This window comes from Lutra lutra, chromosome 17 (assembly GCF_902655055.1).
Source record: "Lutra lutra chromosome 17, mLutLut1.2, whole genome shotgun sequence".
NCBI lineage: Eukaryota > Metazoa > Chordata > Mammalia > Carnivora > Mustelidae > Lutra > Lutra lutra.
The window spans coordinates 19,041,257-19,163,152 of record NC_062294.1 but is presented as its reverse complement, the minus strand read 5'-3'; the positions used below and the strand labels follow the sequence as shown (position 1 = coordinate 19,163,152).

The window sequence follows — 121,896 nt, the reverse complement described above, 5'->3', positions numbered from 1 at the left end:
GGGTGCTGGGCCTAGGGCCCCAAAGCTGAGGCCTGGGGCCAGGGTCTGAGGTGAGCATCCTGGGCCAGATCCAGGCCTAGGCCTCTGTGGGGAGAGCCTGGCCGGGCCAAGGCAGCCGTCCACCACAGAGCCTGCCTATCTGCAGCCAGCCCGGCCCTCACAAAGGAACAATAACAGGAAACCATCCCAGGGGGAAGTGGGCCAGGGCCAGCTGGAAAACCTGAAGGGGCGGCAGCCAGGCCTCCCTAGTCGGCCGGGTGTGGCTCTCCTCCAAAGGCTATCGGCAGAGCTTCACACACTCCACAGCAGCTCAGCCCCAGAAGGACGGTCGGACGGAACGAGGACACCTCTCAGCCCACGAGCACGGTGAGTGATGAAAGCCCTCACCCCACTTCACCCTAAACCAAACTGAGAGGGTGCTCGGCTTCCCCGTGTATAGTGCGGTTGTTGTCGGGGGTCCCAGGGAAGAGCCATTCCTTGGGGGCAGACCAGGTCTCCTCCAGGCTCAGAGCAGGGCCAGGAGAGTGCGCCTTGTGTTGGTGGCACAGGCACAAATGGGCCTTCTCAGGACTGGGGAGAAGGACGTGCTCTCCCACAGAGAGACTCTCCAACTCCGTGTGACTTGAAGGCCCACCGGTTTCCACGGCGCCATGATCGGAGAGGGCGGGAGTCTGTCTGAGTTGCCATCAGAGGCAGAGGATGGGCACCAGGCCTACCCTCCCCTTGTGAGGCCCTCCCCCATGGAAGAGGGCTTACCAAGGCCTGACATCGTCCCTCCTGCCCAAGTTCTGTGCTGGCCTTGGGAGAGGAGCCCCAGAAGGGGAGCCCTGAGCCCAGGGCTCTGTCAGCCACTGCCCTCATTTTTAGAATAGGCCTGCTGAGGACTGGCCCTGAGCACCTGAGGCCCTGCCTATGGATCCCTCCCCTCCCTGCCTTGGACACCACAGGGGCCAGGTTAGAGCCATGAGAGCTACAGCCATATGCCCCAAGGTTGGGATCCCACAGCCCTCATATTTCAGGGAAGCCCCCCCAAAAGACTTAAATGCAGGCAGTTTAAGGTAAGATCCCCAGATCTACCCCTCCTTCCCATGCTGCTTTGGGAAAATTACTCAGCACCTCTAAACCTCCATGTTCTCGTCTGAACAATGGAGACAGGGACTCATTGCGCCAGCCATCACGGGAACTGGAGGTGGTAAGGATAAAAGGTTCTAAAGATGGAGCTCATGATTCTACTACTGCCAACAAACTCATGAGTTTAGATGCATCCTTTCTCTGCTCCTAGGGGAGGCCACTCGGACTGGGCAAAGTAAGATTGGGAGAGGGTATCTGAACCAGGACCAGCACCCCAAAGCCCAGACTCTTTCTAGCACCAAGGATTTCCTCCATGTCTCAGGTTTCTCATCTATAAACCAGAGGAAAGCAGCCTTTTCATGAGTCAATTATAGGAGGACGTGTCCACACCCAGGAATGGCTCACAGAAGGGGGTCATCAGGAAATCACAGCTGAATGTAGCCAGACCTGTGAATGTCATCGAGTTTTTGATCCCTGAGGTCAGTCAGTCCCCAGCAGGTGGGGGGTGGGGCTGGGGTGCATATGAGAGGCTGTGGGCTCAGCTCTTCCCCTGGCAAGCTCTCCGGCCGAGCTTGTTCCCCGGCCCATGGACGATGCTGCTGTGTGAAGGGGACAGACAGGACCCCGCAAGAGAAGAAGGGCACTCTGGGGGAGGCAAGAAGCCTGGGCAACTGAGCGGGTTTAGGAAGGCTGCCGTGGCCACAGGGTTTTTTAGAGCAGGAAGTGCCAGGAAGGCTGGTGACAGTGATGGCCATGAATGCCAGGACCAGGGACTCTGGCTCCCCTTCAGGTGGTGGGGAGTAGCAGAGACCTGCCATCTTTGGGCCCCAGTCTGGGAGGCAGCAGGTGATCCCCAAGGAGCCCAGGCAGCCCTGCCAATTGCTGCTTACCATTGTAAGGCAGTAGAGGAGGCATCCGCTGGCCTGGCAGGGGTTAAGTTGCCCACCCTGCAGTTTCAACCTGACCAATTGTGCTGCGAAACAAGGGCCGGACGCGGGGGCAGGAAACCAGAGGGGCCACATGTATTTTCTTCCAAAGCTGGCTGACTCACAGCTTTGCTGCTGCCTTGGGGACATAAGGTGAACACGGCGGCCAATCACTCTAGAAAAATCTTGGGCTTCTTGCCTATGGGGATCCATCCCAGTTACTTCCAGGACCTCTTCCCACCAGCCCCCTCCCCACCATTCCTGAAGCTACTAAAAGAATTCCCGTTTGACAGAGGGGACCGCGGATGCCGAAAGAGACCAAGCAGGCAGTCCTAGGTTACACAGTGAGCATGAGACGGAAGCAAACTGGGAGTGAGGCCACCTCTTTCTGACCCTATAGCCCCACCACACTCCATAGTGAAGCTCGGAGAGGGGAAAAGTCAGGGAGAGTTGAACCTGACAGTTTAAGCCACAGAAGAGGCCATGAGAATAAGTCAGGAGCCAAATGATGCTGGGAGGAATGTTCCAGGAGCCAGGTCCTGCCCTGGGGAGCTTGGGTTCTGGCTAGAGATTCTAAAAAGTCCATCCTAACCCAAGTCCAAACAGATATTGGGTGGGAAAAATCCCAGAAGGCTTCCTAGAGGAGGAACACTGAGAGGTCTTAGGTCTGCTCTCTGACCTTCAGTCTTCTATTCTCTCTAGGGCAGGGGATGGACCAAATGGTCCCTGAACTCATTCAGGGACTTCTAGATTATCTGTCTTGGGTCACAGTAACCGTCAGATCCTGGCAGGCACAGATATTGGGAGGAGGGAAACATGGACCAGGCAGGCAGTGAATGAGATTTCCTTCTGAAGAGGAACAGAGGGGTGTAGGAGGTGGGCCCAGGGAAGAACCAGGAAGTGAAGTCAGGTGTGAGCTGGCCAGCCGGGCCACTGCCATCAGGCTGGAGTGGGTGGGTAGGAAAGGGTCAAGACAACTGCATACCTACTGAGCACCTACTGTATACCAGGTTTCACACCAATGATCTCATTTAATCCTCTTGACCAAGGAGGCAGCTACTGTTGCCTCCTTTACAGATGAGGGATCTGGGGCTCAGAGAGGCAAGGAATGGGCCTAAGGCTACACAGCTCTTGGGCAGCTCGGCCAGTACAAATAGGCAAGCATGTGGGGCTCATTCTGTTGCTCCCAATGATTGTCTCAGAGCCTCAGTCAAAGTCAGGAAGCCCAAAGACGACTGGAAAAACCTCCCTGCTGGGGGGTGAGGGGTGTTGTCTCCTTGAAACTTGGAGCTGCCCCCATTAGAAGACAGGGGGTAGACTGGATAATCCTAGAGCCCAGAAACCCAGCACAAAATTGTTTGAAATCACAAACTAAGTCTGGTGAATTGCTAGTATCTACTTATAAGATTGTACTGAAGATTCAGGGACTGAGTTCAAGTTCAGTGGGAATATATACTGTAATACTGTAATCAGTGATGTCTGCCATGGGTATGGAAAGGGATGACAACCTGTGAGCTCTGTCTGGCCAGGTCTACATAAAAGGTTTCTTGCACAGGGACAGGAGTGCGTTCATCAGAGGACACAAAGAAACTTGCCCTCAAAGAATCAAAATCCTACTGGTGGTATGTCTAATATGATGGGCCAGTAGCGATGCTATTTGGGGAGGAGATTCTTTTGAGCTATACCAAGGGTTGCACCTGCTCTGACCACCCAAGGTCTTGCCTTTAAGTATGAGAATTTATGTTTTAAATCCTGTGAGGAGGGAAGCAGTGACAAGACCAGAACTGGAGACTGAGGCAGGCTGACAGGGAGCAGTGGGGACACTGACACCTCAAAGTCCAGGGCCTTGAGTTCATGTAGCATGATGCTGGGTCAAAGTGGAGACCAGTCCAGAACCCACCAGGTCGGAGACACTCAGGCCAGGAGGCAGAGGCTGTGCTAGGGGCAGGAGTCAAAGAGACCTCATCAAAGAGGCAGCCTGGGGCTTGGAAAGAAGTAGAGCATTCACCCAGGGGACACAGCAAAGCGCATTCCATACAGAGGGAACAGCCTGTGCAAAGGGTCTGCTGGAGAGAGGAAGAGCCACGTGTGTTCCAGAAATGTCTAGCTCTCCCCATGGCTGGAAGGGGCAGGGAGACGGGAGAGGACAGCCAGCAGGATGGGCAGGGGCTATACCATGCTGGGCCTTGAAACCAGGCTCAGGAACTAGGCTTCATCCTGCAAGGTGTGGGGTGGGGGAGCCAGGGAGGAGTGGTCAGCAGGGGGATAGCACAATCAGCATGAAGGGGAGTCGAGAGAGAGAAGCTGTCAGCAAAACCCTACAGGAAGAAGATTAGGTCTGGGACCCACAGGAGCAGGTCCCTAGCCTGAATTAAGCCACAAACAAGGAAAAAGCCCGAAGGGGTCAGTTCACAGCTGCCTAATCCTGTCCCCCAACACACCCCATCCCAAGGCCCCTAGGGCCTCACCCTTCATCCTCCCAGTATCTACCAGCTGCCAAGGCCCAGCTGTAAATGCTGGGTATCCGGTGGACAAAATGGGAATCCGGGGATCACTGGCTCCAATCTCTGTCCCAGACTGAGGCTCAAGGTGGTATGGTGGAAAGCAGTGAGGAGAGCCATCCAGGGCCACACAGGGAGCAGGGGCTCCAGCACTTGCCCTTCCCATAGGCATAGCCCCCACATGTTCTGGGTCTTTCCTCCCAAAGCCTGGCCCCAAATCCCTGACCCAGGGCCTCTGGGCTAGAGTCCAGAGCCTGTGGGAGGTTGGGCTGGGACTGATCATCCTGTCCGCCCTCTGATGCTTTGCCTGGGGCTGGGTTCAGCTGCCTGATCTTGTCCCAGCTAGAGGGGGTGTACTGCATGAGAGCAGAGGGGCCACTCTTCGGGGAAGGTGGGTGAGTGGGGACAGGGGTGTGTACTTACGAAGACTCCGTTGATGGTGTTGTGCGTCCATGTGGTATCCCTGTCATGTGTGTATCGCTGACCGGCAAGCTTCCTCTGCCCCACCCCAAAGGGCCCTCCACCCTGCCTGATAACCGCTTCAGGCCTAGACTCAGCCCCTAAAACCTCAGGCTTGAACATTGCTCTGGTCAGGTCAAGGAGCAGGGGGCTGCTGGTACTGGGGGCAGGGCTAGCCCAGCGTCACCTGCCAGGCCATCCCACTGAGAGGCTCCTAGCGGGGTCCAGGCTTCCTAGGGTCTATGTAGCTACAAAAGGAGCAGCTCCAGCTCTTCCTTTCCCCTCCCTTTGTCTCCCTCTGTGTCCCCCAAGTCTTTTTTAAGCTCACAGAGCTGAGTAGACTTCACAGCGCCTTCGAGACCAAAACTCAGTGACAGATGGAGGCCACAAATAGAAAGGGACCAAAGGGATGTTTGCCTGATGTCCCATAGTAGGTCAGAGAAAAGTAAGACTCCCACCTGGACTGAGACCCTCAGAACAATCTAGGGCCTGCTGGCCCCCACCTCCAGCTTCTTACTCTTCTCCATCAGCACACCACACAATTTAAAACTGGGTATTTTTTATCAAACGGTTAGTATCCCTCCCCATGGGGTTACAGACTGCATTGGCTCCCCACATGTAGTTTGGTGCAGGGCCCACAGCAGGTGCTCAATAAATGTTTGTTGAGTGCCTATGTAAGCCCAGAGCTCTAGAGAAGGCTTCCAAAAAGTGGGAACATGTGACTAAAATCCAGGCAGAAGAGAGAGAACGCCAAGTGCAGAGGCCGGGAGGCAGTGACCAAGCCTGGTGGGTGTTAACGTCCTGTAGGCTGGACTGCTGCCAGAAGCCCACCAAGCACCCCCAGACCCACACAGGAGACAAGTGAGAGGAGCAGATGAGGCACGGGTGCCCACATTTGGCTCAACCTTCGGAGCACCCCTCAGTCCTCAGGCTCAGCCCAGGCCTTTGGATCAAGGGCCCCACCCGCTATGGACAAAAACATGGAGCCCAGAGCTTTCCATGGCCCCGCCCTCCCATATTGGCATAGGTGAGCCCCACTGTCCCCCAGATTCTCTGAGGCTCCTTGGCCCCTTCTCCTGGGTTCCATGACCGCTCACTCTGGACCACACACCCTGTCCTCTCATTCAGGGACCCCCAGACCTTCCCAGATTGACCGAGGGCACAGAGGGCCCACCCTCCTCCAGGAATGCATTTGGAGCTGCCCCCAAAAGCCTCCAGCAGGGCTCCAGGGGTGGGGCCCCATCACAAATCCTGCATGACAGGGACCAGGCCAGGCATCTGGCCTCTGCGTGGAGCTACCAAGCAGGTCCCCTTGCCCCTGAAGGCTGTTCTCAGGCAAGTTCCCGGGGCTCCTCAGCTGGGACTTTCTGAGCAGAGAATTCAGTTCCAAACTCCTCGGACCCTCTGCTCATCAGTTGTACCCCAAATTCACCTGGCAGCATCCTGATCGCTCCGAAAACTTGGTGAAGATAAACAGCTTATAGCAAGGTGAAGAGCTAAAGGAAGCCTGACCCCCGCTGCAGCTCCGACCACACCTCCAGAGGTACAGCCAAGGGACCACACCTCCAGAGGTACAGCCAAGGGCAATTCTGCTTCCAGCTGTGGGCGCGGCTGACTTCCTCTCCAATAGCAGTAGGGGAGAAACAATCCTCGACAAGACCCTTCCTCTTGGCCTGCATCTTGGGAGGCCAAATTTCTAACACAAAAGGTGAAAGACCCAAATAAATGTGGCTTTTCAGATAGAAAAATCCCTTAGGCCCCTCTGAGTTTGGGTGAGAAAGGAGCCCAGGATTCAGAAAAAGAGCTGGGTAAAGGTTCTAGACCTACCACTTCTGAGTTGTTTGTCTCTGTGCCTCGGTTTCTCCCTCTGGGAAATGGGGGCAGTAATTCCTACGTCCTGGGAATAATATGAAAACCAAATGAGACAGCATCTCCGAAAGCTGAGCATGGACAGCTGTTTATCATCATTACACGTGAGTGTCCCCAGAGGGGGAGGCGGCGTGGTGCGGAGAGCAGTACTGGGGTGAAAGGCAGCCTCCGTTCACATCCTGGCTCCATCTCTCACCACCCTATGAGCTGGGATGACTGGGTGTTAAGGAATAAAAATGGTAACTCGACAACTCGGTGAAGCAGACCCGCGTCACAGAGCATTCATCCACATTTGGGTTCATTGTTAGCTAGTGTTTTTTGCAACTACTTCGGAATTCAGGCCTGAAAACCACCCTGACAGGTAGATGCTAGTGCTCCCATTGTACAGATGGTGAAAGCAAGGCTCTGGGCGGTAGAGTGTCTTGTGCACAGTCATGCAGTGACAAGGCAGTGCAGCTGAGGTACAGGAAGCACACTGAGCCCGCGACCACCACCCTGTGCCCACCCTGCGCCGCCTGAGCCTGAAGAGGAAAGATCCATGTGTGACTGACCTGTGGCCAGTCTTGGGGAGGAGGGAAGACACAGATAGGGCTCAATCTTCTCCAGAAGGAGAGGGAGCTGTGATTTGAGACTGCAGCGGAACCAGTCAACACTGGGACCAGGCCCAAGCCTGTGCTGCAATGGGGGTGCGGTGGGAGAGGCCAGGAAGGGGGACCAGCCCAGGGACCCTTTTCATCTCTCCCTACTCTATCCCGTGCTCCAGCAGGTCCCAGTTACTCCACCTCAGAAGCATACTCCAGGGCCCTCCCCTCCTAACCCCAATCTGGGTGACAGTGACCGCCACCTCTGGGTCTCCCCTCTCCCAGCCTGTCTCCTCACCACAGCTACGACCTCTGCAAATCATACCATGTCACTATCCCACCCTCTTTTTTTTTTTTTTTTTTTTTATTTGACAGACAGAGATCACAAGCAGGCAGAGAGGCAGGCAGAGAGAGAGGAGGAAGCAGGCTCCCTGCTGAGCAGAGAGCCCGATGCGGGGCTCGATCCCAGGACCCTGAGATCATGACCTGAGCCGAAGGCAGCGGCCTAACCCACTGAGCCACCCAGGCGCCCCACTATCCCACCCTCTTAAGGAAGAGCTCTCTCCCCAGGCTGCCCCCACGCAATCTGATGGTACCCATTTCCAATGGCTAAGCCAACAAACTACCCCAAATATGGTGACTTAAAACAACACAATTTATTTCCTTTTCCTCTTACAGTTCTGGAGGGGCCAGGTCTGACACGGATTTCAGTGGGCTAAAAATCGGGGCTGCGTTCCTCTGGAGATCTAGGGGAGAATCTGTTTCCTGGCCTTTTCTGGCTTCAAGAGGCTGCTCACATTCCTTGGCCAGTGGCCACATATCACACCAATTTCTGTCTCCACTGTCACATCTCCTTTTACCTGGTTCTGACCTTCTTGCCTTCATCTTTTAAGGACACTGGAATTATATTATGCATAACATGGTGCACGTAATCCGCCCTCTCTCAAGATCCTTCACTTCATCATATCTGCTCAAAGTCTTTTTGCCATAGAAAGTAACATATTCACAGATTCCAAGGAATTCAGACATGGACATCTTTGGGGGGCTTTCCCTCAGCCTACCACACTGACCTCATCACCTCTTCCTATGTCTCACCCCTTATTGCTCATTTCTATCTGACCCAGGGCTTCTTTTGGTTCTTCAAGCACCCCACCCATTTTTCTACCTCAGGGCCTTTGCACATGTTGGTCCATCTGCTTAGAAAGACTTTCTTTCCTCTGGTACTCCTAAGACTAACACCAAGGTGCTGGTTTAAGTGTCATCTCTCTGAGAGGCCTCCCCTGACCTCAGCCAGCCACCCTCTCTCTGAGTTGCACCCCCCAGTGTAACACTAGCTGGCATTTTCTTAACTTGCTTATTTTCCTGGTGTTCCCACTACAGCGTGCACTCCCTGAGGTCAATCCCATGTGCCTTGCTTACTGTTGTACCCCAGTGCCCATTTTGGAACCCGTGTATAGTAGGTACTCAGTACCCATTTGGCTCAGTGCATGGGTTCGCACTCCACCTTGTCTAAAGGCCTGAGGATTCTCTCTCCGTTTCTCAGTTTCACTTCTGTTTGTTTTACTTTTTCATATTTGAGTCACTTCTCACTTGGGAGGAAGAAAGAACCAAGACTCGAAGTTCCTTTGTAGGCAGAAAAGGAAATGACCCACCAGGCCTGAGTCTGGCAATGTTGGGGCAGGGGCATGCCAGCCACGTCCCCTGAGTCAGGACCAGCTTCCTGGCCAGCACTCCCAACATCCCCAAATCTTTAATCACTGCCTTCCTCCCACCTAGAGGGGCTACCCTCTCCATGACCTACCCTCAAAAGATAGCAAGCCTCCTTCAGTTCCACCACCTCATAACTGAGGAAACTGAGACCCAGAACCTCTCCCCAGGCACATGGCACGTGCATTCACTGACAAGCTCCAGTGTTCTGTCCCACCCAAGCCTGGGAGCCTGCTTCCTCCTGGGCCAGCAGCAGGGACCACAGGGTGGGGGCCTCAGATGCTAAGATCAGCAGACCCAGAGGCCAGGCTAGCCCAGCACAGACATCCTGGGCTCTCACTGAGGACAGCCTGGCGCCAGCGTCTTAGAGGAAATGTTACCAGAGTTTACAGAACTTCTGTAGTGTGCAAAATCCAGGCTCTCCCTCAGGCCAAGATGGGGGACAACCCAGGTGGCAGCCTCCTATCCAGGATCCTGTGGTCCTTGTCTCTCTCCAAGCAGGAACCCTGGTTCCCACTCCCACCCATATGTCCTCTGACCCTGAACTTACCCAGGAGCCACAGATGAGTAACGTGGGGACCCAGCATGAGTAGACTAATGGGGTCAGGGTTGAGAGAGCATAATGATAACCAGAGTCACAGCCTTCACCTACCACAGGGGAGTGGGGAGAAACCTCCCTTCCTGGAATTCAGGATGAAACCAGGCTGTGATTTCTGGGTGACCCAAGATTCTGGTCCAGGCTGATTTCCTGTCCCCAGAGCTGCCATTTAGGGTCTGCAAGCACACTGGGCCCTGTGCTTAAGGCCTGTTTTCATGTTCTTCTGTATCTATCTTGAAATTCTTAATACTTTTTGAAAAAGGGCCCCACACTTCCATTTTACACTGGGCCCCACAAACTATGAAGCCAGTCCTGTGAGCCCAGCCTCTCAATCCCCCACCCTCCCCCACTCCTGTTCTTGTAATAGTTACTAAACTGATCACCAACTGTGAGCTCTGGGCCTGGTGAGGGCCTGACCCTCCAGGTTAAGACACTGGGGTTTCCTAAGGACTTTCTGAATACAGCATCAAAGCAAGAGTGCCACAGGGGCTCTCCTGCTGGCAGGGGTGGGGAGGGCATGTTTGCGCAGAGGCGTCTTGAAGTCCCACCCCACAGCAGCTGTGAGGACAAGAGAGGGCAGTGGGAGAAAACACGACCTTTGGGGCCAGGCAGACTTGGTTTGAGTCTCGCTCTGCGGCTCACAGTCTGGGATCTCAGGAATGTTAACTAAACCCCTCTGATCCTCGGCTTGTTAGTCATGTGAGGGTTATAATTAATCCACTTCGAGAGTAACCAGGAAAATTAAATGAGATGACACACGTAAAGCACTGCTGCACAGTGTCAGGCTTGTAATAAGTACTTGATAAGTGATAGCTGTTGAGGTCAGACACCAAGGCTCCATCCCCAGCCCCACCACTCGCTCCGGTGGGAACTTAACGTCTTGTGTGTAAAAGGAGGGTTATGGGGTGTCACGGCACAGGGCTTTGGGAGCTCCCATCAGCAACCACATCACCCTCTCCTCCAGAAAAACCTTCCGTCCAGCCCTTCCGGGGGTCCCTCGGTCACCTGTACTCGCCTCTAGACCAGCGCACGTGAACTTCAGCAGAAGGGGTTTCTGCGTCTGCCTCCCTCCCCAAGACCGGGAGCGAGGGGGCGGGGCAGGAACAGCGTCTGGTTGTGCCGGTATGAGCAGAGAGGAAAGGACAGCAGAGTGAACATAAGGGAAGTTCCCTCAGCAGCAGGCAGCAGCTCACATGCCGGAGTATGACCGCCACGCCTTGGCGGTGTCCCCCCTCTTTCCCCAGATCGGCACCTCTCAGAAGATGCAGGTGCTCATGCTGCTGCTCGCCTCGGTGGGCACCTGCCTGGACCCGCTGGTGGTGGCAGCAACAGACCCCAGCCCTGTCCGACCAGACCCCCCCGGCGCGCTGCACACCCACCAGCGCCAGAAGAGAGACTGGATTTGGAACCAGATGCACATCGATGAAGAGAAAAACACCTCACTGCCCCATTATGTGGGCAAGGTAAGGCTCGGGCCCCAGAGCAGGTGCGGCATCAGGAGCAGGTGGCCTGCAATGATGGTGGCAGTGGGACAGCTGGTGACACACACTGTCCTGGCTGGCAGGGTGCGGCCGGTGGCTGTGAAGGTAATGGTGGTAGAGCAGACAGAGCTTGTGGAAGGGGTCACGACACTGAAGGGAAAGGTGGTGGTGGTGACAGGGAAGGGAAGGTGGTGCCCCAGCAGCTGGGGGTGGGGCCGGCCAGGGAAGCTCCACGCACAGCCTGCCCAGACCAGCCAGCTGACTGTGCCCACGGGCTCCTTGGGCTCCCTAGAATGGCTGGGAAATGTCAATGCCTCGGGATGGCCTCTCAGAGAGAAAGATGTGTGACCAGGGTCACATGGTAAGACTCGGATAGAGCCCGAGGAGAACCAACCCCAGGGTTGCCCGAGGAGAACCTTGCCTACAGGGTTCCTGACTTCCAACACAAACGTGAACTCTGCGTCACAGAGGAAAATGTCATCAACCCACCTACATCTTTCCCTATGGGATAACTGTGCCATGAATCAGCCACTGATGAGGACGGCCAGCCCCGAGGAAAATCTGCGGGGAGAGGAAGGGAGAGCCCACAGAAAGCGGAAGCCACCTGGCTCATGCATAGCCCTGACATGGAAACCTTCAGAGGGCTCTCCTCTCCCAAGGGTCTTCGAACAGCAGGAAGAGCGTCAGGCCTGCCATCATCCGCCAAGAGCGTTCACTTGGCACCTGGCATGGGGCCAGGGGACAGAGAAGCCACAAGCAGTCCCCACCCTGGGAAGGAACAGGGTGCTTGGGAGAGGCAAGGACAAGTTTCCAAGGATCGCCTCCTGGCTCCCAAAGACGTAATCTGAGGGAAGGAAATCCCTGTTTATCAAGGCCACAGTCCGGAGCCTTTGTTTACAGACTGGTTGGACAATGGGAGTGAGCCCTGAGCAGCTTTCTGAATCCATAAATATGGGTCAGCATGGCTTTCAGCATTAAGACGTTATAGCCAAATATACTGATAATTTAAAAAAAGAGAGAGAGCGCACGCTCCCAGAAACCCATACACTCAAACTATGAGGAAAATATCAGATAAATTCCAGTAGAGAAGCATCCTACAAAATACCTGACCAGTACCCGTCAAAACTGTCAAGGTCATCAAAAACACTGAAAGTCTGAGAAATTGTCATAGCCAAGAGGAACCCAAAGAAACATGATGACTAGATGTAATGGGGTATCCTGGATAGGTTCCTAGAGCGGAGAAAGGACATGAAGCAAAAACTGAGGGCATCCGTATGAATGATGGACCCCAGTCACTACAAATATATCGGGACTGGCCCACTAATGAGAACAAAGGCACCATACTAACATAACATCAACATAAAACGTTGATAATCGTGGAAACTGGGAGCAGGATGCATGAGAACTCTCTGTCTTATCTTCTCAATTTTCTTATAAATCTAAAACTGTTCTAAAAAATAAAGTGTTGGAGGGAAGGAGCTTATACTCCAATGGCATCTTATGCAGAATTCCAATAAAATAGGTCAAAGCTCAGTCGCTCCCCATCACTACCCCTGTCCCTGTGGGTCCTAATGCACCAACCCCGGCCCAGAACCAAGTTTGGAACTACCAACTAACCCTAAGCAACTCGCACAGAGTCCCAGACTGTCCCTTCTCCTTGAATCCCCACTGTTCCCCCGAGCCACAGGCTGCAGAGCTGGGGCGTTTGCTTCTTGTCTCCTGACCCACTGTTCAACATATATCCTGGCCCCTGGGTCTTGGGACCCCCTTATGAACCCGCGGGGACCCAGTACACCAAGGCCCTCCCAGCTCTGCTCCACCCAAGGCGGAGGCCCTCACGCCCTGTCTCCACTTCCTCACCTTGCAGACTCTTCTCTAAGCTGTCCTCTGGCTTTCCACCCCACCCCCTGCCCCGATGCTGCTCTCAACCAGGGCTCCGGGGTTGCATTGTTGCTCAAGCCTAGGGATGCCTTCTAGCCTCACGAGATTTGACCACACCCTTCTTGACACTCCCTCTTCTGTCCTGACACCCACTCTTTCTTGGTTCTCCTCATCAGACACCTTTACTCAAGGCTCTTGCTCCCTGGACCCATATGGCCCTGTCTCCGAGTCTCAGCCCTGGAAGCGGGAAGGGAGTCTGGATTACCCCTGTGCTTCCAGCATCCTGCCTAGCAACTTTTAGGCAACTGATTTATACATTTTTAATTGAATTGAACTGCATTTTCTTAAATATTCTAACCATCTATGAGAGTACCACTTTACATGCATGAAATATGATACTCTTATGTTCCTTAAAGTCTCTGTTTCTAAGATTCTATAAATGAAATGTTTAGCACTTCTACCCTAATATCTTTTAACATATGGATATACCATAAATAATAACATGTATTTATTGAGAGCCTGTGCAAATGGCTTTACATACATTAGCTTCCAAATCTTTTTCTAATCTTGTTCTTGGGGCGTCTGGGGGGCTCCAGTCAGTTAAGCATCTGCCTTTAGCTCAGGTCATGCTCTCAGGGTCCTGAAATCAAACCCTACGCTGGGCTCCATGTTCAGTGGGAAGTCTGCTTCCCCCTCTGACCCTCCCCTATCTTGTGCTCTCTCTCTCTCTCAAATAAACAAATAAAATCTTTAAAAAATTATTTTAAAAGATAAATTTTAGTCCCTAGGGCACTAATACTATGTGGTACAAAGGAAAAATGTTCTTATTACAATGGGAAATCCTGAGTTAAAGCTCATTAGTTTTCTTCTATAGGGCTATGCATTGTAAATCTCCAAGAAGAGAACACTTTATGTACTGTTCCAAAACTAAATTGACTGGAATCGGTAGTTTGCTAATAAATGTCTGACAACTGGTTCTCCAGGAGAAAAAGTCCTGATTCACAGCATTTGCTCATTTCCATGTGTAAATACTTTCACTATGTCTGTTTCAAGGTCCTAACTTAATGGCACCAAAGACAGAGTTGTGAAAAGATATGTATTAACACCGCACCGTGTGGTATTTCCATTATTCAACACAGACATAACCTCAAGACCATAGTAAAATGTAGTACAATCATGAGAAAGCAATGAATTTTGAGTAGGCTATCTTTGCTTTTAATAGGATTCATTTAATTGATAAGTTTATATAACTGAACTTTTAAGAACGGCTGTGTTTAACACCAGCTCACAAACCTTCCTAAAGATGTAAGTTGGCTAGCCAGTGCCAGCCATCTCCCAGCTCACTGGAATGGAATTTTCGTGTGGAACAGCAAAAGACTCTGGAATTCACTTTTTTTTTTTTTTTTTTTTTTTTTTTTTTTTTAAAGATTTTATTTATTTATTTGACAGAGAGAGATCACAAGTAGATGGAGAGGAAGGCAGAGAGAGAGAGAGAGAGAGAGAGAGAGAGAGGGAAGCAGGCTTCTTGCTGAGCAGAGAGCCCGATGTGGGACTCGATCCCAGGACCCTGAGATCATGACCCGAGCCGAAGGCAGCGGCTTAACCCACTGAGCCACCCAGGCGCCCCTGGAATTCACTTTTGAAAGCACCGTTCTGCTCATTAGAGGAGCTCAACATATAGAAGCGATATTATCTCCACTTTACAATGAGGTTACCACAACTCAGAAAGCTTAAGTGACTAGTAAGGGGCAGCATATCCCTTGCTTTCCATTGGCAGAAAGTACACTCTTTCCCTCAAAAATCTTTTTGCAAGCACCTACGACATTCCAAGTGCTGTTCTGGGCATACGAGGGCAGCAGGCTGGGCAAGCGCCGCGGGTGTAGTGTTCGCAGGGACCTGGCTGAGAACACGCACTAAAGACCAGTCGGAGACACTTGTGAAAGCTGCAAGTGCCACACTTAGACTCCCTGGCCAGCACCACACACGTGTACACTCACAGGAACAACCATGCAGGTGTGCAGGTACACACCGACATACCTACGTGCATCGACTCATGCACGTAGCCACCCCGCCCATCCTCCGCTCATGGCACCTCTTTTTTCCTAGATCAAATCGAGTGTGAACCGCAAGAACGCCAAGTATGTGCTCAAAGGGGAGTCTGTGGGCAAGGTCTTCCGGGTCAGGGAGGACACAGGGGACGTGTATGCCTTCGAGAGGCTGGACAGGGAGAAGATCCCTGAGTACCACCTTACTGCCCTGGTGGTAGACAAGAATACCAACAAGAACCTCGAGTCTCCTTCCAGCTTCACCATTAAAGTTCACGACGTGAATGACAACTGGCCTGTATTCACGCACCGGCTGTTCAACGCGTCTGTGCCGGAGATGTCAGCTGTGGGTATGTGCCCTGTTTGTACTGTCCCCTCATCTCCCACTCATCCGCGGCCTGAAGGCACTTCTCCCATCAGCAACTTCACTGCCTGGGGTCAGGATTTAGTGAGTTCAGTGAAGGTGCTATTTTATGTGGCTTGAAAGAAACACTGGCCTGGCCCCTAGTCATGGACTGAGTCCTGACCCTGATCATAACTGAGCCTTGACCATCAGAGAGACACGTTTCACTACTCTTCGGAGCAAAGCCCACCCACTGCTCTGGCTCAGGACTAGCACTCTAAAAGCATAGCCTTCACCCAGGAAGAATGCCAACTTGGCCACCACAGTGAAAAGTCACCTCTAGGAGCCACGCAGGAGTGGAGGGGGGAGGACCACAGCCCTCACCCCCAAGTGCAGCACCAGCCTGTACCCCAGGCCTCTCCAAGTTACTACTTCCTCAATTCCATCCTCAGCCTCTAGTAGTACCAGAAAAGGGCTCCCTTCTCCACTGCTTGGTCCAAGATTCCCAGCCAAGAACCTGGGAGATCTTAACAGATCTTCTTATAAAGTATGGGGATCTTGGAGTTCAAGAGAAACAGAGATGTGGCACTCACCCCTGAGGGACACCCTCCCAATTCCTTTGTTCTCCACCGCCACTCTCCTCTACTTCTCCTCATGAACCCACATGTCCGTCCCCTCCCTCATTTCTCCCATGACTAAAATCCACCTGCTCTCTGCCTCCTTCAAAGACGACCAGGCTGGACCTCCAGCACTATCAGCACTCAGCGCCCATGCAAGCTCCTAAGAACACAAAGCAGCCTTTTCTCCCAGCCAGGACTCTGGGGGAGGTGGGTTCAGGGAACAGCCTGGGCCCCCTAACTGTCCTCATCCGGGAACGGGGCGAGGGGCTAGCAGTCCCAAGGCAATAACCCCTGGATGCTCTTTCCTCAGGGACCTCTGTCATCCGTGTGACAGCCGTTGATGCAGATGACCCCACTGTGGCAGACCATGCCTCTGTCATGTACCAAATCCTGAAGGGAGAAGAACATTTTGCTATCGATGGTTCCGGTCTGTGTTACTAACCCTCCGGGGTGGGCACTGGCTTGGGGCAGGGTAGGGTGGATACTCTGGGTGCAGCCGCTGAGGGATCTAGTCACAGAGGTGTCACCTACCACCCAAGCACACTATCCTACAGAAACAGTTGCTTATACCTGTTTAGACAAGGTGGCTGGTGAGGGCAGAAGGAAGCAGACCGCTGCCCAAACACGGACTCCAGTCCAGGAAACAAACCCAGGACCCAAGCTGTGACACGAGCAGCAGAGAGAGTGCTGGTTAGCAGCTCTGTGTGTAGGGAAGGACCAATCCAATTTCCCAACCCAGTCCTGCTACTGCTGCTCACACACTCTAAGGAAACCTCAGGCAAGTCAACTAACCTCCACGAGCCTTAGTTCCCTCATCCTGAAGACGGGAAAATGTATATCCATTTTGCACGGCAGCTGTGAAGTTTGAATGAAATATAGAGAACACATGGCCCATAGTAAGTATCCACTTGGGGTAACTTTAAAAACCGTGAGGACTGAGTTTAGGGGCCAAGAAAGAAGTCCAGGTGGTCAGGCCGGGGCACACTATCTTTCGGAAGGACGGCAAGTACAACACGGCACAGAGACCGCCACAACCGATGATCACGGCAGGCCCCACTAATCCATCACAACACTCCTCCCCCTCAAAGCCTAGCCGTGCGCTCACACTTTCTCAACACCATGCTCCACACAGCTCAGACTCCTTGGGCAGCTTTGGTCCAGCAGTGCCGGGTGTGAAGGGTTGGGGTGGGGGGTCAGCCAGTGGTTCGCAGCCCTGGCTGCACAGTGGAATCACCTGGGAGATTTTAAGTCAGGGGTGCTCTCCGGAGAAGGCCCACGCACCAGTATTTTCTAAAAACCTTCCAAGTAACATGGCTCCTGCTGGGACACTTTTTGCAGGACTCATTTTCACGACAACCAAAACCCTGGACCGAGAGACGCAGGCCAAGTATGAGATCGTGGTTGAAGCGCGAGATGCCCAGGGCCTCCGTGGGGAGTCAGGCACAGCTACGGTACTGGTCACTCTGCAGGACATCAATGACAATTTCCCCATCTTCACCCAGGGTGAGCTCTTCCCTCAGGGCCCTAGGGAAGATGAGGGCTGGGAGAATCCAGACTCAGCGACCTCGGTGTCTTGTGGAGAAGCCCAGAGTCCATCTACCTCTCCCTTGACCCCAGGGGGTGCTCAAGCCCAGTAAAGTCACTTTGGTGCTAGGAGAGGCTCTGCTCTGTAGCCCTGTGCACATTCCCAAGGCTATCCAAATGCCATCTGCCACAGTGCCCTCATAGGCCACAGGGAAATCACGCTCCCTGCTGTGCCCCCCCCACCGTGCCCTGAACCCCACTACGAGAGTGAAACTGTTTCACCCAGTTTCTATGGGCTTGGAAAAGTCCAGGCCCTAGCTAGAGAATCCCTGGGAGCTGATGAACAGGGGTATGGCAACGTTCCATATCCAGAGATGAGGCTGGGCCCTGAGCCCACCCACAGACTGATTCTCTCCCCCGAAAAAAGTGCCTGACAAGAGCTTTTCCAATGCCCTGGTTAGGGCTGGGGAGGAAAGTCAGACGGTTCATCACTTGTACCCTCCCATGCTGAGGTGTAATTCAGAGGCTTAGCCATCCCAAGGATAGCCTGAAGTGGCCTCAATGTACACGAGAGGCGCTTGCTAACGGTATGACTTGTCTCTCGTCAAATGACAGGCCCCGGGGTGCCTGGGTGGCTCAGTGGGTTAGGGCCTCTGCCTTTAGCTCAGGTCATGATCTCAAGGTCCTGGGATCCAGCCCTGCGTCGGGTTCTCTGCTCAGCAGGAAGCCTGCTTCCCATTCTCTCTCTGCCTGCCTCTCTGCCTACTTGTGATCTCTGTCAAATAAATAAATAAAATCTTTTTTAAAAATTAAAAAAAAAATAACATGCCCCTAGTAGAGTACCTAGCATACAGTAGGTGCTCAATTACTATTCATTAAATCAATGGACAGATAGAACAGAACCTCTTTGCCCTGGGACCCCAAATTCCAAAGGTGCTATTACTATTGTTATTATTTTATTGTGTACAATTCCTGTATAAAATGTATTAGGATAGTATAAGGGACATTTACCTTGTCTGTCTCATTAACTCAATGCCCTTGGGGGCGCCCTATTCGCATCAGCCAAGTACACATTTGCCGTGCCTGAAGACATCCGCGTAGGCAGCTCCTTGGGCTCTCTGTTCGTTGAGGACCCAGACGAGCCCCAGAACCGGATGACCAAGTACAGCATCGTACAGGGTGAATACAGGGACACCTTCACCATTGAGACGGACCCCAACCACAACGAGGGCATCATCAAACCCATGAAGGTTTGTGGGCATGCAGCTGTGACATCAGATGTGGGGTTTGGGGTTCCCTGCGTTCCCAGGACTCACCCAGGGGCTGCTCCAAGGTCGGAGGCCATCAAAGATGTACATTCTGGGTCAGCTCAGAACTGGCCATGTGCTCTTAGAGCTCATGACCCTAGAGCTGGGAAAGGGGAGCCAAGACAGAAGCCCTTAGGCCGGGTTACCCAGAAGCAGACCTTAAGGCAAGGATTTGGGATGTAAATAATTTACTTGAGAAGTGATGCCAGGAAGGCCCAGGGGCAGTGCCACATAAAAGGAAGAACAAAGGCTCCTTAACCATCAGGTTGTCACTGCAGGCAAGGGGGACACAGTCCCACCGGGTACATCTGCGGAACTGTGTGGAAGAAGCCTCAGAGCTGCAGGAGCTGGGGGCGGGGGGAGCTGCAGGGTGAGCTGAGGGCTCCAGGGGGTGTCCACTCTTGTACTTTCTGGCCTGCCCCGACTCCTGCCCAGCCCTAGTAGTGTTACAGTCACTTGCAGCAGAGAGTGCAGGGGGATGTGGGTGGTCACTGGCAGTGGCTACTGTGGACAGACAGAGCAGTCAGAGCAAGTGAATCTGGAAGAGGAGGCAAGGGACACAAAATGCCTCTAGAATACCCATGCCAAGTACTGGGCTACCTGGGCCAGGGACGACCCAACTCAAATGGGACATTCCAGAACCCCTGAGAGCCTGAGCAAGGCCATTCCCCCAGCAGCACTCTCCTGAGGCTGTCCCTGGTCCAGCCCTGCACTGGGAACTAGAGGCCCCCAGGGGAGTCACACAGCCTCCCCAGCACCAAAGCTCGCAGCAAGTGGGGAGACGCGCAAAGACAAACAGGGCAGCCATGAATAAGTGCTCCAGCTACCCAAGTGGGGAGCAGCTGCCTGTGTCGGGGGGCAGGATGGGATCTGAGAAGATGTGATTACCTTCAGATCTGGCTTCTCGGGAGGTGAGAAGGAGTGTGCTAAGCAGGCAAAGGCAGGAGAAGCATCCTGAGCAAAGATATAAGGAAAAGGCCCATGCTTAAGGAGCTGTGGACTGAACTACCAGCTGTGATCCCTAGAGAGGACTGTGGCTCACCCACTGTGTGTCCTCAATACTCAGAACAGGGCCAGTCACAGAGTTAGGTTGGGGGGCAACCGAAAGTCAGCCAGCCCCTATCTCTTGATGACCCTAGAAATAACTCTTGTCCAGGCCACAAGCCCCCATCTGTAAAATGGGTGTCATCCTAGAGCAAACGTGCAGGGTTGCTGTGATAATCACATCTCACGGGCATGGCTCAGAGCAGGTAATCGCCACATTTATCCCTTCTATAGACCCTGAACTATGAGGACATTCAGCAGTACGTCTTCACCATCGAGGCGACAGACCCCACCATCAACCTCCACTACCTGAGCAGCATCTCCATCCGAAAAACCGCCCGCGTCATCATCAACGTCACAGATGTGGACGAGCCTCCCACCTTCAAGCAGCCCTTCTACCACTTCCAGCTGCGGGAGAACCAGAAGAAACCTCTGATCGGCTCCGTGCTGGCCATAGACCCTGACGCAGCTCGGCGGAGCATTGGGTAAGGGCGTAGAGGGCGTAAGGGTGACGATGACCATGACAACCCCTGCGTGAGGTCCTCCACACCGGCTGCACTGACACCATGACCCAAATGCGGCAAAGGGCTTCTCCTGGCACATACACGGGACGTGGCAGAGGCAGGACTAGAAGTCGGGTGGGATCCTGTACTGCCCCGGCAACCCCAGCCCGCATGGCCCTGACCATGAGAACTCCCCATGGCTGCTCCACCGGCAATGGCTCCCACGGGTCCATCTAGGGAGAGCTGATGGCCAAGAGGGAAAGCAACTGAGGACACACGAGAAAGCCCTTCACTAAGCATGTTTTACTAAGTTGGCCTTCCCAAAACCGCAAAAGAAAAAGGTGTTCATTTCACAGTGAAACAACACAAAGAATTACGAAAACATCAGTAACCCCCACTCCCAGGCAACTCATGTTCACAATTTGAGGCGGTCCTGTCCTACCTTTTCTTCATGAACACACTAACATGGATGTACATTTATGGTGGACTTGATGTCTGTCTGTCTGTCTGTTTGGGGGTTTTAAATGCTTTCACAGTTTTTTGGATCACACCATGCCCATTTCATCACCACCTGTTCTATCTCCAGTAGACTCTTCGCCTCTGCCCTCTGGGATGCAAAATATAGTTCTACTTCATACATTAGAGCTATCTAACGGGTTGATTTTAACCCAATCTCATTTTATTGCAGAGAAATTGTGCTAGCACCATTTATTAAATAAGTCCTCATTTTCCCACCTTTGTTACATACTATACTGAATCTATTTCTGAATCCTCTGTTCTGTCCACTGTTGTGTGGCAAAGCCATTCTGTTTCATCGCAGGGGCTTTATACTAGAACTTCATAGGTACAAGCCAAGTCCCTCCCCCACTGTTTTTTTTACTTTCTATAGCTTTTACGCATTCTCAAACATTCACCCTTTCGTACGAACTATAAAATTCTTCTGTTTTCTTTTTTTAACATTAGAATTCTAATGAGAATTATGTTATACCAGTTCAGGGAGAACTGATATTTCTATGGTATCAGGTTTTCTTATTAAAGTCAAAAAACATGTCCCCAAAAATGGAGAGTTGGGCCACATCACAGGAGCTCTGGGACTATTACAGTTCTCATGGCCACTCTATTGTAAATAGATTGTAACAATAATTTTTATTTCTTTACTGATCCAAGGATTTATTTAAGAAACTGATGTTTTTATTTTCCTTTACCAGTGGTAGGGTATTTTTTGTTTTTGCTTTAACCTGTTCTGGGATATAATACAACTGTGTTTGCATTCATTTTTTCTAGAATCCCTAAAATTTTGCATTATATATTTTAATTTTTCTATTCACAAGGGTTGACAACTATTTTACCTTCATTATGACTTGTAACTTTTATCCCTATGAAATTATTATATTTGTTCTGCTAAACATTTTGCCTTCAGCTCAATACTGCCTGATGTTAAGTTTGCCGGTCCTGGTTTGCATAATAGAAATTTTCCAATCTTGGGGTGCCTGGGTGGCTCAGTGGGTTGAAGCCTCTGCCTTCAGCTCAGGTCATGATTCCAGGGTCCTGGGATCGAGCCCCTCATCTGGCTCTCTGCTCAGCGGGGAGCCTACTTCCTCCTCTCTCTCTGCCTGCCTCTCTGCCTACTTGTGATCTCTGTCAAATAAATAAATAAATAAATCTTTAAAAGATAAAAGAAGAAGTTTTCCAATCTTTACTTTCAACTTTCTTAACTTCTGCTTTTCACCTGGCATTAAGTTGTCTCTCAAAAATAGAAGGCAGTCGGTTTTGCTTTTTAATCTAAACTGAGATGCTTTGGGTTTAACCTATTCACATTTATCATCATAAATGATACATTTGATCTTGCTTTTTTTAATCTTGTTATACATTTCTCATTTCTCAAACTTAATGGGTTTTTTTCTTTTCCCCCATATTTGCCATAGAGTCTATTTTTTTTCCATTTTTTTTCTCCTGGAAGTTTGAATGGAATACATTGATTTTTACTTCTACCAATGAGACTTACTTCTACCTGTAAAATTAAAAATGTTTTCTTGGACATTTTCTACTTTAAAATAACACACACACACACACACAATTGCTTTCCTATGTATGATAAGGAAATAACTCATTTCACTTTAATGCCTCCCGAAGAAGGCTTTTTCTTTATATCTCTTTACATTTCTTAGTTGGATGAAGTTAAGTTTTCATAAAAAACTATCAGGACCCATCTCTATCGGTGACATAATTCCTGAGTTCTGGTATGTTTACAAATACCTTAGTTCCTTTGCCTTCTTATGTTAATAACACCACATGTGCTCCTATAACCCTCAGAGCAGAGGCACTTCACTTCAAAAATACTATCAATGTTTCTAACATTTAATTTTGTGGGGACATCTGGGGTGAATCTAATTTTCTTCACAATAACATATTTTTCTGTCTGGACTCTGTTCATTCCCTCACACAGCCTTGAAATTCAAAAGTGTCATCAGGATATATGTAAATGTTGATCTCTTTTGAAAATTACGCCTGATATTAATGATCTCTCTTAATCTGTACAGTTGAGCCTTTCTTAAGATCAGGAAAGTTTTCTTTTAGTGTATCTTTTGATATTTCTTCTGTTCTATTGGTTCTGGAATTTTCCTCATTAGCAAATATGTATGATATTTACTACATATTCTATATCTCTTACATATTCATGTCTCATTTCTTTACACCTTTTTCTTGAGTTTTGGAAGAACTTTTCAAATTTTTACTTCATACATTTATTTTCTATTATTTCCTATCTCTTCCAGCTCCTTTTTTATTTCTTCCAGCTATCTTTTCTTTCTTTCTTTCTTTCTTTTTTTTACTATGTTCAATTAGCCAACATATAATACATTATTAGTTTTTGATATAGTGTTCAATGATTCATTAGTTGCATATATCGCCTACTGCTATTTTTCATCAATCACGAAAAACAACCCCAGCCCTGGCGCACTGGATTACAGAGCCTCCTGCCTCAGCTTTCAAAGTACTCCGGCAGAGTCTCAAGGCCCCACCTTCAGCTCAGCCAGGGTAGCCCTGCTAAAATTGAAGGGATTATCACCCACTCTGAATCCCTCTGGGAGGCAGAACACAATGAGCGGTGAGAGGAGGATGGAGGAGCCGCAAAGGATAGATGCGGAAGGGCCTCATCAGTCACACTGAGAAGTTTGCACTCAGCAAAGAATAATGGAAAACCATGAATTTCTCTCCCCTGGCAGATATTCCATCCGCAAGACCAGTGACAAGGGCCAGTTCTTCCGAATAACCAAGCAAGGGAACATTTACAATGAGAAAGAACTGGACAGAGAAATCTACTCCTGGTATAACCTGACAGTGGAGGCCAAGGAACTGGATTCTAGTGGTGAGTGGCCCCATATGACAAGAGACCTGGGCTTTTCTTCTTCTCATTCTTCTCACTTTTCCTCATTCCTTCAAAATAGGCACAATGTGTCAATCTCAATCTCTAGAGGTATTATAAGCACCTGCTGAAGCCCCACTTGGCTGCAATACTATAGAGCCTCCATCCCCAGGCTGGGCATGGGCCAGCAGCATTCACATCACCTGAGACTTTGTGGGGAGGGTAGAATCTTGGGCCACTCCCAGACCGAATCGGAATCTCATGCACATTCCAGTTTAAGAAGCATCATCATAAAACAGCCTGCTAGACATTTCTGTGATAAGAATCACATAAGGCACCTTTTAAACACAGAGCCTTCCCTGGAGGTTCTGGCCCAATGTTCCAGCAATGGGGACAAGGAGCGTGCATCACTCAAGTACTACGTGGTTCTTATTATCATGGATGTTTGGAAAAGACTATTTGCTGGGAGGGGAGGTGATGATTTATATGCCGGTCAGTGGGTTGAATTCAAAATGTGAAGCAGCTTCCAGCTTCAAGATCATTAGGTTCTCCAGCTTAGTATAACTTTTGCCAGAGGGAAAGGCAAGTATTGGACTTTTGCATCCTTACAAAACTTGACATGAGAAAAATCGCAGTTGCCATCCAGGAGACGGGATTAATATTCCTGCCTTACCCAGGAGGCCACCAGGGCCCAGGGGGGTGGATGACTTGACCAAGGCCCTACTGGTGCTACCCTAGAGGGGCCCTGCCTCCTGCTGCGTCTCTGAGACTTATCAACCCCCTCGCATGGCAGCCAAGCCCTGACGGCAATGCACTCCCTTGTGGTTTCCAAATCAGTCTTTGCCCCTTTCTTGATCATCTAATCTCACTCACACAATTTTCAAACTTTAAAAGTAATAGTTTGTTGTTCATTTTAAAATATAAGAGAAAATATGGAAAAAGAGAAGAAAATCATCCCTCATAATCCCACCACCACAGATAATTACTGTTAACAATAGTGTAATTTTTCTGGTCTTTTTTCCTATACATATTTTTATATAACTGAGATCATAATATTTATATAAAAATCATACCCTGCATTTTTACTTAACCTTATTCCAGAACCATTTTCTCATGGTGCTAAAATATCTTTTCTTTATTACATTTTTAAAATGTGATTTCCACTGGCATTGTAAATGGCCACACATTCCATTCTTTTAAAGTGGTTTAATTTGTTAACCCCATCTCACTCAGGTTGTTTACCTTTTAATTATTTTGTGATTAATGAATTTTATTGATAATTACTTAAACTATTGGATCAATTTGATAATTTGTCAAATTAATTAAAACCTCCTTTAATTGGCTTGCATTGTTTACCTTTTTGATTCTTACAAGTAACTGTTTAGTAAACATCTCTCTGCGTGAATCTTGATGTCCACCCCCTTCCTCTTTCACCCTTTTCACCCAGAATGTCATTCCCCGGACTCTCTTCCAGAGGCCCCTCTTCGTGCAAAAAGGGCACCCCTCCAGGATTCCCCATCCATATACCTTCTATCTTTGCAGTTGGCTTCATGAGCTCTTTCCTCCCTGTAGGGTACTCCACAGGCAAAGAATCCATTGTGCAAGTCCACATTGAAATTTTGGATGAGAACGACAACCCTCCAGAGTTCGCCCAGCCCTACGAGCCCAGAGTGTGTGAGAATGCTCCTCAAGGCAAGGTGAGTCTGGCTCAGGTGGGAGGGCAGGCATACCCCATGAGGACAGGCTGAAGGGCAGCACCTTCTTCCACCCACAGCCAGCTGGCATTTGACTGAGCTTAATGTAAAAGACACAACAGTCTTGAGGAAAGGTGTCGTTATCCCCACATCCCCACTTTACATCCCCTGAGGCTCACAGGGGATGTGTGGAAAATAGACTGAAGAGGAGGGTGGTCCAAAGAGTGGCTTTGTGGAGACCATTTAGGTTAATGTTACAGGTGAGATGCAGCGATGATCATGTCTAAACCCACAGTCACCACCACTAAACTCCTGGCCACCCTAACACCACCACTGACTAACCCCCATTTTCCATACTCCAGCTGGTCGTGCAAATCTCGGCAATAGACAAGGACATTACACCACGAGACGTGAAGTTCAAATTCTCCCTAAGCACCGAGGACAGCAACTTCACCCTCACAGATAATCACGGTATGCATCAAGGTAGTCAGCCCGCCTACTGGCTGGGGCAGAGGCAGGGTGATTCGGGTCTGGAAGCACCAGTGCCAAAGACCAAGCCAAAAATCGGCAGCGGGGAGGGGGCAGTTACGGGATATTTTGCACAACTCCTTACTGGTCTGTGCTACAGTCAGAGCTACCCAGGCCAAATTGCCAAGTCCAAACTCCCCAGAAGATGTTCAGGTCAGCAAGGAACATAGAACAGATACAGAGTGCAGACACTTGCTCGATTCACTAACGACACAATAGATTCCTTCCCACACTGGATCTCTATGCCCAGCATAACTGCAAATTCTTCTATGAGCTCTGAGGTCACTACCAAAGAGTCTAAATTGGAAATGTGAAATCCCAAATGCCAAGAATACAGTGAACTTTGTCTTGATTCAGCCACAATGACTACTTACCACCAGGTGGCCCCAGGACAGCATCTGGTCCACTCCTCGAAGCCCAGCGTCTGTGATGTCAGTAGTGGCTGATGAGAGCTTCTGATGAGGATGTGCTTACAAGACCAATGATGCTGAGGTGGCCGAGCTCCCAAAAGTAGACAGGCTACCATGGCTTCAGCTGCTTCCTGAGAAAAACAGAGAAAAATCTCTCCTGGGTCTCAACAGAGCCATCCTTCCCCCAGCACAAGGTAGAGTTAGCTGCCTATCTCTGATGGGCCAAACTGTGGTGGATGAGGATCCCGGTGCTAAAAAGCCATTGTCACCTGTGAGGAAGGGCCCTGAGAGTGTGAGGGGGACCCAAGGGGTCAGCCACAGACCCATCCTTAAGGAGCCTTCTGTGGAACTGGAAAGGCGGCCATGATGTGCCGGCAGTCAATGACAGACCATTCAAATGCTCAGCTGTCTTTAGCAGTAAACTATGTGCAAAATACCCATCACCCCATGCCCCATGTTCACCTCAATCCCACCTCAGAGGGGGTCTGCACTGGGATAGAATGCTTACGAGCCACCTCAGAGGCACCCCCTTGTACAACCAGGAGGCAAGCCTGTGGGTGCCACATTCACTTACAACCTGAATATTCTATTATGAAAGTAAATGAGTATAGTGAAAAAACTCTCATTTCTCTCATAAAATATCAATGGCCATATAGCTATTATTTTTTATTATAATAGACATGGTTGCTTAATAACAAAATGTAATTAGCTTTCATTTGAAATGTAAATGATGGTCTCCTGTGCTTTTGGCCAGCTTCCCGAATGAGCTGATCCTGCAGGGCTAGATAAATCCTGGAGCAGGGATCCCTCAACCCTCTGACCACAGGCACTGTAACTCCCCAGGAGCCTGCAAACGCAGACACTATCTGGCCTCTGCCCAGAGCCAGTGTATCTGAAATGGGGGCGGGGGCGCGGGTGAGGAGGGGAAAGGAATCTAGAGGGGAAGGGAAAGTAGGGTTCTGAAAATGAGCATGTTTAAATAGCTCTACAGGGGATTCTTCTGTATGTGGAACCACTCATTGAAGCTGGGAGAGAGAGCCAAAATTTGGGCCAAAGCACATTCCCAGTTCCAACCTGCTCAGGAAATCCTCAGTTACACATTTCCTCACTCCCTTGGCGCCTCAGGGAACGTGTGCATTGTTTTCACTTTCTGGTGGACTTTTAGGAATAGCAGAAACTGTCATCGAAGTTAGCCCACTGCTAAAAAACATTTAAACACTTTTTTTCCCTCATCATCAAAGCTTGAAATAATGCATTAATTGAGCCAAAAGAGAACCACCTGTTATTACAATGGGGTTAAGGAAGAGGAGATGGGAGCCAGATGTATGGGTTGCTCACAGAAACAGAAAGTGAGGATTTTACGTTTTGGCCAAACCATTCTTAGGGACTAGGTCGAAACAGCTGCCCCAAATGTCCCCTCTCTGGAGAAACAGACCCACACTCAAATGGCTGAAACATGAGGCAGGGGATGCAAAGAGCAGAGAAGCCCCCCAGACTGCATCCGGACTGGTATGGTCATGGAGGCCTCCCTGGAGGAGGCAGGCCACACGTGAGTGTGAATGATCAAACAGGCACTCTGGAGAGTTGAGCCTGACTCTGCAGCCCTGATGTTTCCAGATAACACGGCCAACATCACAGTCAAGTATGGACAGTTTGACCGGGAGCGTGCCAAGGTCCACCACCTGCCTGTGCTCATCTCAGACAACGGGAGGCCAAGCCTTACAGGCACCAACACGCTGGTCGTGACCATTTGCAAGTGCAATGAGCATGGCGAGTTCACCTACTGTGAGGAGATGGCAGGCCAGGCAGGCGTCAGCATCCAGGCGCTGGTAGCCATCTTCCTCTGCATCCTCACCATCACAGGTCAGTGCCCAGGAGGATGGGGAAGGGACGCGGTGGGGGGAAGGGGAGTTGGGGTTCACAGGAGGAGGAAGAGACCAGGGATCCAAGAGGCAACCCTGCCTCCAGCCCATATCCCACCCTGGGTCTCAGGGTTCCATAGTAGAACACAGGGATAGAAGCTCTGCCCCGCCTGGGATGCCTAAGGGTGGGGGTACATGTGGGGCAAGGGAGAGTTCAAGGCCCTTCCCCCACTTAAAAATACTTCACATGTATGACATTGCTTCATTCAATTTATAGATTTTGAGCACTTAACTACATTCCAGACACCATTCTAGGCATTTATTGACATGAACCCTATTCTGAAAAAAAAAACAACATATATTTATTTCTTTTGGGGGAACAAGAAAAAGGAAAGTTTTAAAAATTCTAGCTTAGCTCATCTCCAGTGGCTTGCTTTCCTCTTCTGAATCCCTACAGCCTTGATTTCTTTTTTTTTTTTTCGTTTTGTTTGTTTGTTTGTTTGTTTTTTGGGTTTTTTGTTGTTGTTGTTGTTTGGGCCTCCAAATTTTTAGGAGCATTTTAGTCCTTGCCTTGTTTTGAGTTACCCAGGGAGCAGACCCTGGGACAAGGATTGGTGTACCAGTGATTTATGTTAGAAGTGCTCCCAGGAAGCTCTAGAAGGAAGAGTGGGGAGTGAAACAGGGAAGGGAAGTAGCTGATGAAGAGAGAGGTGTCAATACAAGTCGTCAGTGTGGGCCAGGGGAGCCTTCTGCCACCTGGGACAGGGAAGCAGTGGGGCACTCATAGCTGATGTTTATCCAAACATGAGCTCCCCTCAGCTGAAGTTTGGGGGCTTCTCCCAGGGCAATAAATTCTCCTGCACTTCACCAGCCCTGAAATGGAGCAGAGACCTGCCCTTAAAGGAAGGTTAAAGATCGCCCTGAGGACTGAAATGACCGGCCCTGAGGGATACTATGGGGGCACCTGCATTATCTGCTCCAGGCTTTTTCCTGCCATTGGCTCCCCCCTTAGAGACCCCCTGGGTGTGCCACCATCCTGGCGTTTCCCTGGTGGAGAGTCCAGACTCAGACCCCCTTTTTAATAATAATTAGTGATAATAATGACAATGACATCACCACCACAATTACACGTAACCTCTCAACTACCTTACTAAATATAAACGAAGCACAGAAGTCACCCTGGGTCAGTCCCACGGAGGTGGGGGTTGGGCGGCTGGCCTTGACCCACGGAGGGTGGAGGAGGGGGCTCGCGCGTACCCACTAGGTGTCTGGACAGAACCAGCCTCCGCGTTGGTCCAGGTGCAGCTGCGAGGCTGGGGGGCTCGGGAATCTCCTGGGAGGAGGGGAGGGGAGGGCGCCCGGGAGCCGCAGAGACGGGGCGCACCTGGCCAGGGCCGGGTCTGACTGGCTCTGACTGGCTGCAGTGATCACCCTCCTCATCTTCCTGCGGCGGCGGCTCCGGAAGCAGGCCCGCGCGCACGGCAAGAGCGTGCCCGAGATCCACGAGCAGCTGGTCACCTACGACGAGGAGGGCGGCGGCGAGATGGACACCACCAGCTACGACGTGTCGGTGCTCAACTCCGTGCGGCACGGCGGCGCCAAGCCCCCGCGCCCCGCTCTGGACGCGCGGCCGTCCGTGTACGTGCAGGTGCAGAAGCCGCCGCGCCACGCGCCCGCGGTGCATGACGGGCCCGGGGAGATGGCCGCCATGATCGAGGTCAAGAAGGACGAGGCGGACCATGACGGCGGCGGCCCGCCCTACGACACGCTGCACATCTACGGCTACGAGGGCGCCGAGTCCATCGCCGAGTCCCTCAGCTCCCTGGGCACCGATTCATCCGACTCGGACATCGATTATGACTTCCTCAACGACTGGGGGCCCAGGTTCAAGATGCTGGCTGAGCTGTACCGCTCAGACCCCCAGGAGGAGCTGATGTACTAAGGGGGCCATGGGCCTCTAGGTCTGGGGACACAAACCACTGCAGTTCGGGCCAGCCGGACACCCGACACTGAGCCCGCAAATTGTAGCACTGACACCCCAGTCCAGCAGCCCTTCCTCATGGGTCCCAGAGACTTCACCACCTTGGGTAGCAAACTCCAGGTTCCTGAAAAGTCCAGGAACATATTTCAGTGACAGCTACGCCCTAAATGCTGGAAGATCCAGGCTGGGGTTCTGTCTGGACTCGGACACCCATAACCCTGTTGCCTGGAACCACGGGTCCAACTCAAAGCCTTTCTGTGGCTCCTCAAAGCAGCTTATGTTCAGCTGCCAGGGGGAGATCTTTCCTTGAAATCCTTGAAACCCCTGGTGAGGGTGGTGAGGTCGGGGAGGTCCTGGTGCCTCTCTGCCTGGATGCAAAGGGCTGCACAGCATGGCCTGTGGGGCAAAACTCTCTGCAGCCCAGTCCCATGGGAGACTGGAACCATCCATCAGCCTACCCTGCTTCAACTTCCTCCACTCTCCCAAGTTCCCCTCCACTCCCAGCCTCTTCCCAGGTCTCTCAAGAAGGAGGAGAGGGCCCCTTGACAGCTATGGAAGGTGGGTCCTAAAGGGACCTCACTGGCCTGCCACGCCCCTAACTGCTGTACTAAGCACTGAAAATTCAACCAAGGTCAGGAAAATGGCTTGTTGAATTCTGAAGCAACTGTGAATCCATCCTGGAGGGACAGTGAAGACCAAGTGTGACAGATCATATGGTGAGGGACACCTCCACACCCACACCCTTTGAAAAGAGCCTGTAATAGCTGTGACCCCATTTTGAGACTCATCGACAACCCCTCCAGTTTTTCCTGGGAAGTGGAGCAGAAGTTCCCAGAACAGAAGACCTCTCCCTGTATATGCCTTGCCTAGTCACTCATTCATGCTCTTTCTCTTTTTCCATCTACTTCTTATCTCTTGACTTGAAGGCCCTCAAGATCTGACCCTCAGCAGTTCTGGCTGAAGTCCAAACCCAAACATGACTGCACTACAAAACTGTGCCATTTGATTTTACACACCTCATTGTTGTCACATCTCAGGAAACCCCTGCATGGTCCCATCCCTCAGGCACACCATGCAGAAGGCACCCTGCCCTGCCCATGTCCTGTGGTCATCTGTGCATCTCCCACTTTCAGCCAAATATGGACCATTCGATTGCAAACATGTCCTGGGGAAATGGCATCACTCAACAGGAGGGGGCAGGGCAGGAGGGAAATTCCAGCTCACCCCTAGTCATGAACTGAGGTTCCCCTCTGGACAAGGGCCCTCACGATTCAGGAGATTAGAGATAACACTGACTTTTTTTTTTTTAAACCAATATCTAGCTTTTGTACTTTTTTGTTTACTAATAATACTTACACATTTCTAGCTCTCACAAACATATAGAATAAGGATTTTTGCATAATAAGCGGGTTGCTATGTAGGTTAACAACTTTAATTCAGGTTTTTTAGTTGGATGAACAAATTCCTGTAACCTTCTTTTTCTTATTGTAGTATTTACTGTAGTAATAATGATTATATGTAGGCCACACTGGTGCATGGGATGTACTGTATTTTTTTAATACCTAAATAAAGAAAAATCTTAAAATTCTTTCATTTCTAGAGCTGAGAAAGCTCATGTGAAACACATACAAACCACCACCACCACCATCATCATCAAAGGAACCCTGGACATGGGGAGATATTTGCAGTTAGGATTTCAGAGACACTCAGTCTGCACTGCAGCTGAGAAAAACAGTGGACACCTAGTCCAGCTTCCCTTTCCTCCCAGAGCTCAGTGACTTCTGAGTGTGCTTCCCAGTCCCATTTCCACCCTGCACAACAGGCAGGGCCTCTGGAAGATGGAGTTGACACACCATTTGCATTTGGCAAATGAGCCAGGGCGGGTGAGATTCAGGAGCAGCGAAGGAGGAAATCAACCGCTACTTAGCAGGTTGACAGGGGTGAGCAGCTGGCACGTACTGGGGTGTGTGGCCCCAACACTGGAGTCCTGCCTAGAAAACCTCATGATCAAAATGAGAAGAGGAAACCTCCTTGTCAGACTCAGGTCTGGAGTTGAAGAGGTAAGTGCTGTCCACGTCAACAAGGCTCCTGCTCTTTGACCCTACCATCAGGGTTTCCTGGGGACTATGGCCTCCAAGGGTGGTGTCTGTAAAGCTCTCAGGGGTCAATTTGTCTTAATTCCAATTTTGTTCTAGCTTCCTTTATGATTTCCTTTTTTATCCACTGGTGATTTAGAACGCATTATTTAATTTTCACATATTTGTGAATTTTTCAAATTTCCTGCTGTTACTGATTTCTACTTTCATTCCCTTATGGTGAAAGAACATAATTTTTATGATATCAAGCCTTATAAACTTATTTCAGACTTGTTTTATGTCTTAATGTATGTTTTGTCCTGGAGAATATTCTATGTGCCCTTGAGAGGAATGTGTATTCTGATGTTGGTAGTGGAGTATTTTATAGCTGTCCATTAGATATCACGGTTTGTACTGTTCAACTCTTTTATTCCCTCACTGATATGTTTAGTTTGTCTATGCACTATTGAAAGTGGGGTGCATTTCCAATTGTTATAGTTGAATTGTCTATTTCTCCCTTCAATTCCGTCAGTTTTTGCTTCATGTATTTTGAGTCTCTGCTGTTAGGGGCATATAGGTTTCTAATTGTTATCCTAAAGGACTGACCCTTTAGCATTATAAAATGTATTTTTGTATCTGGTAACAATTTGTATCAGTCTGTTTCATCTCTAATATTAGTATAGTCACTCCGGCTCTCTTTCAGTTAGTTTACATAGTGTCTCTTTTTCCATGCTTTTACTCTCAACCAGTTTGCATTTTAAGATTTTATTTATTTATTTGACAGAGAGAGAGAGAGAAAGAAATCACAAGTAGGCAGAGAGGCAGGCAGAGAGAGAGGGTAAAGCAGGCTCCCCGCCGAGCAGAGAGCCTGATGCGGGGCTCCATCCCAGGACCCTGAGATCATGACCGAAGGCAGAGGCTTTACCCACTGAGCCACCCAGGTGCCCCAAATTTGCATTTTTTAATAGAAAGTGTGTCTTCTGTGGACCAAATGTAATTGGATATGGCAGTTTATCGACCCTACCAATCTCTGATTTTTGATTGGCATGTTTAATCCTTTTCCATTTAATCTAATTACTATAAGGTGAGATACATGTCTGCTATTTTCCTATTTTTTTCTACATCTTATATTTTTTGGTTCCTCTATCACCCCACTACTGAATTCTTTTATTTTAAATAGGTATTTTCTAGTGTACCATTTTAATTCTCTTGTCATGCTTTTTACTTTTTTTTATTTCCTTACTGGTTCCCATGAGGATTATATTTTAGATATAAAATATCAGTTAGAATTTCTACTAACTTAATTTAAATACTGTACAAAACTTTGTTCCTATATAGCTTTACTCCCACTCACCTCCTTTGCATTGTTGTACATATTACATTTTCATACACTGTATGCCCATCAACATAAATTCATAGTTACTGCTTTATATAGTTGTCTTTTAAATCTGATAGGCGGGGGAAAGTTACACACAAAAATATGCCTATTTAAATTTTTACAGCTACTTAGACGGTTACCTTTACTGCTGATCTTTATTTCTTCATATGGATTCCTTTGATGATTATTGTCTGTGTCATTTCATTTCAACCTGAATGACTCTCCTTAGTAAGTTTGTAGGGTAAGTCTGGTAGTGAGAAATTCTCTCCATTTTGTTTATCTGGGTATTGATTTCTCCTTTATTTTTCCAAAATACAGAATTCTTGACGGATAGCCTTCTCCTTTCAGCACTATGAATGTCATTCCAGTGCCTGGCCTAGCGGGCTTCTGATCAGTAACTTGCTGTTAACCTTATTGAGGAAACTTTGTATGTCATAAACCATTGCTCTCTTACTGCTTTCAATATTCCCTTGGTTTTTTGATCTTCAACAGTTTTGTTATAATGTGTCTAGGATAATGCTAACAGTTTATCTTATTGGAGTTCATTGAACTTATTGGATATGTAGATTAATATTTTTATCAAATTTGAAAGTTTGAGGCCATTATCTCTTCAGATATTCTTTCTGCCCCCCCTTTCTCTCTCTCTTCTCTGGGCCTCCCACTGTGCATACATGAGTATGTCTGATGATATCCAATAGCTATCTAAGGTTTATTCATTTTCTTCATTCTTTTTGTTGTTGTTCCTCAGACTAGATAATCCTAATTGATCAATCCTCAAGTTTACTAATCTTTCTTCAGCTAACTCACATCTGTTCTTGAGTTCTTCTGAATTTTTCATTTCTTTTATATTTTCAACTACAAAGTTTCTATTCTTTTTTTTAAATAATTTCTACCTGTTTACTGAGGGGCGCCTGGGGGGCTCAGTGGGTTAAGCCGCTGCCTTCAGCTCAGGTCATGATCCCAGGGTCCTGGGATCAAGCCCCGCATCGGGCTGTCTGCACAGCAGGGAGCCTGCTTCCCTTCCTCTCTCTCTGCCTGTCTCTCTGCCTACTTGTGATCTCTCTGTCAAATAAATAAATTAAATAAATAAATAAATAAATAAATAATTTCTACCTGTTTACTGATATTCTCTCTTTGGTGAAACATAATCGTCACATTTTTCTTTAGTTCCTTAGACATGGTCTCCTTTAGTTCTTTGAATGTCTTTTATTTTTTTTTTTTTTAAGATTTTATTTATTTGTCAGAGAGAGAGGAGAGCGAGCCAGCACAGGCAGACAGAATGGCAGGCAGAGGCAGAGGGAGAAGCAGGCTCCCTGCCAAGCAAGGAGCCCGATGTGGGACTCGATCCCAGGACGCTGGGATCATGACCTGAGCCGAAGGCAGCTGCTTAACCAACTGAGCCACCCAGGCGTCCCTTTGAATGTCTTTTAAATAACTAAGTTAAACTCTTTGTCTAGTAAATCCAACATTTGGGTTTCTTTTTTTTTTTTTTTTAAGATTTTTTTATTTATTTATTTGACAGAGAGAGATCACAAGTAGATGGAGAGGCAGGCAGAGAGAGAGAGAGAGGGAAGCAGGCTCCCTGCTGAGCAGAGAGCCCGATGCGGGCCTCGATCCCAGGACCCTGAGATCATGACCTGAGCCGAAGGCAGCGGCTTAACCCACTGAGCCACCCAGGTGCCCCAACATTTGGGTTTCTTTATGGATAGTTTCTATCGATTGTTTTTCTTTCCTCCGAATGGGCCATACTTTCTGGTTTCTTTGTATGTCTCATAATTGTTGTAGAAAGTTGGGTATTTTAAATAATATAATGTGGCAACTGTGGAAACCAGACCCTTGCCCGCCAAGGTTAATTGTTTTGGTTTTTGTTGTACCTGCAAGTTGTTTAGTGGCTCTCCTAAACTACTGCTGTTGAAATGTGTACTCTTTGTTGTGTGTGGCCACTGAAGTCTCTGCTTGGTAGTAGTCAGCTAATGAGTGGTCAGATACCTCCTTAAATGCCTAAAACCAATAAATCTCAGTGCTTGCTAAAAGGCTGTGTGTGCGTGTGTGTGTGTGTGTGTTGGAAAACTTCGTCAAAGCTCAAGCAAGCAGTTTACAACTCAGCCTTAGCCTTCCCTTTCTGATGGGACAGAGCCTCAAGGTCCACCATAAGTGAGAGCGTAGGGTTTCCCCTGATCTCTCCTGGACATCTCTTGCTTAGCCCTACACATGCAAGTGGCCTTTTAGATTCCCAGGAATATGCCAGAGTTTTTCAAATGAGTGGACAGCTCATTCCTTAACTTTCCCTTTTAAGATTTTTGGTCAGCCTCTGCGGCGCCTGTGTGGCTCAGTGGGTTAAGCCTCTGCCTTCGGCTCAGGTCATGATCTCAGGGTCCTGGGATCGAGCCCCGCATCGAGCCCCGCATCGAGCCCCGCATCGGGCTCTCTGCTCAGCAGGGAGCCTGCTTCTCCCCTTCTCTCTCTGCCTGCCACTCTGCCTGCTTGTGATCTCTCTCTCTCTGTCAAATAAATAAAAAAATCTTTAAAAAAAAAAAAAAAAGATTTTTGGTCAGCCTCTTGTTTGCCGGAGCTGTTATCCCTGCCTCAGGCTGCTGTGATGTGAAAGGATTACCAAGGATTGTTTTCAACAAATGCCTTGGGGGGCGGGGAGCTGTTTGCATTGAGCAAATTTCAAGTCAGGTGAAATAAAAGCAAGCTTTAAAATGAGGTCTTCTAAGGCCCAGCAGACAGGTCAAATGATACAATTACTCGGGGACTGGGCTTTGGAGGAGCTCCAGCACCCTCTTCCCCTTCCAGCAGTTTGTAAGCTGCTGATTTTCACTGTGATTGTGGGGCTGTTGCATTTCAAGGCTACTACGGGGCTGAAGAGAGGGGAATGGAATTAGGGTAAGTTAAAACACCACAAAGATCAAAAATCTTACAAGATTTAGCCTCTTATTATGGATAAACACTCCCAGAATTTGTGAAAGACTTTGGTTAATTCCCAGAGTTCTGAGAAAGTTGATTTTGACAATGTTTTCCAGTGTTCTCATTGTTTTTATGGAAAACAGGATTTCCTTATTCTTTTTTTTTAAGATTTTATTTATTTATTTGACAGACAGATATCACAAGTAGGCAGAGAGGCAGGCAGAGAGAGAGAGGAGGAAGCAGGCTCCCCACAAGCAGAGAGCCCAATGCGTGGCTCGATCCCAGGACCCTGAGATCATGACCTGAGCCAAAGACAGAGGCTTTAACCCACTGAGCCACCCAGGCACCCCGGATTTCCTTATTCTTTCATTCCTGTGGATGTCAACTCTACAACCATGACCTAGGTTGGCTTTTGAGCTCTGTTTTCCTACCTGTCAAATGTACAAATTCAGAGGCTTACCCTCTGAACTCAGAGTTGCCCAACCCCTGGAGCTCATGAGATCTGTTCACTACCTTTTCCTCCAAGAAGGCTGCCAGGCTTCAAGTCACCTCTTATCCCTCCATCCCTCCAGTAGGATCTGGCTCTGAGCTCTCAGCCACTCTGGCCACCTCTTCTCTTTAGTTCCTGTTTACCTTGAGGTTGGAGGAGTGACTTTGTGAAGGCAGGTGGCTAGCCTCTGAATCTACAGCAACTAGCAGACACCACCCTAGGGCACAAACCCAGTGCTCCCTGGATTCAGCTAACCACACTGCTCCAGTGTACCCTGGGCCCTGGGCCTGGCAAAAGTGAGCAGGAGCAACAGAGGCTCAGAGCCCTTCCCCGTACCCCAGGTCAAATCTCTGAGGCTAACATGAACTTCCTCTTCATAGAAGACTAAAGTGAGGCCCAGAATGGTGCAACATGACCAAGGCCACACAGCAAGTTAGAGACTAGGGCTAGAATTCCCCCCTTTTGATTTCCCCCCAAAAATGTGGATCTGCAGGAGACTTTCCTAGACCTGGGGACCAAAAGCTGGACCAGGAAGTGTTATCCATCTCTATTGAACTGATCATAGGAAAAATGACCACTTGGGGGCGCACGACATAAACAAATGCTCAGCAGCAACCCCAGTGCAGTGCACCCAGATATCCTGATGTGGACCACAGGCTCTGAGGGTTCTGGGCCTTGGCCAAGAACATGGATCAGAAAGGCAACCACAAAAAGTCCAACCCCACAACCCACTTTAGACTCTGGCTCTGTCCCTCCCCTCCGGCCAGGCTCTGATATGGGAATGTCAAGGATCTAGTTCTCCACCTTCCCAAGCAAACAGGACACCTATGGCCTCCAGCAGTCCTGTTGGCACTGAGAACTTCAACTCATAGAGAATCTGCTGGCCTGGCTGCAGGAGCCTTTGGCTTGTAAGGGTTACAGCCCACTGCATAATCCCTCCCAGGACCAACCCCTGCCTCAGGGTCCATATCCAGCCCTCTTACTCTTCATCAAATCAATCCTGGAGCATGGACTCTGGGCCAGAAACTGTCCATCCCTGAGTGCCCTGGTTTCAGGCACCTCCCAGGTCAAGAATACACACAATAAATCCTACTGTCCTCAAGGTGATGGATTGAGTCTCTGATCCTCACAACCAAAACCCTAGTCCACCCAGCAGTCCCCTGTCTAAATATTAGCCTGAGAGACACACACAGGGTACATCTGTCACAGTGTTAACTTCTGGTAATGTACAAGGCAAAAAATTAGAAACAGTGGAAATATCCAAGAAGTTGATTAAGTAAATTATGGAAGATCCATAAAAAGAAAAAAAATACTGGTCAGCCATTAAAAGTCATGTTGTCAGGCACCTGGGTGGCTCAGTGGGTTAAGCCTCTGCCTTCAGCTCAGGTCATGATCTCAGGGTCCTGGGATCGAGTCCCGCATCGGCTCTCTCACCGCCCCCCCAGCTCTCTGCTGAGCAGGGAGCCTGCTTCCCCCTCTCTCTCTGCCTGCCTCTCTGCCTACTTGTGATCTCTGTCAAATAAATAAATAAAATCTTTAAAAAAAAAAAGTTATGTTGTCACATGGTGATCTTAAGCTGAATTCAAAGTCAAGCAAAAAGACAGAATCCAATGCATTATTTATAGTCAGATCCCAATATTTTTTTTACTAGTAGATAATCATCTCCAGATTTTTTTAATTATAAGTAATTTTTCTTTTCTTCTTAATTCTGTGTTTTCCAAATTTTCTATATCAGCATGCAGTATGTTTATAATCAGAAAGGATATTATTTTAATGTTAATAGGTAATTACCTTCTTCTAATTGGAAAACCATGAATATGATAAAGTTTATCATATCTTTGTAACATTGAGTTTTGTTTTAAGAAATGTTTAAGCTGGGGCTCCTGGGTGGCTCAGTGCTTAAAGCCTCTGCCTTAGGCTCAGGTCATGATCTCAGGGTCCTGGGATAGAGTCCCGCATCGGGCTCTCTGCTCAGCAAGGAGCCTGCCTCCTCCTCCTCTCTCTCTCTGCCTGCCTCTCTGCCTACTTGTGATCTGTCTGTCAAATAAATTTTTTTAAAAATCTTTTTAAAAAAATGTTTAAGCTTACAATTTATTAAAGCAACACTTTATGTTTTTTAAATTAACTAAACTATTTTTAAAACCATTGCTTTTAAACCAGGCAAAACTGTTGTTGGAAGGTTTATTAATCTTATTGTGTTTTGTTTTGTTTTGTTTTTATTTTTAAAAGCATTTTTCTGGACTTGGCCATGTGGGATCTGCACCTCTTAGCTTTTCGAGTTCTATTACACTGAATTCCCACCAGCTTTCTGCATCAGAGCAATTGGAGTCCATGGAATGAGAAAAACCTGGTTTTCCAGACAGGTAATCCTCATATGATTCTTCAATGCATAGAAATACCCTACATTACCCTTTCTCAAAAATATGAGAAAGTGGGGCGCCTGGGTGGCTCAGTTGGTTGAGCGACTGCCTTCGGCTCAGGTCATGATCCTGGAGTCCCGGGATCGAGTCCCGCATCAGGCTCCCAGCTCCACGGGGAGTCTGCTTCTCCCTCTGACCTTCTCCTCGCTCATGCTCTCTCTCACTGTCTCTCTCTCTCTCAAATAAATAAATAAAATGTTTAAAAAAAAAAATATGAGAAAGAACTGGGACCAATTTTCCACAGCTCGTCCAGAGGCCACCTGGGGATGTCTGGGAAAGCTGAGAAGCACTAACACTCAAGAATTTCACAGGACTTTGCAATGTGCTTTTCTGGTTTGGGGTGTTGAAAGCAAAATTAACTTATCACACTCCTGAGTAATGGTTGCTGGAGGGACGGTTAATGATGTTACACAGGAAGCTGTGCCAGGAAGTCTTGGGTTTTTTTGGTGGGCCTCTGAGCAGGAAGTGAGTCTTCTCATCAAGGGGAAAAAAACAAAGCTCTACCTTTGAGTTCAAGAGTTTTCCTGGTGAAGCAAAGAGAGACCTTCAGGCAGAGAGTACCCAGCAGGAGAAAAGAAAAGCCCCACCTTGGGCACCACATAAAGCAGCTAACATTTTGCAGAGCACAGAGAAGAGTGAAAAGTGATCCGGGGTTTTTTACTTTCTTTCTTCGCACCAATTCTGGTACAGACATATAATGAAATACTACTGAACAACAAAAAGGAAAGACAAATTGATATATATAACAACTGGAACGGATCTCAAATGCATTATACTAAATAAAAGAGGGTAGACTGCATAGACTACATATTCTATGATTCCATTTATACAATATCTGACAAAGGCAAAACCAGAGCAACAGAGAACAGATCAGGATTTCCAGCAGTTGGCAAGGAAGGAGGATCTGACTAACAGAAGGTGCATGAGAGAGATTCTGGGGGTGACAGGACAACTCAGTATCTTACCTGTGGCAGTAGTTAAACAAGTCTATTTCTCAAAATCATGGGACTATACTCCCCAAAAAGTGAATATTACTGTTTGTAAATATAGAGTAAATTTTTTTTAAAATCAACATTTGTTTTAAATGGAGAGATGTTTCATCAGGATCTCATTTTATTTTGTTTATTTTATTTTATTTTTATTTTATTTTTTAGAGAGAGAGAGAATGTGTGCATGAGCAGGCGCAGAGGGAGCTGGAGAGAATCTTAAACAGGCTCCATGCCCAGTGTGGGGCCCAGTGCTGGGTTCAGTCTCAGAACTGTGACATCATGACCTGAGCTGAAAGCAAGAGTCAGACTTAAATGACGGACCCACCTACGCCCCCCCCCCCGTCTCATTTAAGTGATTGCCTATTGCTCACATCATAGGTGCTCAAGGACCAAGTATATATACTTACTTACTTGTTTATTCTTTCTAAAATATCTGTTGAACAGTATGCTAATGAACAAATTCCCTTGATTTTACTCCTGATGTCTCCTGAAGCCCTCTCCTCTAAACTGTGCCAGCCTTAGTTGGGATCCTCTTCCTTCCCTACTGTGTTTTTCCCCAAATTCCCAATTGCTCTACCTCTAGCTTCAACCCCCACCAGCCATTCTTCTGCTGTCACTGAAATTATTTGTCTAAAGTGCAAATAAGATGATGCACTCCCTTAAACTCAATAGATTTTTTCAACTTTCCATGGCTCTCCACTGTCAGATGACAGAGCCCGAGCTGTTCAGCCTACCACCCAAGACTCTGCATAATCTGGCTTCTCCTTTTAATTTCTGTACCGACACATCTGCCTTCATGCCAAACACTCTGTCATATTAAGCTGTTAGCCTTTCCTCAGACAAATGGTAGGTTGTCTTATTGGTCAAAATATGCACTGTCCTTTTCTGTGGGAGAATTACACATCCCTAACCTATTGATGTCAAGCTTAGCCAAGTGATTCAATTTGTTGAATATGAGTGAAAGTGACACTTGCCACTTCACAGCAGAAACTTTAAGAACCATGAGCGTCTGGGTGGCTCAGTCATTAAGCATCTGCCTTCAGCTCATGTCATGATCTCAGGGTCCTAGGATTGAGCCCCAGTCAGGCTCCTTGCTCAGCTGGGAGCCTGCTTCTCCCTCTCCCTCTGCCTGTTGTTCCCCTGTTTGTGCTTGCTCATTCTCTGTCAAATAAATAAATAAAATCTTTAAAATGAAGGGAAGGAAGGAAGGAAGGAAGGAAAAAAGAAACTTTAAGAACCGGCTCATGGCTCCATCATCTCTAGTCTCTCTGCCACCAGCAATGAACATATAACATAAGTGAAAAATAAACTTTCATTTTTGTAAGCCACTGAGATTTGGGGGGTTGCTTGTTACCACAGTATAACTTAGCCTAACCTGACTGAAACGCTCCGTTAGAACATAAGCTCCGTAATTGTTCACTCTGTAACCCCTATAAATAGTATAGACACATGGCTGGCCCTCAGTACATATTTGCTGGATGAATGGATGGATCAGTGAATGAATGAACACATGACCTCTGGGCCTTTGCACACACTGTTCTCTCAGTAAAGAGTCACCATCTCTGCTTTTTCACTTGCCCATATCTTCCTCAAATCAAACCTCAAAGATATCCTCCTCCAGGAAGCTCTCTCTCCCCATCACTCTCCCCTCCCTAAGAAATCCGTGTATATTTCTGCTCTCATAATAATTGTCTGTCTTCTTGCCCTGCCTATAAGATCCTGAGGCAAGACCAGATCCACCTCCCCTTAGTGGCCCTGTGCCCAGCACACATGGCCCAGAGCAAATGGGTAGATAAATGAATAAAGGAGTAAAGGAGTAGGAAGCTTTCAGTTCTTTCAGGAAATCACAGGCTTTTCCCACTTCAGGCCTTTGCTCATGCCATTCCCCTGGAAAATCAGTCCCTTCTCCATTTGCTAGCCTAATGCTTCTAAATCTTTTAGGGTCACCTGTCCCATCCACTACATATCCCTGTCACAATTAAGTCATTCACTATCCCCTGTTCCCACAACCTTAATACATCCCTTCAACAGAGCCCTTATTACATGGCATTGAGATCTTCTGTGGTTTGTCTCTATGAGCATTGTGAGGGCAGGACCCGAGTCTGATTCATCCCTATGTCCCCATATCTAAGACTTAATCACAGTGACAGCAACCTCAAAGACAATAATAAAGATAACCAACTGGGGTATGTTCTGGTTAAATAAACAGATGAATCAATATGTGAGTGAGTGAATGAATGAATGTGAATGGGTTCTAACATGTTCTTCCATTGTCCCTTAGAAAGCCCAGGCTCATCACTAGAGGAGAACTCTCCAAATGTGATGGGGGCTGAGCTGGCTGATGCTTTGTCCCCCTAGCTGACTTCTCTCCCAGGCCCCTGCTACTGTCCCCAACCTCATGGGCCACATGATCCCATTAGTGAGTGCAGGACACTGTAAGGATCAGCTCACTGTGCCACTTCCCAATCCACCACTAAAATCCCCGCCCCCTGCAGAGACCCAGCAGAGGTGTCCCAGAGCGTGACTCTAGGAAAGTGTGTGCACCAGGTCAGCCCTGGAGTCACCTCTAATCTGTCACCAACAGAGGACAAGTGGAAGAGGGAGGAATGGAGAAAGATTTGCAGATAAGGAGGAACGAGAAGGAATCTGCATCCATTCCAAAGTCAACATGCATGGCTAATTGCATAATTGATTGCAGATGTGATTGGGAACTCAGAATATGACAGTGAACACCCAAGGTCAAGAAACACTAATCACCTCCACATAACGCTTTCCCTCCTCTAACTGACTCTTGCTCCAGAGAATCCCACGGGAACCAAGGAGAATGAGAGGGGTCAAAGAAACGGAAGCACTTGTCCAGAACTCATCCTAAAAGCAGACGTCCGGGAACTTCAATCATCTGGAGATCAACTGGGAACCAGAAGCAAGTAAAAAGCTTCCATGTAATTGATCAGTACTCATCAGAAATGTCAAGGTCATGAAAGTAAGAATTCTTACAGAATGGAAGAATCTAAGGACAGCCAACCACCATGAGCAATGTGGGATTCTGGAGCAGATACTCAAACAGAACATTTGAGGAAAACCCATGAAATTCACAGAAGGTACAACAATTGTATTGTACCACTGTTAATTTCCTGGTCTTAATCACTGGACTATGGTTTTGGAAGTTGTTATCATAAGGGGAAACTGGATGAAGGATACAAATGAACTCTACTTTTACAATATTTTTATAAGTCTGAAAGTATCTTAAATAAAAAGTGTGCTTTGTTTTGCCTTCCAAAGGTCTTGTACGCAGCCATCGGCCTTCTGGTAAGAATGCAGTCACACTCACCAAACCTGGTTTTGCTTAACTGTCTGTGTGTCTAACTTATTTATTTAGCAGTCATGGAGATGGTTCTCTGAAGAAATCTACTGTTCTTCTGTGAAGCTTTGAAGTATCAAATGGGAGGAGGAGGAGGGCGATACACTGAGAAGCACAGGGTGAGAGAAAGCGCTGCAGTGGGGCCATTTAGCGCTGGGGCCGATCAGCCTGTGCTCTTGAACCCGCAGAGACAACTCCCTGTTCTAGCTCAGTTGCAAGTGTCTTTAGGGCCCAATTCCATTTGTGCAGCAAGTGTTTTTGGAGCCTTGAGCCAGACCCTGGTGTGGGGACACTGGGTTCCTGCTCTCCAAAGGCTCACAAATGGGGAGCCCCATAGGCACAAACACAAAAGAAAATATTACACAGTTTCTATCACTCTGAAATGTGAAGCCTGTTAAGGAATCCCAGAGCCCTAATACAGAGCGACTGATTCAACCTCAGAGAAGACACGGTCAGAGAAGTTGCTGAAGAACAGGGTCTTTGGAAGTTAGAGGCAGCTGGAGCCCAGGGGTTCAGGTGGAGAGTGGTTGGAAGGGAACCTAGCAAGATGAGCAGAGACCAGATCAAAAAGAATCTTGACTGTCGTTTCCAGTGTGGACTTAGCGAGAGGAAGCCACTGAAAGTTTCAAGCAAGGACATGGGTTGATTTAAGGAACCTCCACGGTTGCAGTGTGGCGGGGTATCCTTTCTTCAAGACTGAATTGAGAAGTTATATCAAGGCCACCGTGCGCCCTATTTTGGGGGCGGAATGCCTGCAGCACGCTGGGTGAGGGTGAAAAATGAACAAGGCGATAGTCCAAACAGAGATGCTGAGAAACAGCTCCTTCCCCACAGGGCTGAATTCACAAGACTCTGCCGTCCACCAGGCTGCCCTGTGTGTAAAGGCTCAGCTGCTCCATGCTGGGGTGTGAATGGTTCGTGCTTGGTGCTGCATTCAGACAGCATGCTCACTAGACTTCTAGGGCACGAGCTCTCCTGGCGGCATTTCAAATCCATCCCTGTCAGCTCAAAACCAAGAACAGCCAGACTGTTTCCTAAGGGAGGGACCAAGGGGCCCCAATCTCTTTCTGACCATCCGGGCTTCTAGCTGTCTCAGCCCTCCTCAGTTGCCAAGCTGCTGTGCCATCTTAGAAGGAACAGGGGCGGGGGTCAGCAAAGCCCCCCAGAGCTGTCAGATCGGGTTTAGGATTCCCTGTTCTTCTGAGTCTTGTGGATGTGTGTGGGTGATATGGAGATGTTCCTGAGTCCCCAGGAGTCACCAGAATTCTTGATGGAGAAGACCAGGACAGAAAAGAGAGGCAGGATTAAGAGTTCCCTTCACACTTGGCTAGGTGCCCCAGCAGAGGGGCCATAAGCAGAAAATACCAGACCTAGGTCCTGAGCAGTGCCTGCATAAGACCTTTCTGAGGGGATGGAGTACTGAAAAGGCAAGTAATTTGCTACAGGAAGCACAGCAGGTCAAGGGCAGAGTGGGAACAGAACCAGGTTTTCTGGCTCCAAACCCAGAGCTCCTGACCCAGTCCAGAGTGAACTTCTCCATGCTTTCCAGAGCTTAGAGCAAAAGCTCCTGCAATCCTCTGTGTTCCAGCCCAACCTCCCAGGGCCAAATGCCTCACAAATGCATCAGGCACCTACTATGTGCCAGGCCAGGCCCTCCTGCACCACTTCTCTCCCCTGGAACTTTCCCTCTAAAAAGGGTGGTAGAAATGCCTGGACACATAGGCGGTTTTCTATAAATGTTTTCTGCTCCACTGGTTTATTCATACACCATCTTCTTCCAAAGAGAATCAAAGCCACTTAAAAACACACACATACTACGTATAAGTTTTTCTCTAACAAGTGAGTAACTAGGAGCAAAGGAAACATACACACATCTCAATTTTTTTATATAAGTGAGTGAATCAGGACAAGAGAAACACACGCATTACAACATTTTTTTAAATAAGTGGGTGAATTGGGACAAAGGAAAAATAAGGATAAGAAATAAAACAAAAAGCTCAGAATGGCACTGAAAGACACAATCCCTCCATTTTCCAGGTGGACCCCCAAAAATAAGTAACAACCACTGCAGGGAAGCACCCTCTGTTGCAAGATTCACAATTTTTAAGGGATATCTAAAAATAAAGGAAATAAAGGAAAAATAAAGGGGAAAGTGTTATTTAGTAGAAGCAGAGCTGTATTTGTTACTAAGCACGGAAAGAAAGTTGACTGATGGGCTGGGGAGATATTAGGTCCTTCCCTTTGCCCCTCTGCCTGAAATCCCAGTCTCTCCTCTACCTTCCAGCTGGGAGCCTCAACTGGGCAGATGCACACAAAAATGGGGCTCTCTTTTGCTTTTCTTAAGACTTTTTCTCAAAGTATAATATACATACATTAAAATGCACATCAGTGGGGCGCCTGGATGGCTCAGTGGGTTAAAGCCTCTGCCTTCAGCTCAGGTCATGATCTCAAGCCCCGCATCAGGCTCTCTGCTCAGCAGGGAGCCTGCTTCCGCCTCTCTCTCTGCCTGCTTCTCTGCCTATTTGTGATCTCTGTCTGTCAAATAAATAAATAAATAAAATGCACATCAGTGTAATGTTCAGTGAATTTTCGCAAACAAAATGTGCCCATGTACCCAGCAAGAAACAGCATTACCAGCACACCTAAAGCCCCCTCCCAGCCAATACCTCACCAAGGGCAAAGTGCCCGGACTTCTAACACCATAGATGTGCTTTTCTCATTTTGGAGCATTATATAAATAGAACCATTCAGTGTCTGGCTTCTCCCGCTCAACCCTGTTTGTCAGTTGCCCATACATTTCTTGTAGCTCTAGTATGTTTATCCTCATTGCTATATTCCATCATGCAGTTATCTACAATTTATCCTCCTATCAATGGACAGGTTCATCCATTCTTGGTCAGGAAAATTAAGACAATCACAGGTTGCACATGGCTATTTTTAATTAAGTTCGTAATTAGTTAATAATTCAAGTACTTGAGTTCAGAAGATGCCAATGTTATTTTTCTAAACTTTTAAATTAGACTCAAATGCACCATCTGAAAACTGTCAGTCTAGCAGCTGTCATTATTTTGATCACTGAAATCTATTTTTGTAACCAAAGATGTCTCAGTCCTGTGGCCAGGGAACCAAAAAAACATATAGAAAAGACACGCAATTTTTTTTTTTTTTGCTCTTTTGCAATTAGACATTCAAAATTTGTAGGCAACATTTACTGAGACTTCACTTGTGTCAGGAACTCTGCTAAACATTTGGCTTGTATTATTCCTTTCAATTCTGACAACAACCCTGTGGAATAGTTTCGCTTTTATTACTGTCATTTTTCAAGCTTTGTCCTCAGCACTTAGCGTAGGATCTAGTACAAACCAGACACTCAGTAAGTGCTTATTAAGCAAGGCAGTGAATGAATGATAACAGTTACCATTTATACAGCCCATAGTATATGCCAAAAACTGTGCCCAAAGTTTACATTCATTATCTTATTCCATCTTCCAAAAAACCTGAAATGACATAGGAGACACACCTCACAAATCCCCCACTTTCTCTGAGAACTGCCCGCTGCTCATGCACACGTCCACAAGCTGCCACGTTTATGCTGTATGACCTCAACCCTCTGGTCACAGTTGATTGGACCAGACGTAGACACCTAATGCAGCTCAGCCAACCAGATTCTCTCTAGGGAATGTGGACTTGGCATTGAAAGATGGTCGGTCAGTTTTTCTTGTGGCCAGAATTGAGGTGCTATGAACTCACCCCCAAGCTGGAGTGTGGACTTTTTATAGAATAATGGAGAAAGAGGAGAGAGGTGCAGAGACAAGGGGCAAAGTCCTGCTGGGTTCCCACCTCCTTCTCTGTTCCCCACTCTAGGACCTCAAAAAGCCCAGATTTTGATAGGTAAATATTCTCTTTCTCTTTCCACATATGAATAAACTGAAGCTCGGGGGAAGTAAAATCACTTGCCCAGAGTCACAATCCAGTGAGCTGTTTCCTCTTCCACACACTGATGTTCCTTGGTCCAAATCACGGATGACCCCGCCCCCAGATCAATCTTTCATCCCTGTTGGAAGCTTTTTGTAGGCCAGGGCCCCATCTGACTCGTTGTGGTATCTCCACCTAGACTGAACACTGTCAGGTGTCAGTGGCCAGCCACCAGGAAGGAGATTTCACGAGGCCAAAGGAAACATCATGGCGTGACTGATGGGAAGTTAATGGGTTTTGTGAATATAGATTATAGAGGCAGCAAAGTGGGGCATGGAACTTAGGTACTTCCTAATGACTTTGACAAAGAAGCCAGCAAGCAACTGATGCAAGTCCATAGCAGCCACAGCTGAAGATGGTATGAGGGTACAGTACGCCACCCTGGAATACAGACACTACCTAAATTCTCCTCGTGCCACGAACCTCAGTCTGGCCGCCTTATGTTCACTCTTGGCCAAATAAATGAACTGAGAATTGGGTTTGGGTCCAGGCCAAACGTGGGGGCCTGGCCAACCCCAGGGGCTGAACTCAGAGCACATCATTGGCCAGAGTCCGCATTCTGCAGAGACTGGACCATCTGATCCCCTCTGCACACACTTACTCTACCCCATCTTCTACAAGGTAGCCAGAGAGATCTTCTGAAACACCAAACTGATCAGGTCACCCCCTCCATAAAATCCTCATGTGGCCCCCAACAAGGCCTTTATGACCTGCTCTGGTACAGTGAGAAATAGATTTGGTCTTTGGCCAGGTTTCTGGCACAAATCTCCTAAAAGCCATGTAATCTGAAGGGTGTTAACGTTGCTAAGAGCATCTTTTGTTATCGTGGGTTTTGTGCAGAGCTCCTAAGAATCTTGGAATTTTCTAGTGGTAGGAGACTCTTTTGTTATTCATTAAGAGCCCTTTTGATCACACCTAAATTTATGCTAAGGAGGTGATTTCAGATGGGGCCCTTCCATAGCGGCAGAATGGGTATGGTCATCAGAAAGACCAAGTGGTGGAACTTTCAGCTCCACCCAGTGATCTACAGGAAGAGGAGCCAGGCAAAGGGGTGCAGGGCAGGGGGAGGGGGTGGAAATTAAGCCATATAAAAACTCTTAAACAGGGGCACCTGGGTGGCTCAGTGGGTTAAGCCTCTGCCTTCACCTCAGTTCATTGTCCCAGGGTCCTGGGATGGAGCCCCGCATTGGGCTCTCTGCTCAGCAGGGAGCCTGCTTCCCCCTCCTTCTCTCTCTGCCTGCCTCTCTGCCTGCTTGTGATCTCTGTCAAATAAATAAATAAATAATCTTTTAAAAATAAAAATAAATAAAAACTCTTGAACAATGAGATTGATGAGCTTCCTGGTAGGTGAACATGCCAAAGTGTTGGGAGGGTGATGATCCCAGAGAGGTCATAGAAACATTACACACTAACCCCCAAAAGCTTGCATCTCTTCCATCCAGCTGTTCCTAAGTTGTATGCTTTGTAATAAACTGATAAACATAAACAAAATGTCTCCCTGAGTTCTGTGAAATTATTGAATCCAAGGAAGCAATCAAGGGAAACCTCTATTTAGAGCCAGAATTGTAGCTTTGTGATTGGGATCAAGAGTCATGAGCAGTCTTGTGGTATTGAGCCCATAAGTGTCTATGCAATCGTCAGTTAGTTAGTATGAGGATTGAGTTGAATTTTGGGACACCGAGTTGGTATCTGGGGAGTTGGAGAATTGGTTATTGGTGTTAGAAAACACTGTGGACCTGTCATTTTCTGTCTTCACTCATAACACACTGTCTTCCCTCACTCACACTCAACTTCGCTCCCAATATTCCAAGTTGCTGCATCCCTGAGAGTTTAAGTGAACTTTAAACTCAATCCAAGGAGCACAAACTCAAAACAGCCGATTCAAACCTCCTCAGATTGGGTTAAGGGTCCTTCCTTTGTGCACTTCTAGCACAGAAAATATACTGCTCTGTGACCATTGGTTTATACATCTGCCTCTCCTAACAGACTGTGGGCTCCTTAAGAGCCAGGACTTGGTTTTTCTACGTCATTCTTTTTTCCTACCAGTATACAGCAGAGTGCTAGGCCTGTAGTAGGCATCAATAAGTACCTATGGGATGTATGGGTGTTTAGATGTGGATGGGGAAGATAGCTGAGTGAGTGGGTGGATAGATGGGAGTATATGGATGGCTAAATGGATAGGAGGAAAAATAAATGGATCTGTGAGAGGACAGCGAGGTGGATAGATCAGAGGAAAATTAGATGGTGGATTGGTGGATGGATGGATGGATGGATGGACAGAAAGGTAGGAGAACAGGTAGGTGGGAGGATAGGGAGGTGGATAGATGAGAGGAAGGTTGGATGGATGATGGATAGATGGGTGGTCAGGAAGGTAGGAGGAAGAATAGGTGGATAAGTGAGAGATGTCAGATGAGTGAATGAGTGGATAAATGGATAGATGATAAGAGGGTGGGAGAAAGGACACATGGATTCATGGGAAGAAGATGGATACATGAGTAAGCAAAGGGATGGATGTGTCAATCAATTTCAAGCCTGCATGTCTAAGCCTAGGGTTCAGTCCTTAGGTTGTCTTTGTGGCCTAGACTCCTCTCAGAGTTCTGCTGCCTGCCAACAACTCTTGAAATAAACATATATAAAATCAAATGCATATTCATCTTCCCCAAACTTCCAGTATTCTGCTCCTCAGTGATTGGCAACACCACCACTCAGCTGTACAACTAGAAATCCAGGGATGATCCTTGACTCTATCCACTCCCTCAACCCCTATACTCAAGATATCACCAAGTCCTGTTGACTTTACCTCTAGCAACTCTTGCCAGCTGATCCATCTCCCTCCATCTCCAGGGCCACTGTCACTTCTCTCCTGGGCCAGGGTGATCACCATGTCTCCAGCCTTCCCGCCTCCATTCTGTCTTGACCCCCTCCCTTGCAACAACCTCCACACTGCCAATAAAGCTGGCATTTCAAAATGCAGGTCTGGTTTTGCCACCACTACTCCTCCAGTATTGTTTAAGGCATTCGAATGCCTTCCATTACTCTTAGGATCAAAAGCGATTCTGACCTCTGCCCATTTCTCCTGCCTCATCCCACACCCTCACAAGGTCTTACCTCCTGTAACACTCTCTCATGGTTCCTTGTGGCATATCTCATCACTGCAACATTACATCTGTCTCTGGGACTCAGTGATTCATATCGGTCACCATCTCCAGGCAGTGAGCCCTACAAAGGAGAGACCATGATTATTTTGGCTGTACTTGTTTTGGGACAGACAGGCTAGGGAGCAAATCTGAGTTCTATCCCTAATGAGTTATGTGACATTGAGCAAATTACTTGACCTCCATAAACCTCTTTGCTGTGCTTGAAAAATAAGAAGATATTTTCCCCCTCTACAGAACATTGGAATGAAATGAAATCATGCATGCAGTGTGGCTAACAGAGGGACTGGTCTCCATGAAGGCACATCGTGACGGGGCTGCGAGCTGCAGCAGAAAGGTCTGTATGCAGACCCTGCTCACTCCTCAGCCAGTTTACCCCGAAGTAAGCTCTACCTTGAAGACAAATCTTCAAGCAGGCCCAGAATGAGGAGGAGGCGGCCCAGAGGGGGAACTGCCTTTTATACATCAGCACCTGGAGACCTCTCTCAGGGGCCCAGAGGGATGACTTTCTTCCTAAGGGGAGACAGAGAAGGACAGCCTACCCCAGCCCCTCCAGCCAGGAGAAAGGGTGGTCAAGCCTTATTAAATCCCCAGAAGAGCTTACAAACCCAGAGACCAGACTTCTTACTCCTTTCTGATCTCAGGCCCTGCCCTCCATCCTGGAAAACCTTCCTCTATAAATTATTTTCCCTCTTTGAAAGTCTCTTTTCCAGAAAGCTCCCTAAGATTGACCCAGCCTACACTGATTTCCCTCTCTTCTGACAGCCCAAGGCCCTGGTGCCTCCAATTAAGGACAAAGCACTGGTGTAAGACCCATCTGGATACAATTCCAAGCTCCCTACAGATAAAGGATACATTTTTTTAAAGGATAAAATCATGACTGTTATACAAACATAAATGAACGCTCATCAAAGACTTGAACACATTAATCAGTGAGGGAACCAATAAGACGTTATACTACAATTCAAAGATGAATCCAAAGATGGCCACGTGTATAGCTTTTAGGCCACCCCTAAGATATCAATTGACCCCACAATTGACCCCACCTGAAAATATTCATGTGCCTCTCAGTAGCCAGAAATATTCTGCATTTCAATCAGTTTTCTTCAAATGATGAAACAGGAATATACTTCAGACCATGAAAGGCACAAATTCCCACAGAAACAGATAACCACAGGTGAGGTAATGCCTAATATTTAATTTAAAAGATACCTGGTAAAAAAAATTAAAATAAAAAAAATAATAAAAGATACCTGATAATCTTTTTAGGCCTATTTTAAACTGCTTCAGCATCTTACTGGGTTTGGCTTAATGAGATGTGGAACTCTGGAAAGTCACTTGAATTCAGAACACCTCAGTTTCCTCATCTGTAAAGTGGAGCTACAGTACAGATTCCTCCAAGCTCTCAGCAGAGAGCAGCTCCAGAAGATAGCTCTGCACCACAGCACCTGCACCAGAGCTTGCCAGCTCCTGGGCCCTAGAAAAGCCCTGCTCCCAGCCCCCGCCCCTCAGGGAGCAGGGACCCAGGCCCCTTCCTTCATCTTTCCTAACACCACCAAGACACAGTCAAGAGGAAACCTTGACAAGAATAAGAGGGAAAGAGGAAAAGGCTTTGAAAAGCTGATGGGATAGGTTTCCCTCCCTTCCCTCCTTCCTTTTTTAGAGCCATGTGTGCTTTCCACCCCAAAAGCCAAGGCAATCTGAGGAGCAGGGCCCTTTGTAATGTAACTCAAGGCACAATTCGACATAAAATGTAATTTGACATAATTCTGCATAAGGGATATACTAGGAACAGGTAACCTTCCCGAAAGGTCTAATGGATTTTCAGACAAATAGCCACCCAGAAGCCAGACCACCCTGATGGACTTTCCCCCTTCCCTTCTCCCCCGCTAGTATCGGAAGATTCTCCCTAACAATAGAATTGGTAAATTGACCATACCCTATGAATGACAGCAGTGATACAGAACACACTCTAGGGCAAATCCCCATGGCCTGGCACTTAAGGACTCTCAGGGTACCTCACTATCACTGTGTGGCCTCTGGAAGTTTCCTCCTCCAGCCTCCTTACCCTGCCTCCACCCTGCTCTTGGTCAAACAGCCCCTAAACACCACTGTGCTTCCTTCGTGCCCAGGAGATGCCCCTCCTGCAAGTCTGACCCCATCTAGAGGAAAGCCTCAAGAATATGGATATAACCATTGAAATAAGGAATAATCACAAACACGCTCAAACTTATCCACGAGAATGTTCATCGCTGTGTTGTCTCGACATGTGAAAAACTAGAAACAGACAAAGTACCCAGCGATAGAGGATTAGCTAAATAAGGTAGAGTACGACCATCTGATGCAATGCTAGGCAGTCACTAAAAGTGTGATGCTGGATAGGAAAGACAGTGAGCAAGCTCACTTAAGGACACCTGTAGAGTTCTACAATGACAAGGAAAGAATAAGAAACCTCAATAGTAACAGTGACCACTTTCTATGTTCTTCTTTTGCCTTCTGATGTTTCACAAGTGCCCCACACTAACATGTATTTGTAGATGGACAGATAGGTAAATGGACACAGTTCAACTCCCCAAAGCTAGACTCAACACCTCTAGGCCCAGTGGAAATCGGTTCTGAGTTCCATTGTGAAGAACCAGCCAAATTTGTCAAACCACTAATGTTCAAAGCAATGGTGGAGTTCATTTCCCTAGATGAACTCTTAAGGGTTAGAGCCTTCCACAAGTTCTCGAAGTGGAAGAACATATACTCACAGTCTTGACAAACTGGACAGCTTACAGGTATAACCACTAACAACCAGAATATTCATCCTGCAAGGATCGCTTACAAGGTGTCTGCTCAGGGAGGTCAAGGTCACCTTTACCGGTGCTCTGCAGTGGGCACAGCGCTGGCCTGGGAATCCTAGATCCTCCAATCCTAGCTCTCTGGCCCCGGCCTGTCCCCTCCTTTCTCCAGTCCTTTATTCATCCATAAAATAAATGCATTCGGTTAGACAAAGGGACTCTCAGTTCCCCTTTCTTAGGACTCTCAAAGATGTTTCCCTTTATTCTGGTCCCAGCCCCCCCCATAGCACATATGTCCCCATAATAGCCCCAAATGGAGCTGGAATCTCCAGCCTAGGTCCCACCCTCTACTTTTGGGGGGTTGGGGGAGGCAGAAGAGTAGGCAGAGCTCAGACTGAACAATTACCAAAGAAGGCTGAGAATTGTCCTCACATTTCAAAGCCCTGGATCATACAGGTGTCTCTGCACCCCCACCCCCTAGGGATACCCAAGATGCAATGAGTGGCAGAACTGGGAGTAAGGCTTGTCTTCCCCCCCTCAGAGCTACTCTGTCCCCACCTTTGCACAGTACCCAGAGTGGCGCTTACTTCTCTTTGGAGCCATCCCATGCCTGGCTCCTCCATTTCTCCAAGTTCATCATAAACATGTATAGCTTTGTTTTCTTTTTGAGACCCACTTCTAGCCTCCATCAAACAAGTGGGAGTTAGGAAAGAGTCATCAGTGAAGTATTTCATCAATTCATTCATCAAATTTAGAGGGCAGGCTCAGTGTAGGACTGAGGGTTTCCTTCCCAGTCAAGTAGGGGAGACAAAAATAACTGGAGAGCACCACAAGGTAGCAGGGGGTCAATAAACCGAGCTCTATGGTAATGAAGTAAGGGAAGCCTGAGGAATGAGCTGGACTTGTCCAAAGCCCCAAAGTAGGGTGTAGGGCAGGTCCATCTGCCGCGGTCAAGCTCTGCGCATGGGGTTTGCAGGGGAGAGGGTGCAGAGGGCACCGAGTGCAGCAAGGGGTGAAGGAAACGGGCAAGCTGACGGGTCAGGAAAGGAAGGCTTCAGCCGGGCCTAGCTGACATCCCAACATGCCCCAGAACTCACCTGCTGGCAACTGGGAGCGGAGGCCCTGCCAGCCTAGGCTGCCCCTCCCAGCGGCCACGACAGGGTTCCCCACCCTCCCAAGTGCCCAGTTTTGCCTCTGACCAAACTGCCTGGCTGTCCCCTGCACATATTGTTGTCTACCCTTCTCTGGACCTGTCTGTTCCTCTCTGCTCCCGCCAGTCTGTACGTCATTCTCTACACATGCCTGTCCGTCTGGCGCGCTGGGCACCCCACATCTCTGGGCCTCCCCGCCGCGCCTGTTGTTGTGTGGGTGTCGGGCCGGCTGGGCGCAGAGGGGCGCGGCTCGACCCTCCCCCTCCTACGTCCCCCCATCTCAGGGATGACCCCGGCGGCGGCCCAGAGCTGCTGAAGCCTCGAAGCCGCCACACAGCGCTGCTGAAGCCGGGGAGGCGCGCCTCCTAGGGGGCCGGGGAGCGGACGTCTGAGGCTTGGGCGGAGGCGTAGGGCCGACGGGCAGGCGGGCGGGGCTGCGGCAGGGCAGGGCTGGGACTGGGGCTGAGAAGCCGCCGCCGCCTCTACTGGGGATCGCGGGCAGCAAGTCCGCTCGGCCCGGCCCCGCCTCGCCCGCCCCGCCCCGCCCCTGCGCGCCCAGCAGACCGAGGCGGAGCGGCGCGCCCCCCGCGACGCCCGAGCTCGAGCCCGAGCCCGAGCCCGAGCCCGAGCTCGAGCCCGAGCCAGAGCGCAGAGGCATCCGAGCGGGAACCAGAGCAGGAGCAGAAGCGCGAGTGGGAGCGGGAGCCAGAGCCGGAGCCGGAGCCGGAGCCAGAGCGGGAACCCGAGCTGGAGCCGAAGCTGGAGCCGGCACTGCGGCTCGCGGAGCGGAGCGAGGCGGCTAAGCCGAGTAAGGGGCGTTGGGCCGGGGGCGGTGCTGGGGAGGGGCGGGAAGGGGGTCCCGGCCCCCTCCCCCGAGCTCTGCGGCGGCCCCGGCGCACGCACACACCCGGGGCGCTCCGCGCCTAGCCTTGGCGCGCCGGGAGGGCCGACGGGCGGTCCGAAGCCGAGCCGCAGCGCGCTCCGAACGGGATCCCCAGACTCCCGCCCTCGACCCCCGCACCCCCGGCCGGGCCAAGGCTGCCCATGAGCACGCCCTCGGGCCACGGGGAAGGGCAGGTCTCCCAGAGCGTCCACCCGGTGTGGGGGGCATAAGGCAGCCTTCCCGGTCCCGCGCCCTCGGTTTCGGGACCCCTGAACAACCCACCTAAGAAGGGGAAACTAAGACGCACTTTCGGCCCGGGTGGAAGAGGGAGGGGGCTCCCGGCTTTGTGGAGTTCTAAGCTACAACCCACCCCCACCCTTGAGCCAGGAAGTTTGACCCTCCGACGGGCGGGTCACACGCGCCGTACCCCCGCTTCGGCGCCTGCGGAGCTGGCTTATCTCCGCACCAACGGTGGGAGAGGGGGCGTCCCCGCCGCACCTTCTCTCGCTTTGGGGCAGACTTTCCCTTGCGTGGTAAGCGGGACCCGAGGCCGGGTCCGAGGCCGCTGCTCTGGCTGGCTGCGTAGTGCCAAGCGGCATAGCCGCCTCTCCCCAGGCGCCCTCGGAGGCTCAGTAGTGCCCACCCCACCCCCGGCTGACTCGCGCAGCCCTTCCTCCCCTTCCACCCTGCCCCCCTCCATCGGCTCCGCGGTATGGAGGTTGATGCGCAGAAGACCCATAGCTGCCCTCTTGATCCCACACCAGTGTCAGTGGGGGTGGCAGGGAAGGCGAAGGCACAAGTGACAGGTGTGAGAGGCAGGGGTTCCAGGAGTTTGATCCTTGGTCTTGATCCACGCAGTTCCACCGGCACCTGTCTTGAGGATGCCGGTCAAGGCTCCCTCCTCAAACACTCTGACTTCACCTCCCTGTGCCTCAATTTCCTCCACTGACAAGTAGGCAAGATTCTGTTGTGAAGAGAATGTTTAAGGGCTTTGTACCGCAGGATGGGCTTGATTGATTTCTTAGCTGTGGTGACCTTAGACAAGACGCTTAACCTCTCTTGAGCCTTAGTTTCCCCATCTGAAACACGGGGAACGTGTGTTGAAAGGATTAAATGAAATTACGCTGGTGTGGGGGGGAAGTGCTGCCATGGTGCTTGGCACACAGCCAAGATTCAATTCAGGTTGGCTACAGGTGTCATTTTATGAAGTTTCCAGCATCAGATGCGGAGGCAGAGTGAGTTCCCCTGAGGAGGTGGGGACACGACCCTCACCAAGCCCCCTTCAAGGAGGCCTCTGAATCCCCCAAGGCCTTGATGACGTCTAATTGTGATTCAAAACTTAGGGTCTGCCCTTTCTCAGACATCCCCTCCTCCCCAGGCTTTCTACTGCCTGGGCTAGCTTTCCTCCCTACCACACCACATCCATCCAGGATGGAAAAGACTGTATCTGACTGACTTTTCCTTTTGCCCTTGGCTGATGTCTGCTGCCCTGGCGGAGGGCTTCTTACGCATTTCTCACAATCTATGCAAGAGAATTCTGCAGACCTGTCGCCACTCCGCAGTTTGGGGGTGGGGGTGGGGGTGGGGAGGACTGCTTTCCCTGAGGAGCCATAGCCTATCAGGTGGCTTGGACGTTCCAGTTGCGATGGCTTCAACAGACAGCAGAAAGCAGCAGGGGGAGCTACCACCAGGACAAGGAGACAGGAGGAGTTCTGGAGGGTTCCAACCCTGTTTTCATGCTGACCATGGTGTGTTCATCTAGGCCCCTAAGCTGGGAGGCACCAGAAATGATGAACCTTGGGAGGAAATGGAGCCAGTAGCTGACCAAGAGGTTAGAACCTCTCACAGCTGGAAGGTTCCCAGGAAGAGATCTGCCTGTCTGTGCAGTGGGGGCCTCAGACTCAGAGCAGACCAGGCGAGACCCAGCACCTAGGGGAGGGTGCTGGGATCTCTGGGAGGGTGTAGATGGCAGGAGCACTGCTGGGAAGAAAACAGAGATCCATCTTGTGGACACCCATGCTAGCCCTGGCCACCTGTGGCACAGCTGCCCAGAACAGGGCAGGGGAGGGGTGAGTCTGTCTACATGTTGCCTGGTGGGGACTTGGGGAGGCAGCCAGAGTGGGCTGCCTCCTCAGGGCTCCTTCTACACAAAGACCCCCTTTCTCCTCTTCTTCATCTGTACTCCCCCCTCCATTTACCCACTAGGATGTCACATCTTCCATAATCCTCACTCTTCTTCCCAAAGGAATTAATCAGGAACTAATTAGGAGGTTTATGTCTCCTGGTCCATATAAGTTTCTGGGACACAGCCCATAGGGAATGTGATGGGGATATTGGCATTACCTTCAGTCTTTGGTAATAATCAGACACATTCTGGCCTTTTACCTGAAGCCTGAAGTACTCAGAGCACAGAGTAAGGGCCAGGAAGATCTCAACTTGGTCTCAGCCTCCTAAAAGTAGAAACTGAGGCCATGAAGGAGCCCCTTTGGCAAGTGAGCACAAAATAGAGCTGTGGCTGAGAGCATGGCTACTTGGATCCAACCACCTGGGTTTATAGGATAGGATTCTGGGCAGATTTACCTCTCAGAGCCTCAATGTCCTCTTGAAAGTCAGAATATTACACACCTCCCAGTACAGTTGTGAGTCTAGAAGAATAGATAAGAAACATCAGGCAATGTCAAACAGACCTCCCCAGGTGGCCTTGCCATGTCTGCATTATGAAAATACATTGAATACATGCGGTTTTCCAAGCATTTCTCTTTGAATTCTGACAACAGTCCGCTTTAGGTACTGAAATTGTCCCCATTTTATAGATGAGAACACCGAGGCTTAGGAAGCTTAAGGGCTATCTAACTTTGCCAGGTATAGAATACTTAAAACATCCCTATGACTCATCATAACTTTATGAGTTTATAAAATTGATAATTAGCACATTGTATCTTAAATGATGTGTAATTAGTTATTGGAATGCTTCCTCCAGGAATATCTTCAATCACTTTATACCTCTATGTCACTTGTCTATGGGCTAGAGAATTTTTAGAAACACCTTCACTATTCCAACAGTAATCAAACTGATTTTAAAAGAGCACCCCCATTTATTTCCTATACCTCTTCTCTCCATCTTGTATAGCACTTATCACCCCAACATCTCTATATCGTATTCATTTGCTTATTGTCTGCCCTCATCAATATAAACTCCCCCCAAGACAGGGACTTTTACTCATTTTGTTCATGATATCGCCTATATGCAGAGCCTAGAATAGTACCCAGCACTTAGTATGCTTTGCAAATTATGAAGTGTTTTACAAACATAAGGTCTACTGTTATTATTTTTGCCAAGTATATAGCTTGCCTGAAATTAAACATTAAGGTTCATGGCAGAAACCATTCCCTCAAAAATCTGGCAAATAAGACTGGCTCAAGTGCCAGGGAAATTTTGATGAAGGTTAAAAACAATGGAATTATTTTCCTAACATTTTAATAAAGCTCCTTATCAGTAAGTTCAAAGACAAGTTATTTTTGTAAATCTTTACAATAACAAATGGCATGTTCAAAGGCAATTAAGTTAGCTTTAAAATTTTTCAATGAGTTAACTACCACTGAATTATTCACTTAATTACTCTTTGTTAGCATGAAGGGTTTTTTTTCAAATTTTCATTTTAATGATTTTTCAGATTATAAAAGTAATGCATGTTCATTGTAGAAAATTTGGAAAATCATAAAAAATGTAAAACACAGAAATCCTCCTTAACCCCACTCTTGCCCACAGAGCACAATGACTGTGAATATTTTCATCCATTTCCTTTCTAATCTTTTTCTATATATGAATATTTTCTCTAAGGTTTTTTTTCTTTTACAGAATAAGGATCATGTTGTATGCAGAATTCTATAACCTGCTTTTTTAAAAAAATATATAACCTGGGTTTTTTTTTTCCTCAACATTATACTGAAAGTCTTTACCTATGTTATTAAAATGCCTTTTAAAATATGATTTCATGGCTATATATTATTCCATTATAATTTGCTTAGCCTGTCCTCTTATTGGACAATGGGGTTGTCCCCCCATGTCCTCTTTGTGGTGTTTCCTGAGCCTTAAATCAGGCTTCTGTACCCACCTGGTAAGACCTATTTGCCAGTTGGTAGATGGACTGTTTTATGCAGTTAGACAGTAAATCAAGCCTTAGAGGTTAAGCCTTGGTGGCAGTGAAGAAGGAGGTGGCAGTTGATCCTATAGAAGGCTATTTGCCAAGGAATGTCCTTCTCAATTGGGGAGGATACCAGCTGGATCCCAGCCTCACATAAAGACCTTCCTGCAGAGAAGAAAGGTTTCTGCCACCTGGGGACCTCTACCTGGAGCCCCCAGAGTTGGCCCCCTGCCTGATAAGGTACATACAACACTTTTAAGATTAGTGTGTCTCACCAAAGTCCAAAATCCCAGACTTTCTAGCTCTGGGCAATGACAGGTGCACCCACAGCTTCACGGAACCCCTGTGAAATGGCTTCATTCATTCATTCATTCACTCAGCCAGTAGTTCCTGAGAATTTACTGTGGGAGGAACAAAAAGAACCAGTAGTTATCTGGGCTATCTATACCTAGAGTCTCCACGTCACCCATCTCTGGAAGGTTCTCCATTTCTCTACCATCCCCCAGTCACCCAAGCAGACACAGGGAACCATCTTTAACTGCTCCCTCTTCCTCACCCTCTGTATCTGATCTATCTGTCCTGCTTCTTCACTGTTCCATACACAGCGTGCCCTACCCAGCATGCTCCTGCCCAGGGGTCTTTACACTTGTCTGTTCCTTTCCGAGATAGGCACCTATCTATCCCTTCCTTAATCTCCCTTCCTCCATTCTTCACTCACAGGTCACCCCCTCACCAAGGCCTTTTGAAGCCACTATACGTAAATGCTCAGTCTCCACCTCCACACTGCCTCTGTCCTTCCCTGTTATCTAACAAACCCCACCATTATGTGTGTCTCTCCTCTGCTAGCAAGAAGCTCGGTGAGGACAGGTATGGCCAGTGTTTCCTTCACTTCTCTATCCCCATCGAACCTCTCACTCTTTTTTCCATTGCGTGTCGCCTTCATTTAGACCCATCATCTCCTGCCACAGCCACCCTGCTCCCCTGCCACCTGCCTTCCACCCCTGGTCCGCCCTCTCCACGGAGCCCAGGGGGACCTTCCTGAAAGGAGACCGTGTGGTTCCCTTGCTTAAAATCTTCCAAAGGGCAGTCTTGGGGCCGGGAGCTCATTATCTCACCCAGCCCCCTTCATTTCTCTGAATCTCAGTGTTGACATCTGCAAAATGGGGGGCTTGTTTTGCGATCCCCTGGGCCGACGACACGTGACTGCGGTAGAGCGGGCGCCGCAGCGGCGTCACAGCGTCACGTGGCCTCCTCCACAGGCCAGCCCACTCCTGCGGCCCCTCGCTGTCCGCGGTCTACCGCGGTGCGGCACAACCCTCCCGGGTCCGACTGCCGCGCATGCGCCGTGCCGCCTCTGCACACTGTCTGCGCCAGCTCTGCTCTGCCAGCCGGGCTCTGCCCGCCAGGGGCGCGGCGCCACCCCCCCTCTGCCACATACGCATTTGCCCAGGTCTGAGTGTCGCAGTGGGCCCCAGACGAGGTATTCTGGGAGCGGGGACGTGAGGCGGAATGGGAGTGACGTGGACTTGCCGCACACCATTAAGCCACTTCAGAGCCTGGAGTGCCGCCGCCGCCCGCCCTCCGATTCCTAGCCAGACAATACTGTCGCAGATGAGTCACAGACAGGAACGCGCCTCGCCTCGGATGCCGGGCTCCGAGACAGGCGGGCAGGGGGAGACGTGACCTGAGAGTGGGTCCAATCCCAACCCCCCACTCCCGCAGTCCCCGCTTCGGAACTCGTCGCCCAGCAAAACACAATCTCAGCCCATCCGTGCCAGACCTGGCCATCCACCACCCCCACCCTGCTGTGTCCTCACTGCCGCTCTGGTCACATGTGGGGAGAGCAGGGTGGGCACTTGCGCACACAGACACCTGACATCCAGCTCCTTTGTTTCGATGACCCCAACCCACGCTCCACCCAAGCAGAGGATCTGATGCTACCATGAAATGGTTTTCCTATAGGTTCCCATGTTGAAATCCACAATTGGGGGAGGGGAGGAGAACACAGTGAGGCCGAGATTGCCATTTTAGGACCCCCCTCAAAGCCCCTCCTTTTGTTTTCCAAGGGTTTTGTGTGACACGCTCTTGGAGCTTGGTAAATATTTGAATAAACTGATGCAAGCCAGAGATCCTGGGAGAATGCAGCAAGAAGATGTGTGTGAGGTACAGATTGGGTAACATGATGCAGGGAATGGTACCCTAGCTAACGTCAGCATCATTGTCACCCACGATGTCATGAACCATGTAAGTTCCTTACATGGGCGTCCTTCTCCTCAGGAAGCTGAGCATCATTAAAAGGCAGCCTCAACACTGCAGTCTGATGCTGACATCAGACCAAGGGAGATTTTTCTAGATTCCTCATACTTTGGAATGTCCCCTCAATGCCCAGCCCAAGTGATTCCCAGAGGCCACACTCGTCCTGCATACCCCCACAAGAAACGAATAATCTAGAACAAGTTAGAAGAAGAGTTGTCCTGGAAGGATATCCAGGTACTGTGGGGGCACAGCCAAAGTGACTATTCCATCTACAGCAGTCACAGAGGAGTTCACTGAAGAGGTTTCTTGAGCTGAATGTTGAAAGCTAATGGGAGTATGCCAGTGTAGAGAGGAAGGGAAGGACATGCGAGGGGACAGGGAATAGCCTGGAGGTATAAAAGGCCAGGGGAGGTCCAGAAAGCTGGCCAGCCAGAACACCAATCTCTGTGGGGTGTCCCTGTTGTGTAATACTGGGGGACACGGGGGACAGGACCCCACCCTGCACAGGTCTTCCTCCATCTGTTTCTCTGTGAACTCAGGTGTGGCCAAAGTCACTGAGCCTCAGTTTTCTCATCTGCAAAATGAAAATGAATGCTACCCCACATCAGGGGACATGTGACAGGAATGTTGATCCCATTACCTGGCCATGTACAGCTGTTTGGTTGGAGTGTAGGTCACACCTGAAAGCTCAAGTGCCCAGAAGGCTTCCATATACAGAATGTCTACCTGACCTGGTCCCTTGCCAGCCTCCTGAGCCATTGGGAAGCTTACACGTTGTCCCCAAACACCCAGACTGACCGCAAAATGTGCAATGTGAGGGTTCTTGGTGCAACCCTGCCCTAGGCAAGCCCATCTCCCCCTCCCCACCCCCTACCCCCACAGCCTCAGCCTTCATCTAAGAGTCACAGGGTCCAGGGGAGGAAAGAGGAGAGGGTACAGGGGGCCTCTAGGAGAAGCAAGACCTTGGGGACAACCACTTGAAGTTTAGGGGGTGGTCAGCACCCCCACATAACACCAGTGTGGCCCTACATCAAGTATACATTCAGCATATTTTTAATAAGCACCCACATTATGCCAATTCCCCGGAGAGATGAGCAAAGCCCCAGGGCTATGGAGGTCATGGTAGAAGTCAGGTCATTCACCTAAAAATACCAGGGAGTTATGAAAGGGTTTTCAGCAAGAAAGTGACATGATCCATTTCACCTTTAAGAAAGACCTCTCTGGAAGCAGCACAAGAGATGACCTGTCAGCCCACTTAAGTCTCCCTCCAGACACATACATGGCTGCAGTGCACACAGGCGCACCCACAAAACACTACACAGACCCCTGTACACACGTGTATTTTTAGAAAGTGTAGATCCAAGCCCTGAGATTCTTCATGAATTTTCTGGTGTGAAATCACAGCTCCCCAAGCAGCCTGCCACACCAGAGAGACTTCTCTACCAGACCTCGGGAGATCACATCCTACCCTCACTTCCCCCATCAAAACTCTTGTTGGTTTCTGTGGGGACTGGGAGTGGGCATCAGACCAGCCCGGGGTTCACACCCAGAAGGCTGAGCTGGAAGGAGCCATCTGGAAAGAGGGATTCCAGGGTCAGCAGCAGCAATGGCTCCCTCCCTCCCACCCCCTCAGACATCAGAATGAACATGAAGTACATACCTCTCATCCTCGAACCTGGCGAAGGGCCTTACCCTGCTTTCCCCCTGAGGACACCACAGCTCAGAGAGGTGAAGTGCTTTGCCCAAAGTCACACTCCTGGGAGTGGCAGAGTTGATACCAACCTGGGGACTGGACTTCTGAGCTCAGCCTCTCCAAAGATAAGTCCTTGGTTCATTGACTAAATAGAAAAAAAATTTTTATTAATCAGTGCAGTTTGGCCAATGGTCTCCATCAAAACGTGGCTCCCATTTGGAGGGGGAAAAATGTATATAATAAAAAGGATCTCTGTGAGAGACAAGGATGGGGACCTCTGGACCTGCCTCTTACACAGAAGTTCTGTCCACAGTGTCATCCCCGGGACCAGGGAGGTCAGCTGCCTCCTGGGACCTAGAGGGGCCATGCTCTCTGCCTGTTGGCTTCTGGCTACAAGCTTTCCCCCCAAGAGCCCACTGAGCTCCATATTCAGGGTCCCTGCTCAGCAACCCCCAGAGGTGCAGTTTGGTTTCTGCAAGTCTAGTGACCACACTCCCTAGAAAATAAGAATCGTATCTCCCTGCTGTTCATACAGCTTCATGTTGCTTGGAGCTCAGAAGAGACTGAACCAACCCAGACCTTTAGCAGCATGGAAGGCTACGTTACTTTTTTAAAAATGTTTCCTCTCTTGCACATGGGTGCTCTCTTGCTACATGGCCTTTCCAGTATCACACCAGGCTCACATGGGGATCAGGGATTTGGGGGAAGAGACATTTGCATTCTCTTTGCCTTTATTAGGTGCCTTCTAAGTCAAGTGCTGGCTGACAATGGGGGCTTTGGAGTCAAACAGACCTGGGGTCTAGTCCCAGCCTGTAATTAGAAGCTGTGTGACCTTAGACAAGCTACATTACCTCTCTCTGAGCCTCAACTTCCTTATTTATAAAATGAGAATGAAAAGAGCATCATCCCCTTAAAGGTGTTGGGATAACAGTCATAATAATAATAATAATAAGGTTTCAGTTAAGCAACTCTAATCACCCTTCCAAAGCCAGCTCTGGGACCTTGAACTTGTTCCTCACCCTTTCCAGGTCTGTTCCACTTCTGTGATAGGAGGGCCTTGGGCTGGTCTTTAAGGGTCCTTCCAGTTATAAGATGCTCAGAATGCCATGGTCCCTTGCAGTTGTCTCAAGCAGTGGCTTCTCACAGGTTCAAGAGACAGGAGAACTCCAGGGGATCTCTCATGCCTGTTCAAGGGTCCACCCAGACAAGATTTCCCCCCTCCACCCATCACTGAGATCTCCACATGCTTTTACCCCACCTCTACCCCAGAACCCTCATACTCTGCAGCCCAGAGCTCCCCCAGCAACCCCCACCCATGCCCAGACTGGGCATATGCTGTCAAAGTCCCCACCTTTACCCCAGAGGTGCACAGCCAAGGGACATGAGTATCTTGGGGATCAGGGGGTGCTGTGTGGGCGTTCCCCCATCATCTGCTTGTTTGTGTCTCTACAGGTGACCGGCAGGTCCTTCTTTTCTCTAAGTCGGGACTCAACAAGTCGGCAGGCTGGCTCCGCTATTCTGTTCCAAGGATTACATGTCCTTCAAACGTCCCTGTCCCTGTAAGTCTCCTTCCTACATCCTCCGTGTCTCGGGGCCAGGCAAGGGCTGGGCTTGGAGATAGGGTTGCAGAGAATGTTTCTAGATGTTTGGCCAGAGGGCTCCAAGGGTCTGATGAGGGGCTGATGTGCTATGAGGGGCTTGGGGAGGGCAACACAGAAGACCCCTGACATTTGCAAGCGACATCCGTCCTTTACTGGTCCCTCCATATCAGCACTTCCCAAAGTGTGGGGCGGGGTTCCTCTGAGGGATATTAATGAGATTACTTTTTTGTTTTTTTAATTCCCTGGCCAAATGAATGTGGGAAATGCTGAGTGAGACAAGTTAAGTAGCTTTTGTGACCACAGGACTTTTCAGAGCCTTTAATGTGGTGATGTGTGTTGTGAGACTGCCATAGAAAAGAGAAAGCCCAGTGGCCTTCCCAAATTTAACTGACCACAAGGAATGTCTCACAGGACTGGTGCTCCACAGAACATCCTCGTCAGAGTTCACTGTCCTAAGGAAACCCTCTCTGCAGCATCTCCACCATGAAGCCCCTCATTTACTAATTCATTTCATCTAATGAAGCCTTGAGATGACTTTGCCCATAACATCCTTCTCATGGCTCCCTGATGTCTGTAAGTCCAAGTGATGGGCTTAATCGGGTGTACCCCTGGGGATGAAGGCTACAGCCCCCTTTGGCTTACTTCCCTAGTCTCCACCAGCCCCACCCACCCGGGGGTCCCCTTCACCTGTCCCCATGGCAGCCACCCGCTTTCTCTCATGATGTTTCCTGTGCCCCCCAAAACCACCATCACTTGATGCAGTTTGAGAGAACATGACTTCTCCTTGATGACTCAGGACTACGAGCCTGTATGAAATCAAGGACCCCTCCTTAGCCCCCTCCGATATCTCTTTGTCCTCTCCCATCTCCCAGGCTCACTCTAGCCAATCCCTCACTCCCACTCACCAATGTCTATTCAAATGTGTACCACTGGTGACCTGTCCCCCATCTTGGAGTTGGGGTCCTCTCTTCCCAGTAGTCGAAATGTCCACTGTTAAATCTTTAAACATCAAGGGATGGCTGCCATGGTCAGGTAGAGGAAACTGGTATACCCAGTCTGAGGGGGACTGTCACCAGGCATGCCCTAGGGAATACAGTGACGGTGGGATTCACTGTCCCCAGAGCGGTGTCCAGAGGGAGCCAGAACAAGCTCGGTAAGTTCTTGTTACTGTCGTTACTGCTGCTGCGGAAATGGAAGCCCGAGTCCCAGGCCAGGTGAGAAGGCTGCCGTCCAGGGACACCTGCCCCACAGAGGGCTGGGATGATCGCGTTGAGCCGCTGGGAATGGAAAAGGCTGGTAAAGGGTAAACTGGGCTGCTCAGGGTAAAGGGCTTTCCAGAGCTTTCTAGGGCCAACCCAGGCCCTGGGAAGCCCTGTCTACACAAAGAGAGGCCATCAGCACAAGACAGCCCTCTGCATCCCACTCCCTGAGGATAATAGGACGTGCCCGTGGATATTCTAGGCTGTTCAGAAGCGGTTCCTACACATCTCTTCATTCGCCCCTCCCCTTATAGGCCCAGTGCCTGGCATGCAGTGAGCACTCAGTAAATGTTTGTTGAATGAATAAATGTATAGTCAAACACTGTGAATGAGGAGCTGGAGGCGGTAGGTGGGGGAGAAGCTGCAGCTCCTGACTCCACTGCCAGATTTTCTCTGTAGCTTCAGGCAGCCAGCTCTCTCTGGGACGAAGGGGTGGTCTGAGGCCAGGGCATTCCAGGAGCTCGGGGCTGCTGGGAGGCTCCAGGGAAGGCAAGGGAGGCATGGATGGGCACGCTTGGCCCCTCACTGCCCGTGGCTTCAGTAAGAGCAGCTGAGCCTATGTCTACCTCTAGGTAGGGATCTGCTCAGATTTCTTCGGCGAAGCGGTCCCTGGCAATGGCAGGCCACTGGACAGGTCGTGGGGCTGTCCAGACCCACCCCTTCCTCCATCCGCCTCTCCTCCTCTGCCAGATTCTTCTCATGTTTTCCAGTCTGACTTCTTCTCTTTTCTCGAACATGCCTGAGAAGTATTCACTGTCCCCCCGTCAGCAACCCCAGCCTACTTCAGCCTGGCTCCTGCACCCCTCCCCACATTCCATCCACTTCTGTGCCACTAAATCCAGTCCGTAGCTTCTGGTTCTCCTTGTTCGTCACAGCAGCTTTCTTGAGGACTCCTCCTTTGGGTTCTCTGACTGGAGCCCTCTGGTTCTCCTCCAGCCCCTCTAGGCATCTGGTTCTCTGACTAGCCATCCGTGGTGTCCCTTGGCATTGGGGAAGAATGGATTCTTGCCACACCTGCCCTGGGACACTGGGGTTCCCAGGGCTCGAACCCTGCCCTGGACTTCCCCTCCAAACACTCCAGACCTTCCCCTCCTCACCCTGCTTTCAGCTGCAGCTTCTAGGCCAGCAGCTTCCATGGTTCTCTCTCTCCCCCAGTTCCTACCTGCCTCCAGATTCCTCCTTCTGTCCTCTGCTGCCTGTCTTCCCGGGGCAGCCCGCACCCCTGCAGCTCACATGGAGCTGTCCCAGACACAGCTCTTTGTTCCAAGCTGGCTTGGCTTGGTTTTGCTCTATTGCTTTAGGGTACCACGATTGACTCAGTCGCTCAGGCCAAACTGCCCAAGGAGACCCAGCGGTTTCCAAAGTGGGTCATTAGATTGCCATTCAGGCTTTGCCCCGATCTAGGATACGTTTCAGATTCAACCTGGAAATTGCTGCCTCAGTAAATGTGTACTGAACGCTGGACAAGTAAACGGATCAAAATGAAGCAGACGCCTTGTGGGCATCCTCCTCAGCTCACAGACCAGTGACCCTCACACCCGTTCTGGAAGGGATGCAGAATCACGGAGCTCCACACATCCTCAAAACACCTGACACGGGACCATTCTAAGCAATGAAACCAGAAATCCCAGGAGGGCCCTGACAAGGACACACACCCTCCTTTTTAACACCTCCATTCCTGTTCTGTGAATTTAGACATCTAATAGAATTGGTTTACCCTTCTTAGCTCACAAAATTATCTATCCCAGTTCAAAGGAAGATACCAAAGCCCAGTAAAACCTGGAAAACTTAGGGTAGGAGCCATAACTTGTTCCTGTTTGGGTTTCTACACCCATCCCCCCTGCCAATTGAGAAAGGGGGTGGGGGGAGTTCCCAAAAGGAAAAACGAGCCCCAACGTTTCCCAAGCAAGACCCTACTCCTGGAAGTCAGAGCTCATGAGGTGGGAGGAGTAAGCAGGAAGGGTCGCCAGTGTAGGGGGAGAGCTGGGCAAAGGGCAGAGGTCTGCCTGGAAACCAGGCAGCTTCAGACACTGGGGGAAGCAGGACTGTCCACTGGCTTCTTGAGAGTCACGCAGGCAGTAACCAGAGCAGGCGGGGCCAACTCCTCCCAGGCACAGCCCGTGCTGGCCCACACAACGGCAGCCCCCCCCCACCCTATCCCACCTTTCAGGCATGGCAGCTCATCCCTGCCCCGCAGCGACGACAGGTGAGAAGACTGAAAGCAGAGGACGGAGGCAAGAATAGGGAAGGGGGAGACCAGAGGGCTTTAGCCACTGCAAGTGGGAAGTCGGGTCGTCTGCCTGCAAGTGCCAGGCCCGTGAGCCATTTTCCAGCCTTAAGCCGCTGAGGGAGGTGGAGGAGGACCAGCCTGGCTCCTCAGGAAAGCCGGAGGCGTGGGAGCCTTCTCCATCTGGCCCCAGCTGGGCAGAGTAGCCCAGGGTTCCCCCAGAGCCCAAGCTGCAAAAACAGGTGCTTCCTAGCCTCTTCTTAGCCACTGCAGACGGCCGTTCCACGGAGCCCCTGTGACATGGGGGTGCCTGCCTTCCGCTGGCTGCCGGGGACAGATCTGGGGGAGGAGGGGCTTTGGGGACCCAGGAGAGACTGAGGCTCTATCAGAGCAGGAAGGAGGCAGGGAAGGTAGCCTCCACTGATGCTGGAGAAGTCAGCTGGGGTTTGTCCCTGCTGAGCTCTCAGGCTGCCCGCAGCCTGCCAGGAAATACAGTCTGGCAGAGCCTGTGGAGGGGCTTGGGTCTCCCCGAGAATCAGTGTTATGTGGTAGACAGTGGCTGGGTTTGTGTACAACCCAGGGCGGACACTTACCAGCTGTGCTATCTGGAGCAAGCTACGTAACATCTAGAAGTTCCAATTCGCTCCTCTGTAAAATGGCAATATCATACCAGATGTGATGTTCAGATTTAACACGTTCCATGAGGAGAGTCATGGCAGCCAGGCACTGAGACGATGCTCAAGAAGCTTGAGAGCCCCATCCTTTTGACCCCCTCCTCACTACACAGGGTAGAGTTACCTACACCTTTAGTGATAGAGCAGGGGAATGGAGAGACGTGGAAACTTCGGAGGGAAATTTGGGGTTTGGACCAGATACTCCTGTTTTCTGCTCAGCTCATTGTAACAGCGACCTCTGCAGAGACTTAGCTATCAACAGAAGGAAGGACTTGAGGGCAAGGCATGCAAATGAGGGGACACCCTCAACATTTATCTCTCCTGTGCCCAGAGCAGACATGGTTAATCAGCAGCAGCGCTCTCCTACTGGGCCCCCATGCAATCCCAGGCTCTCCGAAACTCAAGCATACGCCACCCGATGATCACTGGCCTGTGGAGAGAAGCCCTCGTTCATTCCTTGCTGTGGTCTCACTTTGGAGTGGGCAAGGGAATAGAAGTAGTGACTTCAGCTAGACATTACTCTCTGAGTCTCAGTTTTCTCATTTGTAAAATGGGAATTAATAAAAGGCTATGCCTCAGAGGGCTGCTGTAAGGATCCAAGGCGGTATCACAGGTCAAGGGCTTATATGGCCATCTCTTCCCATGGTTTTCCTTGCAGCAGCTCTGCAAGAGAAGGGGGAGTGTGCCCATTCCACACATGAAAAAGCTGAGCGTCAAGGGCATAGAGAAACTAGTCTAGGTGACAGGTCGGGGATATACCCCAGGTGAGTCTTTCCAGGGCTCAATCTTAGCTAAGGTGCAAATGGCCAGCAGGACAAGGACAGAATCAAGTCCACCCCTTGGAGGGAGGGCCCACTCTGCAGCATTTCATGCCCCACGAAGGGCCTGGCTGCCCGTCCTCAGAGTTCTCTGGTCTACCAGAGCCTGACTAGGGTAGGTGCTCAGCATCGGATCGCTGATCTTACTTGTAAATACACGTGTTCTATTAGAGTCCCTGGCAAAAAGGTGCCCACCGCAGCCTGAATACCTAACGTGGTAATACTCTACGTATTCTCCCCTTTTTGAAAGTTTGAGTTACACCACTTCGCTTTGACAAAAGACCTACATTAGTCCCTCTTTTCACGAACCAAAAGAAATCAGAAGACAGGTCTGCTCTCACGAAAACTGAAGACGGTTCGGCATTTTGTTCCAAAGCAAGCCAGTGTAACAGAGGCAGCTGCACGCGCAAGACGGCAAGAGCCGATCCACCGGGCTCCTTCCCCAAAGCCACACCCGGCAACATCCCCACCTCCAGCCACCAGAGCTTGGAACTGCATCTGGGAGCATCTCCTTATCCCAGTTAATTCTGCACATCCGTTAGCAAGATGTAGCCTGAGGTATCAGAAAAGCCTAAGTGAGGTTATTTTTTGGGCCTGGGAACACTAGAACTTTTTTTCAAATGAATTACTGATCACCGCTTCTTCACTTTAACCATTTTGGCTTGTGCAAAGTTTTGTGGGAACGCTCTACTTTCAGATAGCGGGGGAAAACCTATCATGGTGAGCCTCCCAGGTGATGTCATCCAGCCTCTTGGCGTCAAGGAACACAGATACACTGACAGCCCCCAAATTTCCATCCCCAGCTCAGACTCTCTCTGAGCTCCAGACTCATATATCCAACCATCTGCCCCCCTCAGATGTATGGCCCCTCAGATGTCCACTCAGGGTCTCTAGAGCATCTCAGATGTAACATGTCAAGACCTGAAATCTTGACTCACAGTCCCGCATCAAAGCTGCCCATCATCTTCTCCATCTCATTAAATGACAGCTCAGTCCTTCCTTGGGCTCAGGCCCCGAACTTTGTCAGTTGTCACTGCTCTCCGATTCATCCACTGCCAACTCCATTTAATGGATTCATCTTCAAATCTGGCTCAATCTTGCCCCCCTGAACCAAGACACCATCATCATCTCTTGGACCACTGTCCAGACTCTTCTTCCACAACCAGGTAGCATGGCAGGAAAGCTCTAGAAACTGAGCCGTGGGATGGTGGAGGGGACAGAAATCTTGCCAAGGAAAGCACGATTGTCAGAGTTGTCACCTATGGCATCCCAAAGCCAGGTACACTGAGAGGAGAGGATGGGTTTTCCCGCGAACAGGAATGTGTAAGTACATAGCCATTTCTCTGCCAAGTAGACCCTAGACTAGTGACCCCTAAACTCAGCTCTGCCTGCAACTGAAACTGTGCCTACGGTGACTGGGAAATACTGGTTGTCCTCTGTGACATCACGGCAGACGTGTGCAGGCCTACTTGCTTTCCAGAGAGGAGAGAGGCTCTAAGAGAGGCAAGTCACATAGCCAGGGACCTGCCAGAGGAGGAGATAGGATTCAAAGTCAGGGCTCCTGGATCTAATCCCAGGGCACTGGCCACACAGACCCCTCTGGGAGCACAGGTACATTTCAACTCCCAGAGCCCTCTCTATTTGCTTCTCTCCGTGTCCTCTATCAGTTCCCTAACCATCAGCTCTAGGGGCTGCTCCCTCAGCCCACTAGACCACACCTGGACTCCATGTGATCATGTAGGTGACTGCTAGGCCTTGCTAGAGACCGTCATTCCAGAGCTCTCCTCTGCCCATACCCCAGGCTCTTTAGCCCCTGGATAACACTTGTCTCCCCCAGAAATGGGGGTAAGGGTGAGGATTAGGGGTGATGCAATAAAAACGAGAATATAATTTTATAATCCAAAAAGCCAGGGCGGACTCCTCTTAAGTTGGACAGCAGCCTTATTAAAGAGTTTCCATCTATTTTTAAAATTTTAGGTTTTTGGTTCAATGAAATTAAATAGTTTAAACTTTTTCAAAAATCTCCCTTTTTTTTTTCCAAGATAAAAAGTTACCGCCAACATTTTAAAATATTGACAGTGGTTCCAACAGTTTCAGGACTGTGGTTACAGCACACGTGGCTGTGGTCTGTGCACTGTGTGTCACCGCCACTCCCTAAGCGGTGGGAACCGCAGCCCTGGGCACACCCCCCACCCCAACCCCATGCCACCCTCGGGAGGGAGCAGGGTGATCAATGACAGCCGTGCGATCCAGCACACGGGCACATCTACGGAGCGTAAAATCCAATTACCTAAAACAACATGACTATCAAATTCTCAGACACTTTGTAATTTGTAACAGGATTTGTATATTCAGAAACCTGTGGAGTGTTCTTGGAATGCCTTTAAAATATAAATTATATTGAGTATTAAGTAAAAACACTGAACCGAACAGTTCCCCTCGATTGGGGCAGAAGTTCAGCATAGGGTTTAACGAATGTTTACCCACCATTTCAATCTCCATTCCTGCTCGGTCCGAGCACATCCAGCATTTCTCTCTCAGTAGGATTTATTTTTAAGTGCGCAAGAACGAGAGGCCCAGCTCCACGCCATTGTCTTGTTACAAGAGGCACGGGGATGGCAGGGTGACGGACACGTGTAAGAGGAGAAAGGTGCACACGGTGTTCTCCCTTTGTTCGGCATTGGCTTTGACGGAGAACAGAAAACAAAAACATGCCATAAACACAGAACGAGGGTCTGTCTGTAGGTTTGATTCAGCACCCAAGGACCATGGTTGTGCTGTAGAAACCACTGCAGGATGGAAGTTTTCAATATTGCACGAATATTGAAACATAGGTAATCAGAGGCACCAAAGGCACCGGTCATGTGAGTCATCATCAAAAGACAGGCCGGGTAAATATCGCACATTTCCTGTCAGCTGCTGCTAAGACTTGCATTTTTCTAAACGAAAAGAAATCCTGTGGGGCTTTTTACTTATCACTTGTTTGAAGAAAAGCTGTTTGAGGTTCCAGCATTGAACACGAGGCCTAGGTTGCAAAATTAGTTTTCCCGTAGCATCACGAGATGTATTATACTCTGTTAATACTGTTTGACATTGAACTGTCTGTCTTAACTAATGGTGCTGCTAGTCTGTGGGATATCCCACAAAAAAACAAACCCATTAGAGGTAAATAACTAATTGTGAAAAAGTGGATGTGCCACAGAGATGTGAAGAAGGACCCTTTAGTGTCTTGGGATCTCTTAACTACTTCCAGGCACCTGTACAGCCAGGAAACTCCATGGGCAGCATTCTCCAATGTCCTGGGGCAGGTTGCAAATGATGAATATATTAAGAAAGTCTTTCCAAACTTTCTGCTTGCTCTAGCCCTGGCCTCAACCCTGTTCACATCTGAGTCCTATGTTGTTCCTTGGCCCCCTGCCCACCTCAAAACCCAAATTCCTACCAAAGATCTTTATTTTAATATAGTCAAACTTACCAATTTTTTAATGGTATTTCTGTATCTGCTTAAGAAACCCAAGGTCATGAAGACATTCTCCAGTGCTTTCCTCTGGAAGCTTTACTGATTTGTCTTTCACACTTAGATTGATGTCTAGGGGATATCTTTAAGATTTTAAGGTTTCGTTGTCCTATATTGAGCACACACAGTGTGACAAGCATCCTGCTAGGCACTGTGCTTTAATTAGTCCATTTTACAGATGAAGGGAGTGATAGAGGTTCAGAGGGGTGAAGAGATCAGAGGGCAAGAATCAGGCTTTGAACCCAGGACCATCTGTGTCTTACTTAGCCACAGCCTAGGACAAGCTACACTTATGTAGGAGTGCTAGACTTTACCCCCAAGGAAGGCAGGTGAGGACTGACCCTTCTCAGAATATTGGTGAATAAAGGGACTGGTAATGTGCCTGTTTGGCTCCAAAGACCACTAAGGGCTGCAAAGCAACCTTGGGGTTCAGAGGATCAAAGGCTGTTCCCTAACATCCCATAACATTTTTAGAAATCCATGTTCCATGAACCACATGCTAAGAAGCAATTCCAGAGTTCCACGGTTCAGTGTGACGCTAACAACCACTTAAGATCGCCAAGATCATGGCCAAGAGGTGCCTGGCTCTGCCCCATCTAGTTTTTCACATCCTATCTATGGTAATGACATATTAATAGATTTCTTGGTCTTAAACCATTCTTGCATTTCCAGAAGAAGCCCTGTCTACTTCTGGGACATTATTTTTAAGACACTGTTGCCCTGGTGGTTTTCCAGATGGCCTCATAAATTCTGGGAGCTGAGAGAACCTCTGTGGAGCAGGGGACAAAATCCCATCACCTCTGACGTTTTCCAGAATCAGAACCCATGAAAGCAAAAGGCCAAAGCAAAACTCAAGGAAGAGAATACTGTAGCCCAAGTACATAGCTCGAGCCTGGACCAGCTCGTGGTGGGATAGCTGAGGATAATTTGCAGCTTTCATAAATTCAACATGTTATATATCAATTATTCATGAACTTCCTGAAAAGTCCATGTTGTAGTAAATGGTCATTTTTCCAAGCCATGATTTTGAGTCTCGTAATGCAAGCTGGGATGTGGGAGCTAATCCCCCCAGCTGATGGGTGGACCAAGCCAGACCCCAGCATCTTCTTCCCAACACAGTTACATGACTTCCTACTCATTGAGCATTGACCATGACTCAGCCAGTGTTATAAAAACCTATGTTCTTTGTGGAAAACAGCATAAGAGCCAACTTTAGGTGTTGACAAAAGAGGAGAGAAAATGAGGAGGTCGGGACCAGTGATGATTCTAGCAAGAAAATGAGAGTTTGGTGTGGGTTCAAGTGGAAAGCCTAATTCTGTCATGGCTTTCCTTCTGTGATGTCGCCCAGTTCACCATTTGCTCCGTAGACATAGTCCATAGAAATAGGGAAAAGTGGTTTGTAACACTGTTACAGTGAATTTCCCCAGCCAATAAACAAATTATCCACCCAACCAGAGATAAAACTTTAGTGAATGATAACAAGACAGTAAGCTTGTTCGATATGTAGAAGCGATCGTCCATGTGAGTTCATTTTGGTGAGTTTATTTAAGTGGCATCTTAATAGTGGAATAAACCACTTTCATCTTGTATTTATAGAGTCATGAAAGGCCTGTGGGTAGTCACTTAGATTTTCCAGTTATATTTTAATGTAGTAGTTGAGAAGCTTCTAGTAGGCAGTGGAGCACTCCCCTGTTAAGCCTGATGTGTGAAACAGATGGAAACAGAGCTACTCTGTGTGAAGGGAGAGCAGGGAGCTCCATCATGTCCCAAGCTTCTCTTCATGGCCCTGGAGCACCTATGTAGGACCTCTTACTTCCCACAGTTTGAGGTTCATTGTGGTCTGATTTGTACCATGTTCCCAGTGTCTAGCACATGCCCAGACATGGAAAATGCACTTAGTATTGGTGAGTGGATGGACGGGCAGATGGATGGATAGATGGATGATCAAGAGAATGCTGTGTAGATGCCCAGGTAAATAAATACACGGAGGGTGGATGGTTGGTTGGCCGAGTGAATTTATAGAGGATTGAGGGTAGATGACTTCACATTCCAGTCCTCCTCTCCACTATAATCTACCCCGCTTATAATGCCACAAATGGCCAAGTAAAACGTTTCAAGACCTTGACATGACATTAGCTGACTTCTTGTAGAGACACATCCCCACTGTAAGAAGAATCTTGAACACCAAGTTGCCTTTTCCTCAATTCTGTGATCCCAATGTCTAGCTGCCATCAAGGTGACCTCCTACAGCCTCACCCCAGAAGCACCTCCTCCTTTCTGGAGCTCTGCTGGGACCTCACCTCTCTGTGTTCCTTCCTCCCTCCTCTGTTTGTCCTCCAAGAGCCAGCCCCACCATGTGGATATCCCTGAACCCTGCCCCAGCACTCTGATATCTCTCCATCACAGACACCTGGCAGCGAGAGGACAGGTATCGGCAAATGGGCTGAGAGGCTACCCTAAAAAGCAAAGGAGGAGACCCAGAAATGCCCATGCAAGTGAGCCCGCCCTGCCATAGTCCCCTGCCCCAGCCCCTCTGCCCATTCCTGCCAACATCCAGCAGAGGGAAGATGGCATCTGAATCTTCTTTCCCATATTCCCTCCAGTGACCTCACTGGCCTCCTCCTGGCGGCCTCAGCAGTGTAGGAAGAACCGCACAGCTGAGGCCAGACTTGCCAGGGAAGTGGACCCATGATAAATGTCCTCAGACTTTCCTGTGACAGGAGCCATCAGTCAGATTTGAGTTGATGGCCCTCCTTTTCCTTTTAGCCATCCTCTCTGAGGGAGTGGGCAGGACTAGAGGCTTAAAGATATTGGCTCAACACCTCCAGTCTTGGTGCCCTTCCCTTGTCAGCGCTCCTCAGGGAGTTTCAGACAGCAAAGACCGCTTCCCTGTACCCAGACAGAGGGACTGTAGAGCTGCCTGCACACTACACTCAACAAGGACTTGGTAGTGATCTTCTGCCTCAGTTTCCCTGCCCTGCCTGTTCCCCAGACTGGAGACAGCCCTGACCCCATCCTCCTGACATAGGACTGAATCTTATTGCCCACCCTCACACCCACTGTGCTCACCCAGCTGCCACCCCCTCCCGACCCCTCTAAGACCCATTCACCCACCCTGGAAGGATGAACATTCAAGAATAGGTATCTCTTTGGACAGAGTGCCAGCAGGTCCAGGGAGGGCAGGAGTGTGCCGAAGGTCACACAGCAAGTCAGCGATAGAACCAGACACAGAGCCTAGCTCCCCTGCCTCCACCCCCACCGTATCCCACTCTCTTCCCCTGTTTGGTGCCACTATTTGATGAGTTGTCAGACACCCTGGGTTCAAATCCCAGATCTACCACAAAACCAGGGCAAATCTTCAGCTCACCAAGACCCAGAGTCCTCATCTATAAATGAGGGTGACAAAGGTATCTGCATAGAAGAGAAGCCAGTCCCAGACCCTGCCCCACATGTAGGCCTGGGTCACATAGAGCCTTCTGACTCAGTTGTGGCTCCCAGTTGGACCAGAAATCTGGAGGCAGAGATTTCTGCCCGGCACAGCAGTGGCCCATGGCCCGGGGTACCACCCCAGCCTCAAAGGGGCCCTTGGGACCCTACCTACCAAGTAGGGAAGCATCAGGCCTCTCCTTGAGGCCTGCTCAGAGCACATCAAATCAGAGAGGCAAAGGAACCCTGCAGTGGCCTTCTGCCTACCAAGGGCGTCCACTGGAGCCTGGCTCCGTACTCGGCTCTGCACAGCACAGGGCCGTGGGCCTCAGCCTCCCCCACCCCAGCCCCATGCTCACGTGGACCCTGGCAGCAGCCTCCTCCCTGGCCCCCCAGTCCCCACTTTGCCCCCCCCCCCAGTCTGCGCTCAGAGGGCTCTCCTAAAACACTGTGACCACACTCCTTCACCCAAGTCTCCTCTCTGCCCTAGAGATAGAGGACGGTCTCTTGATTTGACATTCAAAACCCTTCACGGTCTGGCCACTGCCAGCCCCTCCAGCCTCAGCCTCCACCTCTCTCATGACTCCTCAGAAGCACAAGGTTCTCCTGTGGTGGGATTTGCCAGACTGATTCACCATCGATCTGGAGCCCACCCCAGACCTGGACTCCTCCGTTAAGACCTGATCCGCTCCCCTAGACGGTAACGCCCCTTCCATTCCCACAATCTGCCAGGGCTCATGAATGAGCGCGGATCCCGCATTTGGGGTGGACGGTTGGGTGAGTGATGAGCAGAAGGACGTGCCAGCGGGTGAGTGAGAATGACGGAGTAGCTCACAGAGCCCGTCCCCATGCACCCAAGAACACAAGCAACCCATCCCTGACCTCCCTCCTTGGGACTCAAATGGCCCCTGAGTTCCCTTTGTTGGCTGGCCTTGCCCAAGACACTGGAAAAACCCAGTGACAAGACAAAGCCAGGGGACACAGGTCCTGCCCTCCAGGGGCTCTCTCCCCATGTGGAACCAGAGGGAGTATGAGTGCAGGCTCGGGAACAGCACAGAACAAGCTGGATCTAACTTTTGGCTCCACCCCTTTTACTACCTCTGTGCCTCAGCTTCCCCAGCTGTAAAATGGGTGGAAAAGACATCTGCCTCTCAGGTTGCTGTGATGCTTAAATGAGATTATGGTGCTTATAAAGGGTGTAGAGCCTGACCAGTGCTGGTAAGTGCTCAGTGAGAGCTACCTTAGTATTCACATTGTTCCTCTGTGGAGAAATTGCCCCAGGGCCCCTCCCCACAGTCCCAACCACATCTCTGGAACAGATGCAGAAATGGAAGATACACAGAAGAAGGGCCCTTCCCCCAGCCCCTCAGCCCTGAATACCTACTTGTCCCAATCTGTCTCTTCCTGACACACACGGGCTCCCTTCTCTGGAATCCTGGTGTCTTATCAGCAACGTTCAGCTATCTGTACGCCTTCACCCTGCATAAGCTGTAGGTCATGGCCTGCTCTGACTACAATAAAGGGATCCAGAAGCAGCCAAGCATCATTTTAGAGACAGGAACTTTTTAGTTTATCAAGATCCAAGAAAACATGAGCTCCCAGAACCCAGTACCTGGCAGTCACAGGCTCTAGCCCTTGTCTCAGAGTGTGGGCCTGAGGCTGCCCCCCAACCCAGCTCCCTCTCTGTGGGCCACGTGACCTTGGGTAAGTTGCTTAATCTGTCTGGGGCTCAGTTTCTCCACCTGTTAAATTGGGGATCCTACCCCAGGCCATCATGAGAATTAAGTGTGTGAGGAGTACCAAGCACAGTGTGGGACCCACAGTAGATGTTCCAGAAAGGGGAGCTACTCAGGCTGATCTGTGGAGGGAGGGCAGCCTCTCAGGGAAGAGCTGGAAATTTGAGGCACAACTTCCTCTTGACCATGGGCACCTTTGTAGAAGCAGCTTGGGAAGAAAGTCCAGGATAGAGGCAAAACCTGCCTTATCCTCTGTGCTTGCCACAGCTGATGTAGGGGGACGGGGAGGCAGAGGGGTGGGAAGGAGGGCTGTCATCGTGTTATTTCTCTGCAGTCCTACATATCTTATTGATATAATGGGCCCTGCATTTAGAAATTGGAAGAGTTTCCCTCATAATTTAAAGTAGCACCTACCTCTGCCAGTCCCGGTGACTGGGAGATTAATTCCTCAACCAGCCAGGCAGGTGGGCACCGGCACCAACTGGCTCTGTCTGCGGGCACAGGTGATGCCATCTTTGTACCCAACTGGTGATGAGACTGGCACTGCTGGGGGGCGAGGCTCTCATCTGCAGGTGACGTGGAGGAGGGCAGGGCATCTTCAAGGTGACCCTGAGGCACCGACACCTCAGCAGCACAGAACAGACACACACACTCACATCCAGCTCTAGGGAGCCGGGCTGGGCACCATCCTGGACGGGCCAGTTCTCCGGGAGCACGTCTGCCTTGAGTCATGGGTGACCAGTACAACGCAAGCCATGGCAGCAGCAGTTCTGCCACTGATTTGCTCTGTGACCTTGGACAAGTCTACTGCCTGGAGTTTTTCTTCTCCTACCTGTGAGTTAGTTGAGCTCTCCGGCCAGAGCTGGAGAAAAGAGGAGGGGAGGTCAAGCCCCAGTCTCAGAGGCTCCTTCAGGGAGTAGACCAAAGCACTGTTCCCTTCCTCCCTGTCACAGGCAGCTGGGACACAGTCCATGAGGCTGAAGCCTGACTATCCTCCATTTACTAGGGACACATCATTCACGGGGCAGCCGGGCTGGAAGAGGAAATATGGCAGGGTCTGTGCCCCAACTCAATGTCCTCTCCTTGTTCCCGATAGCTCGGTACAACCGAACCAGCTATTTCTACCCCACGTACTCCGAGAGCTCGGAGCACAGCCACCTGCTGGTGTCTCCTGTATTGGTGGCCAGTGCAGTCATAGGTGTGGTCATCATCCTCTCCTGCATCACTATCATCGTGGGCAGTATCCGCAGGGACCGGCAGGCCCGGCTCCAGCGCCACCGCCACCGCCACCGCCGTCACCATCACCACCACCACCGCCACTGCCGCCGTTACCACCGAGAGTACGAGCAAGGATACGGTGAGTTGCCGTCCACCCCGGGGCCTGGGCTCCTGTCTGATTGTGACAGCCACCCAGGAGACACAGGGGAGGGGGCAGCCCTGCCAGGGGTGGGGCAGGGTAGTCAGGAAGAGATCAGAGGTTCTCAGGGGCCTGAGAAGTCCAGGAGTCTGCCAAAGTGACCCTGAAGGTCAAAGGAAGGGTGTGGTCCTACTCCCCAGCCTTGGCCAGTGTGGACCCGGCTGTACTGACAGCTGGTCCAGCTGGGACCTGCGTGGAAGGACGGAGGGAGAGAGGGATGGGTGGGTGGGATGGGAGGACAGATGGGGAGGGGGATGAGGAGACGGAAAGGTGAGGGAATGGGGTGGGGCGAGTGAGTGGACAGACCAGTGGCTGAAGGGAAAGATGGGTGAGTGGGTGGGGTGGGAGATGGATGGCTACATGGGTGGACAGAAGGACACATGAAGAGAGGATGAATGGCTAGAGTGGGTGGATACAGGCATGGACTGGGTGGGCTGTGCGAGCGCATGGATAGATGGATGGGTGGGTGGATGGAAAGATGGACAGATAGGAAGGTGGTGGGATGGACAGGTGGGGGGTCAGTTGGGCATATGAATAAGTGAATGGATGAATGATGGCATGAGTGATGAGTGAGTGACTCTACCCCCAGGGAGCCTGCAAAGTGCATAGAGAACTGATTGGAGATTTTCCCAATGAGGGGAATCTCCCTTACACAAAGGTGGTGGTTAATTCCTGGGGCAACCAGTCCCAAAAGTGTCCATCTGGCCAGAAAGCCTGAACTTTTTACAGAAGGCACTCACCTGACTTTGTCTGATACTTGGAAGGGGACCATTATCCAAAAGCAGCAAGAAGGAGCTCAATTCATTCAATTCCCAGAATGGTTGTCAAGAGTAGGAAAAAGCCTCCCCTGAGTCCTGACAGAGCCTCTGCCTGGACTCTGGGAGCCATATGGGCCCAGAGGCCACCATCACACCACAGGTGAAGCCATCTGGAGGCTCCAGAGCCATGGCAGGGCCTGGGAATCTTTCTTCCTCCTCTGGGACAGGCAGAGCTTGGGAGGAAGAAAGAAAATAAAAATTTAAAAACTGGTTGGGTTGGATCTCATCCACATGGACCAGAGGCCTGAAATCCACAGTCCTCTCCCAACATGCCCTGATCACCCAACAGCTTTGTGCCACTTCCTCCCCCTTCCACACAGAGTGAACTGGGTGAGGAAGGGGCCACCTTACAGCAACTACAACTCGCCTCCCACACCCAGCCACCAGGAGCTGAAGCAGGAAAGACCTGGACGACAGGACACTCACTGATTGCCCCACATTTTTCACGCACGATCTCATTCCACCCTTACTGTGGTCCTGGAGGTCAGACTACTTTTTATTACCTTCCCAATTTACAGATAAGGAAGTTGAGGTTGACGGGTGCCTGGGTGGCTCAGTGGGTTAAAGCCTCTGCCTTCGGCTCAGGTCATGGTCCCAGGGTCCTAGGATCGAGCCCCGCATCCAGCAGGGAGCCTGCTTCTTCCTCTTTCTCTTCCTGCCTCTCTGCCTACTTGTGATCTCTGTCTGTCAAATAAATAAGTAAGTAAGTAAATAAATAAATAAATAAATAAATAAATCCTTTTTTTTTTAAGATTTTATTTATTATTTATTTGACAGAGAGATCACAAGCAGGCAGAGAGGCAGGCAGAGAGGCAGGCAGAGAGAGAGGAGGAAGCAGGCTCCCTGCTGAGCAGAGAGCCCGATGTGGGGCTCGATCCCAAGACCCTGAGATCATGACCTGAGCCGAAGGCAGCGGCTCAACCCACTGAGCCACCCAGGTGCCCCAAATCCTTTTTTTAAAAAAAAAAAAAAGGAAGTTGAGGTTGGGGCATTCAGGCTACTATAACAAACATATCAGAAATGGAGTGGCTTGTAAACAAAAGAACTTTTTTTCTCTGTTCTGGGGGCTGGGGACTCCCAAGGCCCCTGCAGATCTGGTATCTGGTGAGGGCCCACATCCTTCTCACTGTGTCCCCACACAGTAGAAGGGATGAGCTAGCTCTCTGGGGTTTCTTTTGTGAGGACACTGGTCCCTATTATGAGGGCTTCACCCTCATGACCTAATCATCTCCCAAAGTCCCCAACTCATACTAGCAGTAACTTGGGGGTTCAGATTTCAATGTAAGAATTGGGGGCCGGGGGGGGGGGTTAGCAAACATTCAGACCATAGTCAGGTGCTGAAGTAACCTACCTAGGGTCAGCCAGCCAGGTGGACCCCAGATTTGAGCCCAGGTAGCCCGGCTTGGGTTCCTGCAGGCTCCCTACCACATGCCACGAGTCGCAACCCTCAAGGAGGCTGAAGGTGTGGGGGAAACAGCACCAGGGGCGCCCCATGGGCCCAGGGCCCCATCTGGCAAATGCACCCAAGACCTAGGGGCCCTGCGGACCTGGACGTTGCTCCGCTGGCAATGCTGATAGGAGAAGCAGAAGAGCAGGAAGCTGGCCCTCTCAACGAGACACAGAGGGACATCACCTGGCAGGGGACATATGGCCACGATGGAGGAAGGGGGCAGCAGGTCAGCGGTTCACCCTCACTGCCCAACAGGGGAAGCTAAAGAGAAGAGTCAGCATGAATGAAGCAGGTGTTGGAAGCTCAGCCAACCCAGTCCCCTCTAGAGTCCCCAGAAGCTGAGGACTCCCCAAAAAGACAAGCCAGGAGCACTGCCCAGCACTGGCCTGGCTTATTCCTATGCTTATAGCACCAGCCGGCTCCTGGAGGAGTGCAAGGCTCTTGCCCAGACATGCCCACTCCCAGTAAGGAGCTAGAGTTAGGGTTAGGGTTAGAGGAAACTCCACACCTCTGCATATGCGCTTCCTAGGTCCACAGTGCCATTCCCTACACTGCCCCCCCAACAACAGACAAAAGCCTACTTGTCCTTCAGGCCCACCTCAAATGCCAGCACATTCTGCCCAGGTAGAGTGGAATCACCCTTCCCTGTACTTGCTTAGCATTTGCCCACACTTCTGCCAATGCCCCTGTCATGGGATGGCGGGGTTGCACCAGGGAAAACAGGACCTGTGGGTAGCTCTTGACCAGTGGGGCCCATAGCCCAGCATAGGATCTCACCCAGAGAAGATGTTCCATCAGGGAAGGAACCACCCCATTTCCTCCTCACTGCAAGAGCTGTGTTTGCCCATTTCTTTTTATTTAGTGTTTTATTTTTTTAAAGTCATCTCTACACTTGACATGGGCCTCGAACTCACAACCCTATGATCAAGAGCCACCCAGGTGCCCCTCGCCCATTTTAAAGACCAGGATACCAAAGCACCTTGTTGAACAGCCTGGAAGTTCCCAGGCCTTGAGGAGCCTGGTACTTAGAGCATGGGAGAGGGGCCCAGAGTAAATCCCAAGCTGAGGTTTGAGGTCGACCTTGGCCTTGAGGAGAGAGATGGGCCTGGAGGCCCAGGGCCGGTGCCCCATGAGCAAGGCCCTGGCCCTGATCTCTGGAGTTAGTGGTGTGACAGCAGGTCACAGCCAGGCCACACCCGGCATCAGGCCTTTGCTGCCCAGTGCTGATGCGCGCAGCCCTGCTTCCCTGTCCCCATGGGTGCCCGTGTGTAGGGTTCCTGCCTCCTTGCCCTGCTTAGGTTCTCAGCTCTTGCTTTGGCACCTCCATGAGGCCTCAGCGGGGAGAGGCACTGACGCCCCCCATAGCTTCCTGCAGCTTCTTGGAGGGTGCACAGGGGTGCCAGGAGCCTCGGAAGGAGGCCGGCGAGAAAGGAAGCACCCCGTGCCTCACTGTGGGGAGGGCAAAGCAGCAGAGCACTGACAAGCACCCACCCGGTAGTCCTGGGGACGCTTCTGTCCTCCAGACACCCCCTTCCCCTGGCTGCACGGACTCGGGCTCTCCTGCTCTCTCTCCTAGCGCTCTGCCTGCGCCTCCTCAGACTTCTCTGTGGATTCCTAGTCTCTGAGGAGAGGAATGGCAAGGTGTCTCCGAGCCAAACCCTTGGCCCCAGGTCCTCTCTCTACACGCACTCCTGGCTCCACCTCAGCCACCTGCCTGTTTCAGGTGCTACCGGTCACCCTCGGCCAGGGATCCCCCAGGCGTCTCTCCTCAAGGTCTCACAGGCCCCTCAGAACCAGGGATCCAAAATGGCCTTCATCTTCCACGTCTTACTGTACGACCCGGGGAAAGTGGTCTAACCACTGTGCAGCTCAGGCGACTCACCGGCCCGATGGGTACATGGGGACCCACCCCTAAAGGGTACTGTGAGGACTAAGTCGCACAAAACCTGGCTTCCGAGTCTGTGCTCAATACATGTTAACTCTTTTCATTCTTTCTCCCTCGAGAAAACCTGAGCCAGGGCCACACTGGTGACACTGGCCGCGGCCCCTTGCCGGCCACCTAACCGGCAGCTGCCAGGCATTCTCTGCAAGGCAACCTAAGTGACTGACCTGGGAACACGTCCATCCTCTGCTCAACAACCTTCAGTGGCTCCCCATTGCCCTCAGGACAAAATTGGCCCTCCTCTGCCTGCGCACAGAGTCCTTCTGCCATCCAGCTGGGCACAGAGAGAAGAGCCAATAAATGTTTGAGAATGAATGAATGAATGAATGGGCGGGCCAGTGAGTGAATGAAAGAAATTCTATTTCTGTAAGATGGAAAGATCTTCAGCTTTAGGAGGCAGATCGGGTCTCTCACTTGCCGGGGCTTTAGAGCGAGCACCCCCACCTCTCAGTTTCTGCATCTGAGAGCAGGAGGCGGCCACAGCACCTCTCACAGGTGTGGGGTGAATGTGGTTATGGAGACGAGAACACAGCAGGTGCCCGTGGGTGCAAATTCCTGTTCTCCACTCCTGGGCTTGTGGAGGGACGTTTACCTCAGATTGGGGTTAAATCATGAGCTGAAGGGTTTCTTGACTTTGGCAAAGGGGAAGGGAGATCTCACTCCCCATGAGGTGGCTAGGGGGACTTCCAGGGGCCTAGACCATTGGGGTCTGTGCTGACGTGGAAGTAGGGAGAGGAGATGAGAAAAGAATTTGGGGAGTTGAAATGAGGGGCCAGGGGAGTCTTTCCAGCTGTTCCTCAGGAATTCTGTCTGCGCTGAGCTGGGTCAACTCAGGATCGGGGTCTGAGCTAGGTGAGCGCCTCAGAGCAGCCTCAGTTTCCCTAAGCTGTTCAGCCTCTGGGAAGCCCCAGAAAAGCTGCCCAAGCGGAGAGGGGCACGGCAGTGTTGGGCATGCCCATTAGCTGTCGGGCGTGCCACCACAGCTCTCCCACCATGGTCTAGGACACGGCCTTGGCTTTCCCAAGGTTGAGACAAGCCATAACCTCCTGCGTGGTGGGTGGGCCCCTCCTGGTCCCAGAGCCCAGAGGCCCACATCCCACCTCTATCCTCACCCTATTTCATGCTTTCTTCTTTCCTGAGTTTCTTCCTCAAGTTCTTCCAGAAATTCTCACCCTTCAGCTGGTGCCCTAAAGGGAAACAAATCTCATTTCAGCTCCTTTTTATAGCATGCGTTATGGGGACCTTTTTCCTAGTAGAAAAGTAATATGTGTTCACCGTGGGAAAACCTTTAAAATACAGAAAATATAAAGAAGAAAATAAGGGTCATGATCCTGTCATCAAGACAGAGCCACTGTTAACGTGTCTGGAATATTTTCTTCCAAGAGTTTTCTCAAGGTCCATAGATAACCCCAGGATTATACCTGCAGATAGAGTTTCACATCCAGATTTTTCTACTCGCTGTCGTATCCGGAGTGGGCAAAAAGAGATGAGGGGAGTGGAAAGAACAGTCTTTAGGGTTATAGCGACTGTGCATGAATTCCAGCTCTGTGGCCCTGAGCCTCAGCTTGTAGAATGGAGAACGGAGACAGATATCCTCAATGTATAAGATGGGGATGGACGGTGCTGGTGACCTCAAAGCAGGTCTCTAGCCCCACCCCAGACAGATAAGCCCCACCCCCTGATGTGGCCTCCTGGTCTCTGAAGGGAGGAGCCTGCTGAGACCCCAGTGTGGGTGGGGAGACCTCATGCCTCAGCCATCTTTGCAGCTCCACTGTCCCCTAGCCTCTGCCAGAACTGCCAGAAACAGGGAGGTGGAGAGCTTTATAGAGTGAGGAGCCAGGCTATTGAGCTGCCCTCTGGTCCTACCAGTAATTTGTTGTGTGACCTCTGGCAAGTCGCTGAGCCTCTCTGAACCACACTTGTTGAATGCATGTGCTCTATCAGCACCTCCTAAGCAGTGTTACTAGATCCAAGAAAAGAAGAGTCTGTAATCAAATGCTGCCCAAGTACTGTCAAATGCAATTCTCAGCTGCAGGACTTTTCAGAGCCTTTAATGTACTACTATATGGTAAACATACAAACAAAACAGCAGAGAAGACAGTATATGGAGTGGCCAGAATTCATTACAGAAGTGCCTATTCTCCTGGGATAACTAAGGGAATAACGTATGGTTGGGCGCAGGGAGAAGGGAGGCCTGACCCCAGAGACCTCTGTAGCCCTCATTCCCTGACTCTCCAGTTTTCATGTCCCAGCCCTTCTCCACAGTTTCAAGGCTTCCTTTGCACACCACACTCTTATTTCTAATCTCCTTCCTTAGCTCAGCTGTTCTTTCCTTCTGCCCAGTCTGTCCCTCTTCTCTTGGCTAATTCCTAGATAAGACCCAGCTTTAGGAGCCCCTCCTCCAGGAAGGCCTCCCTGACCTCCAGGCTGAGTCAGCTCATCCCTGTTCCCACAGGGCCAGTGCTGCATCTATCAAATCTGATGACTCAGTACCAGGCTGTCACCAGGACAGGCTGCTCACCACCCTGGGAGCCCCACCAGGGCAGAACCCACTCCACTTCCTCTCAGAGACCCCATGCCCAGCACAGCAGTGGTGCTTACATTCTGGGGCTAGCTCTGAGAGAATGACAGGCCGCTGGGGTTGGTGAGGGACCAGATGGTGAGCTGGAGAGCACAGGGTCTCAGTGGCCTCAGCTACACATGTAGGACCCTCCCTGCTCCCGGTCTAAAGCCCAGGCTGAATGTCTGTCCCCTGCAGTGTCTGATGGGCACACGTACAGTCGCTCGAGCCACCGGATACGCTACAGCTGTAGCCCTATCGAAGACTGGTCCCCTCCCTTGGACCTGAGTTCTGATGGGGACGTGGATGCCACAGTGCTTCGAGATATGTACCCAGATTCTCCACCGGGGTAAGGAGACTTTTGGGGGAGGAGGGCAGGAGCCGGAAGAGCACTGGGTGTGAATCCCCACCCCCACCCAGGGGAAATAGCAACATCTCCCCCAAATAGTGTAAATGCAGAAAATCTCTGGATGTGGCCATCTCCTGACCAAGCAGGTCCCAATGACACAGGGCATGATTCAACAGATGTCACTGGAGAAGGAGAAGCTCAGCTCCTTCTGACTGGTGTCAGGGGATGGGGTGGAGGGTCCAGGCCCCAGCTCCTTAGTATGCACCCCCAAAACCCAAACCCCATGCACTGGGTCAGGCCTCACTGTGTCCAAACTGCACTCATGGCCATCAGGTAGCCCAGTCCCACTGGGGAATTCTTCTCTGGGGGGCCTGTAGGTTCTCCCTGGCACCCTCAGGCAGATGACCCACAGGTTAGTAGTTGGAAAAAGAAGAGAGATCAGGGCCTCCATTGCTTCCTTACCAGGAGACCCCTTTGGCCCCACAAACAGCCACAGCCCCATCACCCTGTACCTCTTTCCCTCTGGGGGGCTGTGAGTGCTCTTTTGCTCTACACCTATGGGTTTCTGAGGAGCCCCAGGGTCTCCTCCTAAGCCTGGAAGGGCCGCTTCCATGACTTGAGGCCCAGGAGAGTCAGACAGGCCGAGGTTGCTGCCCCAGACCATGCACTCTCAGTGCCGGCTGGGAAGCTGCTCCATTGGCTGCGGCCACTGTTCTGAGCTATCCAAGACCCCGAGTTCAGTGACTTGCCCAAGCACGTTCACACGAAGCCCGGGCTGAGTCAGGACTAGAATCCAGTCTCAGTGGTTCGGGGGTGCCTTTCCTGGGGGGTTTGGAGGGTTTCATTAGAGCCAGCATGACAAACCTCCAGGGCGACCGTCCCTGTCACCAGGCTCCCAGCCCTCGGGAAAGCCCCCACACTGGCCCCTGAAGCCAGGTTCCCCTGAGCCCTGAGGGAGCCTCTTCTCTTGTAGTTATGAGGAGTGTGTGGGGCCAGGAGCCACTCAGCTGTATATCCCCACGGACGCACCACCGCCCTACTCGCTGACCGACTCCTACCCCGTGCTGGATGGCATCATGTATGGGGGCATCATCTACAGCCCCGGCCGATACCAGCAGGCGCAGAGGATCCTGGGCCAGCCTGGCCTCCACACCATCTCCATGGATACCCTGCCCCCTTATGAGGCCGTGTGTGGGCTTGGCCCCCCATCAGGTCTGCTGCCGCTGCCGGGCCCAGAACCGGGGCCCAGGAGCTCCCCGGGCTCACCCACCCCGACCCGGGCCCCGGCCTCTGGTCCAGAAAGGATTCTGTGAGTGACCCAGCCAGCCAGGTCCTGCGGTCCCTCGGGCTGAGCCACAAGGGCGTGCACATACACAGATACACACACAGGCTTACAAGGGCATGCGCACACGCACACGCACACACACACAGAGATGCACACACAGCACTCCCACGTGCACACATACATACACAGTTTGTACACCTACACACACACACAGATGCACACACAGCACTCCCATGTGCACATACAGATAGCTTATACAAGTACACACACACACACAGCTGTGCACACACTTCTACGTGCACACACAGATGAACGGTTTGTACATACACATACACGCTGACACACATGCACACACGCATCCAGATATGCACCACACATGTACAGACATGTGAATACACACAGCCCCCCTCCCACATCCACACAAACCCATCTGCTAAGGTTTCATTAAAAATGAAGCTCTCTTGACCTCCCGTCTCCTCCCCAGCCTATTGGTTATGCCTTTGCAGGCAATGCTGGGAGAAGACAGTTGGAGAGGGACAGGGCCTTGCTCCCCCCTCTCCCTGGCCTGTTTGCCTCTGCCCTCGCCTGGCAGGCTGTGCCCAAACTCTGATTCTGCCTCCAGAAACTGCCCGACCCTCCCAGGTCGGCCCCCTGCCCCCACCCCCACTCCAGGGCAACACGCCCTCCTGGGCAGTGGGACAGGCCTCAGTGAGGTTCAGCCACACACTGGACCCCTCCCTCAATTCCAGGGCAGCCACACTATCACCACCCTGACACTTACGGGGTGAGGGACATGGGCCTGGGGGCCCAGGCACAACCTGGAAGCCCTCACCGCCCCCCCCCGCCCCCTCCCTATCCCAGTGCCCCCGGCCTCATGGCGCTGGCGGCGTTATTTTGGAGGGCCCCCACCCCAAGCGACTGGTGATGAGCAGGGTCCTTGGCGGGTGTACGACAGTGGTGGTGGTGGGTTACAGCTGTCCCCGTGTCAGTCCAACCACGGCCCAGGGCTGAGGGTCTTCAAAGAAGAGAAGGGTGGCCTGGGCACAGCTCTGAGACAGAGACGTGGCCCCTCGCTAAGTGCGTGCCCAGCTGACCACCATGGCCCGAGTGTGAGCTGTCTACCCTTCCCCAGGGCGGCAGCTCCTAGTTGGGAATCGTGAGCTGATGCATTCTGCCCCTGCCCTCCAGGGCACTTGCAGAGATGAAATACTGGGGAAGCGGGCCCCTTAAATACTAGCATGCCACCATGAGGATCTGGGCCTCACCGCCAGAGGCACCCGGAAGGGGATATATGGGTGTGCCTGCTTACAGAGTGGCCCACAACTCCCAGCAATTTCCATCTGAGAAGATGGATGAAGACCCAGCCTGCCAGAGGGAGGCAGCCGAACAGCTTTGCAGAGTGTCCCGCCAGCATTGCCAGCGGCAGGAAGTGGAAACCTCGAGTCCACCCTGCCTCCCCCCGCCGCCACCCACCCCTGCCCCCCATTTCCATTCTTCTAATGAAGGGCTAAGACATTTCAGTAATCCCTTTCTTGAGAAGTAGGGTGACAAGGATGGCAACCGTGAATTTTACTTTCTGTAGAAATAGGGTTTCTTCCGGTGCAGAACCGAAAGGAATCCGTGCAGAGGTTCTGTGGTATCCTGAAGCACCCGACTCCGCCAGGAAAGGGACCTTGTTTACAAGCAGTTCTGTCCGCCTCTGTGATGTACTGTTTTCTAGGCAAAAAATATCTGTCTGTTGTACTGTATAGCCTTTAAATGCACTCCAGGGATGGGACTCTTTTAAGAAATGCATCCTGCTTCTGCAACCCTAGAGAGTACTGTGGGAAAAAAGATAAAAATCCCTAAGTACTCACCAGTGTTTGAGGGATGGAGCTAAACAGCTTTTCTCGTTCCTGGTTTAAGCGCTAAATAAGCAACAATGTATCTTTTCTGTGTTCAAAATAAATATATCGTATCAATAAAAATATTGCAAAAATAATATTCTCGAGGAGTGCGTGTGGTAAGGGGCTTGGGCCATCGTTCACATGTAAGGAAAGTTAAGTAAATAACAGCAAATCGGAAGTACCTTCCTTCTCTCAAGAGGAGCAGCCCTGAAATCTTGTCACTTCCCTGTTGACACGGCTATTGGGGTAGTCAGGGACTTCCACGCTGACTCGCTTCTTTTCTTAACCTCCCTGAAACACAGCTTCATCTCTCTGAGCCGTGGTCAGTGTAAATGTCACCAACACGGGCCATCAAGTTTTGGACTTGACTTTAGGATCCCTGGACACTGAACTTTCTCCTAGCCCAGCAGTTGATTCTCAGCACCCTGATGGTTTCGACTACCAGGAAGCGGGTAGGAGGACTGGTAATTAGACGGAGATGAGTTGCTTTCTTCCCCTTGCAGAAATTCTTTTCTGTGCTCTCCGTAGGTCCTCAGCTTTGTTCATTAATCCCTTCTCTGACAGAGGCTGGTTGCCTTCCTCTGTCACCCTTACCTCCCACTCAAACTCGAGTGGCATCCACCAGCAGAGTCCTAGACCTAGGAGTACCCTGAAAGTGGGGCTCAGTCCTGAAGAAAGGTGCCACGCCAGTTCCAGGTCCCAGCCATCCTGCACCCACTCCAAGCCCACACTGCCACCTGCTGGCCGCCTGCTGCCACTGTTCAAAGCCAACAGGTCTGCCTTGGAAAAATAGCACGCACTTCCCTTCTCTCACATTAGCAGTTGTAGACAGAACCTGTTTGGGTTCTGAACTGGTCCTCCACCCTGGTGATATTCCGTGAGGCTTAGCCAGTCAAGCATTCTAGTCTCAGGAATCCCGCCTGCCCCCCAGCCTCTCTCTCTGGGCAAGCCAGAGGCCTAAGCACCCCTCCCTGTATGCAAACTAATCACACCTCTGACCTCAACACCAGTGTGTGTGGCTCAGGGGCCACCTCTGTGCTCTGGGGCCCTCTCGTCCAGAATGAATGTGGCACCACGGCGATGGTGTCCAGCCACTCCAGCGCAAACTACACCAACACCCAGTTCCAACGACACACAGGATCCCCCACCAGCCCAGGAGACTGCGGGGCTTGGCGTTTCCTGCCTCCCCCATCCATGACACACCCTGTGTCTACACATGGCGCCACATGCAAGGTCGTACGGCACACTCCTACAAGGAGACTGGCCTCTCTCTGCCACGACCTGAGGGGTGGGGCCGAGCAGCACACCCCAGGCAGTGGGGCTCATCAGGGGCCCAGTGAGAGGGGAGGTGACAATCTCAGGATGGTGGGAACAGGATGGGGCAGGACCAGGTCCTGGGACAGGAGGAGGGCACCAGGCGTTGATGAGGGAGGTGACCCAGGAGCACCCAGATGGAGAGGGCAGCAAAACAAGGAAGGAAAGGAAGCCAGTTCAGGGTGTTGTGGTCACACAGGTCCCCCTCCGAGGAGGCAGTGGAGAGCACACCTCAAAGTCAGCCACCAGACAGGAAAGGAAACAGCACTCACAGTAGCTCACAGACTCTCAAGGGCCATCGTTTCTCCTTGTCCCTGGTGCAGCCAAGCGGGCTTCTGTGGCCAAAGAAAGTCTTCAGATGGGGGAATGCCGCGGCTGGCAGGTAAAGTGATCCCCACAGTCAGCAGGCTCTGCCACCGGGCCAGTATGCACAGGCACGGCGCACTCCAAGGTCTCGGAAGGGCACCACCAACATTGACCGCCCATGAGAAACCCGAATCACCCAAGAGAGGAAGGCGGGTTGATACAGTCTGGCCACCCACAGCCGCCCCCTCAGAACACCACCTGGCTCGAAATAACTAAGCCTGCCCCCTCACATGCACACAGAGGGGTCTCTCACACCAAGTTCCTCGCAACACCCTCCGACACACGCTTATGTGTGCTTCACTCAGCTCACACCGCCCGTAGCCACACACACGCCCGCTTGGGCGGCTTTGGGGCACACACACCAGTGCCCCCACACTAGGCGCCCACACGCTCAGGGGTCCCCCGTGCACACTCCGAGGCCACCCACTTCTACTCAGGTGTCACCACTGTGTCCACCTGATGACTGACCAGGTCACGGACATGAACGGTAGAACGACAAGCAGTTCCAGCGTCTGAGAGAGTGAATCTTTGGTCGTGGGCTCTGCTCTGCTTGACCTCACACTGAACCTCCCCAGTCAGGTGAACTCTCTCAATCAGAGCTAATTACTCGGTCAGGCCTGGTATGTTGGGGCTGGGGGCTGGGCACGCCCTTGCCCCCCAGGGTCGCAGTCCCCCTGTGCCTGCTAGGCATCTCTCCCAGGAATCCCAAGGCTCCAGGTCCCCAGCCCCTGCTGTCACAGCCCCACACTAACTCCTCCCCAGCCTGACACCTGAGGTCCTGGGGCTGGCCAGCATTCTGCTCCACAGCTGGGAGCTGCCTGCTCCATGACCCACCACAAAACCACACCACCTGGATTACAGGGAGAGGGGGGCAACTTTTGAAAGGGGAACCCTCTATCTTCTGGCAGGTTCTGAGACCCATTACCTATCTCCATGACTCAATTGCAAGAGACAGAAACCCAACTTGAACCCTCTTAAGAGTATTTATTGACTCATGTAACTAAATTGTCCAAGTGATAATTCTGACTTCAGGCTCGGCTGCATCCAGGAGGTCCAAGAATATGGGCAGGTGTATTGCCTCTCTTGGCTCTGTTGCCCACCATGTCACCTTCATTCTCCCAGAGGAGCAATGGCTGTGGATGCCCCAAGTCTGTGTTGGCTGGCTCATGGCCCAACCTCAGGGCCTATCTCACTGCTGGGCTCTGACATCTCGTCCTCTTGCCCTCCCTTCCCTTCCTGGCCTGTCCCTTTGTATTTGAGCCATCCCTGCCAGACTTGGATGATTCTTCTCTGAGTGGCAAACCCCAGGGATTGGGGGGCCTTATGAAGTGGACAACTGACCAGAGCAGTCTGTTCAATTACAGTGGAAACAAATTCCTCTGTGTGTAATGGCCTGGAGGAGGGTAAGTGCAGACTTCCAGACTTGGGAGCCCCTGACCAGGCAGCACCCACCCCTGTAGTCCCTATGGGTCCTGAGTGTCCCTGAGCTCCTAGGCTTTGCAGGGGACTTGGGAGCCTTTGGGCAGCAGGGATAGCTGTGAGGGAAGGCTAGGTGCTGGGACCCAGACGCTTGGCTGTCCCTACTTCTGTCATCAGTTCACTGTGACTTTGAGCCAAGTCCTTTCCTTCTCTGGACCTCAGGACCCCCACCCTCCCCGACCCCACCACAGCTCCCGCATATCTCCAGTGCCCCCCTCACTCTCCGTCTCCTGCATTGTCACCAAAGTTAGTCAGCCCGGCAGGCAGAGAAAGGTTCTCACTAAGCCAGTCACTCACCAGAGGGCCCAGACAACAACACCAAATCCAACAGTTGACGAGGCCGCAGAGGTCTGGTGGGGAGGAAGCTGGTCCTGGAGAAGCTGAGCTGACCCAGGCACCAGAGGACAGAGTGGGAATTCCAGGCCCCCGGCCCAGCCTTCCCCACCACACTCTTGGCCCACCCTAGAGACACAATTCACAGGCACGATGGACTTCCCCAGAGCTGAGGAACAAGATGTCCAGAATGAGTGAAGTGGTTATATCAATAAGTAACTAAAAGCAACAGAAGAATTACACGGGATGGGGGGTGGCAGTGGAGATTAAATTGTGTGTACCAATTTTGGCTATTAATAGGGAAAAAAGGGGGTGCCGGGGTGGCTCAGTCCATTAAGCATCTGCCTTCCACTCAGGTCATGATCTCAGGGTCCTGAATCAAGCCCAAATTGGGTTCCTTGCTCAGCAGGGAGCCTGCTTCTCTCCTTCCCTCTGTCTGCCGCTTCCCCTGCTTATGTGCTCTCTCTCTCCGTGTGTGTCTCTCTCTCTGTCAAATAAATACATAAAGTTTTTTTTTTTTTTAAATAGGAAAAAAAATACAAGCCACTCCAGCCCGCTCCTTAGGGAACAAATCCACCTGGGGCCAAGGAGAGAAACAGAAACGAAGAGACGATGAGAATGAAGGCCCTTCCGTGTTAGACACACACACACACCACCACCACCACCTTTCCTTGGCCTGGCGATGGCCTCTTCCACAGAGCTCAGTGGCCTGGAACTCTACATATCCCCTCGCCCAAATCCACCATTCCCCCTTCTCTGCCCTTATAAATCTTTGGCATCAAGGGAAAAGCATGGCTTGGGTCTCATACCTCTGGCATGGTAAGCTGCGTAACAGCCTCCGAAGATGTGCAGGTCCAAATTCCCACAAGCCGAGACTGTGTTAGTTTCTGTGGCGAAGGCACTCAGAGGAGGCAACGAACCCGGGTTATCCAGATAGACCCAATAGGATGCCAGGGGTCGTCCCCAGGGGAAGGCCTCAGGGTCAGCATAAGAGAAGACGCGCCAAATTGAAGGGGCGGAAGAGGAGAATGAGAAACTGACACCTGCTACCCTCCAGGACGGGCTCGGGAGGAGAGGTGCTGCTCCCTGGCAACCCATTATCAAGGAGTCCTCCAATGAGAAAGTGACTTCCCAAGCACGGGGATAGAATTCCCCTTGGGCCGCAGGGCTCAAGAGAGGTTACAAGAGGCAGGGGAGCTAGAGGCAAGGATCCGAGAGCCCCCAGATGTGGCGAGGCCAGGTCTGAGGCAGCTACAAGGCCAAGCACCAGGCAGATGCCCTTCCTGGTGACTGGAGGGCCTGGAGGCCAGCCTGGTGTCACAGAAAGCTGATGAGAAAGAATCCTGGGCTGAGTTACTACAGGTCACACCACCCCCTCCTTGGGGCTCTCCAAGCTGTGAGCCACCCCAGGGCTGGGGCTTTGTCTTGTTGGCTTCTGAAGCCCCCAGGACGGCATAGACGGGGACACAGGCTGGCTGCCCAGGGACAGCTCTTCCCCAAGAATCACGGGAGGACATGAAAGGGGACCCAGCGTCTGAGAAGTCAGGATAGAGTGCACGTGCTGCGCCCCACCCCCAGAAACTCATACCCTAACACCTGCTCCAGAAGTCCTAGAGCCGAGGAGCGAGGGGACCCTTCAGTAGCCCAGCAGAATTAATTTGGCCACAGGAAACTCTCACATAAGACTGATTATGAACCCCCAGTAAGGGCTCCCTGTGGAGCACCCTTTGAGAAATGCTGACCTGCACGGAAGGAGTGAGTCATTGAGTGCCTGAATGAGTGAATCATGACTTAATTAAGTATTGGGTGATTGAATGGAAGGAAGGAAGGAAGGAAGGGAGGGAGGGAGGAAGGAAGGAAGAAAGGGAGGAAGCCCAACTCTGAAAACTGTCCCTCACCCATATCTCCCCAAATGCACCTTGCCCCACCATGTGGGAAGGGGCTCAGACAGTGGGATGAATCCAGATCCTAACCGTGCTGCCCTAATTTATACCTGGGTCTGTATGAAAAGAGAAAATCTCCTCTGTTGTCATTTTTTTTTAAGATTTATTTATTTATTTGACAGACAGAGATCACAAGAAGGCAGAGAGAGAGAGAGCAGGCTCCCCGCTGAGCAGAAAGCCCGATGCGGGGCTCGGGGCTCGATCCCAGGACCCTGAGATCATGACCTGAGCCAAAGGCAGAGGCTTAACCCACTGAGCCACCCAGGCGCCCCATCCCTATTGTCATTTTAATCTACTTCCTCCTGAGGGAACCCTGGGATCTGGTGAGATTGCAGCATGATCCCCACCCCTCCGGGGCCATAGGGCAGAATTTGAATCTCGAATCTAAGTATAAACCAGTGAGCTATAAAACAAAAATGAAAACGGATGGCTGAAGGCTGGGAGGGAGAGAGATGGTCAAGGGTCGAGAGTACACGGATAACTATTGGGCTCTGTTACCCCAAAAGCAGTCCAAGGACTGGTGTACATTTTCTTTGGGCAGTGATGGCAGGAAGCACAGGAGAAGTAGGGAACGAAGACAAGGGAGGGACGTGAACCCACAAAGCGTGCCTTCGTGAGCAGGTTACTGCTGTGGGCCACCGCGGGGGGCAAGGGCGAACACACCTCGGAACTGTCCCACCGAGTGCAAGAAGCCAGGGCGTCTGTGCGCCCACCCTGCTTGGCTGGCCGAGGGCTGGGCCCGGGTGTTAACACCCTGGCCCTCGCCGTTTGTTCCGCACACCAGCAGAGCACACTCCTGTAGCCAGAGAACATTCTCAAGCAGGAGCGTAAGGACCTTGGCCAGGCACATCCGGAGTGGGCTGAAGGCTACAGGCTGGCACGGGTGCGGACGGATGTGGGTGCTGCTGTATCTGCCTTCCCATTTGGGGACGGGCGAGGACGGAGCCTGAACTTGGCGCTGCACCAGGGAGGCGGTGGGGGGTGGGGGGGGTGGGGAGATGGCCTAGCCCCAGCCACTCTCAGGTCGGAGCCCCCCAGAGTGACAAGCAGTGGTGGGCCGGGCCGTGTGCAGCTTTCTCTTTTGCTGGCACACTTCCTCCTCGGCTTCCTGTCTGAGCGTTGGGGCGGGCCAAAGGCGGGCCAGCCTGGGCCTGGCCTGGGGAGGCCCACGGCTTTCCTCGGCTTTCCTCGGCACCCAGGCCCTTGGAGCCACCATGAGCCAGCCTCGACCCCCGGGCCTAGAGGAGGCTGCCCTGGAGTCTCTCCTGGGTGACCTCGTCAGCTACTACCAAGAGGAGGCAGGGGCAGGCCGGCTGCGGGTCTGCAGGGACGCAGCCCTCACCCACAGGGCCCAGCGGCTCTTGGCCACAGGAGCCCCCTCTCGGTTCTATCTGCCTGAGCTTCTGGTCCCTGATCCGGGGACCACTCACTCCCAGGGGGCGCCCAGCCCTGCCCAGCATGTCTGCCACAACTTGGTACAGGCACTAGAGTTTCTGGAGCTCATATCTGTCAACCTACTTCTGTTTCCCTGGAAGAAGGAAATCAGGTCCTTGAAGGTAGGCACCACCATGCCTCTGAGCAAAGGGGTCTCGGGTAGGGGCCAGAGCTCTGCATCTGGCAGGGGACAGCATATCCATCCTGTCCACTGACTCTGGTCCCATTTTACAGGTGGAAAAACTGAGAGCAGAAGAGGTTAATGCAACTTATCCATAGTCACCAGCTAATAAATAGCCCAGATAGGCCTCAAACTCAGGCAGCACAGCATCCAGCTGCTAGACCATACCGCCTCTCCAGAGAGGAGGAACCGAGGAACTCATAATCAACAAGGGGAGGAATCTGGCTCTGGAAACTTTAATCCCTTCAAGCTCCAGGCCAGGACTGCTGGGTTGGGAGCCAGGATATCGGAGCCTCACCCCAGCTCAGTTACTCTCTTGCTATGTTTAACTTGAGCCCAGGTCCTGTTCAGTCTCTAGGCCTCAGTGTGCCCTTCTGTAAAATGGGACAGAGGATAACATGATCATGGACCAGATTTCCATTCTGGCCAAATGCTCCAGACCACTGCTTCTCAAGAGCCTCCAATGCCCCCAGCATCAGCCCTCAGTCCTGCCTGGCCACTCACTGCCACTCACAGCCACTCTGCTGCATTGTGTCCCATCTCTAATGAATACCCCTGTTGGTTCCAGACATACACTGGGAACTTCGCCTACCGGGTGCAGCCTGTACTTTCCAAACACACGATGCACACCCTTCTGGGCAGGCTGGGCTACGCGGCCACCTCCGAGGCAGAGTTTTCGCTAGTCCAGGCCACCGGCAAGGAGGACGCCAAGCAGATGGTGTTTGAGATCTTCCTGGCGAGAGCTGCATGCAAGACCATTCTGGAAACCTCGAGCAGGCAGGTCCTGGGACTGGGAAAAGAGGAATCGGCCAGGCCCCACTCCAGGCGCAGCTCAGGGAGAAGGCTGGTAAAGGCCCACAACTGCCCCGAAGGGACCCGGCCAGGTCTGGGGCCCCCAGAAGGGCTGGGGTCTGAGAGGGCCCTGGCTGAGGCCCCTGACCATCAGAGCACAGTGCCGGAGGCCCTGAGTCTGTCTGAGGTCTCGACATTGCCCCGCACCCCCCTTGCTGGCCCCCTGCTCCCCTTAGACTCCCAGCGGGGCGCCAGCACATACTCAGACAGTGAGGAGTTCTTGACCTGCTACAGTGACCTTGTTCTGCACCACACACCCTTGTTCCCCAAGGACCTTCTCCCGAGCAGCCTGAAGGGAGGGCAAGTCCAGGGCCCAGGCCTGGCTCCCAGCCCACCTTCAGGTGAGGCAGTCACCTCCTTAGCTAGCAACAATGAGTGGTCCCTGGTCCCTGATGCAGCTCCTGAGAACACAGTGGTCACTGTACCCAGCCAGCTCTGCCTGACACCAGGTCCCCAACTGTCTGGGAAGTCCTTGGACCCAAAGCCAGAAGTAGAACCAGAGCTGGCCACCCCTGGCACGGACACTGTTCCTCCAAACACTTCCTCTGAGATGGATGAGCTCTGTGAACGCCTCTCCCAACTCCTTGGACCCCCGAGGGGCCACCCGAGGGGCTTCCCAGGCCCTGGGCTTGAAGAGAGTGAACTAGAGCCTCTCAGGGGGCCAGAGCCAGCCAGCAAGGGTGGCAGCCCAGACAATATGGTCACTCAGCCCTGGAGGGCGATTCCTACGCCCTCTCATGTACGAGAGCCCCCCAACACTCACTATCTCCTTCCTGTGGGAGCTGGACCACCCAAGACCACCATTCAGGCAACAGCTGAAAATGTCACCACTGGTACCGGGACAGACACCCTGACTGAGGACACAGCTCTTCCACCAGGGAAGTGACTACTCAGGCAGCAGAGCTGGGACCCACAGCTTGACAGGCACAGGGAGAAGTCTGCTCATCTGTCCCTCGGGTCCCAGCCCTGCCACCTACTGACTGTGGAACTTTGGGCCACTCACTGTCTCTGAGCCTTGTTTCCTCATGGGTAAAGCGAGTGTGGTGAGACCCACTCACAGAAAGCTGGGAAGAGCGAGAGAGATGAGGGGTGCACAGCGCCCCCTCTTGCCTCCCTCTGGGTACTTCCTGTCCCTCCAAATCCTTTGGGCACCTCCGAGGAGCAGTTTCCTTCAGCATCCTTAAGGCACCTGTCACAGGGCAGATGAAAAGACAGCTGTGTAGATAAACAGACTCAGATTATACTCTGAACCTGCTTAGGCTCCTCTGTCAGCCTCCCCTCTCTCGCTGCTAATTTCTGGTTAACAGAGAACAAACCTGGGGCGCCTGGGTGGCTTAGTCAGTTAAGCACCTACCTTCGGCTCATCTCATGGTCTCAGGGTCCTGGGATCGAGGCCCACATTGGGATTTGGCTCAGTGGGGAGACTGCTTCTCTCTATCACGCTCTCACTCTCTCTCCCCCACCCCCTCTCCCCACTGCTCATTCTCTCTCCCTCCCTCAATAAAATCTTAGGGGAAAAAAAGAGAGAGAACAAAACCACACTTTGGTGCTCAGGATCATATGCTGGCTCCCCATCCAGCGGTCGGGTTTCCCCTCATCTGGGCTGCGTCCCCCCTCCACCAGCCACCTCTTGCTCCCACATGTGTGCGCAAACACACACACACACACTTGCACACAATGGGTACATCCAGACGTGCTACTCTCCCCATAGGACTCCCCATGCAAGCAAATGACCCCATTTATGTACAAGCTGAAGCCAGAGGTCCCTGTCTAAACCAAGTTCCAGGATTCTCTTGCTCAATTTTCTCCAGGGGCTCCCAAGGCCACAAGCCTCAAAGGCTCACTATCCTGTGGACCTCATCTTGCGCCCTCTCCCCAACCCCAACCCACTTCAGACAAGACACACTGGTGTCTTCTAGGTTTCCCAACAAGCTAAGCCAACTCCTACCTCCCAGCCTCTGTGCAAACTGTTCAGTTCCCCACTCTGCACCCCATCCCCATCTTTCTTGTTATTCACAAGTCACCTTCTTGGAGAGACCCCGGCCACCCATCTATCACATCAGCTTGGTTTATTTTCTACACGAAGACATTTCATTGATTCATTTTTCCATTTCCCACACTAGAACATAAGCTGAGAAACTTCCCCTTGACTCATTCACCATGGTTTCCAAGGATCCATCAAATGAAACCATTGAGTAGAAAACTTAGAAAAAACAGATGAGGGGCACCTGGGTGTCTCAATAGGTTGAGTGTACAACTTTTGATGTCGACTGAGGTCATGATCTCAGGGTTGTGGGATCGAGCCCCGAGTCAGGCTCCGTGCTCAGCTCAGAGTCTGCTTGTCCCTCTCCCTCTGTTCCTCCCCCACTTGCACTCCCCTCTCTAATAAATTGATAAAATCTTCAAAAAAAGAAAATACAGATGAATATGAAAACAAAAGCAGAAGTTACCATAATATCCACCATTGGGAGGTACTCAATGTTATGGTGTTGGCCTAATTCCTTTTGGTATGGAGCCCAGAGCGGGGCTCAAACTCACAATTCTAAGATCAAGACCCAAGCTCATATCAAGAGTCAGACACCCAACCAACTGAGCCACCCAGGCACCCCTTGGTCTTTTCTTGTAAATGTGGGATTGTATATTTATAGTATTGTGTTCTACTTTTATTTCCCAGGAAGAGAATTATTTCAACTAATTTTAAATTTAGAGAAAAGTTACAAAACAACACAAGGAATTCCCTTATACTCCTCCCCCCGCTTCCCCGGAACATGACATCTTACATAACCACAGTATGACTGTCAAGAACAGGAAACTAATACTGATACAGCGTTAACAAAACCACGTACCTTTTAAAAATTTCATCAGTTTTCCCATTACTACACTTTTTCTCCATTCCAGGATCCTATTCAGGATCCTACATGGCATTTGTTATTTTTCTTTCCTCTCCTCCTGTCTGTAACACTGTCTCAGTCTCTTGTCTTTCATGATCTTGATGCTTTGGATCAAAACTTAATACTGACCAATTTTACTTCATTGAATGTCCCACAATTTAGGTTTGTCTAGTGTGGTGGGTTTTTTAATGGCTGAATTATGCATTTCTGGCAAAATATCATGAAAAAACTGGGGCAGCTGGGTGGCTCAGTGGGTTAAGCTTCTGCCTTTGGCTGGGTTTGTGGTCTTGGGGTCCTGGGATCAAGCCCCACATCAGGCTCTCTGCTCAGCGGGGAGCCTACTTCCCCTCTCTCTCTGCCTGCCTCTCTGCCTACTTGTGATCTCTGTCAAATAAATAAATAAAATCTTTTTAAAAAATCACGAAAAAGGGGCGCCTGGGTGGCTCAGCGGGTTAGGCCGCTACCTTTGGCTCGGGTCATGATCTCAGGGTCCTGGGATCGAGCCCCGCATCGGGCTCTCTGCTCAGCGGAGAGCCTGCTTCCTCCTCTCTCTCTGCCTGCCTCTCTGCCTACTTGTGATCTCTCTCTGTCAAATAAATAAATAAATAAATAAATAAATAAATAAATAAATAAATAATCTTTTTTAAAAAATCATGAAAAAACTTTGCTGTGTCCTTGGTGCCTCTTATCGAAGGGTTCATGACATTAACACTCCTTATTACAGGTGACACTTACCTGCTGCATCCCTGGAATAAATCCCCTTGTCCTAGGAGTCCTGGTTCCTTTTATTGGAGAATGATGTTTAGACACCAAGACCCAGGTGCCAGGTGTGCTCACTGTTACCAGGTGTCACTGCTTCCAAGCCTATTCAGGGGATGGTCAGGAAACACAGGGATATGTCCTAACCCATGCATATACACATGTGGCTCTACTTCCGTAACTACATAGAACTTCAAAACCATGAGTTTATACTGATACCTCTGCTTCTAATCCAACCTCACTGGGTTTATTCTACCTGTCCCCTTTTATTTATAACTTCCTTCTCTAGAAGAGAATGAACCCAGCTCTCTTAGTTTACAGTCTACTTGGGGCACCTGGGTGGCTCAGTGGGTTGAGTCTCTGCCTTCAGCTCAGGTCCCTGGTATCAGGGTCCTGGGATTGAGCCCTGCATCAGGCTCTCTGCTCAGCAGGGAGCCTGCTTTCCCCCCTCTCTCTGCCTGCTTCTCTGCCTACTTGTGATCTCTCAATCTGTCAGATAAATAAATGAAATCTTTAAAAAAAATTTTTTTACTGTCTTCTTATGTGTTCGAGTCTATTACTGTAATTCCAGAATTGCTGACCATACCTCCATGAGAAACACTTGTAAATCTATAGGACAGCCATCTAGGAAGAGTGATTTTTGCTTTTACTCTTTCTGCATCCAGTCAAAATACTGTTTTCCAGTTACTCAGGCTACTTCTTTATTCCCATTCCCCTGCCCTCCAGTGTGGTCATTTTTTCATTTGCCACGCTGTCAGGATCAGCTACGTTCGTATTCTGTGTTCCATTTCCCCTACGTTCTAGTTGATCTTGTTTATTGAAGGGGTAAAGTGACACATTCTTAGGGTTCTAAGAGTCAGTGACACAAAGTTACATTCACACAAGAATCATTCCCTTCTCCTCCCTGCAACCCCATCCCATCCTTCCCTCTCTCCAGCCTTCGCTCACCAGTCTGTGCAGTTTCTGGATTATCCTTCCTGCATTTCCTCTGCATCTGTGTAGTTCTTAGGTCTCTTCTTCCTTTTTATAGGAAGTAACGTACCAAAGATACTCCTTTGGATATTGGTTTGTTTGCTTGTTTTCACTCAACATTTCTTTACATCCTGGAAATCACACCTGTTCAGAGTTTCCTCATTCTTTTTTCTACTCCACTGTGTGGCTGCACCGTAGTTCATTTAGCGATTATGTACGATCTTTCGGTTGTTTCCAATTATTTTGCAGTTAAAACCAATGCTGCAATAAATAACCGGTGCATGGATATTTTCATATTGTAGGAAGTATATATTGGAACCCGGAAGTGGGATTGCTGGGTCACAACGTAAGTACAGGTGTAGTTTGTTAGCTGTTGTCAAACTTCTCTCCAGAAGGGCTATACAAACGTGTACTCCCACCAGTAACGTATGTGAGTACTTGTTTCCCCACAGCCTCACCAACAGAATGTGTTTGTTGTTTTGGATTGGTTTGGTTTGTATTGCCAGTCTGGTAGGCGAGAAATAGTATGTCACTGTTCTTTTAATTTGCTTAGTCCATTTGGGCTTTTATAACAAAATGCCACACACTGCTGACTTACATACAACAGAAATTTATTTTTCACAGTTCTGGAGGCTGGAAGTACAATGTAGTGCCACTATGGCTGGGTTCTGGCGAAGGTTCTTGGCCAGTTTGCAGACTGCTGTCTTGCTGTGTCTTCACATAATAGAAGAGGCATGGGAGCTCTGTGGGGTCCCTTTTAATAACAGCACTGAGTCCATTCATGAGGGCTCTGCTCTCATGGCCTAATCACTTCCTGAGGATTCTCCTAAATACCATCACCTTGAGCATTATGTTTACAAAATGTGCATTTGGTGGTGGGGTGGGGTGAGGGGCACAAATATTCAGACCATAGCATTTGTATTTCTGAATTTGAGTGTTTTTCACATGTTTACAGGCCATTTTTAGGTCTTTTTTGTAAATTGTCTTTCACATCTTTTTCCCATTCTTCTATTTGATTTTTGGTCCTTTGCCCTTCATTTTTAAAGAATTCTTCATGGGTAGTTAGGAATATTCACCCTTTGTCTGTTTTGTAAATTGCATTTTCTCCCGGTTTCTGGTCTTTTGACTTTGTTAATGATGGGTTTTATCACACAATTTTTAAAAATTTTTACTTAGTCAAATTGATTAACCTTTAGCTGCCCTTGGATTTTGAATCACAGTTAGGAAGCTTTCCCTAAATCAAGGTACTTGCCTGGTTTCAATTTTTTACATTTAGATCCCTAACCACTTGGAGTTTATTCTTGGGTATGGTGTGAGATATGGATCTATCTTTATCTTTCCCCAAAAGGTCACCTTGGCACCATTTGTTTAAAAGTCCATCTTTACCCCAGTGATTGGAGATGACATCTTGATCATGTAGTAAATTTCCACGTGTGCTCAGGTCTATTTCTGAGTTATCTGATTCACTGCTTTGTCTATTCACGCAGCAGTACCACACTGTTCTAATACTAGAGGTTTCAGATACCTTTGAATGTCTGGTAAGGCTAGTCCTCCATTATCATTTTTGTTTTTGAGTGGTTTCCTGGTTATTCCTGAATGTTCACTTTTCTATATGAACTGTAGAATGATGTGTAGAATACCATAAAATAGACTATGGTGTCTCTACTGAGATTGTATTAAATTTGTAACTTAAGTTAGGCAGAACTGACATCTTCACGTTGATGATCCCTCCTTTCCAAGAATGGGATGTCTTTACATATGTTCAAGTCTTATTTGCTATCTTTGAGGAGAGTTTTTAGCATTTTTCTTCTATGTTTTTGTACATATATTGTTAAATTTATTCCAAAGCATTTAACCATCTTAGTTACCATTGTAAATGGGATTTTCACTACCATTATGACCTCTGTTTCTTGTTTCATATGCTAATTTTGTATCCTGCTACTTCACTAAAATGTTATTGTTTGTATTACTTTTGTCACTGATTTTTTGGAATATATTATGTTGTTAATTCTTTCCCCCAGCAGAAAGGAGTGCTGAGGCTACTGGTGCCCTCCTGCCCCAGTGTGGGTTTTCTCAGAGATATTTCAGGTCGGGGCATCTATGAGGAGCTAAACTACATGCTTCATTAGTGGAGGGGCCACGCCTGTCCTGTTCACCAGTGTGCACTTCTCACCCAGCACAGGGCCTGGCAGAGGACTGATACATGGGAAGTGCTGTCGAAAGACAGGGAGAGAACAGAAGCCTGCTTACAGATGGCCTGAGGACTCTGGGCTGAGAAAATGGCTGGCGAAGATGGTGAATTACTAACTCCCCCGTAGCCCTGATGAAGAACCAGGTCTTAAAAATGAAAATGCGGGATGTCCACAATAGCCAAACTATGGAAAGAGCCTAGATGTCCATGGATGGATGAATAAAGCCACAGATGAATGGATAAGGATGTGGTATATACATACAATGGAATATTATGCAGCCATCAAAAAAGGAAATCTTGCCATTTGCAATGACGTGAATGGAACAAGACGGTATTATGCTAAGCGAAAAAGTGAATCAGAGAAAGACAATTATCATATAATCTCACTGATATGAGGAATTTGAGAAACAAGACAGAGGACATAGGGAAGGGACGGAAAAATGAAACAAGATGAAACCAGAAAGGGAGACAAACCATAAGAGACTCTTAATCTCAGGAAACAAACTGAGGATTGCTGGAAGGGAGCGGGGTGAGAGGGATGGGGTGGCTGGGTGATGGACACTGGGAAAGGTATGTGCTATGGTGAGTGCTGTGAATTGTGTAAGACTGATGAATCACAGACCTGTACCCCTGAAACAAATAATACATTATATGTTAAATATATAAATAAATAAAATGAAAATGCAAGATCTCCACCACCCTGGCTTGGAGCAGCCCACCAACAGCTTCCTACTCCAGGAAGGTACAAGAAAGTCTGGTCTCTTCTCCAGCCAACTACACAGAGCTGGAAGGGGTTTGAAGGAGCAGGGAATAGCCTGGCACCGCTCCAGATCCTCTGTGTCCATCCCTCATTTAACTTACCTCTTCACAGTCTGTGTAGCCTCTCTCCTCATGAGGGAGAAAACAGAACCCCAGTGTCCAGAGAAGGAAGAAACAGGACCAGAGAAGTGAGGTGATCTGTCCAAGATTCTGCACCCAACAACCAAGGAAACTGGGATCCCAGCCCATATTCTGACCGAAAAGCCCAAGTCCCACTCATAAAGCCAACTGGATCCCAAAAGGTAAGATTCACTTAAAACTTAACGACTGGCCATTGACCATTTTCTCTGGGCATTTCCTAAGATGACCCCAGAGCTGCCAACATCTACACATCCCTGGCTACAAATAAATATGCTCTGTGTATTAGGGAAAGGACGAGTGAGTGGTGACCTGAGCCCAGTGAGAAGGAGATCTCCAAGAAGACAGACAGAACAGAAAACCATCAGTTTATTGTGTAAGGAATCCAAGACCTTGCTGGTACAGGAAATGTCCGTCCCATGGCCTGAGAAGCAGCTATGTCTCTCCAGGCCTCCCTCTCATGCCACGGGATGCCAGGTACAGATCGAGACCCCATGAGAAGGAGGAACATTTTTAAAACGAAGAGAAGGGCCAATTGCCTGCCCCATGCTCTGTTATTCCAGAACTCCACCAGGCCTGTGGCCTGTGCCCACTGAACAGATCAGTCATGGTGGCCCCTGATGAGCCGGTGAGAGCACACATCAACACCACTCTGACGGGAAGTGCCAGTCAGTGCAGCTGCTGCCATTCCTCCACCAAGTAACTGCGTCACGGTCCCATTTTCTGGGCCACATTGGACGAATGAACATTTACAGGGACACTTGCAGCATACCGGGCCCTGGTCCGGGCCCCTTCCATGTGCCAAGTCCTGAGAGGTGAGCAATTCTCTCGTTTGACAGACAGGATAACCAACAATCACAAGATGTTCAACAACCAAAAAGGTGCCAAGGTTTCTTGGAATTCTGGGATGTCCAATTCTAGAAAATGTCAGTCTAGAGAGGTGGCTCTCCAAGGGTGGTCCCTGGACCACAGCCTCCTGGTCACCTGGAACAGTGTGAGAGAACAGATTCTCAGGTACACCCCAGACCTGCTCGACTGGAAACTCTGGGGGTAGGCCTCGTAATCCCTGGTTTAACGTGTCCTCCAGGGGACTCAGATGCACTGAAGTCGGAGAACCAGGAGCTAGAGACTCCCAAAGGGTACAAGAGCTGAGAGTCAGCAGCAGCTGCAGGTCCCCTAAAACAATGCTTTTCCCAATGTGTGTTCCGAGGAGCACAGGCACACTCGGAGGCTGTTAATGGCTATTCCCCAGTGAGGGCTTTCACTGTCAATGAATTTGAGAGTCCCTTGGCTTTAATAAAGTTGAAAAGGTGTTTTTATCACAGGACTGCTCAAGTTTAACTAAACCAATGCACCTTGTGCGTCTCAGAGAAAGTTCCCAGGTGGCGCTTCCTGAATCTCCTAGACTAAGGAACGCCCCTTTCTGACAACACCTAGTATTATCTCCTAGGACACCTGTGTTCCACGGACCCCAGCCTTGAAGAAGGGAAAGCCAAGAAATGCAGAAATTCAGGAAGACAGCAGTAAATGCCGATACCTGCTCTGGATTCCACAAGACTGGCTCTCACTTGGCTTCTGTTTAATGACTGCCTTTGGCAAGCTCACTGTCTTATGTAAACTAGAGGAACACGGAGTTCACTCAGCCTTAGGGGAGCAGCAGGGCTGGGGTTCTGAGGAAAAGAAAGGCCCATGCCAGTGACCCTGGGGCCCTGAGTGAGTAATCCACCGCCAGAGCCCAGAAGCACCAGGCGGGCTATTATTGTTATTAGATTTTCAACAGGCAGGGCTGACATTTCCAGGAGCTCGTCAATTACTTTAATAACTGTAATTTTTCAGGGTGGAGAGGCCACTGGGATGAATGTTACTCATTCCACAGACAGGGGAGCACTTGAAGTGAGCGCCCCCATCTGGCTCCAGGGCTCTAGGAAAACAACATGGCACAGATTCAACAGCAGCCGGGGTAGGCAGGTTCTGGAAACATCTACTGCTCTCAGAGTTGTAAATGCTTCAGTCCTTCCCTGGGTCTGGTGGTGGGAGTCTGCGGGAGGTCCTGGAAGGGTCTCTGACTGAGGTGTTCCACAGGCAGGGAGGGGTGCACATCGCATCTAGGTGAGGGGCTCAGATAGAAATGAAAGGGGGTAGGAAGAGGAACGGAGAGGTGACATCATTTCTCAGGGCCGACAGTTAGGGAGGTGTTATTTACACCTCCCGAGAGCCATGCTGTGGGAGTGCGGCAGTCCGGTGGTCATGCCCTCACCTGGCTCCGCCCAACGCAGGAGGCAGGTTGAGCTGAGGACACCAGAGCACCAGGCAGTGAGGGAGACATGATGTGAGGGCAGGAGGGAGGGACAGGATGGGCCAGAGGGCACCATGGCCCTGACGCCAGACCTGTGGTCCAGCTCGTGAATCCAGACTTCCCTCCTGTCATTGTCTCACCTCCAAGGCCTAGAACCTTCCAGCTTATCTCAGTTGAGCCTTGAGAAGGTCATCATCCACATTAGAACGTGTGAGCAGGGCACAGGGTGCCCTGATGCCAACAGTAGGCAGAGTAGGAGCTCTGGCACCACCAAGGACAGGGAAGTCCCTGGAGGAAGGAAGCCATGAACCAGGAAGTTGAACTGGGAACAGAAAGCCAGAAAGAGCCCAGAACCCTGACGGCCTTGGAGCCACCACACCAGCCTTGAATCACCCACCTCCACACTCCCATGCGACACAGAAATACACTTTCACCTCGTTGTTTTTTTTTTTAATCACCAGGTACAGGAAATATTTCTGAATGATTCCAATCATGTCTTTTGCATGTAAAATTAAAAAGCTGAAGTGTAAATAGAATTATTTCACTGAAAATACTGACTAAAAGCAAATGTATATGCTATTCAAAAAAATTTTTTTTAATTATCAAGGGTCAAAGCAGCTGGGGCCGCTCTGGGGCATCCTCCTGTTATGCTCTCTGGAACCCCGCATCAGGGTAAGAATGGGGTGACACCAGCAAATCGGGGATGTCACTGCCCTGACTCGCTGTATTGGCAATTTAGAGACACCAGCCATTCCTGGGAGTCCTGGAGCGTGCCTCCCTCTGCTCTAAAAACCAGGCCCCGTGCCCACCACAGGCCATCTGCCCTCCTTCTGCCCTCGCTTCTGTAACTGCGCTACGACCCCTATGCCACTGGCCCCACCTGCCACACTGGGAAAGCAACCCTTGTCCGCAGACCCACAGCACCCGCAGTCCTGGAGCGAGAGGATGGGGTGCTCTCCCAGACCCGCACACCCCACATTAGGAAAGATGAGGCTTAAACAAATGAAAACATTATCCTACTGCTGCTCAGAGCTCAAATCCCTGGCCGAGGCAGCACGCTAAGATTCACGGCAGGTTTTAGGTGAAGGATTTATTGGCTACCACAGGGCAAGACTTTACTTTTGTTTAAATCACATTTCCCCCAAAAGAGATGCTCAAATTCAGCTGTGGGGCAAATCCTGGACTGTTCACTTACAAATTCCCAAAGACGGCCGGGGCTCGTCACGACACCTGGCAGCACAGGCTCCTGCTTCCTGACCCCAGACTTCTGGTCAATCCCGGACATTTGGGCGGAGAGACACGTCCCTGCTAGGCTGCCGCCCCTCGTCCTGCTCACGGAGCCCAAGAACTGGTCCAGGAGTCACAGTGCTTGCCTCCCTCTGGGACGGGACCACCAGGGCTCCAGTCACGCACATCGAGTCAGAGAACTGCACGCACAGAGTCCGCACTCACTCAGAGGCCAGAATGAGGCCGTCTAACCTTCGTTGATGCCAACCACTGTGAGGAGAGGCTGAGGCCTGTTTCCCCAAAGTCACAACTGACCCTTCCCCATGTCTACAACCAGTCTTCTCGAAGCTCTCTTGTCCCACCTCCAAAATATCAGGAGCACCCGTACTCCAAGAGCCTCTGCTTACAAGCCCTGATCTTCCAGTCCAGATTGCCCTCTTAAAAGAATGTTCTTTCTCTTTCCACTTGACTCAAGAGATAGCTGCAGCTTTGATGCATTGCTGCAGCTGAGTGAAGCTAAGATATTTTCTGAACCAATAAAGATGATTTCATGCTCTATGGTCCAAAGTGTCTCTTGGATAGAAAAACATTTTAAAAATTGTTAAGGCCATGTGTGTCTCTCTCCCGGGCCACAGACTCTCAGTAATTCCAAGGGCAAAGCTCTTCACACGAGGCCAGTAGAGTAAGGAGGCCTCAGAAGCCAGGGCTGGTGGCCCCTCGCCCCAGCTTGGCCCTGGGCAAACAACCCAGGCACCAAAGCCATTTCCCTGACTGAGAACTGGCATCAGCTCTGGCAAGGCCTTCATCACCAAGGAGACCGAGCACCAGTCAGGACCCGCTGCATGATTCTCCTAAGGACATGGAAGGCCAGATGCCTCAGTAGCGAATGCCACGGCAGCCTCCTGCTGGGAAACCACTTAACGCTGGGCTCAAGCCAAACGCAGCACAATTTTGTGGAAGTCTAAGAACATCAACTGTCCTTGCAAACTGCTTGGATAATGAGAAAATGATGACACTGGCTCCACGCACTGCTGGCTCTCCCCATACACATGTGAGATCTCTAGCAAGGGAAGACAGGCTCTCAGGATGAAGGAGAGAATGTTCTAGAATCACCAAAAGTCTGAATTGTGCCAACACCACTGTCACTGGCTGTGGGACCCTGGGGGAGTCACTTAGCCTCTCTGAGTTTCAACTTTCTCCCTGGGATGTGAGGTCACTACCTCGCTCTCCTGGGTAGTCAGAAGGGTTAGAGACCCTAAGCCCAGCATAACTTCGGGTGGCTCTTTCCTTAATCACAGGGACCCAGCAGTGGGAAGCCACCAGGAGAAGTGCTGGGGGAATGCAAGGCTGCAAACACCAAAGGGCATGACAAACCCATTGGTCCCATTTGTCATTTACCCACAAGGGCCAGAGACCAAGGAGGAAGACGGTGACAAAGAGGAAAAGACCATCAGGAAAACAAATGTGGCCAGATATCAAGCCCTCCCGAGAGTGGGTATTTCCAAATTGCTCCTAATAGCTAACCTCGCAGCAGCAGGCATTTTTCTGGCATGATCTTTCCCATCCTATGAACCATGTTTCTGATTCTCTGGAGTTAATATTCGGTCCCGGTTTTGTTCAAAGAGTTTTAACATTTTCTGCATGTCGTGGTCAGCCTCAATCACCTGGAAATTAAACACATGGGTCACAGGGCTGCACTTGACTTCAACATCACCCTCCCTTTACAGATGAAGAGGGAGAGAGATGGAGGCAGGCAGGAGGAGGCAAGGAGAGGCAGAGAAGTACAAGGTCACAGGCAGATAAAAAGGAGGGTTAGAGCAGAACAGCACCTGGTTCTAGGCTAATTCACATTCTCAACTATGTTTCCACTTAAGAATCTGCTACAGTTGTCCCTGCAGCTAGCCTGTGAATGATTTCCCCCCATCATTTTATATTATCCAATAATGATGGGGGAAAACAGATTTTATTTTCTTAAAAATCCAGTACAGTAACATCTCACTTTCCAGCAACCTCATAGCCTGAAAGCACCATGATGAGTAGACATGTCCGAGCAGCCCACACAGATGTCCCTCAGGCCACACACAGAAGTTTGTGCGCGGCCCTCCCTCAGATCCCACACTGGGTGCACGTTCCCGACCATCTCGGGATCCATCTGCCTGCCTGAAAAATTGAGCAGCAGCGTATCAGGGGAGGACAGGACAGGGAAGCAGGGAAAGGCAGGGCAGAAACGGCACGCAGTTAGAAGTGGCAAGTGTTGGCAGGAGAAGCTGCTACACGAAGCCAACACAGGAACTCCAAGACAAGAGCGGTCTAGGGCAAACCGTCCTACACACCTCAGCACCTCCTAAGGGCACCACTGTGTAACAGACCAGGACAGCGACCGGTGTTTCTTCAGATGCCCTGGGTCACCGAGGAATGGGGCAACGAGGCTCCGTGGCTGCCATCCACTGGAGAAGGGATGGTTGCATCAGAGAGACCACCATCCCCAGGGGCTAAAGCCAAAACCCAGGTCTACAGGCTTCAGCCATCTGGAACGCTCCTTTACCAATGACACTGGATAAGTGAGATGCTACTGTGGCCACCGGTGTAATGACACAGGGACAGGCCACCTTCTCCCAGGTCCATCGAATGGACCCGGAGACTCAGTCTAGAATGGGAACCAGGAGAGAGAAAGGGCCCCATCTACCCTCCCTGCTTCCTTCCTTTCAATCTACCAGCTCTGAAGGACCTGGCCCTTCCCCGGACTGCAGAATGGCTGACGTTCTCTGGGTCGCTCCTCCTTCCAGAAAAGTCTTCAGCCCTGCCAGGGGTACTTACCAGAACAGGGGCTGCCACAGGGAAAAGGCCCCCTTTGATGAGCCACTCCTCATAGAGGTGGTGAATAGCGTTCAGGTATTCCTGCAGGAAACACACACACACAGAGACACACATATGCACACAGGCCATCCGGGAGGGGAGCAAACCTCTCCAGCAAGGATCTCGGGCGGGGGCATTGAGTGTTCATGGCCACGGGGCACTGGCTTAGATGAAGGGGTCTGCAACCACCAACCTGCTCAGGAGGAGAGCCATAAATGCAGCCACTCCCTCCACCCAGCCAGCCGGAGCACAGCGACAGTTAGAGGGACCCCTCCAACTGCCTACTCCCTCCCTCCAGTGCTACTCTGCGCCGCTGGTGCCTCGCACACACCATCCACCTGGCCTCTCTTCTGAAACCCACTTCTCCGTCAGCACGGCCACCAGTTCCTTCGTGGTGAGGTCCACAGCTGCTCCATGGCCAAGCATTCCAGCCCTGGGCAGCCTCTTAATCACCCTATCCACTCTGTCCTTTCCAAGAAGACTGTGACCTTCACTGGCCTAGGAGACCCCCTCCTGCTGCTTCCACCCAGCAGACAACTTGTGCCTTGTGGGCCCTCTAGATCATGAAGACCAGTATCAGAAAGTCCCATAAGGTGGAACCCGGGGGGAAGGTCTGGACACACCCCTAAGCCATTGGTGCCTCTGCATTAGGCAGAATTGGACACTTTCTCATACGCAGGCCACAGTGCTCTGGCCACCCACGGCCACCTTCCCAAGCAGCAATTTACTGCCAGCCCAGAAGCTCCCAGGGAAACTGCAATGCCACCTTCTCATCCATCCCCGAGTTATCCTTTGACAATGACAGATACGTCCTATAAGCTTTGTCAGAAACACTGAGATAATGGCCCGGCTAATAAAGGTTAGGAGGGACTCCAGACATGCCATTTCTTCAGAACATCTGGGTCACCACACAGAGTGCCCGTGTCCTACCACAGCTTGGCCCAGCCCTGCCCCACTGCGCCCTTCCTCCCATCACTCATGTTTCTAGATTTCAAAGGAGCTACCTAGAAGGAGGGCGTAGGCCTCCTACGCCCTCATGGCTGGTATTAACCTTACTGGTGTTTGGGTAAGACAAGGCTGGGTGGGCCTCAGGAGCCAGACAGGTCTTCCCGGGCCTGCAGACCAGCCCATCCTGATTTCAGACTCCCATGACGTCCCAGAAAATGCCTGCCCAGCCTCTGTCCCAATGGCATTCACATGAGGCATTCAGTTCAGTATTAAGTGAGCAACTCCTAGGTGCCAAACTCTGGAAAACTTGCTGGGGATGCAGGGAATGAGACCTAATCTTAAAAAGCTCAGTTTGCTAAGGGACAGGGAACAAATATTTAACAAACAGTTTCAGTATGCTTGTCCTTAGTGCCGTGATCATCGTAAGCCCAGAGATTAGGGGAGTACAATGGAGGGAAGGTCAGGGAAGGCTTCCTGGAGAAGGTGACATCTGAGCTGAACTTGGAAGGCAACAGAAACCACTGCACAAAGGCACATTTGTGTAACTGCAGGGCGAGTGTGAGTGTGTGTGTAGCCATGACTGGTATCTATTGCCAGAGCATGAAAGGCAGGGAGTGGAGGGAGACAACGTCGATCTGGCAGAATCTGGGCTGACATGCTACATCGGGGCCTTTATTCTAGACAGCAGCAAGACACCGAAGGGTTGGTGGCTGGGAAATTGCAGGAATGGTGTTCTGTCCTGGAAACATTGCCCCAGCAGCAACTGGAAGCCCAGTTTCGGAGGGAACGTGGGGAGTGAAGGAGCAGGAAGAGGAGAACAGTCCCACAGTTACGACGGTCCTGACAGGAGGCCCCATGGCCCTGAGCCAGAGCCCAGAAGGGCAAGGCACTGGGCGAGGAGCTGAGAGGACCGCCTCTGAGCCCAGCACGGCACTCAGCGCTGGGGGTGTAGCTGCGAGCAGGAGGGAGTGTTCTAGCAAGGCTCCAGAGCTGGGCACAGAGGCAAGCAATCCTCAGGAGGTGGACAGGACACGCCCTGGGGGTGCCCGGCAGGGGGAGGGAGAAGGGACACCATAGGGCAGAGAGGGTGGCAACCACAGCATCCAGGGCCCTGGGAAATCAGGCGACTCTGGACTTCACACAGGGTCTCGCGCCACAGCGGAAGTCAGAGTTTGCCAGGCAGTGTGCTAAACTCCCACCTCTCTGTCATGGCGACAGCACAAGGATCTCATGGAGGGAGGGGCCAGGCTGGGATGGACGTGGCTTCCCAGTCTTTGAGTGGGTTCCAGGGGGCCCTTACCAGGGGAATGACCGTCTCCTCTTCCCTGCATCTCAGCTGCAGCCTCTGGTAACAGGTCTCGGGAGTGGTCCGCAGGTACACTGCGATTTAAAGATCCAGAATGTGGCTCCGATTACTCTGTTTGTGGCTTGCAAGTGGAGGCCAGGGTGAGGGGGAAGGAAGGCCTGTGCGTCAGGCGTGGAGAGAATCATCTGCAGGCGCTCGGAGCAGGAGACATGGACCACAGCCAGCTCCCAGTCTGACCACTGACCGCCGGTGTGGCCTTCAGGCATCTGGACCCTCATCCCCACTTCAATTTCTTGCCATGTCACCAGTCCCACAGGATTGTTGGGAGGCTGAATGAGGTTCCACATGGGCACAAAGTTTCGCCCGGGTTCTGGTGCAGTGGGCCTCGGGAAATGTCCTGGTTCTGTCCCTCCTCCCTCCCTTACACACTGAAAGAACCACCAAATCACAATGGACCCAGGGGAGAGCAGCTTGCGGAATAAAGACAAGGAGGCACCCAAAGCCCCCAGATCCTGCCTGCCCTTGGAGAGGAGGCAGAATTAACGTGGGGGAAAGGATCACCAGGGGTGGGGCCCTGCCCGCTGTCCCTGCTGGCTGGCAGTCCCACCAAGCACATCTTTCTTGGGGCCCTGGGCAGGGAGAGGGGCCTCTCACCTATCAAATCTACAGACACGTCGATGTTCCTCACGATCCAGTCAAACCATTCGGATAGAACTACGTAGTCCACCTCGGGCATCTTCCCGCTGTAACGAGAGGCGGTAGGGTTTTATGCTTCAAAAGGATCCGTGGGTGGCTTCTATGTAAAGAGCACAGCCCAGGACACCAGGGCACAGCATGACCCTCTGCCGCCAGGGGACGGTTTCCGCTCAGCGGCAGCGAGTGCCACAGAAGTAGTTGATGGGATTTGAACTCCAAGCACAGAAGGGGGCTTTAAGGCCCATCCCTGGAGAACAGGGACAATGCTCAGGTTGGAAGGTGGAGCAGAAAACCAATTTACCTCTAGAAATTTATTTTGTGCAAATAATCATGGATGCCCATGGCAGCACCACCAAAAATAATGAAAAATGAAATCCTGGCATGCTGAGATAACAGCAAACCATGCAGGAACTGAACAATACCGTCGTGAAATAGTACTTAATGACACAGAAAACACTCACAATTGAGCGTTCAGTGAGAATAGGAGGACATAAAATTGTGCGTAGTGTGACCCAACTGTATTTTCGTGAGAAACCGTTCACACGTTTTAAAAAAAGACTGGAAAGAAAGACAACAAAATGCATCCAGTGCTTTTCTCTGAGCTGTAGGTCTATAGGAGACTTGAATGTTTTCTTTCTACTTTCCTGTAGGTTCCAAAATCAGCAACATAGTAGTTCCCAGATCAAGGGTTGGGAAGAAGGGAAGTAACTACATTGTTAAAATGTTAACTGAAAAAGGAAAGAAGAAATCAAGACAAGAAACCAAGAGTGTAAGAGGCCGGGCATCTGTTCCCAGGCCCTGCGCATTTCCCCCTCTCAGAAGGAAACCCACAGGGAAGAGCCAGAGGACAGGCGACCGGAGGACACACACCTGTCAAAGGCTGGGTGACCCTCTGCCGCCCAGGAGGGGAATTCTCTCTTTTAACACCCACCCACCTTGGATACCATCTTGGATCCACTCAGAACAGGGTTTGGCAGGCCTGGCTACAGGACAGAACTGTGCCTGGGCCCAGAGTACATGGTGGGGGGGGGTCTGGTTGCCGATGAATGCTGGGGGTGGGAGAAGAGCCCACTGGAAGGGTGGTCTGGAGCTGGCCCACTGCAGGGCGCTGTGAACAGACTTCCACCTTGCAGGGAGGAGGGGTGCAGGGAAGGGCACGGAGGGAGGCAAGAAGCTCAGACTTTTGGAGGGGGATTCTCTGGGAGACTAAGGCCACAAGCAGCCCTGTCGGGGGCCCGAATGACAACATGGCACAGACTGAAGAGGGACACCAGCCCCTAGTCCTTGAGACTGCCATGGTGCCCACAGGGGAGACGGGCTGTGCTCAGCCTGCACAGCAGGAAGATGGACAGTGCCCAAGAGAGAACAGCAGGGGCAGAGGAGCAGCTGTTGGCACCTGGGAGCCCTTCAGGCATTGGACCTCAATCAGGAAACCAGAGCAGACTAACACATGAGGGCTCCCTGAAAAGGTGGGGGAAGGCAGTGGGAGGAAGGGCCACAACACTGCAGGGGGGACCAGAGCCAGTGAAATCCAGGAACTAGAGGTAAGGGCTTTAAGACCACAGGCTAGTATGGTCTTAAGACCATAAAAAGAACTAGACCCTAGTTCTTTTCTCTTATTTCCGTCAGAGTAGCCCATTATTTATTCAGGTCTAGCCACAGGCCTGAGTGTTCCAGGGAAACCTGACCCCGCCCCAAGCCCAGGCCTCCCTACCCAGAGGAAGCCCAGTTGGTTGAAGGGAAATACTCACTTCTCACCAAGCTAAGCCAATCAGGATAAGGCATCCCTTGCCCACAGGGGCCCAGCCCAGACCAGTGAGACATGAGGGAGGTTTGCAGGGGCTGAAGGAAACCACGCTTCCTCATACTTAGAGAAAAGTCACTGGCAAGACACCTACCTTCTGGCCAGCAGGTGAGAAGCCTGTTTCTACCACAGCCATTTTGTCTCCATGAGGAAATCATACTGAGGACACAAACAAGACTAGAATAGGAAAACAGGGCCAGAGCCACTGAATGAAACCAACTCTAAAGCCTGCCATTAAGACACCCAGTGACAACCTCATTGCTCAGGCTACTCTGAGTTGGGTTATGGTTAGCTGCAGCTGAGAGTATCTGATTTCAAGAAACCAAACCACTCTCTTTACAGGCTTCCCTTCTCTGGGAAACGAACTTTTGCTCTCCAGAACAGAAGCGACTGGGAGGGAGTGAGGATTTCCAAAATGGAAGCCGCTCATCAGCCCCTCCCTCCTCCAGCACCAAACACACAGAGCAGACTAGCAACACAGGGCTGAGGGCCAGTCGGCAGCGCACAGAGCTGCCCAGGGCGGCAATCTCACAAGTCAAGGACGCTGGACAGTCAGGCATCAGACTTTGCCCTGGAGAACACCACTCGTGTCCATAAGGGTCTAGGCAGATGCTGCCGGATCCCGGAGCAGCCACTGCTGAGTCACAACACAGTACACTTGAGTGTTATATCAGAACCTAAACCAACACCTCCAGAAAAGAGTGGCACATGTGGAATGCCTGGGTGGTTCAGTTGGTTAAGCAGCTGCCTTCGGCTCAGGTCATGATCCCAGCATCCTGGGATCGAGTCCCACATCGGGCTCCTTGCTCATCGGGGAGCCTGCTTCTCCCTCTGCCTCTGCCTGACACTCTGTCTGCAGGTACTCACTCTCTCTGACAAATAAATAAGTAAAAATCTTAAAAAAAAAAAAAAAAAAAAGAGTGGCACATGTACACAGAAGGACACAAAGACGTAGGGACGGGACTCACACGTGTGGGGGTCTCTGCAGCCTGAGCGCTGCTGCTCCCTGGACAATCAGCTCCAGGTGCTCTCAGGACACGTCCTGGGTGGCTCAGGGGCTGCCCCAGCCCAGCCCAGCCCAAACTGGAGGCTTCCCCGATGGGGCTGAGAGCAGACAGAGGAAGTGGGACTTCCCTTTCCAAGGCTCTCCTGGAGAGGTTCTCTATGGGGGCAGTGCTCTGGGGCAGCCTCCCTGAGGGCAAGGTCAGCAGGCAGAGCTCCAGGAAACCCTCTGGAGGCTGCTGGGAGCACCATGAGGGGCTGCGGCGGGGGAGGGTATTGACAACAGACTGTCATTGACTGAGTGAGGAACCCTAGGCCTGGTGTGCAGGACAGAGACACCAGGCAGCAGGCACGGTTTCATCCATGGCTGCAGTTTTCCTCCGGGAAACCGTGCCTGGCTTCTCCTGCGTCTGCCTCAAGCATGGGGCGCCCAGCAGCACGAGCAAGCCTCTGCCGGGGGCAGCGCCACTCTACGGAAAATCTAACCACGTGACCCACCAGCAGCAGCCTGGGTGCACTGAGAAGCTTTCACGGTGCCTTCCCCTTCCTTAGGGTGGCAAAACAGGTCCTGGGCCCGCACAAACCCTGCTGGCTGTTTGGCTTGGCACGGTCTGCTGCGACCTCCCCCCGCAGCCCACAGAATCCCCAGTTTGCAAAGCACAGGTCAGAACAGAAACCTCACACTCCAATGCCAGCCCCCCTGTTTACATTATTTTGTTTTGTTTTTACAAGACCTTGTGGAGACACTTTTAGTCCTGATTTACAGATGAGGAAAACTGAGGCCCAGAGCAGTGAAGTCCAACTCAGTCTGAGCAGGAATGCAGGAATTTAAGCCTGGCTCTCCGTGGCCCCCAAACCCATATGATCTCCATGATGTCACTCGCCCTCCCTGGTCTGTCCATGGAGTGGGGGCTGTTCTGGACTTTCTAGTGCTTCTTTGGCCTCAGCTGGAAGAAAGGCACAGCTCTTGTCAAGGTCATGACCCAGGCCCAAGTCACAGGTCTCAGTCTCGACCAGAGCAGGGAAAGAGTCCGAGCCCCTAGGCCAGCTAGGGAGGTAGGACAACCTGCCTATTGTTCCCAAATGCAGGTTCTTAATCAATGTTCACCATCCCCAGGTGAGTCAGCTGTCGTTTCCCAGCTGGGTCCCACTCAGTTCCCCCACTTCTGTTCTTAGAACAAGGCGACCAGCAATCTTGTAAAACCTTCGCATTCAATCACTCAGCCCCCCGGGGCTTGGGCCATATAATTGCCCGTGAGGCTTTCTGGCCACCTTCAGCTTTTCCTTTCAGCGCAGCGCCCACGCCCGCCCAGCCTCACAAGTGCAGGTTGTTAAGGAGACAATGTAACTGGAATCTTCCTCTTCAGCAATTACCACACTGCTCTCACCCCTGGCCAGCCAAAGTGCACTTACATTCTGTCTGCCCAGAACTCGCTGCAGTGGGGGGTCCAGAAGAGGCAGGTCTCTCCCTAGGCGGCCCAAAAGGCAAGGACACCTTCAAGAAATTTTGCTTCAAGGGATGCAGAACACCGGGATGTGGCCTGCTGGAACCTTCCACCATGCCCCCAGATTCCAAGGCAAGGTTGGAATGTTTCTCAACGGTTTTTGAGAAAGAGAAAAGGAACAACCCCAACACGGAAGGGCAGCAGCAACATGTTCCCCACCCTGGGAAAGGGCTGCCCCCATCACAGCGTGGTAGGAAGCTTTCTCCTTGAGTACCTGAGGGTGGGGGGAGACAGGTCAGACAGCAGCTGACATGCCACACATGCCATCCTGGGGTTCCCAGTGCCCAGTTGAGCTCCCCACAGGTGGGAACCAAAACATCTTCCTTTAGGTGTGGGCCAAGGATCCAGCCAAACTCAGTCCTAGCGTACATTTGGTTTAGGCTCAAAAGGACAGTCATCTGTATTTGGGGGGAGCAGAAACCTCTCGAAACACCTCCTTTGTCAACAACACTTTGTGGGGGCTGACCCACAGCATCAAGGAAAGCTGGTGTTGTAAGAAGACTGACGGCGAGGAAAGCCCACATTCCACGCTACCCTACACTCATCACTACCTGTAGCTCTGGCTACAAGCAGGCTACTTGCCTCCACACAGAACCCTCTGGCCTACGGCTGCACCTCTCCTGGCGCAGGAGTAAACCTGCAGACCCTTAAAACAAAGCAAACACAACAAAACCCCCAACAACTAAAACCCGAAGAAACGAATGAGAAGGGAACAAACAGTGGGCAGAGCAGGAAACAGGAAGCCCCGCACTGCAGAACTTTACCACGATGGGCTGCCCACCCCCACGAAAGCCCGCAGGACTGGGCTCTTTCTCGCCTGACCCCAAGGAAGCCACGGGAACAAAACTGTCAGGGAAAAGGGCCCGGCCTCACAGCAGAGTGCTCCTTGCTGCTGGTGGCTGGCTTATTCCGAGGCCTTATTCTGCTAAGTGTGCTCCCCAACCAGCAGGATTCTCCCAAGGCTCTTAAGTTAGAAATGTAGGTTCTCAGACCCCACCCGGGACTCCGCAAAGCAGCATGTGTATGTTAACAAGATGTATGGTGATCTGTGGGAGAAGCCCACGGTCATGCCTGGGTAGAAAGAAACAGAGGCCTAGCTCCCCCAGGGTGCCGACCTGGGGGTCCCAACCAGTCTGAAGCCTCTGGCCTTAAGGAGAGAAACCCAGAGGTCTCTCACCACTCCCTCGTTCCTGCTGCCCCACACGGCAGGCCACAGGGCAGCTCCCCCTGCCCCGCCACCCGCCGGGTCAGGAAGGAGCACTGACCTTCTGATCCCAACTCAGTGTCTGCTCTGCCAAAAGGGTCAACAGAACCTATAAATCAGGGCTGCCTTGAGGGCTCAAAGGAGAGGAGTGTGAAGAACCAGCAATAAATGTGGCTCCTGGCCTGGTCCTCAACCACCTGAGCAAATCCCCTCGTTTCCGGGGAGCACAGACAACCTGGTGCAGGCCACAAGAGGATCACCCACGCTAGGAAGGGTCTTCTCAGGGCCCCTCCCCCAGGAGTCCTCTCAGCCTCCCAAATTTGGGAACTCTGGAACATGTGGCCGAGGAAGGGGGTACTCCAAGCCACATTGTAAGCATGGTGTTTCCTACAGAAACAAACAGAAGAACACATTACAGAACAGAATGCAAAGCCCATGTGAATTTCTTAGACAAAAGAGGAGACTTCAAAGTAACTTCCAGTTTGCTAGCAGGCTTCTTTGGGCTCCGTGGG

At 50.7% G+C, this 121,896-nt stretch overlaps 4 protein-coding genes and 1 pseudogene across 9 annotated transcripts in view; 3 read left to right on the top strand and 2 right to left on the bottom strand.

Annotated features, from left to right (window-relative positions):
• Window positions 1-210: 210 nt before the first annotated feature.
• CDH5 (cadherin 5) lies at window positions 211-31,887 on the top strand. Of its 3 annotated transcripts, none has more exons than XM_047711333.1 (13): window positions 225-366; window positions 6,397-6,500; window positions 10,957-11,175; window positions 15,181-15,469; window positions 16,393-16,509; window positions 17,421-17,585; window positions 18,669-18,856; window positions 20,192-20,442; window positions 23,685-23,827; window positions 25,397-25,521; window positions 25,881-25,989; window positions 28,074-28,319; window positions 29,743-31,887. In XM_047711333.1, the coding sequence occupies exons 3-13, from the start codon at window positions 10,975-10,977 to the stop codon at window positions 30,258-30,260; spliced, it is 2,352 nt and encodes a 783-aa protein (XP_047567289.1). In that variant the 5' UTR covers window positions 225-366; window positions 6,397-6,500; window positions 10,957-10,974; the 3' UTR covers window positions 30,261-31,887. The 3 variants fall into 3 exon arrangements, with proteins under 3 accessions (XP_047567287.1, XP_047567289.1, XP_047567288.1); XM_047711332.1 differs by having other exon boundaries at window positions 6,397-6,528; XM_047711331.1 differs by lacking the exon at window positions 6,397-6,500 and having other exon boundaries at window positions 211-366.
• Window positions 31,888-55,637: 23,750 nt separating this feature from the next.
• Window positions 55,638-90,984, top strand: BEAN1 (brain expressed associated with NEDD4 1). 2 transcript variants are annotated; one of them, XM_047712507.1, is made up of 5 exons: window positions 55,638-55,794; window positions 65,416-65,522; window positions 80,318-80,578; window positions 87,607-87,757; window positions 88,731-90,984. In XM_047712507.1, exons 2-5 carry the CDS (start codon window positions 65,498-65,500, stop codon window positions 89,068-89,070), a joined length of 777 nt encoding a protein of 258 aa, XP_047568463.1. In that variant the 5' UTR covers window positions 55,638-55,794; window positions 65,416-65,497; the 3' UTR covers window positions 89,071-90,984. The 2 variants fall into 2 exon arrangements, with proteins under 2 accessions (XP_047568463.1, XP_047568462.1); XM_047712506.1 differs by lacking the exon at window positions 55,638-55,794 and adding an exon at window positions 65,976-66,137 and having other exon boundaries at window positions 65,454-65,522.
• On the bottom strand, window positions 73,465-79,258 carry LOC125089464 (nuclear envelope phosphatase-regulatory subunit 1-like; annotated as a pseudogene).
• Window positions 90,985-97,303: 6,319 nt separating the features above from the next.
• Window positions 97,304-100,236, top strand: LOC125089967 (uncharacterized). Its single transcript, XM_047712505.1, is given in 4 exon segments — window positions 97,304-97,919; window positions 98,547-99,616; window positions 99,618-99,658; window positions 99,661-100,236. Coding segments are annotated over 4 exon segments (1,509 nt in total). The 5' UTR covers window positions 97,304-97,577; the 3' UTR covers window positions 99,717-100,236.
• A 6,658-nt stretch (window positions 100,237-106,894) lies between these two features.
• TK2 (thymidine kinase 2) overlaps window positions 106,895-121,896 on the bottom strand; it is a 29,938-nt gene continuing 14,936 nt past the window's right edge. Inside the window, exons 7-11 of one of the 3 annotated variants that reach the window (XR_007123884.1) lie at window positions 115,828-115,916; window positions 115,168-115,247; window positions 112,881-112,961; window positions 112,397-112,510; window positions 106,895-111,727 (exon numbers count right to left, since the gene is read on the bottom strand). Coding sequence is in view for 2 of the 3 variants with exons in the window: in XM_047711300.1 (XP_047567256.1) it covers window positions 111,629-111,727; window positions 112,881-112,961; window positions 115,168-115,247; window positions 115,828-115,916 (349 nt within the window). In the remaining variant the exon portion in view is untranslated. The remainder of the gene's footprint in view (window positions 111,728-112,396; window positions 112,511-112,880; window positions 112,962-115,167; window positions 115,248-115,827; window positions 115,917-121,896) is intronic. The other 2 variants (XM_047711300.1, XM_047711301.1) reach the window with 2 other exon arrangements.

What these genes read in the sequence shown, in the direction of transcription:
- CDH5 (XM_047711331.1), top strand. Translation starts at nt 10,975, where the DNA reads ATGCAGGTGCTCATGCTGCTGCTCGCCTCGGTGGGCACCTGCCTGGAC. An exon ending in GCATCATCAAACCCATGAAG is followed by an intron (nt 18,857 to 20,191) that starts GTTTGTGGGCAT and finishes TCCCTTCTATAG; the next exon opens with ACCCTGAACTATGAGGACAT. An exon ending in CTGCATCCTCACCATCACAG is followed by an intron (nt 28,320 to 29,742) that starts GTCAGTGCCCAG and finishes GACTGGCTGCAG; the next exon opens with TGATCACCCTCCTCATCTTC.
- BEAN1 (XM_047712506.1), top strand. Translation starts at nt 66,095, where the DNA reads ATGACTTTGCCCATAACATCCTTCTCATGGCTCCCTGATGTCT. An exon ending in AGAGTACGAGCAAGGATACG is followed by an intron (nt 80,579 to 87,606) that starts GTGAGTTGCCGT and finishes TGTCCCCTGCAG; the next exon opens with TGTCTGATGGGCACACGTAC. An exon ending in TACCCAGATTCTCCACCGGG is followed by an intron (nt 87,758 to 88,730) that starts GTAAGGAGACTT and finishes CTTCTCTTGTAG; the next exon opens with TTATGAGGAGTGTGTGGGGC.